Source organism: Podarcis raffonei, chromosome 3, assembly GCF_027172205.1.
Source record: "Podarcis raffonei isolate rPodRaf1 chromosome 3, rPodRaf1.pri, whole genome shotgun sequence".
NCBI lineage: Eukaryota > Metazoa > Chordata > Lepidosauria > Squamata > Lacertidae > Podarcis > Podarcis raffonei.
The window spans coordinates 15,397,619-15,523,735 of record NC_070604.1 but is presented as its reverse complement, the minus strand read 5'-3'; the positions used below and the strand labels follow the sequence as shown (position 1 = coordinate 15,523,735).

The window sequence follows — 126,117 nt, the reverse complement described above, 5'->3', positions numbered from 1 at the left end:
TTCAGGTTAAGAACTTCGCTTCAGGCTGAGAACAGAAATCATGCTCTGGCGGTGCGGCGGCAGCAGGAGGCCCCATTAGCTAAAGTGGTGTTTCAGGTTAAGAACAGTTTCAGGTTAAGAACAGACCTCCGGAACGAATTAAGTACTTAACCCAATGTACCACTGTATTTATCTACTTGCATTGGCATGTTTTCAAACTGCTAGGTTGGCTGAAGTTGGGACAGAGCAATGGGAGCTCACCCCATTGCACGGATTTGAACCGCCGACCTTCTGATCAGCAAGCCCAAGAGGCTTGCCTGTATAATACAGTTTTGTCCTGTATTTCAGGCCTTCTCTCTCTCTCTCTCTGCCAAGTGAGGCATCCTCTCCAAATGCATATGTTTGGAAGGGTGTGTGAAATGTCATATATTTAAGCTCCGAGTAGCCAAGCACAGACAAGAGTTACAAATTCATGCTTATGTGCGTGTGTGACAAATTCCAGAGGGGCCATCCTGTTAGGCTGCAACAGATTGTAATGGATTGCTTTGAATTCACTTTGGCACCCAGATGAAAAAGAAAAAAATGCGCCTGGCCATGTCCTGTACTTTGCCAGAACAAAGGTGGCAGCCCTAGTCTAAATGATAGCATGAACTGCTATTCAATGTGGTTATGCCCTCATTTGCAGGAAGGGCAGCAGAAAAAGCATGTTGTATCGATAGCTGTGTTGTCGAACATGGATGATCTGGAAGCAGCATGGCTGTGTTTGCCTCCCTTCCTAACCTCTGATTTGGCAATCCTTTCAGTCCGCTCTTGGGAAAGAATGAGGCTTGACAATGAAAAGGAGACAAAGCCTCAACCTTCAAAATAATTTTGCTTCCAATTTGTTACCGTCACAGCAGCCCCCTTGCTTGCATTAAATGTGGAGATCAAGGCCCACAGAGAGAAGCAGCAACTAAGCGCCCATCCCTGGCAGAAGGATAACAACTTGGGTGAACAGTGTTTGTTGGATCTTTGCACAAATGGTACAAAGAGAGCTTCACCACCCACCCCAAAACCACAAAGAATGAAAAGGGTCTGGGCTCAGTTGTTCTAAAGCTCATGTTTAGCTGCCAGAACAACTGAAACAAAGAAGCAACAGGATTTTTAAGCAAGCCCTGGGGTAGCCATTCTCAACCTTGGACTCTTGGCACAGGTTCTAGTTATTCGGTGATGAAGGAAACGCCCTCTGCGCATGCTCACAGGCACATCTTGCTCAAGTTCTAAAGCCGACGCTGAAACCTGGTTTGAACACTTCATCGAACCTAACACTTCTCCTGAGAATTAGGACATACTAGGACATCTCCTTATTTGGGGAATGTTTGAATTGTGTCTGCCTGTTTTCGGTGCACTATTAGAGTTGCTGCTTTATGCAACTTGGTCCCTATAAGCCTGAAAATCTTTCTGTGTCCTTAAACATTTGCATCACAGTTTCAGATCCACAACGAAAGCGAACCTCCTTGCAGCATCCACGAGGAGAGTTTTCTGCCAGCGACTGCCCTGTGAAAGTTGCAGGGCTGAGGAATGGCTAGCACGTTGGGTGATCTGCTTTCTTTCATTTTGTCACTTTCTATTTGTCCTACCATTTATGCCCGCACAGAGCCCTCCACTTTGGCCGGGAGCCTCCACTGAGCACGCAAGGGAGGCAGATCTGAGATTGCCGTATTTGGCTCTAGTATAAATATTGCCCGCTTGGGTAGGTGAGTTTTGGTCAGGAAGGAACGGGCTGGATTTCACAAGAACAAAGTTGACAGAAAACAAATTTGTTTATGAAGTAACTCTAGAAGCAAACTTTTTCCAGCCTCCAGCTGACTCATTATCCGAAGCACAAACATTCATTATTCTGTGTGAGGCCTCTCTCTGGCAGACAAAAAAGAAAATCTGTGGGTGCCTCTTCCAAACTAGTATACTGTGAAACAGTAAGATGCAATTTCCACTCAGATAAACACAGTCAAGTCTTGTTTCTTAACCTGAAACATTCTTTGCTTTCCTTTTTGTTTCTGCAACAGAGGAAACAACGAACCGCAATAGTAGTTTCATATTTCAGAATCCTTTATTTTGAGCTCTCTCCTGCATCGGTCGAGTAGCTATGTGAATATTCTATCAGTGGTCCCTCCATTATGAATTTGAATTTAAGGCTGCTCTTTGTCTTACGTTCCTTATCTTGTTTATCTTCCAACTGCAGCCCCAACCGTCTTGCAGACGGGGAACTGAAGCTAATTTACTTGGCCCAATAACCACATCTGTAGTTGGGATGCTGGCAAAGTTCACCAAGCTCAGAAAGAGGCTTTTACGAGTCCATCTCAAAGCAAAGAGAAGCTCTGCCATCCCCGCATTTCTCCAGTAGCTCAGGATTTAATCCGAGCCAGAGAAGAATTCCCAGCTTCCTCCGTAAAAGGAGCAGCCAAAGTTGTGCCTTCCAGGTGTTGCTGGATTACAGCTTTCATTGTTCTTATGCTTGGCAATGCTGGCTGAGGCTGATAAAAGCTGTATAGTCCAACAACTAGAGCAGGGGTCGGCAAAGCACGCATGCGCAAACGCTATTTCCGGCGCTCCTTTTGGCATGGAGGAAGCGTGTGCAACTTCCCATTGGCTGCAGAAGCAATCCCAGATGTCCATTGGGGAAAATCTCCACTTTATAGGGAGGTGAGAGATGTAAGAAGTGGTCCACATGGCCTTTTAATGTCGGGATGCCATGAGCCTGCCACACCAGCATAAGGGGCTTTGCAGCAGGCACACCAGCATAAGGGACTTTGCTCTTCAGCTCAGCATTCACACTGTACAAGCACTGCTTGCTACCCTGCAAAGGACTCATTATCTCTAATTGGTTTGTTTGAACCTGCAGTGGGAGGCAGCTACAAAATGAACAACTGTCCTTGTGACTATGGCAGATACAATCTGATGGGAATGAATGAAGCCGGGGCTCTTTGCACTCCGAAGCTGGGAGTGGTGCTTTTAATCTTGAGAGCCATTTCCTTAGGAAGGCAGCAGGGCTACTATCTAAGGAAGGCTTGCAGGAGGCAGCTGAAACATTACGTGATCCAGTAATTTAAACTCTCTTAAGGCCATTTCCTAATGCCAGAATGCTGTTTGCAAATCCTGTTTTGGACTACAACTCCCATCATCCTAAGACAACATGGTGTGCTGGCAGATGGGATCTGTAGTTCAAAACACCTGGAGGGTAGCAAGTTGGGGAAGGCTGGTCTTAGATAAGAGAATCGCACATTCCCCGCAGCTATCTTAAAACTGGTTTTTAATGACAGGGGCCCGTGCTTCTCCAGTGAGTTGTATGTTTAGACATTTTGGCAGAGAATTCACCACCTTTATAAACTGGTTTGCTGTCACAGAATCCAGCTTTTTTTCGGGGGGGGGGGCGGTTTGGGGAGAATAAATCTCAAATGTATTTTAACAAGAGCGACACCCCCACATCTCTTTGCTGCTTGCAAGGACGGCACTTCTATCTGTTGGTACACATGGGGAATAGTAGAAACTAGTAGTAGCTTGGTCACTTCAGTGCGGTAATTTTCCTTACCCGCTTATATTCCATTGCAGCAACAGTGTCTGTCACAGAGGTGATCATTTTCCAGAATATGAGAGAAGGTTGGATCTTCTAGACCAGCGTTTCCCAAACCTGGGTCTCCACCTGCTTTTGGACTACAGTTCCCATCTCCCCCCGACCACTGGTCTTGCAACTAGGGGTGATGGGAGTTGTAGTCCAAAAACAGCTGAATTGGGAAACACTGTTCTAGACTAAGTTTCTGCGAAACCAAAGCTCAACTAACTCAGTCTGCATCTAACTCAGCCTTTCTCAACCTTGGGTCCCTAGGTGTTGCGGGACTACAATTCCCATCATGCTAAGGGGTTGTAGTTCAAGAACATAATGTGAACCCAAGGTTGAGAAAGGCTGAACTCTATAACTAGCTGCAGCACTGGGATATATTCTCTTTCCATCCCCCACCGCCCCACCCATTCACATTTCCAAGTCAGTATCAAATTGCTGTGTGCCACCACACTGAGAGCCAGTGTGGTGTAGTGGTTAAGAGCGGTAGTCTCGTAATCTGGGGAACCGGGTTCGTGTCTCCGCTCCTCCACATGCAGCTGCTGGGTGACCTTGGGCCAGTCACACTTCTTTGAAGTCTCTCAGCCCCACTCACCTCACAGAGTGTTTGTTGTGGGGGAGGAAGGGAAAGGAGATTGTTAGCCGCTTTGAGACTCCTGAAGGGGAGTGAAAGGCGGGATATCAAATCCAAACTCCTCTTCTTCTTCTTCACACCCAATTTCAAGTGTGCCTGCCCTAAAACATGGAAGGATGAAGCTACCAAGAGCGGCTTTTTCCCTGTGGTGTGTTTTGCTCAAAGATACCCAATTAATCCAGAGCTTCTGAGTGAAGGTACAGATTTCAGAAGGGCAAGTTCCTGCTCACTTCCCACCATGATAATAAGCACTTTGCTGGCGAAAAGGATTCTGGGTTCAAGGCTTTCTTGAAGAAACCTTACAGAATAGCCTCGAGAGACAATCCAAGGCATCATTAGAAGGTATGGGATACCCCAATGCCACTGAAACTGAGCACCTCTGCTCAGTGCCTGGGCCACCTTGTGACCGCCATCTTGAGCTCCACAATGCAAGAAAGGTGAGACAGAGCCATTGAAGCGTAAAAGAAACCAGGCTGAAGACCGTTAAGAGATAAATAAGGCCGTTCCACTTGCATCCATCACCAACACAAGCTAGTTGGAGGCAGGACTCGGAGAGCCCACAAAACCAGATTTGGAAAGGGGCTTTAGCCACTAGTGCTTTCAAAAACTGGTCTTTAATACACTTCCATTGAGTCATCCTCTCGATCCCAGCGAGAACGATCTAAAAACAGACCAAGTTTACAGCCCTGGCAGTTCTCGTTCTGGACCTGGGGTAGGCAGTGGGAATCTCAACATCCACGTTATGTGGTCCACCGAGTTTATCCCAATGAAACCACTGGGTTGCCCCATGGTATTGCTTACTTCTATAGCGTTGCTCTGGGACGCGGGTGCCGCTGTGTGTTAAACCACAGAGCCTAGGACTTGCCGATCAGAAAGTTGGCAGTTCGAATCCCCGCGACGGGGTGAGCTCCCGTTGCTCTGTCCCTGGCTCCTGCCAACCTAGCAGTTCGAAAGCACACCAGTGCAAGTAGATAAATAGGTACCGGTGGGAAGGTAAACGGCGTTTCCATGCGCTGCTCTGGTTCGCCAGAAGTGGCTTAGTCATGCTGGCCACATGACCTGGAAGCTGTACGCCGGCTCCCTCGGCCAATAAAGTGAGATGAGCGCTGCAACCCCAGAGTCGGTCACAACTGGACCTAATGGTCAGGGGTCCCTTTACCTTTATAGCATAGCTATTGTTGGGGGTGGGGGAAGCATTTGGAAGACATTCACGTTGGAAGCATCTCAATGAAGCTCAATCTTCACGCTGTTTTTATACAAAAAAATTTAATAAATATTTTTCAAGATTTATTGCCAGGAATAAACACATCAGAGATGTATTTTCATGTCCGTGTAACACTAATATTACCATACAAGATATCCTCGTGATCCCGGTGGTTTACCCAGCGAGATTACTCAGTTTTAAGCCTTTTTTGTTGTCGTTTTTTTGCAATTTTGATTTTTTGATCTTCCAACTTTTTGTAATAGCACTTTGATTTCCTCACTCCTTAAGGCGGGCAGTGTAATCTATGGCAAATCTACACAGTGATCTTAACTGGACACTCTACTGTTCAAGTATTCAACAACTAGCTTATCGGAATACTTTCTACATGCAGTAGATTACAAAGAAAAGAAGTTTTAAAAAAACAACCTACAAGTGGTTCAGCACCACCTATCTGTGCTGGTGGGTGGGGGTGGGGGAAATCAAGAGTTTACAAAATAAGATTTCGGTGTTTCCAACTCCACACGCTAATTCGATATTTTTTTTCTTTAATTACATGCAACCGGTCACACGTTCATCTACAGAAGGTTATCGCTCAGTTGTGTTCCCTTAAACTGCTTCACGGCAGATGATCTGCCTGCCCTCCTTTCCCCCTCCCTCCTCCCCCATGCCCCAACTTCTAAAGCAGCCAGGAGGGGGGGAAATAAAATAAAATTCTAATCTAATTCTAAACTGCCTCAGCTGGTACTTAAACAAATATTCTTAAAGTGATACTATCAAAGGTGTTCTCAAAGAATAAAGACAAAACGCGCACTCAACATCGTACAGAAAGCCAGTTTCAAGGCCCCAAAAGCCTTCTCTATCCTTTAAAAACAAACTGATTTTCAGAACACCTTAAATTTTGGCATGTAGGCAAACATGTAACAAAGGGGTGGGGGGGTAGAATAAAAAGATTTTTAAAAAGATAAAGAAGCCATAAGCTTACAAATGCTATGGGGGGAAAAACACCTTCAACTCTAAACACATACATATAAATAAAAAAAAAGGAATGATATTTAAGGCTCTTGATTATTAAGTTAATAAATCAAATATACACAGTGATTAATAAAAAAAGGAATTATTTACATAACTATACAAACTTCTACTTTTGACACATTTCCTCTCAATTCTTCATTTTTTTTACCAGCAACTGCTGACAAGAAGTCCCCCCCAATCCCTCCCCACTTGCCCTCCCCACAAAAAAATACAATTAAAAAAAATAAATAATAAACTTTTTTACTTTTTTTCCTCGATAGTTGCTGTGGTTCCGAGCTGCAAAGGCACTTTCAAATACAGAACTAGTTGTACGTCATCATAAAACCAATATACAAAAGAACTCTAATTTCAATAAATAAATAAAATTTATCTCCTTCCCTCCCCACAGGGACTGTATAAACCGTGACATTGAGAGAAAGAGAGAGAGAGAGAGAGAGGAAGGAAGGAAGGAAGGAAGGAAGGAAGGAAGGAAGGAAGGAAGGAAGGAATTCTTTGCTAGGGGAGGGAAGGCTAAATAATAAAAGGCTACATGATACCTTGATGAAACCTTGCCAGGAGATGCATCAGCGGCGGCTGAATTGATGGGGGGGGGGCACTTTCGACTAGTTTTGCATAGATGTGGAATGCAGCGCTTGGTATTCCAGCCAACCACAGCAACTATCACTGCCAGTGTAAGCCAGCTTGTCAAAACTTAAATTAACACAGGGATTCTAAGCAAATAATAGCCTTAGACTCAAAATATTACACAACCGCTTTGAGAACTACAAGCTCCAGAGTTGACTCGAACTGGTTAAGTATGGATTAGGAGGCAGCGCCCGGCTGCCTGCTATACAATGTACTCCATGCGGTTCAAGCTTTGTGCGCTTTCTAAGTCCCGGTTGTCCTGCTTGTTTGTCCAGTTCGGGTGCTTTGCCGGCGTGCCGTTGGGGGGCTTTTCGTCTCTGTCGACCAGCGTGTAGGTCGCCTGCTTGGCAAAGCGGCTCTTCTGCTGGTGCTTGTCCATGTCGTCTTCTTCCACCTCCGAGTTGTGTGTCCTTATTTTGGCAATCTTGGAGTTCTTGTTCTCGTAGTCCTTGATGGGGATGGCGTTGGCGCCGTGCTTCTCAATGGGGTTCTTGATCTGGTTCAGCTGCTCCCGGACGTTGTTGGTGGTGTTGTCGTCCGACGGCGTGTGCGTGTGCGCGCTCTGCTTCCGGCGCTTACGGATGCACCAGTAAAAGGCCGTGACCAGACAGCAGATCCAAGCCACGGTCAGAACGGAGCTCAGCAACGGGACCAAGAAATCTGGAAGGCAAGAAGAAGGAGAGTTTGGATTTGATATCCTGCTTTATCACTACCCGAAGGAGTCTCAAAGCGGCTAACATTCTCCTTTCCCTTCCTCTCCCACAACAAACACTGTGAGGTGAGTGGGGATAAGAGACTTCAAAGAAGTGTGATTAGCCCAATGTCACCCAGCAGCTGCATGTGGAGGAGCGGGGAAGCGAACCCGGTTCACCAGATTACAAGTCTAGCGCTCTTAACCACTACACCACACTGGCAAGGGTGACTCTCGTCAACAAACCCACCATCAGTACTCAGCGCAGATAGCTCAGTGGTAGGGACGTGGGTGGCGCTGTGGGTTAAACCACAGAGCCTAGGACTTGCCGATCAGAAGGTTGGCGGTTCGAATCCCTGTGACAGGGTGAGTTCCCATTGCTCGGTCCCTGCTCCTGCCAACCTAGCAGTTCGAAAGCACGTCAAAGTGCAAGTAGATAAATAGGTACTGCTCCGGCGGGAAGGTAAACGGCGTTTCGGTGCACTGCTCTGGTTCGCCAGAAGCAGCTTAGTCATGCTGGCCACATGACCTGGAAGCTGTACGCTGGCTCCCTTGGCCAATAAAGCGATATGGGCGCCGCAACCCCAGAGTTGGTCACGACTGGACCTAATGGTCAGGGTTCCCTTTACCTTTAGGGCATCTGCTCTGCATGCAGAAGGTCCCAGATAATAATAATAATAATAATAATAATAATAATAATAATAATAATAATGGTAAAAAAGGTAAAGGACCCCAGATGGTTACGTCCAGTCAAAGGCAACTATGGGGTTGCGGTGCTCATATCGCTTTCAGGCTGAAGAAGCCAGCGTTTGTCCATAGACAGTCATGTGGCCAGCATGATTAAACTGCTTCTGGCACAACAAAACACCGTGACGGAAGCCAGAGCACATGGAAACGCTGTTTACCTTTCCACCGCGGCGGTACCTATTTATCTACTTGCACTGGTGTGCTTTCGAACTACTAGATTGGCAGGAACGGGGACAGAGCAATGGGAGCTCACTCCCGTCGTGGGGATTCGAACCACCAACCCCGAACCACCCGCATCCCTACAAAAATAATAATATTTTACCTAATAATATTTATATGCCGCCCATCTGACTGGGTTGTTCCAGCTACTCTGGGCGGCTTCCAACAGAACCATATAGCACTGGTTCTGGAAGACCTACATTGGCTCTCAGTAAGTTTCTGAGCATAATTCAAAGTTTTGGTGCTGAGCTTTAAAGCCCTAAATGGCCTCGGCCCTGTATACCTGAAGGAGTGTCTCCACCCCCATCGTTCAGCCTGGATGCTGAGATCCAGCACTGAGGACCTTCTGGCGGTTTCCTGCCTGCAAGAAGCGAAGCTACTGGGAACCAGGCAGAGGGCCTTCTTGGTAGTGGCACCCGCCCTGTGGAACGCCCTCCCATCAGATGTCAAGGAGATGAGTAACTATATAACCTTTAGAAAACATCTGAAGGCAGCCCTGTATAGGGAAGCTTATTAATGTTTATTGTTCTTGTTTTAAAAACACAACAAAGCATCAAACATCAGTTCAAGCCATTTGTTAAAGCTCAAATGAGCCCGATCCAGTATTTGGAGGTTGTGTCTAGCAATGAATAAAAGTTATTTTACGGTAAACTTGAGATGTGTTAGAATTTGTGCCGAAAAGCAAACTTGCGTAAGAATAAGCCCTGCCGGGAAGTCTGGAAACAGGCTATGAATGAAACGGCTTCTTATCCACTTGCAATTTCCATTCCTACTGCCAGCCCTCAACCAACGCATGAGAAAATGCAGTTCCCTCTTTTAAAAAATTTACCTGTTTTGCTTTTAATTGGTCGCCTCTGTACCCGGACTTCTGCAACCGCTGCAATAAGCGTACTATTCCCATCACGCTTGCTCACCAGATCAATAATTTTGTCTGTTATTTCTTTTATCGGGTTCTCTTCCTCCTGTATATCTTCGGCAGACTATGTGAAAGAGTAAGATTGCGTATTAGAGACAACGTAAACATCCTTTGGAAGGGAAGCTAGACTCTAGAACCCTCCACTAGGCTTGTTTGGGGATTAACACCAGCATTGGCTGTCTTGTTCTTGGTGCTATTTTGGAAGATTTGATGAGTGAGCACAAGACAGGATCTTCTTTGTGGTGGTGCTATGATCCTGGAATAACCCCCCCCCCAAATTCTTTAGGTTCTGATGGCACATTCATTTTGATGGCTGAGGACCACAATACTGTCTCTTTCCATATGAACCTACCCTGACACCATCTTCTGAGGCCCTTCTTTGTGCGCCTCCTCCATGGGGGGTCCGTAGGGTGGCAGCACGAGAACAGGGCCTTTTCTGCAGTGGCTCCCCATTTGTGGAATGCTTTCTCCAGGGAGGTTTGCCTGGTGCCTTCATTATACACTTTTAGGCACCAGGCAAAAACATTCCTCTTTATCCAGACTTTTGGCTGATTGACATCCAATATGCTTTTAAAATGTTTTGGGAAGGGGGGGCAGATTATTGGGTTGGCCTTGGTTTGTGTGTGTGTGTGTTTATACTGTGATTTTATGTTGTGAACCGCCTTAGACCTACAGGTATAGGGCGGTATACAAATTTAATTAAAAATAACAATCCACTCCCCAAATCTTCCAAATGTGTGAATCCAAGATTCACTGTTGCTCATTTTAATGCACAACACCTTATGTTCTTGCTGCTACTTGCTTTGTTTGTACGTGTCGGTTGTATTTTGTCATTGCTTTCAGAACCTGAATTGTTGCATTTGCCATTTTATTGTTTATATCACATGTATTTATGTCTATGGGCAATATCTAATTAAATCGTAGTTAAACAGAGAATCCACTCTTTCCTACTGAGACAGAGCAATGAGTCTCAACGTTTAGAAAGATAAGTCAGGCATAGCAACCATCAGACTTACAATTGCAACATGGATTTCATCGTGTGCCAAGTGCGACGGTTCACACGTGATGTAGATGGAGTATTCGACGGACACATTCTTCAAGATACTTAGATTCCTCAGCTCGTTACAGATATGCTCAGTTGTAAGGCCCTGTGGGAAAAGAGCAAACACGGAACATGAGTACTTTTGACAGAAGAGGACACACGGCAAGAACATAAATCAGTGGCACTTCTCTTGTTGCCATTTGCGCCTGGCTACAACTCCACAGAGAACGTTGCCTCTTAGGTCAAGAGCGGGGAACTCAAAGTCCCATCCGTCCCAGGTAACGTGGCCAGTGGTCAGCGATGATGAGAATTGGGTCCTTCCAAAGGTTGTTCAACTACACAGTTCCCCATCCCTGATCTACATTATAGCAGAAGCTATAATATCCACAACTGCCAATTGGGTCACTGGCATGGAATACAGGTCATTGCCCAGGGAAGGGCCATTGCTCAGTGGTACAACACGTTTTGCATTTATAAGGTCCCTGGTTCAGTTCCTAGCATTTTCAGGTAGAGACACACCCCCCCCCCCCCGAAATTTAAAATCCTGGAGATCTGCTGATGGTGACTCTGCATAAGGCGTCGTCCAAGTGTGGACTCCATAGGGAACTTCAGACTGATCTCAAGTCCCTGATGAGTACACCTGGATGGGACATGTTTTTAGCATTCGTACTTTCCTAAATGCATGCCTTTATAACATGTCAAATGTGAGGTAGCCCCCGGTAGCTAGTTAGGCTTGGCTTTGGGAAAGCACAGTTTAATCCCTTGCTTTATAAATACTCCATTAGATTAAGGTCTGGTTAACTACAATAACAAATCCCCCCTTTTTTTGTAATGTACACAATATCTTGTTTCTGTTTTGTTTTCCACACAGGTACTATTTCTCGTTTCTTCAGGTCTCCCTCTGTGCACTTGTACTTTTTATTTTTCAATAAAGGATATAAAATTTAAAAAGTTCAATCCCTTGCTCAACCGAGTTGCTGTGAGCAAGTCAAACTCCTTGGGCCAAAGGGTGGATGCCAGAATACAGCAAGACATACAGGTAGCCTAGAGAAATGGGAGGGAAGGGTGTGCTACAGTAGTTTGTGTGGTAGATGGCTTTTTTTAACCTCAGGGGCGAGGGAACTTCAGGGCTCAAGGCCGAATGAGGCCCATCAAGGCCTTGAGACTTCCCCCAGGCTGCATATCCTATACTGGCCTCATTTCACACTCTCCTCAAGTGCTTTTGCCTGGCTGAAATATATCACTGATCTATGGCGGTGCCTCTTGCTCGCCTGGGTTTAGAGCGAGAGTGGCCTTCCAACTTTCCCGTGGTTCGAATGTAAACCTGATGTCCAAAGCTAAGAGTCACATCTGGTGCTGCTCCCACTATTCTACCTCTGGTCCTCCCCATCTAGCATCCTAGGAAGTTGTATATAGGTTGTATTTCCTTGACATCTGATGGGAGAGCGTTCCACAGGGCGGGCACCACTACCGAGAAGGCCCTCTGCCTGGTTCCCTGTAACCTCACTTCTTGCAGTGAGGGAACCACCAGAAGACCCTCAGTGTCTAGGCTGAACGATGGGGGTGGAGACATTCCTTCAGGTATACTGGGCTGAGGCCATTTAGGGCTTTAAAGGTCAGCACAAACACTTTGAATTGTGCTCGGAAACGTACTGGGAGCCAATGTAGGTCTTTCAGGACCAGTGTTATATGGTCCTGGCAGCCACTCCCAGTCACCAGACTAGCTGCCGCATTCTGGATTAATTGCAGTTTCCGGGTCACCTTCAAAGGTAGCCCCATGTAGAGCGCATGGCAGTAGTCCAAGCGGGAGATAACTAGAGGATGCACCACTCTGGCGAGACAGTCCGCGGGCAGGTAGAGTCTCAGCCTGCGTACCAGAAGGAGCTGGTAGACAGCCACCCAGTCAGCTTATACTTTGGAATTGCTTGCAAAGGCATTTGTGTAGCTGCTCGTTTCGAGACCAACTTACTGGAGTCATCATCTTTTTATTGAAGGTGAAAGTGATGTTGGCACAGTTGTCCTGATAGTAAGCATCGGAGTTGCATGTGCTTTTCACGGGCTGCTGATTGGAAGGCCAGCACTCGCCTATGTTGTCGCAGGGACCTACGAAGCAGTGGTCCTCTTTGACAGGGTGGCAGGTATGGCCTGTGGGACACTCGCTGTGACCTTTGGCGCTTATCAAGCAAGGCTTCGGACCACACCAGACCTAGAACGGAAAAGACCATTTAGTTGGCAGCCGGACACTTGGAACGCATTGAAAAGGAGGCAAGCCGAGGCAGCCAGGAGTCCCAGGACAGTACCTTAGAGCACGTGACTTTTCCGTTCACACACTGACAGCTATTACACTCGTCGTCCCATTTAGTTCCATCTGGAATAATGTGCCCACTGCCGATGCAAGGCCTTCCTGAAACTGAGAGGGAAAGCGGTTCAGGGATTAACTCACAGAGATGCCTTAGACTCAACATTTTATGAATTATGAGATACTTTAAGTAAAGGAACCCGAGTATTGGGTTTGATTTTTTAACAGATGTGTACATATGTAGAATTTTTTCCAACAAGCTGCTTTTTTTGGTATTTCTATTATTATTATCATTATTATCATTTTATTTTGACAACGTAATAATCATAAATAAAAAAGAATAAAACTGTGCACCCCGCCACCAAGACCATTCCATCGTAACTATCCAACCTCCCAAAATTTCAATTCCTCTTGCAATAGTTTGACCTCTTTCCGTTTTAACAGTACAAATTCTGCAAACATATCTCCTCAAAATCATTTCTCCTGCATATTCCCCATCTTACCTTAATGACACGTTAATTTACCATTAATAGCTATATCCCACACCTCTTTATACCACTCTTCCATTTTATATTCTGCTTCCCCTTCTACTTCCTAGCTATGATAACTCGCACAGCTGTCAATAAATTTGTGAGCAAGTCCTTCAAAGCCAGTGTACCTTCCACCCCATCATAAATTGATAACAATGCTACTTATGGACTTTTGGTCAGCTTTAACCCGGTGATTTCTGTTATCTCCTTAAACACCCTTTGCCAGAAAAAATTGTACATATTTACACCCCCACCACATGTGAACACAAGTCCCGGTTTCCTGACATCCCCTCCAACATAACACTGAATTCTCCGTCTTAGGGGTGGCCCTCCAAATGATATTGGGACTCCAAAATCCCATCAGCACCAACATTCAGAATGGGTGATGGTCAGGGATGAAGGGAGTTGTGGTCCACCAAACATCTGGAGGGCCACAGGGTCCCCACCCCAGCTTTCGCTCCAGTACTTTAGCAACGCTTCCCTCCTCCCTCTTCTCATTCCTTCTCCTCCCTGTTCAATCGCGAACACACAGATAGACATTCTGGAATTCTTTGCTCATCCATATTAACTACTGGGAAGGAAAAGGAGGCTTTGTTTTACTTTATAAGCGACGAACTACTATATATATATCCAATACCTTCTTGGCATCTGGGGCCAATGCGGCCGGCAGGACAGATACAACGGTACCCGTTGATTTCATCGACACATGTTGCTCCAAAAGCACAGGGCGAGGACTGGCATTCATTGATATCTGGTAAGGCAGAGGGCGGAAAGTAGATTAGTAGGAATAATGATTGTGTAATTAATTAATATGGGCTGCATGGATCAATCCCCCCACCCACCCGAATGAAGAGTTGTAAAGCTGCGAACCTTGCTCAAAATTTTAAAGAAGATTTTAAAGGAAAATCAGGACACAAGCAGTTACTTAATAGTTTTCAGCAAAGCTCATATGCTAACCTACAAAGCTGCATTTTACAGTACCAGGGCTAGCTCTCTGGGGTTTCTTGCCAAGAATCTTCTGTCTTGGTTAGAGTCAAGTGCGCATTTTGCACATTTGCAACCAAGTGAAGATGCCCTGGCACCTGACATCTCCACCATCTGGAGGTGCATGCCAGAGGATCCTCAAATGTTGACTTTTTCCACACACTAGCAACACATCCTGTAGAATTCTACCAGTTATATTTTATCTGCACAACCGGAATGAATTTCAGGAACCAAAAGGCTTTTTCTGTGCAGCAAGAGCAGGAGCAGCGAACAACGTTAGTTGCTTGTTGTTGCTTGCCTTCGCCTACCCCCTTCCCACTGACCTGCTCATAGGTTGTGAAGAATATTCCTATGTTATAAATGGTCACCATTCAGAAAAAGAGGCAGGAATAGGCCAATATATATGTAGACTGTCCCTGGATCAGGTGAGAACTTAAAGAAGTTCTCAAAGTTCTTAATCTAGCTCAGTGTTTCTCACCCTGTGGGTCCCCAGATGTTGTTGGACTACAACTCCCATCATGCCTAGCCAGCATGACCAGCGGTCAGGGATGATGGGAGTTGTAGTCCAACAACACCTGGGGACCCACAGGTTGAGAACCACTGAAGGTTGTCATCTGAACTAGCCGGATGTGTAACTGATCAATCAATCACAGCCAGTCCATCATTTGAAAAATAAGACTTTAGAGTCGCCTTGCCCCCAAAATGGCAACCAGGCATTTCACTTTGGCGACTGCAACCTTGGTTTTAAGGAGCTATTTGGAGCCTAGCTTATTGAGTTTCTAACACTGCTAGAGAAACTAAGGGGGTTGATTCCAGGACCTGGGACCTGCCAGCCATTTTCTCTGCTCAACAAAAATGCCCTTCCAATGTGGCCTCCATGTCCAATTTGCATTATTGGCACAAACTTTTTCTTGTTTTCTTGTTGCACTTCTTTTTAAATCCTTGCTTTTAACACGTACGCAACCTCTAGTTCTGCAGGCAAAAAACACCCTCTGCTACTAATTTAGGAAACAGTTTTTATTGGGCAAAATTCCTCATCACAGGAGCTCTCAAAGGGCCCAGTCTAAGGAGAGCTTTGAAGCCCCATGAAATGCATTGACAGGGGTCAGCAAACTTTTTCACTGTCCCTCAGACCTTGTGGGGAGCTGGACTATATTTTTGGGGGGGGGGGATAAAAAATGAATGAATTCCTATGCCCACAAATAACCCAGAGATGCGTTTTAAATAAAAGGGCACATTCTACTCATGTAAAAACACGCTGATTCTCAGACTGTTCATGGGCCGGATTTAGAAGGTGATTGGGCCGGATCCAGTCCGCAGGCCTTAGTTTGCCTACCCATGCTCTTCTTGACACTTGAGGTTTCCAATTCACAGATTGCTAGCGGTCACCAGAACCCACGGGACTCTGGGCAAGTTAGAACCAACTTACTCTACTGTTTTTCAGGAGACTTCTAGCGTGACTCATTTTCTCCTGCAAACAGGGGCACAGATCTCTCAGGGACATTATATTTGATTAAAAGAACTGCCACTGGAGTCTCTTGCCAAGCGACACAGAAAGCGCCATATGTGCAAACCGCAATTTAGCAAAAACAACAACATATATTGCACCTCCTGTTCTAATGCAACTTTAGGCCAAAGTTAAGAGCTGAAGGATTGCAAACACATACTTATCCTGCAGTCGGGACCTGCAAAGCCTGGAGCGCATTCGCAACGGTACCAATTGTCTCCATCCACACACGTCCCACTATTATAGCTGTTTGGGGAGAACGAGAAAGAACTTTGCTTAGCCGATGCTCTCTCACTTTCACAAATGCATGTTCTTTAAGCCCTTTAGCAAAAAGCAGCTTACACAATTGTAACTTAAGCAACACCGGCCCGTTTTGAGTTTAAAGTAGGAGAGAATACTGTTGCACAAATGGGACCTGCGACAAAATGTTGCAGCATGGACTGCTTTTGTATTTAAGTTTCTGGCCACTCCAGTCCTTTCCTCCCACCTGGTTCCCCTATCCAAGAGGTCCCCTATTCTGGGTTCAATGAAAATGATCAGTGTCCACTGGGGATGTTTCTGGGGTGCTGGGGGTGGGAGTAGACACACTGAGGCCAAATCGCAGCTCCATTAAAACCATGGATTACCCCACTTATTTCTATGGGCAGCCTTCAACTTCCATCCTTTAGATCATTTAAAAGCAGCTTTTAAAGAGTTCTTATCGCAGCTAAATGAAAGAGAAATGAAATTCCCTCTATACAAGACTGGATCCAAAAACTGACAAAATATGCCGAATTAGACGGTTTATCAGAAAAAAATAAAGAATAAATCAAACCAGGAATTTGTTTCAAAATGGGAGGTTTTCAAAGAATATTCGAAATATAAATATGGTAGTTTTTGAGGAACTTCAGTAATAGTTGTAAGACAGATATAAGAATTAAGATACATTAAGAAAAAGTTTAATTACGATAAAAGTGTGTATTGGCAAAAAGTAATACGAAATTGAAATATGGAATAGATGGGAGGTTGGGTCTTTAGTGTTAAGACCAATTTTTGTTTTATTGTTTGTTAACACCTCCACCCCGGTTTCCGCCCAGAGGTCCCTCAAGGCGAAATCAAAAGGGGTATTTCGAAGGAAAGTTGATCAGGGTGGGCATATGCAAATAAAAGTGCAATTCATTCCCAGGCCCATCTGCTTACCAAGGATGAGGACTGCAATCGTTGGTATCTGTAAAGAGGTAAGAGACAAAGATGCGCAATTAGCACTCTGGATTTCTACAGGCAGTGCTTTTTTTTCTTAAGAAAAAATAAGTTTAGAGGAACTCTCATTTTCCTACTCGTATTGAAATACTGCCCCTCAATGAGGCCAAACAGAGTCACAAAATGTTTAGGGGTATGCGTCCCCCTGCGTCCCCCGCCCCCGAAACAAGCACTGTCTACAGGTGTCCCCTTCCAAAACAGGTTTGAACTAAATTGCTAAAACCCACACACTAAACAAATGCACATGGGATTCTTTGCAAAGTATTGTCTGGAAGAAACACCAACAGATTCAAAAGTGGTCAGGCTGCTGCAACCAAGGAACAGATGAGAATGAACCAGAGTTAATGTTTTTTACCAGGGTGGTGTTTGGGTTGAAGGGAAGCGGCAGTGTGAACATGAAAACATCTGTTTCCACTTATCTCATTTGCAACTTTCTCAGGCCCAGGTCAAAGCTCCAGTCCCACAATGTCATTAAAGCCCAATGATTCAGGTGATGCGAACACCCCACATCAAACAGCTTCCCCCTTCTGGTTTTAATCTCAAATCCCCGAGGGCAACGAGATGAGCCAGTTTTCTCATTGTCAGCCACCTGCACTTCAGAAAGAGTTTGGGTATATGAGAGCGGGGGGAAAAGAGAGAGAGAGCGCTTACTCTGAGTGCAAGTCGGTCCCTCCCAGCCCTCTTTGCACACACACGTGAAGGAATCTCCACTGACGACACAAGTCCCGCCATTGTGACAAGGGTTCGGGAGGCAGCTGCTGTTCCTGGCTGGAAAAAGAAGAAGCAAAACAGAGTTTCTCAAAAACGGCACAGGGTTTTAAATCTGGGATGCCGAACCTCTGGCCCTCTGAATGTGAACTGCCCTGAGATGTACGGAGGAAGGGTGGTGTAATTAATAATAATAATAATAATAATAATAATAATAATAATAATAATAATAATAATTTATTTCTACTCCGCCCATCTGGCTGGGTTTCCCCAGCCACTCTGGGCAGCTTGCAACAAATCATCAAAAATACAATAAAACATCAGAGATTAAAAACTTCCCTAAACATGGCTCCCTTCAGATGTCTTCTAAAAGTCAGATTGTTGTTTATTTCCTTGACATCTGAAGGGAGGGCGTTCCACAGGGCGGGCGCCACTACCAAGAAGGCCCTCTGCCTGGTTCCCTGTAATCTCACTTCTCACAGTGAGGGAACTGCCAGAAGGCCCTCAGAGCTGGACCTCAGTGTCCGGGCCGAACGATGGGGGTGGAGACGCTCCTTCAGGTATACTGGACCGAGGCCGTGTACAAATGTTACAAAGAAATAATGCTGCTGAACTCCCGACACCCGCCAGCCCCCAGCTAGTATGGCCACTGGTCAGTCAGGACAGGGAATGGGAGTCCAGTCACATCCAGAGGACGGCAGGTCCCCCTACCCATCAAAATATATTATGATGAGCAGAGCCCACGACCATTTACTAACCGATATTGCAGGTGGCTCCTTCCCATCCTGCGGGACACATGCACTTGAAGGCATCTCCCTCGTCATAGCAGGTCCCTCCATTGTTGCATGTGGCTTCGTCACACTGACTGTCGCCTGCAGGCGTGCAAATGGAAAAGCAGGATTAGTTAGAAGCGAACACGCTCCCCCTCAAGCTGTATGTGGAACGGGCTCAGGGCAAACAGGCTCTCCAGGAAATCGGTGCAGAAACAGCTTGCCTGTTTCCCTGAGAGTTATTGCATGACTTAACAATGTTAATAAGTATAATTTTTAATAAGATTATGATTTATGTTTGTTTGTTTTATTTGTTTATAATTTTGTGGAAATTAATAAAAAAAAATTCCATTTAAAGTACTCATTTTTCACATCCTTAAGATATCAATGACTTCCCCTCTTCTCTTTCCATGGTTCATTTTACATATCATAAATCCCTGCATATTTTACAGAAACTATACCATTCAGTATTCCATTACATCCATCAAAATTTATTTACACTGTTGAAATTATCTCAACGCTACTAGCGTTTTCAGCTGTACACAATTATTTTCCCTATATTCAATAAACATTTTCCAATCTTCTCTAAACGTATGTTCTTCTTTTCTATATGTTAAGTCTGCAAGTTGTGCATATTCTGTCAATTAGGTTGCCATTCTTCATTGGTTGAGACCTTGCTCGTTTTCCATTTTTCGGCTAACAAAACACAGGCCACAGTTGTTGCATACATAAATAGCCTTTTTTGACACCTGGGAATTTCAGTCTGAATTATCCCCAACAGAAAGGACTCTGGATTTTTGGGGGGAAAGTACTTTTGAACTTTTTTTCCAATTCATTATGTACCATTTCCCAATACTCTTTTACCCTTTCCAGCTCATGGTCTTAGAACATGAACGCCAATCTCACTACATGTACGTGCATTCGAGAACTGGTTCTTGGGAACGGCCGTTTGATTGACAGGAGGCACAGAGACCATGAGCTTTGACATTCCCCCAGTTTATCTGTCGATGTTTGGCATCCGGGAAATAAAGAAATTAATCTTAAGGAAGAACTTTGGCATGTGTGCCTATAACGCATCTAGTTTCGAGCTCCTGATCTGATTCTTTTTTTTAAAAAAAACTCAATGTACTTTGGGGGACGGGAAAAATGACACTTCATTGCACAACACAGTCAGCCACGAACCACGGCTTGCTGTAAACAATGACTCCGGCTTCGCTCCCCTGCCCGGCGCAAGGAAACAAGCCACAAAGCTTGGCTCCTCGCAATGTCCCAAACCCAAGATTGTGGTTTGCTTCTCCCCAACGAAGCACAATCACTGAGCCAAGTACAAATCCTGGCTTGCTGATTGCAATTTGTTTATGGGGAAGGGGGAAAAACAGAACCACAATCTCAGGTTCTGACATCAAGGTAAGCCAAGCGATGTGGTTTGTTGTTCCCATTGGGGAGGAGTGAGACACGGGAGCGAGTGGAGAGGCTGCCTTTTCACCATGAGCCAGTTTACGGTGCACGGCAACGATCGGCCAATGAGGCTATTATAATAAGCCGGCCCCATTCATAGGCCAAACTAGGCACCGCTGAACTTTAGTGGTGGCACCGATTTAGGGTATCTCCCAAAAAAACACTCACGCGAGTGGCAGGTTTTCCCTTTCCAGCCATTTTTGCACTCGCAGAAGAAATCGTTCACCAAGTCTCGGCAAGTTCCTCCATTGTGGCAGGGGTTTTTGCTGCAGTCGTTGATATCTGGAAGGAAGAGGGGGGAGTTAAAGGGAGAAAAAGAAGTGTTGTGGCAAAGGAGCTTGCTTTTATCCTCAGGCATGTCGCAGCCCTCCTTTTGGCCTCCCATCCCAAAGTCTGGATTAAGCGCCTTAATGCCACCGCTGACGTTATCATGTTTATTCTGCACCATACCCCACCGCTCACTTTCAACTTCCCTTGCCAACACACACCACTCTGGCTCCCTCGGAACAAATATAACAGTTAAGCTGAAAGCAAATGAGGCCTTATTACATAATGATTCTGTGTCAAGGCCAAAGGCTAGCAGTTCAGCCCCTCCTCTGCCTTCTCAAAGCAGCGCAGAGGAAAAGGGAGATATTTCAGAGATGGGAAACTCTGTGTTTGGATTAGAAGCTAGTCATCATCTCAAAACTAAATGACAGCAAGAGAAAACCTTACAGTAAAGGTTTCTACTGACAGAAGCCTCATAAACCAGGGCTGGTGGATGTTTGGACTCAAATTGTTGGACTACAACACCCATCGTCCTCAAGCACTGCCCATGCTGGCTGGGGCTGATGGGAATTGGAGTCCCAACATCTCGAAGGCACAAAGTTGGGGGAGGTTGTTCTACAATGCCAAGATAGGAGCAATGAGATGTTCTGTCTTTATAGAGGAAAATACATGGATAGAAAACATTCAAGCCCTTTATTCAGCAGTACTTGGGCTGGCAAAAAGATCACTCTAGTTTAAGTGACCCATTCCCTTCTGAACTCAAATTACTGGCAGCCAAGGTTTCATCACGTGTGTCATCCCTAAACGTACATCTTTTTCAACTTTTCAAAACTTCTCCAGTTTTAACAAGGCAAAAATATAGTTTAAGCAACTCCAAAGTCACTTAACCCCAGAGTCAAAGGAGCCAGCCAGATCATTTAAGTAGATTGAATGGTTCCATAAACTGTGGCAAGGAAAGCAACTTGTGCTGAGAATGTTACACGCAAGCAGACTGGGAACCCACAAAACATTTAGTCGAGTCAAAAAAGGAATCTGACATACAGAAACTTTCTTCCACTTGGGGAGCAATTTAGATCAGAACAGCCAGCTGTTTTGATTTTTACTAAAGAAAAAGTGTGGTTTGCCAATTCTAAGATGAGTTTGTGCATCACCACTGGATGGTTAAGTCCAGACAAAGACAACTATGGGGCTGCGGCGCTCATCTCACTTTTGGGCCGAGGGTTTGTCCATAGACAGCTTTCTGGCTAACATGAGTAAACCACTTCTAGCGCAACCAAACACCATGACAGAAACCAGAGCGCACAGAAACACCATTTACCTTCCCGCTGCGGCCGTACCTATTTATCTACTTGCACTGGCGTGCCTTTGAAGTGCTATGTTGTGGCAGGAGCTGGGACAGAGCAACGGGAGCTCACTCCGTCGCGGGGATTCGAACCGCCAACCTTCCGACTGGCAAGCCCAAGAGGAATGCAACTCTTCTGTAGCTTATGGTGCTGCATATGTAGCAGAAACTCAGCAAGCTGGCTGTCTGCTGACCCAAATCAAGAACCAAAGTCCAGGCAGAGATGGAGAGGGTGCCATCTTGGCTGCGAGTTCTAGAAGGCCTGCTCCCTTTCTGGCAGGCCTCTTTCCACCTAGCCTGGGACGGCAGCGCCCCGATTGACTCCAGCTACAAAAGCTGAGGCCGCTAAGGAGGCCAGCAACCATTTTGGCTGTCTCTTAGTGCAGACCCAGATCACTGAGCCTGAGCTTCCACAGCCGCCATGAACCACCATTGGCAGGACTGGCAGCAACAGCAGCAGATACGTTCTTTGCTCATGATAACATTTAATTCTCTTGCTAATTATACTGTTTTAAATGTGCATTTTATAATTAGAAATGCTTTCAATGTTCAAGGTTTTCTCGGTTCACTTTGCTGTATTGAATGCGCATTCTGCAGTTAACCTCCTTTGTAATGTTTCATTTTGAAATCTTTTGAGATAATTTTTTAGTTTCCTGTTAAGTAGGTTGCTTTGAGTGTATACTTGATATTTGACTTTCTTCAGCAATGTTTTATTATTCAAGTGAAGTAGACTTATAAATCATTGTGGACTTATAAATCATTAAATGTGTCAATATGAATGGAAGTTATAAATATTGCAGTTGCTGTATAAGGGATTACTATTGTGACTGAAATCAATAAGATTTTGGAACGCAGGAATAAAGGAAATAATCAAACCATCAATTCTAGCATGTGGGGACCACCTAAATTATGAACTTTGGTATTTAAATGATTAATATTGGGAATTGTGTTGTAATTGGCATTGTTATACTGAGGCTATTATTGGATTCTTGAAATTGAAAACTAATAAAAATTATTAGCAATGCTTTATTCTGGATCGTTTTATCTGAAGTTTTACTATGTTGTAAAAGTCTTTTGAGATATAAAGCAGTATCAAAATGAAATTAATATGAATGAATGAATAGGGTAGCATCTTTCTTTTAAGAACACCCATAATAAACACCCATTGCTCCTTAAGATGATCTTTTCAGGACTGCAGTCCAGACAGAGGATGTGAAAAGCGTCAACACGAAGAACGACAGAGTCTCCATCCCTCAACCACCTCCCTTCCAGTAGAGAAACAAAGATCCGCTTACTGGCTTCGCAGAAGGTGCCTTCCCATCCATCGCTACAAATGCATTTGTAGGAATTGATGCCATCAATGCACGTGCCGCCATTCTTACACGGGTTGCTCTCGCAATCGTTGATGTCTGCAACAAAATTAAAAGAGATGAAGCACAAAAAAGGAAGTTTAGAAAACTGGGGCTGGATGGAGGAGGTGGGTTAACCATTAAACCCAGAGCTTGCTCTGTCTGGACCCAAACTGCAACCCAGGGCAAAAAAAAAGACAAGCGAAAGGAGAAGGCTCCTAAAAAAGCAAGCCAACTCTCCATACCTTAAAAGGTTTGAAAACATTCCTTTAAGACGGCTCATAAAACCTCCCCAGCGTAAAATTTGCCATCTACTGCTGGAGGCCTTTTGTATGTTTGTAAAGTTGGCATTTATTTTTTTTAAAAACCATAAACTCAAGGTGCACGTGCAAGGGTAAAGGTAAAGGGACCCCTGGCCATTAGGTCCAGTCGTGACCGACTCTAGTGTTGCGGCGCTCATCTCACTTTCTTGGTCTAGAGAGCCGGGCATTTGTCCGCAGACAGCTTCCGGGTCATGTGGCCAGCATGAGTAAGCCGCTTCTGGCGAACCAGAGCAGCACACGGAAACGCCGTTTACCTTCCCGCCAGAGTGGTACCTATTTATCTACTTTGACATGCTTTCGAACTGCTAGGTTGGCAGGAGCAGGGACCGAGCAACGGGAGCTCACCCCATCGCGGGGATTTGAACCGCCAACCTTCTGATCTTCAAGTCTTAGGCTCTGTGGTTTAACCCACAGCGCCGCCCGCGTCCCTACCTAGGAGCCTCTTAAAACGAGCTTCCTTGAGGCCAAGGGAATACTAGCATCAACTGGCCCACCAAGGAGGAAGCAACGAAATTGCAGCCAAAGTCCAAAAGTGTCCTTGGGGACTGCAGCCAACCCCTGGCTCCCAAGGCCAAACAAGCTGTGGCGTTCAAGGCATTTACACAGGTGGCTGTGGAGAAAGGGAGAGTCGGGTTCACCACAAAAGCAGGGCGAGGAGAAACTTACTTTCATGGCAGTAGGTGCCGGTGAAGCCTTTGCTGCATTCGCAAGTGAACTTGCCTCCCGCCTGACTCTTGCACTTCCCGTGGGGACCGCAGACATTGGAAGAGATGTAGCGGACGCCTTCCGGGGTGCTGTTGGACGCCACGGCAACCGTGCAGCTGTCAATGACTGCAGGGGGAAGGAGACACGGACCCAACATGAGCTCTCGAAAGACCCACGCCGTCCCCGGCCTCCTGCGGGTCGAGGGCTTCGTGCTTCCTCTTAAAACAAGCAGGCCCTATAAAACAGCGGGGGCCAGATTTCTTCGCCAGCGGGAGCCACATCCCAGCGGCGGCGGGCGCCCCACTCCCATGTGCAAGTATAGGAGACACTGATATGCAACCGCCCCTCTCAGCTAAGCCACAGAGATCAGCTCCTGCCTCCTCCTAACTCAAATTATTAATATGATTGGGGTGGGGGGCGCAGTTGTCTTGTCCTGTGGGCTAGGCAGGGAGGTTTAAACTTCCCCACCTACCCCCCAAGCTGTGTTTACTCCCCCCCCCATCTGAGCTGCCAAAATTCGTGGGGGTCTTGAAAGGTCTAGGAAAAATTGATGGGGCTGAGGTTAGCCACCTGAGGTCTAAAGCAAGCCTTTTTCAAGTACAGTGGTACCTCAGGTTACAGATTCTTCAGGTTACAGACTCCGCTAACCCAGAAATAGTACCTTGGGTTAAGAACTTTGCTTCAGGATGAGAACAGAAATTGCGCGGCGGCAGCGGGAGGCCCCATTAGCTAAAGTGGTACTCAGGTTAAGAACAGTTTCAGGTTAAGAACGGACCTCCAGAACGAATTAAGTTTTAACCCGAGGTACTACTGTACCCAAAAGCCTCAGGGCCACAGCGACTCGTACCAAGGAACCACAGTAAACCGTGACACAGCTGAGCCACGCGTGAAAGTCCCATTCTGAGCCACGCATACAAGCCTTGGCCTAACAAGGGTGACATATAGTGCTGCAGAATTACTACTTGCCACACACACACCCCGAAAGCCAACACTCTGCAGTTTTTGCCTTCTGTACGACAGAGCTAGGAATACGGTAGTTAAAAGAAGATGCCCTAGAACAGAGTTGTAAAACAGTCTTTGAAGCCACCATCCTTTGTGGACAGTGTTTCAGGGGCCACATACCAAAAGGTGGCTGCAGGAAAGAAAAGGTAATGGACCCCTGGACGGTTAAGTCCGGTCAATGGCGACTATGGGGTTGTGGCGCTCATCTCGCTTTCAGGGCGAGAGAGCCAGCATTTGTCCACAGAACACCATGACGGAAACCAGAGCACCTTCCTGTCGCAGTGGTACCTATTTATCTACTTGAACTGGCGTGCTTTCGAACTGCTAGGCTGGCAGGGCCTGGGACAGAGCAACGGGAGCTCACCCCGTCACGGGGATTCGAACCGCGACCTTCTGATATGCAACAGCCCAAGAGGCTCAGTGGCTTAGACCACAGCGCCAACCACACTTCTTGGTGGGTGCAGGTGGGCACCCACCATGCAGGGTACGATCACAGATCAAGGACAGATATCAAGCCAGGTGAAATCCTTACACGAGGGCCGCCCACCTGAGGTTCCCCACACCCTTGCCTTACAGTGGGACCCTTGGCCTTCCAGGTGTTGCTATACAGCAACTCCCATCATCCTTGAAAACTGGCTAATGGGATTTGTAGTGCGGAAACACCCAAGGGGCAAAGGTTCCTCACCTCTGCTGTATCGGACCATTTGCCCAGTAGCTGCCAGTTGGCGTTCTCTCCAGGATGTCAAAAAAAGGCGTTTCCCCAGTCCTGACGGAAAGTGTCAGGAATCGAACTCAAGACCTTTAGAGAGCAAAGCATCACATTCTGCCAACCTCCCCAGAAAAATAGCAGGCTGTGACGTAGTGGACCGGCCAGATGCAATGCCTACCTTCGCAAGGAGTCGAGCGGCAGTGATCCTTGAGGTGCGAGCAGTTCTTTCCCTCATAATCTTCGGGGCAGTTGCTGCAGAAGTAGTCGTTTTCGTAATTGAAGCACTGTGCCCCGTTCTGGCAAGGGTTGGGTTCGCAGTAATCTATGTCCAACTAGGAGGAAATGGGGAGCCAGGGGAAAAAAGAGGCCACCTTAAGACAAAGGGCTCATTATCATTACCCTTCACACTGCCGCAAGCAGGAAGCGGCTACGGAATCTGACCTTTTTTATTATTATTATGATTCCGTCGCCCCCGATCGCTTGTGTACCGCTTACAAAACAACACTTGCCAACTGCACTAAAACAAAAAGTTTATCAAGGAGGGGGCAAAGGTCTAGCAAGCAAGAGTTACTGCAATTTTTAATGGCAATTAACTTTCTCAACACACCAGTCCTGAGAAAGTTTATGAAGGAGTACACACGTGAAATGAATTTTATATTCATGAAAAACAACAGAGTTGCTGTATGTAAGGAAACTATAAATGTCAACTGTGAGAATGGACTAACATCAAGAGAAGGATTAAGAGGAGATTAAAGAGGAAGGAAGCGGTACATGAGGGAGCAATGGACATATGTTTGCAACAGGAGCGGGAAAACCTGATTGTTTTAGGAAACTGTATTAAATTTAAATAATTTGGGCTGATTTGTAATAACTTGGAAAACATGCACTGCAAATTTTCAGTGTACTTTACGGAGCCCTGGGTTTCTCTGCCCCACAGCTATTAAAAAAAAAGAGGGAGAGGGTCCATAGCGCTACTTGGTGAATACAGGTATTCAGGACAGCGGTCGAAGCTTTGGGGCTCTTATCTGGAGCTTGCGTTTCAGCAGCCCTCACCTGACAGACATTTCCAGAGAATCCGGCAGGGCAGAGACACTGGAATCCATTGATTTCATCTTGGCAGTGGCCCCCATTCAAACAAGGGTTGCTTGCACATTCATCGATGTCTCTCTCACAGTGATCCCCTGCGTAGCCAAGTGGGCAGGAGCATTGATAACCATTAACCAAGTCCTGAAAAAGGGCACAGAGAGGAAGAAAATAAAGAAAAACAGTCCGCAAGATTCTGAAGGAGCAGAAACGACTGTTTATGCACGCGATGACAGCAGCACAAATACCACTGGCCCAGGGATATAAAGACGATAAAGTTCCGACCAGCGACGAATGGTTGATGAAGATGATGGACTACGCCGAAATGGCGAAACTGACCAGGAAAACCAGAAACCAGGAAGAGAAGAACTTTAAGGAGGAGTGGGGAAAATTTACAATGTACTTAAGAGAGCACTGTAAACAACTAAAAACACTGGCAGGATTTGAGTAATGCTTGTAATATATGAAGAACTATGGTAAAAATGGGTCATTTGTTTTTAAAAATAGAGAAAATAAGGGAGGTAGTTGAAAAAAGGGGCAGAGGGAAGTCAAAGGATTCAGGGGATCCTAAACGATGATGTTGAATTCAAATTGGTTATGTAAAACTCAATAAAAATATTTATAAAAAAAGAAAAAAATAGCAAAACAGTTCGCTTGGCCCATCAGAAGCATTCACCAGATACACACAAAAAAAATGGTTTTCTTTTACATGTGCATAGGGTACAGAATAGACATAGATTTGCCAGGGAGATTTAGATTTCAATCCTCGGATGGAGTCCAGAATGAGAGAGCATTGGTTGCAGAACTGAGCCCAGAATTAGACAGGTCAAAGCACATTGGTCCAGGTTAGCGGCCCCATTCAGACATAAAGCAAAGGGGGACAACAACTGATTTTTACAGCGAAAGGGCAAGGGGAGAGGTACCCCCTGCCCCAGGCCTATTCTCCTAATACTCTCTGGCTTCTAGCCATTTCATGTGATTTTCAGTGGTGCTAGGGGAAAAGGGAGCTCAAACAATCTCATCTTGGTAAAAAGCTGGGATAGTTTTGGTCCCCTAACTTGGTGCATCTCCCAGTGTTAAAAACAGACACACACACACACCGACACACATTTTGCGTGTGAGCAATAAACAGGCTATTCTCATTACACCTACTTTGACCTTCCACGAGGCTCGGTGGATGGCCATGAGAAAGTCGCTCTCCTCTCAGCCTAGCCTACCTCACAAGGCTGTTGAGAGAATAGAAAGGGGAGGGGAGTATGTCCCCCCCCTCCCGGGAGGAAAGATGGAAGAAAATAAAGCCATTCTGGCAGGTATGCGGGATGCAAATTATTAACGGAAGATAGTAATTCACAGTATTCCAAATGTGTGTGTGTGGGGGGGGGGGGGAAACAATGATTTGACAATATCAATTAATATAGTTCTATTTTCACTTTGCCATTGTGCAAAATAATTTAAGAGATCATCCCATGACACTGCGAGGAAGGCCACACCCCCGGTAAATCTTTGGAGAGTCTACATTGTGCCTGTTGAGTCTCAAATACACACTCATGTTTGTTTTAAAACCTTCAAGGGATCAGATTGTGAAACCTCCTTGTCTCCTTGCCCTCAAGTCCCAGAAGCTTATTCAGGGGGGAATCAGTGCCATGATATTAGAATTGGTTCACTGCTATAGCAGTGCTCAAGAAATCTGACTTTCTATGCATTTCAATGCAGACCATGGGTGTAACCGGGGGGGGGGGGGGAGCTGCCCCTGCCTAAATCAATACAAATCAGTAAAATACACAGCTAACTGGGGTTCTGCCCCCCCCAAAATCCTGGCTACATCCATGATTCAGACCGACCCAATCTGCAACTCCCAATCTCAACTGTCAATTTTTACACGTCACAGTTTTTTGCTGTAGTTCTCAGCTCAGAAACCATTTTTAAAATGTGCATTCCGACAGAGGGGGGGGAAAAGAACCCTGTTCATTTCGAAATGCGTATTTTAAAGGTGAACTTTCAACCAGGATTTTCAAGCGCGAAGACCAGCAGATTAAACACAGAAGGCGGAATGGGGTGGGTTTCTGGGCAAACGCATTCAAAAGCTACATGGATCAGATGCAAGACCGATAGAATGTGGCTGATCCCTATTCTGCAGTACTGATTTCTGTTGAAAACATACATTGCAACCCAATACATTTCTTGGATCAAATCATATACATTTCTACCCAGAGTCAAGTCCTGATGAGATCAATATGCTCCTGCATAATAAGTGAATGGAAGACTTAAAACTTGGTCCCTTCCCATTTAACTACGTTAAGACGAGCCTTGCTGATTCAGGCTACTGGCCCACCCAGCACCCTGTTCTTGCAGTGGCCACCCGTGGGTGCCCATGGGAAGCCTGCAAGCAAGGGGCAAGTCCAACAGCGTTCTCGTCGCTGCAATTCGCAGCCACTGCTCTCCGCAACTAATCTGCAACTTACCCTGCAAGTTCCTCCATTCTGACATTGTCCAATGCAGTCGTCAATATCTGCAAGTCAGAAAATAGCATCAATCACATATGGCAGTAGGCGAGTCTTTAGAAAGGCAGCGCGCATAGGAAAGGCACGAGAAAGAATTCAAGCGGGCTTCGAAACTCTAGGCTAGATAAATCCCTTTGTCCAGCTTCCTGCATGCTTTCCTCCGGATAAGGCCAGGATAATGGGTGGGAACCCCGAGCCATTCTTACAGTGGAGCTAAGCGGAAAACTTCACATCATTGTTTCAAGCCACCTTATCGGCATATAGCCGGTGTCGTGGACTAATGGGTTTGAGAAAAGGGCCTCTTATTCATGCCAGACGGACTACTCCCTTTCTAAAAACATCGGCTGCTCTCACCACCCTTTGCTGGCTATTGCCAACAGCTGAGCCTCAAAACTCAGAACGCAGGTGACCTCTCGCCCGCAGAAACCCAAGCAAAAAAAGCAGCAGTTTCGGGAATACAGAGGAAAAGATGCCTACTTATATCACAATTCTGGCCAGTCCAGCCAGGGACACAGTTGCAATAGTAGTTGCCAATCAAGTTCCTGCAGGAATTGGCATTCAGACAAGGTTTGCCCTCGCATTCGTTGGCATCTGAAAAGAGAAGAGAGGAGGGGGTGCTGTCAAAGGGAGAGACACACACCATGCTCTCTCGTTTTCACAGCACAGTTTGTTAGAAGACAAAACAGTTCCTTCTCATTTTTAAGCACGCAGGAGTGGATTAGCAAGACTTTTAAAAAAGACGGAGGCGAGGCAATAGTACAGTGGTACCTCGGGTTAAGTACTTCATTTGTTCCAGAGGTCCGTACTTAACCGGAAACTGTTCTTAATCTGAAGCACCACTTTAGCTAATGGGGTTTCCTGCTGCTGCTGCTGCACTGCCGGAGCACAATTTCTGTTCTCATCCTGAAGCAAAGTTCTTAACCTGAAGCACTATTTCTGGGTTAGCGGAGTCTGTAACCTGAAGCGTATGTAACCCAAGTTACCACTGTACTGGGGGACTTTCAGATTTTATTTCCCCAATTATGGCACTGGCAATCACAGAGTCCTTGGGCCTTAATTAAGAGCAACTTTTTAAATTGAAAAAAATACAAAGGGGGAAAAAAGAGGGTGGGAGGGAGAAAGAAAGGAAGGAAGGGAGGCAAGAGAGTTGGAGAGTTTCAAAATGACAGAGCATCATCCCCAGTCATTGGGATTAATAATGTTGGATGAAGAATGCAGACAGCTCATTCTTCATGAGATCATCCACAGCTCGGAATGCAGCTGCAAATTCTCCCTCTCCTCCTCTAGTCTGAAGGAGTTAATGTGAACAGAGGGAAGAATCGCTTTCCCACCAGGCTGACAGGGAGGTGGGGGGGGGGGAGAGAGGTGGGAGAGGCAGCGAAAGGACACCCTGTCTTAAGAAGAAGAAATGTCAGCAAGAGTCATAGGAACACTCATCACAGCAGATCCTGCAAAGATAAGTCTCCAGGCGGATAAGCTCTGCTGCAGCAAAGAGCCTTGTGGAATCTTAAAACTACTTATTTCAAATCCACACCCTACGTTCAAAGCACTCTTACACCAACTTCAAGAGTCAGGGCTTCCCCCTGCTCCCCAAAGAATCCTGAGAACAGCAGTTTGTTAAGGGTGTCGAGAGTTGTTAGGAGAGCTACAATTCCCAGCACCCTTAAACTACAGCTCCCAGGATACTTCTGGCTGGGGAAGGCAGGGAAGTACAGTCGTACCTTGGAACCCGAACGCTTCATGGGTCGAGCGTCTAAGTGAGTGTTTGCAAACGTTCTTTGGAACCCAAACGTCTGACGGGGCTTCTGATTGGCTCCAGGAGCTTCCTGCAGCCAATCAGAAGCCGCACTTCGGTTTCCAAAGGTTTGGAAGTCGAACAAACTTCCAGAATGGATTCCGTTCAACTTCCAAGGTACGACTGTAGTTTGAGAGCAACTTAAACCTGAGCTGTGACCTAAACTTGTGGCGTAAGCCTTTGTGGATCGCGGTCCCTTTCACCAGACGTGTGACATTTCCAAATTAAATAACAAGGGCTCGCATGAGCGGCAAAGGATCGCTGCAGAAATGACTCTGCAGTCTAAAAGTTGATGGCGGGTAGCTGAGGACACGGTCCTCAATCAGAAGGTTCGTACAAGATTCAGCTAAGGCTCTTCACAAGTTTCTTTGCACATGCATCCAGCTCTCAACAAACACAATCTTGTTGTGTTATGCTATGGAGCCACTCCACTGACATACAGCCAGTGTCTCCTGTTACAGCAGCTTTTGGGGAGAATGGAGAATCAAAGCCATGGGGCCAGGGCCAGCATAGTCACCAAAACAGCTTACAGGAGGAAACTGCAGTCATGGAAAGACTGCACTGGGTTCATGCACTGGGTTCTCTGCACAAATTGTCCTTTGGGGACAATTGGGATGAGGGAAAGAAAATGTAGGAGTCTCTACAGATACCACACAGAAACATTTGCCCATTGTCCCCATACAAGAGCCGCCCAGAGTGGCTGGGACAACGCAGTCAGATGGGCAGGGTAGAAATAATAAAATCACAGTTATTATTAAGAGGAATAGAGAAGATTGCTGTGATTTAGACACAGAAAGGCAAGAAGAAGCCCAGAGACTCCCATGCCTCATATGCTCAAGATCACACATTTGAATCATGCTGGAACAGGCAGTTATACCATTTACCCTTTACACCATTTACGGCAAATGTTAATAATGTCAATTAGAATCCCATGCACTGAAAGGGAGAGAGAGGGAGGGACATCACTGTCATTCTTTAAAAGATCCCGGGTATTCCACTCCCGGCGGAAGCATCCCCAGTGGCTTCAAAAGCACGGGCTGAGCCTGAATAATGTAAAGGCCGCAGGTTCGAGCCGCATCAGAGACAACTGCATATTCCTGCACTGCAGAGGGTTCTACTAGATGTTCCACAAGGTCCTTTCGGTCTCCATGATTCTTACGAACTTCCGCTAGGCCAACTTCTTCAAAGGGAAAGACGACCCCCAACACTCACAAGCACCATGTTACCCCATTCAATTCCAACACAAACATTCCTCAGCACAGGCGTCCCCAAATCTGGAGCAAGTTCTCCAATTCCTTATTTCCCGCTTCCATAAATCTACAGTCCAATACTTACCAATCTGACACGTTTTGCCAGTCCACTGAGGTGGGCAAATACATTTAAACCCATCGACCAGATCCTGGCAGGTCCCTCCATGGCCGCAGGGGTTTGGAGAGCAGTCGTCAATATCTACCGAGAGAGATTTCGCTTTAGTATGCGTGTCTCAGTACCTTCAAGAGCAGCTAGGCTGGCAGCCACACTAGGCACAGGCCAAAAGCCATTGCTATATTCAGAAAAGTGAGACAAACGCTGTAGAGAATGCAGAAGAGCAAGCCACCTCTGATGTTCCAACTCTGAGGAGATTACCCACAAGGGCCTGCAGTACCTGGGCAGGGGGAAAAGTTTCCCTGGCCCTATCCAATATGAAACCATGTCTCCTGGTTTTCATTCCCCTCCCCCACCCACCCTGCAGTTGCAGCTCCGGCAATGCTTACACATTTTGATCATCTGAAATGCGTTCATGCGCAGACAGCACTTTCACAACTGAGCAGCCTTTAAAGCAGTATTTCCCAAACTTGGGTCTTCCATTGTTTTAGGACTACAATTCCCATCATCCCTGACCACTGGTCCCGCTAGCTAGGGATAATGGGAGTTGAAGTGCAAAAACAGCTGGAGACCCAAGTTTGGGAAACGGTGCTTTCGAGAAAAGATGCCAGCGAAGCCATTTTTGCCCTTGCCCTCAGAGAGAGACGACGAGCCCGACAAGGCTATCCACGTATAATATCCATTTGCGGACGTTCACAAAGGACCATTCAGACATCCAGATTCGAGGGGCAAGACATTTGGGATAGCTAACTGGAATTGTCAAAGATCTGGAGGCCCAGCGTGCAAATTTCAAGGAGAGAGCAGAAAGCTGCAGCGTATTACAAGCCCAGGCAGAAATTTCATCGGACCATTAGAAACCACTGAGAAAAGCCAGCACTGCGGTTTGGGTTCGGCAAGCTTTGAAGCTTTTGCTAAGCTGGGAAATTCTTGTCCACTTACTGAGTGTGCAGGTTGGTGCCCCCCAGCCTGGAGCACAGACACACTCAAATCCCGTCGAGGTTTCGAGGCAGCTTCCTCCATTGTGGCAAGGATCCGAAAGGCAGGCATGTTCCGCTGCAGCAAGAACAGAATCCTCTTCAGCTTGGCCAATGCCGGTGACCACCTCATTTTTTAAAAATCACCTGTCCTACTTTCCCTGTCCCCTCCATCTCTTGGGCTCTGAGCTGGTGGGGAACACAGTGCCTAAAACTCCCGACAGCAGCTAGGTTTAGATGGGAAAAGCATCTATTTGAGGGCTGAGCCATCTGCAGGCTGCTGTCTCCCTTTCCAAGCAAGTAGCTCATACTTGTTTAAGGCAGAGTTGCCTCATCTCATGGTGACTGTATTAAAGGTAAAGGTAAAGGGACCCTTGAACGTTAGGTCCAGTTGTGACCGACTCTACGGTTGCAGCACTCATCTCACTTTATTGGCCGAGGGAGCCGGCGTACAGCTTCCGGGTCATGTGGCCAGCATGACTAAGCCACTTCTGGTGAACCAGAGCAGCGCACGGAAATGCCGTTTACCTTCCTGCCAGAGCGGTACCTATTTATCTACTTGAACTGGTGTGCTTTCGAACTGCTAGGTTGGCAGGAGCAGGGACCGAGCAATGGGAGCTCACCCCATCACGGAGATTCGAACCACCGACCTTCTGATCGGCAAGTCCTAGGCTCTGTGGTTTAACTCACAGCACCACCCGTGTCCCTATTGGCAACTGTATTATCCCCTACCAAACAGAGATAAAACATACCCAGACAGGACACTTTAGGGATGCCCACGAGTCACAATGCAAACCTTTCTTGAGCACAATAAACTTGTACATGCCAGATATCGTTGGCAGACACATCCAAGGACCTGAACTCGGGGAGGACCACAGCTCAGTGGCAGAACTATGTGTGCCAGCTGTAACACCAACCTATTCGCCCTCTCTCCAAAACGCACTTGGCCAGATGCAACAATTCAGTCCTAAAGATGTCCTCGCTACTGCTTGCTTCCTGATTTTCGCTCTCTCCTGACCATCTCTCCAGCACAGCCCAGGGCGCGCAGCCCCCAAAAGCAGCCAAACCAACCGAATGCAGAGATCCTTACCGATTTCACAGTTCTGTCCCGAGTAACCCTCTGGGCAGGAGCACTGGTACTTGTCTGGTCCGGTGTTGCTGCACGTTCCCCCGTTCAAGCAAGGCGGGTGAGTCCCGCAATAGTTGAGATCTGCAAGGGACCGTCCGGAAAAATGAGAAAGGAGCTGTCTTCCGGGAGGGGGTTTGCGGAGTGCTTCGACCGCCCCACAACCGAGCCAGAGGCCGGCGTTACTAAAGGAGAGGGTCCCCCCCCCAGTGGTGCATCCTTGACCCGCAGCTCCCCCCCTTCGCTGCCTCCCCCAACCTCCATCATGTTTAACTAGCATTTCAAAGCCGCCTCAAGGGTACCTTTATTGCAGAACTGGCCACCCCAGTTGGTTTCGCAGAGGCATTGCCACGGTTCGTTGCAAGTTCCATGGACACAGCCCGGGTGAGGAATGCACTTGTCACAGTACTGACCTTGCCAACCGTACTGACACCTTCAAAGAAAGAAAGGGAGAGGGGAATTAGTCGCTCGAAAAGAAAGAAACAGGGCCGACAAATCCTTATTCATTCATTTATTTATTTGGGGGGAATTACAGTGGTACCTCGGGTTAAGTACTTAATTCGTTCTGGAGGTTTGTTCTTAACCGGAAACTGTTCTTAACCTGAAGCACCACTTTAGCTAATGGGGCCTCCTGCTGCCGCCGTGCCGCCGGAGCACGATTTCTCTTCTTATCCTGAAGCAAAGTTCTTATCCTGAAGCACTATTTCTGGGTTAGCGGAGTCTGTAACCTGAAGCGTATGTAAGCCAAGGTACCACTGTACTTGATTTTACAAGTATAAAATTATAACAATACAACCATACACACCCACATTTACAGATTCCTCCAAATCTCTGGACTTCTTCACCTCCCTTCCATGGTTCCTATTTTTAAACCATTTATACTGCATCTTTCCCAACAATCTCTATTTTATATAACTCCATTGTCTCCATAGTACTTGCTACATTGCAAGCGTTATTGCAACCCTGCCAATGTTTTCGTTTACTTAGTGGTCTCCAAAATAAATTATAATTCCCCCCCCCCGCCCATTCTTTGTTAAAAGTTTTGGTCCTCTTGGTTCCTGAGCTTTCCGGTCAGTTTTGTCATTTCGGCATAGCCCGACAGTTTAATTTGCCATTCTTCTCTGGCTGGGACTTTATCTTCTTTCCATCTCTGGGCTAGTAGCACCCATGTACAAATCCTTATTTTTATTTTAAGATTTAAAGAGAAGCCTCCCCCACTCCCTGCTCAAAAAAAAGAGGAGTATTTGGTGGTTTCTTGTAAACAAACCAAGTTTTTTGTTTCCCCTCCAAGGTCTCTCAAGACACAACCTATTCTCAGAAAAGAATAACTGTTCTGGGAGCCCCAGTGTGGTGCCACGGAAGACAATACTGTTCTGAAACTCACACAAATGGGGGGGAAGGGAGAATGGGTGCAGGCACACTATAGATCAATCCCTGGGGTTTGACAAATGAATTAATAAAACAGGGGCAGGGAGGAGAGGAGAGAGGAAGAATGAGCATTCTCCCAAGGATTCTCATGAATACAAGGGCTTAAGGATACTTGAGCAGAAAGAAAAACAAGCCAACCAATATAGAACAGCAAAGTTACTAGAGAATTTCCTCTTGGACCGCAACTCAGTTTGCTTGGAGGTTTTTTTTTGGGGGGGGGGGAATCACATGTTCGAATTAGGACAGGAAGCATCTTCTTTCAAGAGAGATATTAATCTGGCAGCAGTCAGAAGATAGTTAAAAGTCCACTGACGTTTCCACTTTGATAACATATAGCTGCATACATAATAAATCAGTTATGTGCTTAAAGAATATCTATGTTCATCTGACACTTTTTTCTCCACCAGATAATTTCAACCTAGCGAACCCAGATCCAAAGCAATTTTTATCCGAAGTTTGGCTCAAGTGCCTGTGTTTATGTTCTGAACATATTACTTTAAGCTCAAGAAGCCAGGCTGGTGTAACAAAGCAAGAGATGTAATCTGTTATCCGAAAAGCTCCCCTCCTCGAATGCAAACACAGGGCATTAAGGAAAATCTCCAGTTTAAATACATTCCACACTGAGACACTGCCATTTTTTATTTGAAGCAAAGAATATAAAGGGGAGGGTGGGGGTGGGGGGAACAGACAAGAAAGGTTGAAAGCATGAAATTGTGGGTTAACTGCAAAGTTCACTTCATTACTGGGACCTGGGAAGAAGTGATCACCGACAATTACTTGCTAAGCTGGCCCTAACTTATTAAAATAAACCTTTCCATCCAAGCCAGTTGGGCTTTCGGTTTTCAAAAACTCTGCCCAGCAAATCCTTGTCATGGGAAAAGCGATAGGGATCTTTCCAAGGGCTAATTGCTTGCAGCAACTTTTAACTCTCCATCTAAAAACCTCAGACAGCAAGCCACTCCCCTAATTAATTTTACAGAACAGGAGAAGGGGAGAGAGCAAGTAGTTCAAAGCCTCTGGATATATTCAATAAAAGAGAAATATTAAAATATATCTGTTGGAAGCCCAATTGGCAGAGTCATCTCTGTGGGCAAGACAGAGCAAAGGGGAATGACCCCCCCCCCGACCTTTTTGATATGGATGTCACAAAGAATACAAAAATTATAGATTCTTTTCTCAGCCTGAACTCTGCAAGCATTAAACAGAAGTTTGGACAAGCAGAGAGTCAGTAGCCTTCGCAGTACACCCTGCTCAGAGATGGAGGAGCAATCATTTCTTTACAGCAGGCATGTTCAAAGTCTGGCCCGGGGGCAAAATCCTAAAAACAGCTCAACAACTTTGGGGCCAAATCCTAAAAAAAGCTCAAAAACTTTGGCCGGCTCTCACGCATGTTCACTTCATCATATCTGGCCCTCTTTGAAAAAAGCTTGGACACCACTGCTTTACAGGGTCTCCAAACGCCCACCCACCCCCAAAATTCTACTTTTAAATGCTAGGCACAGCCCATCTTGACAGATCTGTTCCAAAGAAGCAAACGCCAGCCAATTTAAAAAAGAAATAAAAAAAACAAACAAAGCAGTGCTAATTTTAGCCCGAAGCATTTATTAAGTCTTTCTGCGTTAACAACATAACACAATTGCATTCTCATGCGGAGAAGCCTGGCTCACATACGGGGCTTCATTTTTATTATTTTTTAATCAGACCGTCTTCTTCTGCTGGTGAGTGGCTTCCAAAACGAAATTTGGGGCAGGGGTGGGGAGGGGGAGTTAGACTCTTCTATGCGTTCTTGTTTCAGATCTAGCCGGTTTTGAAAATTCTTTTTTTTTAACGATCGCATTTGCAACATTAAAGAGACTGTGACTCATTCCCTGACCCCCCTCCCCAAACTTAATGGAAAAAGACTTATAATCTTGTTTCTCTCCGAGTCCAAGAATATAATTGAGGTTGGGGTATCAGGAAGGACAGCAACATCGCCGGAGAACTTTGCAAAGGAAGTGTGGGAAAATTGCACCTTAAGTAAATAAGGGCACTAGAGCATGTCTGGGCAGAGAGTGGGAGGTGAGAGACAGAGGAAGGCTTGAACTCTGGAAACAAAGCCTGTTGTTCTGGCTAGCGAGGAATGTGGGCAAACCCCATAAGGCACTTTCAGATGGATGACAGAAGCACAAATCTCTGGGAGCTCTGGCTCCAGCTCAGGCAGCAAGCTGGTCTCCGGCCCAGACAAAAATGGGGGCGAACAAAACACTGCAGCCCAACTGAAACACACAACACACACATACACAAACACACAAGCCTCTCTTCTGTTATCAGGGCTGGTCAGATTTTTGCATCGCCCTTATCTAGGAGTGATTCATGTATGTTCTCAAGGGCTGAAAGGAAGTGGACCTGGGCTCCTCACCAAGTTTGCAGGGCGGAGGGGCAAAGCAAACCCCCCATTTTGGAACGGCATGCCGTAAGGTTTCAAGCGGATCTCATCTCCTTTGGCGTGCTCGAGTTGCACACACAACATGCGTGCCCCAAACATGCTCCATTTCAAAGCACGTAACCTGAGCTCTGTTGCCTGAGGTGCCATTTGGATTTGGGCAGAGTGCCACAAGCGCAGCAGGGATATGCCAGGGGAGTCGCTGAAATGAGGCAGAGCTGTCCGAGTGTGGCACAAGATGGGGAGGCCACCTCCAAAAGTCTCCTATGCTACAAGGAACCATCAACAAACCAGCTTTCTGCCAGCCCCAGGACCAGCGTAAGAAAATTGCTTGATCTCCCCAGCTGGGAGAGGGAAATAAAAAATCTGTATGTATTGCCACCAGTGTTTGAACCCATGTGAAGACCGTAATTTTGGTGACAGGGCATGGGGCTACAGAAATCTGGCTTCGGGTGAGGCACACACACAAGAGTGAATGCTACCGGGACGGGCTGGGGACTATGGGGAAAAGGCTTTTTGCATGAAACAAACACACATACACACTGAGGTCCAGCACCGAGGGCCTTCTGGTGGTTCCCTTGCTGCGAGAAGCCAAGTTACAGGGAACCAGGCAGAGGGCCTTCTCAGTAGTGGCGCCCACCCTGTGGAACGCCCTCCCACCAGATGTCAAAGAGAAAAATAACTACCAAACTTTTAGAAGACATCCGAAGGCAGCCCTGTTTAGGGAAGCTTTTAATGTTTAATAGGTTATTGTATTTTAGTGTTTTGTTGGAAGCCGCCCAGAGTGGCTGGGGAAGCCCAGCCAGATGGGCGGGGTATAAATTATTATTATTATTATTATTATTATTATTATTATTACTACTACTACTACTACTTAAGAACATTAGTCCCCATAGGCCTGCAGACAACCAACCAACACCATATTCGAACATATACACAAGTCAGAGCATTCTTCCAGTTAGCTCATAGAATTGTAGGCGGGCGAAAGGTCATGCAAGTCCAACCCCCTGTGATGCAGCCAATTCTGGGTGGGCTTGGGTCACTGTCTACCGTGACTGACAGCAGTTCTCCAGAACCTTCGACGGGGAATCCTCTCCCAGCGATACCCGGAGAAGCTGGGGAATGAACCCAAGACCAAGGAGATCCTGTGCCACCAAGCTGTGACGCTGGCACAACCACAACCCCAGGGATGGGGACACAGGTGCTGCGGCACATGACTGCCGAAACAACATCATCAACAACAACAATAATTTATTATTTATACCCCGCCCATCTGACTGAGTTTCCCCAGCCACTCTTGGCGGCTCTCAATCAAGTGTTAAAAACAATACAGCATTAAATACAGTGGTACCTCGGGTTACATACGCTTCAGGTTACATACTCTGTTAACCCAGAAATAGTGCTTCAGGTTAAGAACTTTGCCTCAGGCTGAGAACAGAAATCGTGCTCCGGCGGTGCGGCAGCAGCAGGAGGCCCCATTAGCTAAAGGGGTGCTTCAGGTTAAGAACCGTTTCAGGTTAAGAACGGACCTCCGGAACGAATTAAGTACTTTACCTGAAGTACCACTGTATTAAAAACTTCCCTAAACAGGGCTGCCTTCAGATGCCTTTTAAAGATAGGATAGCTGCTTATTTCCTTCACATCTGAAGGGAGGGTGTTCCACAGTGTGGTTCCCTGAATGTCTCTCCAAGACCCCCTCTGCTATATGTGAATATTGCATCTCGCCTGAGCTCAAAACGTTCAAACCATCACATCCAGCCACGGGGAGCGGCAGCGTCACAGGGGAAGTGCCCCCTCGCCCATGCAGGCAAGCGCTGGCAAAAGGAGGCATGCCACCCCAAATACTGCATAGACTCACGAACATTTCTTCCAGGCAGAATTGCAGCCTGCGATAGCATGCACAACCAAGACACATAACACAGTGGCTTTCAACCAGTGTGCCGTGGTACCCTGGAGTACCGTGAATGATGGTCAGGGGTGCCGCGGGCGACACTGGCCTCTGGCCTCCTTTTCTTCCCTCCCTCCTCTGATGCCCTCTCGTGTCTCTGCATGGCTGTTCGTTGCAGCAGCCCTGGTTACAAGCATCCCAGGTGAACGGTGCCTCTGGGGCTGGCCGGGGGGTGGGGTGCTTCCCTGGCCCCTGTGGGGCAGTGTGAGAAGGCACCACTCTTTGGGGCAGGCGGGGCAGTTCAGAGACTAGGGGTGGTAGCAGCAGCTGCCCAAAGACTCCCAAGGAGAGGAGGCCGAGGGAACACTCCACAAGGGACGGTGTTCGAAAAAGGGCAAGGGGCTGCCAGGTCTGCAGGCAAGGGGTGACATAACCGGGCTCCTAAGCCCCACAGAGGTGCCACAGAAAGAATGTACAGTGGTACCTCGGGTTAAGTACTTAATTCATTCCGGAGGTCCGTTCTTAACCTGAAACTGTTCTTAACCTGAAGCACCACTTTAGCTAATGGGGCCACCTGGGGATCGCTGGATCTGGACTGTTTTCACACACTAATATCCCATCCTGTAGAATTCTACCAGTTATATTTTATCTGCACAATCAGAATGAATTTCCGGAACCAAATTGCTTTTCTGTGCAACCTGAGTAGCAGTCACCCATTCAGAAAAAGAGGTCAGAATAGGAACACACACACACACACACACAGATAGATAGCACCACTTGATCCTGGAACAGTCCACACACACACATATACAGTAGTACCTTGGGTTAAGTGCTTAATTCGTTAAGTGCTTAATTCGAGGTCTTTTCTTAACCTGAAACTGTTCTTAACCTGAAGCACCACTTTAGCTAATGGGGCCTCCTGCTGGCACCGCACCATCGGAGGACGATTTCTGTTCTCATCCTGAAGCAAAGTTCTTAACCCGAGGTAATATTTCTGGGTAATATTTCTGGAGTCTGTAACCTGAAGCGTATGTAACCCGAGGTACCACTGTACCTTGTTTTTTATTCTTATTTACTGATCTGCATCACTCCTAGGGCTGGACAACTCCCTCCTTCCCACACCCACCGCCCCTAAACCTTCCCCATTTAAGGCTTTGTATTTCATCATACAATACATTGTGGATTCACCACTGGGTCTGCGCATCTCAGCGTCGCAGGAGACACCAGAACTGGGCTCAAGGACTTGTGAAGCTTGGCCTGGTTTGGTGACGGCCCACGTTTCTGTGTCCAGTTTATATTTGGGGATGCAAAGTGGGAAAACCGACCCCTGGGAATTAAATTCTACCCTGTGGGATCTGTGACACCATAGCAGGCTGCATGAGCTAAGAAGGTTGATCCTTATGCAAGAGACAGATAATTATGCTGGCCTTAAAAAACAAAAACAAAGCAGTGGCCTTATACAAACAAGGATTACATAACCCCAACATCATCCAGAAACCCTACCTGGATACGAAAGCGAAAACCGATTATTAGAAATACATGCAGATGAGATTCTTGGCTTTCTAGCTGGATCCCTTATACTGTCTGGCTATATACAAGCTCCGCCTCTCTCTCCCTCCCTTCCTCCTTGTCTGCTGGCCAAAAGAGAAGAGACTTCAACTTCAAAAGACTACGGCAAAAGACTCTGCCTTCATCGGTATCTACGGACAAGATTCCATCCAAGCTATTAACCTCTCATCACTCCCAAGTCTGGCTCCCAAGACCAGAGGAACCAAGAGGCTGCATTAATCCTATTCTAAAGAATGCTCAACTTTTGCCTATTGATGGGGGACAAAGTTGAGGGAATGGGGAGGAGGGGGGAGGGAGGGATGAAAGCAAGTAATGTAATTAAACACACTATAGAGGAAAATGCCTCGATCAGCAGATTTTGCACACAGGGGGGAAAAAGTTTGCGAAGAATTTCAGCCGCAGCTCATTGCGAAACATCCACAAATGCATTCGGCCTCTCGCCTCCATGCCCAACACAGAGAGACGCTGGGCATTTCGAGCAAGGGAAACGTTTCACCTCACTGACGTCGGGAATGGAGAACACGCAATTAAACATTTCATAATGCAGCGGGAAGAAGGGGTAGCGTTTCTTTCTTCCTCCCTCCCTCCCCCCGGCTCGTCAGCCCCCTGTTTAATTTGAAAAGTTACGATTGCTTAGCCAAAGGAAGATTTGTTTGGTTTACCTGCACTCTCCGGGAATTTTGCAAGAACCGTGTTTGGGGCTGCAACCCTGACGACAGATGGCTGTGGAGAGAAGAAGGGGGGATTAGAAGGGTGGGTTTGGGGTGTCCCCCCCCCTGAACAGCACAAGAGACCCTTTCCCTGGACTCTCGCCCCTCGTGGGAACGTTTTAATCTCCCGCTAGTTCTGTAATCCTACCAAATCCAAGGTTTAAACAGGTCCCTTGGATCAAGTCTACTGGAAGAGAAACTAGGGTAGGTAACGTCTCATGACAGCAACTCCATCATCCCTGGAACAGAAATTTAAGTCCCGTTTTCAAAAGCCTGCCATAATGTGCGAAACACTCTCTTTCCAACATATACATTATAAGTCTCCACATTTTCTCAGGAAGAGAGTCCATTCCCTTTCAAAAGAGCCAAAATGTTCTAACGCAGATCCACCCCTACTTCTCATCATTGCAAACCGATTTGCATTTGAAAGTGAAAAGGCACAGCCCCACAGCTGAGTATCATTTAGGATGCAGGCTCATAACCTAAAAAGAAGCTTTCTCTTGAGCAAGCACCTGTCTCTTGAAGCTTCACTATCAGAAAAGAAGAAACCTTGCTTCTTCATACTATGAAACATATCTGATTTACTGTCATGTGTGCGGACTTATGAAGCTGCCTTATACCAGGGATGGGAAATTTGTGGCCCTAGGGATAGTGGTGGGACTAGAGGTCCCATCAGCCCCTGCTGCATGGCCAGGGATGATGGGGGTTCTACTGCTGGGCCTCCATTCTTACCTGCATCTTGTTTCCAATTTTGACTGGCAGCAGGTAGATGATTACTAAGCTACATGGACCAATTGCCTGACTCAGTAGAAGACCGATTCCTCTGTTCAAGCACAACACCAAATACTTCCATCTCAGCCTCCGCCATTCAAAAACCTCTGTTATATTGAACCACGAAATCAGTTTTTCTTGAACCTGAGGGTCTCCGGCTGTTTTTGAACTACAACTCCCATCATCCCTGACCGCTGGTTTCTGCTAGCTAGGAATGATGGGAGCTGTAATGCAACAAAAGCCAGAGACCCAAGTTTGAGAAACACTGCACTAAATTGAGGTTGCAGGACCCATTATCATGCATCGTTAAATGAGGCAAAAGAACCTCCAACTTTGCTTGGGATGGTGCGAGACTCTCGGTTAAATAGCTGACCTGTTTGCTCTAAGCTTGCCTGAAATTAAAGGGAACAGAAATTATCTTTGGTGCTCCCTGACTTCTAGAGCAACACAATACCCAGGGAACGTAACACAGGCATCACAAACCTTTGTCACAGTCCAGACCCATCCAGCCTTCCAAGCACGTTTTGTTGCCATTCTGATCGCAGGTGTAGTGCCCAAAAAAGTCATCTCTCGGCCGGCAAAACTTGTTGCAGCCAAAGCCGTAGTAGTGCTCGTCGCAAGTGACCCGGATCTGGTATTCGAAGTGAGCCACACCTGCGTTCTGCTTCAATATCTGCCACTGGCGGCTCGGGTTGATCATCCCAGAGTGAGATGCCTTTTCGATGATGCTGTCGGCATCTTAAGGGAGGAAGAAAACAGAAATCAGAAGGGAAAGAGCAGCCTGCGGGTCTCTGTTGCGGCGCTCCTTTTCATATAAATGGACCCACCCCCCAAAGGAAGAAGAATCAGCGAGGTTAAGCCAGGATACACAGAAATATCCCCACCAAAGTGCAGCACAGCTGAGCGGAGAAGCCTGGAGAGACCCAACGGGGTCTCTGTGGCTTCCGATTGGCTGCAGGAGCTTCCTGCAGCCAATCAGAAGCCACGCTTTGGTTTCCAAATGTTTTGGAAGTCGAATGGACTTCTGGAAAGGATTCCGTTCAACTTCCAAGGTACGGCTGTACATGGTTTTCTTCTACACAAAATAGGTATCCACAACCCTGTGCAACAAGCACACACATGCACACACCTCACATGGTTTCTGCACACGGCAGCAACTGAAACTGTTGCCGGCTGCTGAGTGTTTATGCAGATGGGCAAGCACTAAGCGTTGCCTCATTTACCCAACATCGCCAAAACCACTACGAGGACTATTTACACAAGATTAATCTGACTGTGGGATAGCACTTATTAATATTTAAACTCCACATTATCATCTGTCTTGAAGATTTAGGCACCGCTATCAAAGTAAGATGCAGGCCCTGCCTGAGGCATAACAATCTAATGAGTGGAGGATATTAAACGTTTCATCTTTTTAAACATACTTCCTTTTTTCCCCCTTTTACTAGCTATGCCAATTCCCATTATGCGCACGCAGACTGAAGCCGTAAGCACATAGGAAGCTGCCCTTATCGTCTTCTTCTTTGGCGATCGCTTGTAGCCGAGTAAGATTGTCTTCCATGAACACAGTTTTAACAGTGAGTCCATAAGTGACTGTGGAGGCCAATTCTGGATCCACATGTTCTTCCACAGTGGGGACATAGGCTTCGGGGCAGGAGTTGATCAGGGTGTGGATTTGCCAAGCATGCCTTCCTCTTAGGACATTTCTCCCTTTCGTCCTGAGTTCGAGAGTCTTCAAAGTCCATGACACCTTTGGTAAAGGCTGTTCTCCAATTGGAGCACTTGCAGGCCAGTGTTTCCCAGTTGTCAGTGTTTATACTACATTTTGTTAGATTTGCCTTGAGAGTCTTTAAACCTCTTTTGTTGACCACCGGCATTACGCTTTCCATTCTTGAGTTCGGAATAGAGTACAGTGGTACCTCGGGTTACATATGCTTCAGGTTACATACGCTTCAGTTTACAGACTCCGCTAACCCAGAAATAGTATCTCGGGTTAAGAACTTCGCTTCGGGATGAGAACAGAAATCGTGCTCCGGCGGCACAGCAGCAGCAGGAGGCCCCATTAGCTAAAGTGGTGCTTCATGTTAAGAACTGTTTCAGGTGAAGAACGGACCTCCAGAACGAATTAAGTACTTAACCTGAGGTACCACTGTAGTTGCTTTGGAAGATGATAATCAGGCATCCGACCATGACCAGTCCAACAAAGTTGATGTTGAAGAATCATTGCTTCAACACTGGTGATCATTGCTTCTTCCAGTACACTGGCATTAGTTCACCTGTCTTCCCAACTGATGTGTAAAAATTTTTGGAGACACCATTGATGGTATCTTTCGAGGAGCTGGAGACGGCACTTATAAGTGGTCCATATTTCACAAGTCTATTTAGCCCTGAACTGTATCCACAGAGGCTGGTTGTGGCTCTCTCATATAGGGTGGGCGATATATTGTCCAAAACCAGATTGAAGTCCATATCATGATATCGGTTTCATAATTTTTGACCTGGCAATATATTGCGTGTGGCATACAAAAATCGCAACATGGGGAAAAATGTGAAGTCAGCCACTCAATGCCTCTACATAACTCCATCCTTATTTCAGAAATCACAATATATTGTTGTATCACGGTGTTTGGCTGGTGATTTATCGTGATGTCAAAAACCAGATATTGCCCAGCCCTACTCTAAGATGCCAAGAAATGCTCGCTTTAAAACCTCCAAGCCAGAGCACCGATGCAAAGCCCAAGAGAAAAATGGCTTCTTCACAAGCAGAGGAAGGCAAAAGGCAGGAGAGGCTGTACTCTGCAACAACAAGAATGCAAAACTCTCTGCTTGCTAATGCCCTGAACTTTGTTCTGATTATTCACCCATCTGCAAGATATCGTTTCACATCTGACTTATAAACGCCCTCAGGCCAACTACAGTAGAAGTGTTGCAAAACCCTATTTGCTCTGGGCAAGATTCATTCTAGAGATTTCCTGCCAGGCAGGTATAAGCTGGAAACACTTTCCCTTCTGAGCCAAGCGGTGACATTGGCACTCCACTTTCAGAAGTTCACCTGGTTTTCAGGTTTTCTCTGCCCCCACCCTCTGCGAAAGCAAGCCGTCGTGTTAAATTAACCCCTCCTTTTTAGTCGTAGTAGCCAGGGCTCAAAATTCTTTTTATCACTCTGGACAAGGAAGCAAAGATTCCCCTGGAATCTCCCTTCAAAGACTCTCTGGTTCTAGGACGGCCTCCCAGACTTTTCAAGAAAACCTAAAACAGCTACGCAACAGATCAGCAAAAACCCTAATATTTCACACGTGCCTGGGACCTGGTACGTATCTGTGGTATTTCGCTTGCTAGCCGGGCCTCGAGACTTCAATGATCTGACAGCACCTTACAACCTGCTGGACTACAGACCGAAAATCTATCATAAAACAGCCAAGAGCTGCCTCTGTAGACTAAGGGAGGGAGAAGGGAAAGATAAGAGGGGGAAAGCATCCATGCTAGCTGGCAACATTGCTTAGGTATAAGTAAGGTGGCAGCAGGGCAGTATCCAAAATATTAAACAAAATGAGGAATGCCCATGAAGTCAAGTTTCCGCCACGACTTAGAAGGACTAGGGCTCTTGTTCTTGTTTAATGTGTTTTTTACTCCATAAGACTGTGGTGGCTTTCCAGCATCCCAAAGCCAGGATCGTTCCCAGCTTCATAGCTGTCAACTTTTCCCTTTTCTTGCGAGGAATCCTATTCGGAATAAGGGAATTTCCTTTTTAAAAAAGGAAAAGTTGACAGCTATGCCCAGCTTGGCTAGCTGAGAACCTTTCAATAGGAAGAGGTTTCAGCAGCAGGACCTGAACCCAGGACCTTTTAAACGTAAACCAAAGAGACAACCTCTGTTTTGAGAAGCAGGGCAGTGGGGGAGAGCAGAGCCTCGAAGTGTCTCTATTTTCCAGGGGCAGCCCCAGATTTACAGAAGCCATCCCAGTTTCCAATATCTCCCGCTTTTCCTTAAAGGTAAAGGTAAAGGGACCCCTGACCATTAGGTCCAGTCGTGGCCGACTCTGGGGTTGCGGTGCTCATCTCACTTTATTGGCCGAGGGAGCCGGCGTACAGCTTCCGGGTCATGTGGCCAGCATGACTAAGCCGCTTCTGGCGAACCAGAGCAGCGCGCGGAAACGCCGTTTACCTTCCCACCGGAGCGGTACCTATTTATCTACTTGCACTTTGACGTGCTTTCAAACTGCTAGGTTGTCAGGAGCAGGGACCGAGCAACGGGAGCTCACACCGTCGCGGGGATTCGAACCGCCGACCTTCTGATCGGCAAGTCTTAGGCTCTGTGGTTTAACCCACAGCGCCACCCGCGTCCCTCCCGCTTTTCCTTAGGACGTCCCTATTTTCATCGGAGAAATGTTGAAAGGTATGGGAGAGAAAAAGGTGAATAGATACTATACATCCACTTTTCAAAAAAGGATCGTTCGGGATAGGACGCTCTTTTACTTAAGGTACTTCTATGCCAGCCTTCAAAATAAATTCCATCGGTTTACAACAACAATATATGAAATCATTTGTCTTGCTTGCCCTCCAGCTTCCAGGGAAAGGATCTGTATGCTAGTGCAAATCACCATGCAAGACATACCAGTAAATGGTTCCCCCCCCCCACTCTCGAATTAGCGCCAGTCACAGGCTATTTGCAAACCCAGCATGAAATAAGTACTATGCATTTGCAGCCAGCACCAGGCCTTGTGTTCCAGCTCCTGCTGTCAACCAAAGGCCACTGCTGACTCTTTTGGGGTCAGGCCAGAGAGCCCCCATGTTCCTGCATTCAATCCCTGCCATCTCCTGGTAGCACTGGAGAATCCCCTGTCTGAACCGGAGAGCTACTGCCAGCCAGTGCTGACAAATACTGAGCTAGGCAGAACCAATGGCCTGACTCAAAATACTCATTAGCAAAGGTTAAAAGGTAAAGGACCCCTGGACGGTTAAGCCCAGTCAAAGGCGACTATGGGGTTGCGGCGCTCATCTCGCTTTCAGGCTAAGGGAGCCGGCGTTTGTCCACAGATAGCTTTCTGGGTCATGTGGCCAGCATGATTAAACTGCTTCTGGCACAATGGGACACTGTGACGGAAACCGGAGTGCACCGAAATGCCGTTTACCTTCCTGCCGCAGTGGTACCTATTGATCTACTTGCACAGGCGTGCTTTCAAACTGCTAGGATGGCAGGAGCTGGGACAGAGCAACGGGAGCTCACTCTGTCATGGGGATTCGAACTGCCGACCTTCTGACTGGCAAGCCCAAGAGGCTCAGTGGTTCAGACCACAGCGCCACCCACGTCCACACTCATACGGACCAGTTCACACCGATGCTTCTTCGCACAATTCTCTGCCCAGGGAAAGCTAAGTGGGATCATGCGGCGTCACAGAGAAAAGTGACTCCTGAGATGTGGCATTACTGGCCAGTTATTAGCAACCACACAGGGGGAAGCAGCAAGCACCACCAAGGACACTCTCGTAAGCAGCTTTGGTAGGATTTTCCACATATTCCTCGCTCCCTCTCCCCGCTTGGCAGCGTGCACAAAACCAAAAGGAAATTAGTTCAGAGTTGTACAAACCTGCCATTACCGGGCCGCAAGGATGGAAGGTTAAGGACTGGCAATCCCATGGCGGCAGACAGTGCAAAGAGTCAAGTCAGCCAGCCAGCCTGGAGAGAAAGCGATCCTTACAGTTCTCATTGTTCCGCACACAGGAATCATATGATTTGAATCAAAGGGGTAAAAAAGGAGGAACTGCAGCAATTAGGAACTGAATGAAGGGGGCGGGGGAAGGATTCACATTCCCAGGAATACGCTTTTGGCTTCGCTTTGCAAACCATGCATAGCCTGTGCAAGAATCACAGAAACCACAGTAAGGCTTTTGTCCATGTGATGCAGTTTCAGCTCCACTGCACTGGAAGACTGGAGCAAGCTCATGCGACTCAGTGCAGTGTGGTACACTGGTTAGAGCTGAGAGACCAGGGTTCAAAATCCCTATTCAGCCAGGAAACTCACTAAGTGGCTTTGGACCAGGCATAGTCCATCAGCCTAAAACCTACTTCACAGGGTTGCAGGGAAGGTAAATGGGGAGAAAAACGATGTGCGCCACTTTGATCTCCTTGGAGGGAAGGTGGATATAAATAAATCCAATATATGAATGAACAAACTAGGTGAGTCAGGCTTTTTGGAGGAGCTACTGGAGAACTGACCAGGGTGAGGGGAGGGAGCCCGAATAAGATAATGCAGTTAGTGTGACCGGCTGCAACTGTGGAGGAGGTGAAACACAGGAAGCCAATTTAGATAATACACAGAGTCACAATCGTTGGTCCAACGTAGCCTGATATCGCCTCTCCGAGCAGGCAGCAGCTCTTTCAGGCCTCAGAGAGCAGCCTTCTCCAAACTGGCTATTCAAGGTCCTTCAAAATATCCCTGTGGATGCTACAGCCCCCTTCTAGCACTCGAAAAACTCTTTGGTGGTCAATTTGTTTTGCTTTTTTAAAAAGCTATCCTGGGACTCTGGTAGCTTGGAAGCTCCTTCCCCTCATAGCATGCATGTGTAAGTTTTAAGAATACAGTGGTACCTCGGGTTAAGAACTTAATTCGCTCTGGAGGTCCGTTCTTAACCTGAAACTGTTCTTAACCTGAGGTACCACTTTAGCTAATGGGGCCTCCCGCTGCCGCCGCACCGCCACTATGTGATTTCTGTTCTCATCCTGAAGCAAAGTTCTTAACCTGAGGTACTATTTCTGGGTTAGCGGAGTCTGTAACCTGAAGCATCTGTAACCTGAAGTGTCTGTAACCCAAGGTACCACTATAGTCTCTCAGTTATGAAATGGGTACCGTATTTTTTGCTCTATAAGACACAACTGACCAGAAGACGCACCTAGTTTTTAGAGGAGGAAAACAAGAAACAAGAAAGCAACGCAAAGCCTCTTGAGCGAAGAGGGAGGAGCACTCCCGCTGCACTCAAGAGGCTTTGCGTGGCTATCCTGGAAGCCAGAAGAGCAAGAGGGATCGCTGTGCACCGATCCCTCTTGCTCTTCTGGCTTCCAGGATAGCTGCGCAGCCTGCATTCGCTCCATAAGACACACACACATTTCCCCTTACTTTTTAGGAGGGGGAAAGTGCGTCTTGTAGAGCGAAAAATACAGTACTTTTTAACCTGCTCTAAAGACCAGTGGAAATCATCATTCCTACAGCAGCGCTGCGACTTCAATGCTGAAACCTAGCCCTGAGCATAATGGGCACTTTAGCTGGGTCTCATCAGGAACTGGCTTTCAGAAATCTGTCTGCCATTTCCCCTTTATGACCCTCACAACAGGTTTCAGATACGCGGGTCTGCACACAACTGCATCTAACATTCTGCCGAAGTTCAATATGGCACTCGACTGCGTCGCAACATTCCTGTTCTTCCAAGCACACACCTCAAGATGGAGAACAAACGTACCGACTCCTGAAAGTTCTACTCTTACAGAGGACAAACCAATGCATCACACTAAAACCCTACAAATCTTCAGGATATAGTGCCTTGACTTCAATTTATGGAGAAATCCTGACAACACATTTTTTCCTATGCTACAGAATCAGAAGGCAGAACAAGAGAGCTTGGAGTTAGTTCTGCAGACTAGTCCCATCTTCAGAATGGCTTCTCAGACATAGCAGCAACAAGTAAAACACTGGAGGAAGCTTACCAGCAGATGACCAATGACTACGACCGTGGTCAGCTGAGAACAGCTGCCAAGGGCCAGAGGAGGTGGCGGTGATGATGATGATGCCGCCAAAAGATAGCTTCAGGAAAGGCAAGACTTCAACCAAACTTTGCGAGCACATCCAGCAGTTTCTGACTGAAGACGAGGCTGCAAAGTATCTGAAGAAAGCCCTCTCAAGCTCTCATCCATTAATGGCTATTTATTATTGCCTCACTTCAGCCCCCAAACCGATAAACACACATATTTGTTTACCTTTCTTAATAGGGGGGTCCACCCTACGTCCAGTTACATTCTCTTTTTTCTTTATAATTTAACTTTTCAGATCGTAGAAATTTACAATTAATTATCCAACAACCAACATGAAAAGAGAATTTCAAAGAACTTCCCTCCTCTCCTTTGTGGGTCCTTATATTAACCTTTTCCTCCTGTATCTTTTCTATTAATCCAAATCTTTTAAATCTCCATTATCCCCAAAATTCAGCATTGAACTACAATTGTTAATCCAATCCTACTAATGATTTTAATTGTTTACAATGCTTTTTAAGGGAAATTATGCATTTTGGTCATACCAGTTTCTGATTCTTCCAGTCGTTTTTGCCAATTTGGCATATTCCATCAACTTAATCTGCCATTCTTCTCTGATAGAGACTCTTGTCTTCTTTCCATCTCCAGCCGCTGACATCTGAGCAGCGGTGGTCCAGTTACGTTCTCAAAGGAAAAGCACAGCAATGGCACACAGAGATGCATTCTTGTTGGCTAACCCGGCAATAACAGGTCTTTCTGGGCTTTTTGAGATTCGCCAAGCGTTGAATAAGAGGGCATCTTTGCTTGGGGATGGCTGTTGACTCCATGCCTGCATGAGTGCTTCCCAGAAGTAACTGGCCGGATTTTGATGTAAACAGGAAGCAAGACTAGACAGACAGGCTAGATGGAGAGTCTGCCACTCTTCAGATATTACTGGCCTCCAGTTATGAACAGCCCCAGACAACATGGCCAATGGTCATCGGAAATAGGCATTGTTGTTCCAAAACATCTGGGAGGGCCACAGGACCCCGATCCTCAAGACACACCCTTAACTATTTCCAGCTGTTCCTATGGATTTGGTTTAGGAGACTGGTGTTCACCATCTCACCTGGAATAGCTCAGTCAGTAGAGCATGAGGCTCTTAATCACAGGGCCATGGGTTCAAGCCTCATGTTGGGTAAAAGATTCCTGCATTGCAGGGGGTTGACTCTTGTGGTCCCTTCCTACAACCCTACAGTTCTGCGATTCTTTAACTAGCAAAGTTTGAAGTTTGCGATTCAAAAAAAGGTTATCCAAGTTAATCACTTTCAGGATGGGGCAAAGCATGCATTGCAAATCAGAGCACACCAGGCATCTGTAAAATGCTCTAGAAATTGAACTATCTTATTTATTTATTTTTTAAAAAAAGAGAGAGAACAAAAAGCAGGAAAATTGTACTCTATTCACCAGCAAGTTCTGGTAAATGTTTGCCAGTAGTAACTAAGAGACAAAACAAAAAAAAGAGAGGAGGCGTTTTTCATTGTAAGGGATCTCTAGTGTGATCCCGTTAAAATATACAATGCTCAATCTATTGCAAGTTTAAATTGCAAACATATGCAGGGCCACATCTGAACTAGGTCAAACATTTCTGGTTCAGAAAATGCATTTTGACATTTTGGTTGGAGGACATCTTTTGCCTCCAGAATGTTAAGGCGAAAGAAAGGGCTCATTGTGAAGCTTTGGAAATTTCGGTTTCATGAAATAAAGATGAGATCTATTCAAAGGAGAGATAGTAAAGGCTCTGAATGAAAAGAACTGGGATCCTCCGGCAAACAACAGTGTCTTTCAAACGCAGGCATTTCCTCACAGGGGTCAATGCAGAAACACCTGTAAAAGATTTCTCCTGTTTTCCATTTGAGGTTAACATAAGCATGTATATCTGTGTGCAATCCATCATCCAATGTCACCAGTGTCCATTGTAAGATGCACTTCATTCTGGAACCAAAGTATTTGGATGACTCTTTTTGCAGTACCGTAACAACGTCTTTTGTTTTGTTTTTATCTTTATGGCGATACCTTAATAAGCTGCCTCTAACAAGACCCATTTGGACAGGTGCTGCTAAGACAGCTTTCCCTGGAAGATAATTTTGCACAATGATTTGGGGGAGAGAATGACCAAGATTGCATGGATAAGAGAGAAGAGTTTTACTATGAGCACATTGTTTGAGTTTTCTTCCCTATAAAATGATCCACATCTATGATATGTGAATAGTAGCAACACTAGACTTACAGGACTCTCTTAAGGTCAAGCACAATTACTCTAAGAACTTCATATATGTTAGGAAAACTATTTTGTGCAATGGAAGTACATATTTTGGCCATGTCACTTGGCCTGCCTGTATCCTAGCCGTGGAGCTATTTTTGTATGCAAAGCCTGAAAAAGTTGGAATACTTTTAGCCTTGACAGGGGAAACCCAAGAAGAACCTTTTTCCCAACTTGGTGCAAACAGTCACAACAGACAATACCGTCGAATGTTCATGGTTTAAGAAGGGCTGCAGCAAGATTGAGAAAACCGTCAACTTCTGAGCATAAGCCAGGGTGCCAATAGCAAGAAGCCTTTTAAGACGCCAGGCAGTTGCAGTGTCAGCAGCAAGAGATAAGGCTGGGGCATATCTGGAGAAGGTACCGCAAGCTCTCATTTACCTCTGAAAAGCAAGGGCAGCTACAGATGCAACCAATACAGTGGTACCTCGGAAGTCTAACAGAATGCATTCCGGAAGTCCGTCCGACTTCCAAAATGTTCAGAAACCAAGGCGTGGCTTCCGATTGGTTGCAGGAAGCTCCTGCAGCCAATCGGAAGTCAAGGAAATAAAGTTGGACGTTCAGTTTCCAAAGAATGTTCGCAAACCGGAACACTCACTTCTGGGTTTGTGGCGTTCGGGAGCCAAAACATTCAACTCACAAGGGACCCAAAGTATCTCTATGGGGAAAGGGACCTAATCAAATGCCCATTAAGCAGCAAGTTTTGATGGCAGTTTAGCCGAACTCATCTCAACAGTGCCATTCCCACGGTCCATTTTTTCTGCTACGTGGGAATCACGCAACGTTCGTGATTGCAGTATGCTTTGGGAGCCGCCAAAAGGTCATCTGTAAATTGGAGCTCGCACAACAAAACTGCATGAAGGGGCTGTAGGATGTTTGTGGAGCACATGGGTCACAAACAAAGGGTGTTCAGATGGGGTGAATGTGAGTGCGAATCCAGATCTAGGGGACAGCAGAGGCAACCGCATGAACCAAATTTTAAAGCTTTACTTAAAGATGAAAAAGATTCTGCAGAATGATTTCTTTGAATCGGCATTTTTATAAAGCACACTTTGTGAGAAATTCTGAATCGACTGCACCTACAAGTCCACTGCAAAACCTGTTTATTTCCACACAATTTTGCAGCGTTCCGAGAAATGGCAGGGCAGACTGCTTGTAATCTCATGCACAGAAATGACTGAAGTAGTGCCATTGTTGCCGATGTCAAAGCGAGATGCTGTTGGAAGACTACCCTGGCCTCTCCAGAGGCTGAATAGCATTGTTTTTAGTCACCTTTGCCACAATACAACAAAGGACTTCCACTTGCATGGAGATCTGTGGATTTCAGCTCGACTCGGAAGCACAGCACACTTGTGATTTTCTGGGGGCATTCCCCGCCATCATCCTAATACTGGAAATGCACCAACCGACCCATGGTCTACTGGTGAATTCTAACACAGCATGGAGATTGCTTCTCCAAACAGATGGGTCTTTCAGAGACTCAGGCAGCTGCCATTTTACTGGGCAACCCATGCTGTGTGCAGATCATCTCAAGTGATGCTCACCCTGGACTTAGAGGAATTTAAGCTTGTCTTCTAGGGACGCGGGTGGCACTGTGGTCTAAACCACAGGGCCTAGGGCTTGCCGATCAGAAGGTCGGCGGTTCGAATCCCCGCAACGGGGTGAGCTCCCGTTGCTCGGTCCCTGCTCCTGCCAACCTAGCAGTTCAAAAGCACATCAAAGTGCAAGTAAATAAATAGGTACCGCTCCAGCGGGAAGGTAAACGCCATTTCTGTGTGCTGCTCTGGTTCGCCAGAAGTGGCTTAGTCATGCTGGCCACATGACCCGGAAGCTGTACGCCGGCTCCCTCGACCAGTAAAGCGAGATGAGCGCCGCAACCCCAGAGTCGTTTGCGACTGGACCTAATGGTCAGGGTTCCCTTTACCTTTTTAAGCTTGTCTCCTGCACGGAATTCAGGCTGAAACAGACAAGCGCCACACCAGCCTCCAACCTGGAAGTGTCTAGATGTTTTGAACTACAAAACACCAGGAGGGTCCCACGTCCGAGGGGACCGGTTCATACCCTTCCGTTTGCCCCTTCCCATAAAGGATCAGTGCATACTTCTTCCGACCCAGAATCTCTGCAAAGATCCAGCCCCTTCCTCTATTTAAGCTGTCCTTCTGCTTGCTTTTAGACAGCTCCATGGCGAAGGGAGGAGACACACACAAAAAAGGCCATGTGCATACTTACTAACACTGTCGTTACTGTAATCCCAGGCTTCAACGAGCAACGTGTAGGATCTCTGTAAAGAGAGCAAAAGACACCATGTTAGTATTTAAAAATAGAAATAGAAATCGTGGTAATGAGGCTCACTGGAGCCGCTGCCATCTTTTTATTAGAGCGTGCTTTGGAGAAACGACTCTGCACGCATTTTCCTGACAATCATGTGCTCCTCTAAACATAAATAGGCAATAGATTACAGCCGAGACAAATGTGATCCTCTTGCAGCTGCTTAAACTACCTTATCCAGTCTGACTAAGCTACCTTATCCAGACTGACTCGAGCAATTTAAGGTGAAAGGTCTCTTTATCTTTGTCATCGCTAATGCATCTCACATTCTTAACCAGGAAGTTCTGCATCCACCGTTTGAGGCCTTGCACAGCTGAGATGTCGCTGTGGTTTCTTAGGCACGCTGTAAAGGAAGGAAAGTGGCCCCCAAAGGAGGAGGAGGAGGATTTAATTTTTTAAAAAAATGGGGGGGGGGTTAAAACCTTTTTTTTTTTGCAAGATCCCAACATTTCCCCATTCTGCATGCCCAAAGCCAGGTTGCTAAGGATTGTAACTGTCAAGGTGCAGAACCGTAATCTCTAGAGACTCTGCTTTTCAGCACCTCTTTGAACGCTTTGTCTGTGGCAAAGCCATCGCTGCTCCCACAAGTATCAGGTAACTAAAGGAAAGGACTGGTGAATCTAGGAAGGGGAGGGGAGGAGGAGGGAGAGAACTGCATAAAGCAGTCTTAAAAAGAAAAAAGAAAGGGGTGGGGGACTTCACAACCCAACCCTAAACCTATTTGGAGTAAGAGGGAAGAAATAAAAAGGCTAACTGCCACCTGCACACTTGGGATGTACACAAACCAAACATATTCAGGCAAGAAGGATGCTAACGAAACCAAAGCACCTTTTATCCCTAGCCTTGAGCACAGAAAGAGAAAGAAATCTTCAAGAGTTAATCACACTTTCTTCATGTGTCCCTCCTCCTTCCATCCCACAAGTTCAGAAAACTTCATTTAAAAGTGTGGCATGGGGAGGGGCAAGCAAGGAGGAAGGACACACAGACACCAACCCACGATAATTCAGGGACAGGGATGTTTTCTACGAAGCCTACCATCAAATGCTACAAGTCTTAAGTGATGTATTTTACAAGATGGCAAGCTACAACATGCTGTAAAACGTTGGTGAGAATTGTGGGACACGCAGCCCCTGGTTCTTTCTGCACATTAAAATGACACATCTGGAGTGGTCATCTGTGTTTTAAATGGTCTTTTTAAAAAGAAAAAAGAAAAGGAGAGAGAGAGAGAGAGAGAGAGAGAGAGAGAGAGAGAGAGACAGAGAGTGAGAGAAATACCAAGAGTCCTGTAGTCATGCAAAGATTGAAGTTGTTGTGGTTGGAAAATCTGAAGTTTTTACAATGACCACAAGGGATAGAAATTTAGACACACACACACACAATGAACAAGCTTGGTTTCTCAGCCGGACAATTCCACAAGCCTACACATTGGGAGCGTGCCAAAATATTCCGGTGACCAGGTGTCAGTGTTCAGTCACCTTAGCTTCGTGGGACGTGGGCGAAAGGGAAATTACACTTAAGACTCTAACTCAGGCAGCAGAAAAGAAAGTTGTGACTCATAAGCTTAAAGTTTGCCTTCTGACTAATGACATTGTTAGCACTGGCTATCAATCCATTTGCAAGGGTGGCGAGAAGGGAATTAGGGTTTTTTGCAGAGACAAACAGCTTCCCTGAAAGAAAAGTAAACAACTGCAAGGTGTAAGGCATAACGCTGACTTTAAAAAAAGAAAGAGAGAGAGGGAAAGAATTCAAAAGCAAATTCATTTCTCACGACTTAGCTCAGCATGCAGCCTCTGAATTGGGGGGAGGGGGGGAGTCTCGCTTGCTTTTTAAATAGACAGTGTTGGATTGCAGCCTAAATATGTTTCATATTGAAAGCAGACGAGGATTCCATTTCGTTCACTGATAACTGTGGGAAAATGCTCAGAAAAGTAAGCAAAAGTTGGGCAAGTAGAGACATGTGCCCCATCTTGCAATGAGTGGCCAAACTTTTTTTTATTATCGTTATTTATTATTGCACTCATATTTCATTAGCGCTGCATACTGTACAGGCCTTTCTCCCCGCGCAACATACAGACGTTTTTTAAAGCACACACTCGAGGAGCCTCCTTCCATCAAGTGTACACACATACACACACAGAGCACAAGATGCCAGAGCCAGAACATAAATATACATTCAGCTCAACTTGGAGGCAGTTCTATCTGTCAAGGCAGCCTTCCGCCTTGGATTAATTGCAGCAACACTCCTCCTGAGTCAATGCACAGAGCCAAAACATGTTAGAGCAAGTTGGAATCATACCACACCAAAACACAAAGAGCCAATTATGGTCACTCCTGCTACCTTCAGTTAAGAGGATGTTTTCACTGCAGCCTTGCATAATCGTTTGGGAAGATGTTCTGTTTTAAGGCATAGCAACAGTTCCTGCTCATTCTTAGTATTGTTTACTGGCCTGCCCCACCCCGGGCAGATGGGGAGGGAGGAAAAGCAGAATATATTTTTGCTGAAAGTGCTACTGTTACTTCATACCTGGCATTGCCACATTCCAATACGGCCCTTTGCAAATTTGTTTTGGGGTGGGGTTTTTTTTTAGTTTTGAAATAAAACAGCCACCCGACAAACACACACTCAAGAAAGTCACTTTCTGCACTGAAACCGAGTCTCAAGACACCTCAAACGTCTGCCAAATTTGTGGCGTTTGTGAATCATGATCTACTTCACCAGACAAGAACACTAATCACTTCTTCTCCAGCAGTGAGTGTCCACCCTCGTCGATATCAGGAAAGGTTCGATAGTCATTAATTTCAGCTCAAATTAAGAGCTCTGTGTCGACTCAGAAACTTGTAGCAGTAAGCAAAAGAGTGGGAAAAAAATATTTTTTCGCACAGCAAGTTCTCCTGTTCTTGTAGACCAGTCCCTTCCACAATTCAAACAGATACCCAATTTGAGTTTTGGGTTCTGTTCCTGTTAGGAACTGGGGGGGGGGGGATTCTGCTAGCACCCAAATACAACCTCCTTGCTTTCAAAGCCATGCACCTCAGAGATGATAGAGGGTTAAGAGGTGTACATCAATCCCCACTCTAGAGATCAGCAATTAAGATAGCCGAGGAATGCATGCATACGGCACAGAGGCTTAATTTTTCCCATGCCATGTCTGACCCTTGCACATCTTTGAATAAATACACCAGTCAGGCACAAGAATTCCACATCCTGAATCTTATCCCATCAAACCAAGCTACTAGGCAACGAGTCGACACTGAGCTAGGAGACAGAGGGACACCCAATTAGCTAGTAAAACGGGGGACCAGAAGGCAGGAGGCTAATGAAAGAATCCAAGAGGGCTCAACAAAAGAAAACAACCTACCTTGAAGTTTAGGTTATGGGAACATTTTAGTACGGGAGACCAGACCTCTGTGCTTTGCCCGGCACCAAAAATGCACATGTGTCATGTCATCGAACTTGATGCACAATGAAGACCAGGGATGGGGAGCGGGTGACCCTCCAGAATCTGATGGACCACAATCCATATTACCCCTGACCGCTGGCCACGCAGCAACCATCAGTGTTCGAAATTAGCCAGGTGCAAGGCGCATTTGGCATCCAGCTACCAGCCACTTGTGACTAAGTGAAGGTGCCTGGGTGCCACCTGACATCTCCACCACCTGGAGGTGCACACCTGGGGATCGCTGGATCTGGACTGTTTTCACACACTAATATCCCATCCTGTAGAATTCTACCAGTTATATTTTATCTGCACAATCAGAATGAATTTCCGGAACCAAATTGCTTTTTCTGTGCAACCTGAGTAGCAGTCACCCATTCAGAAAAAGAGGTCAGAATAGGAATACACACACACACACACACACACACACACACAGAGAGAGAGAGAGAGAGAGAGAGAGAGAGAGAGAGAGAGAGAGATAGCACCACTTGATCCTGGAACAGTCCACACACACACATATACAGTGGTACCTTGGGTTAAGTGCTTAATTCGTTCTGGAGGTCTTTTCTTAACCTGAAACTGTTCTTAACCTGAAGCACCACTTTAGCTAATGGGGCCTCCTGCTGCCGCTGCGCCACCAGAGCACGATTTCTGTTCTTATCCTGAAGCAAAGTTCTTAACCTGAAGCACTATTTCTGGGTTAGCGGAGTCTGTAACCGGAAGCGTATGTAACCTGAAGCGTATGTAACCCGAGGTACCACTGTATTCCATTTTGGGGACTGTACCCTTGGGCTAAGAAGCCATTTGGCCCTACCTTTTATACCCAAGTTTCTAACACTAGCAACAACCCATGTGGCATCAGGGGGTTCATGCAATGGATGGTGACACCTGCACCGGTTTGTTTTTGCATGCTGCAAAACCGTGGGCGGGGAACTTGCTTTTCTATCTGATTAAATTTAATTATGTACCCCGTCTTTCCGACAACATCCTTCGAGTTCAAAGCAGCTCACCATCGTATGGCCCTCCTGGTGTTACTGGGCAACATCTCCCATCATCCCTGACCATTGGTCATGCTGGCTGGGGCTGACTGAAGTCCAACAGCCCCCAGAGGGCCACAAGTGCCCCTATCCTTTCACTGTCTGTGTGTGCACAGGGTGCCCATGTATATCTTGATATGACAATCCCAAAAGATATGCCAATCTCTGTCTAAGCTGCACCACTTTAGGCTGTGAATGGTCGAAAGAACCACCAACAAAAATAACTTCCACATAGCAGACTAGATCTTGGAGAATCCTTCTCCCCAACTCGTTGCTTTCCATGTGGAGGATCTCTGCATGACATATGAGCTCACACACATGAGCATGGATGGAGCAACCCAGTGGCAAGGTGAGGTGACCGCCTCAGGCTGCAGGATCCACGGGGCAGCAGATCCCAGATATGCAATCTGGGTGCCAAATGGCTCCTTAAACCAGAGTTACAGTCGCCAAAAGAGAAAGCCTGGTTGCCATTTTGGGCCAGATGGCTCAAAAGTCGCATTTTTTGAATACGTCTTTCTGCTTCCCGAAATTCATTCCGACTGCACACATAACATACAACGGATGGAATTTTACAGGAAGCATAGCTTGTGCGTGAAAACAGGCCAGATCCTAGGATCCTCAGGCAAAGACCTTGAGATGGTGGAGACATCAGGTACCATCCTGACAGCTGAGCATCTTCACTTGGTCGCAAGAGCCAGGTGCAAAATGTGCCTGGTGAATTTCCAACGCTGGGAGGGTGTGTGTGTTGCATATGAGCTCACAGCAGTAGCAGAGACGGAGCAACCTAATCAGACCTAAGAACTGCTGCCTTCGCACACATACTGGTTAAGGAACGGGTGACAAAATCTGTTGAGGGCCCCCAGGGACCTGTTTCTCCAATCCTCTCTGCATCCCTTTCATGGCAGGGCAGGTTTACCTGGATCAAGATGCAAAGCCACCCTTCTTTGCTATGATAACGGATCATGATGCAGGTAGCACCGCACTCCCCTTGCAACACTGCCTGCTTCTGCCACAACCCTGCCAAACCACCTCCAGCACCAGATCACATCACCACAGCCCCATATCACCAGCAGACCTCGCCCTGTGTCGCTAATTCATAATGTGATGCAAAATGTGTTTGCCAGAACAAGATGCGCAGAAAAAGGCATTGGGGAAAATCACAGAAGAAGCTGCACTTCTGTTGCTATTGGATTCCAATGGATTGTTGAATATTGCTTTATTTGATTTAAGTTGTTTATTTTAAAGTTATTGTGACTTTTTATATAGGATCTGATTGTTACAATTATTTATTTAGTTGTTGTTGTTGTGTTGGAAGCCACGCAGAGTGGCAACACAGCCACATGGGCGGGGTAGAAATATTATTATTATTATTATTAATAATTCATGCTGGACACAGCAATACAGGGGCAGCATAGGAATGAGACAGCTAGTCTGTGGCCCTCAATTTGTCATTGGACTCCAATGCCCAGCAGCCCCAGCTAGCATGGCAAATGAGTTGACATGATGGAACTTGTAGTTTAGAAGAATCTGGAGGAACACAGGTTCCCCATCTCAGATGTAAAAGCTGGCCACAGCAGAGCAGGACTAATGGAGTCCAGCACAAAATTCAAACAAAAAAACCAACACACTACTGATAAGATCTCCTTTAAAAGGGCAAAGCATGGCTGTTAAAGTGGTAACAGGTTGGTGTTTTTTTTAACGACACAATCCTAGTCTCTCCCACACACTGATATCCTCATTGGGTTTTCACGGGCATTGTTGGTAGCTAACCACACACTCCCAGGTGCGGGGAAAAGGGAAGGATTATGCTAAGCATGTGATCAGATTACAGGTGAGAACTTTCAGGCCCCAGGCCAGGAGTGGGGAATATCTGTGAATCTACAGATGTGCTTGGACTATAACTCTCATAATTCCTGATCACTGGCCATGCCAAACCTAGGCAAACCTAAAGAGGCAGAAATTTAAGAGGACTTGCAAATTCTGGCCAAGTGATTGTGGAGGCCTTTCAGAAAAGAGTGCCCCGGTTCCTGCCCAAAATGTTAGAAACAAAATTAAGTTGGGTACCATTTGAAAACAAAAGACTATATTGATCCACAAATATACCGGTACCCAGTTGCACGAGATTTCACATCCAATTGAAAGGTTTTAGGACTCCCCATAGGAAACAAGCTCAATGCACCTGCTCAAATCCAAAACCTCCCTTCTCAAGCCATTTTGCAGCGTTCCCCCTTTCCGCAACTGGTAAAGAGATCTCTGTGGCCCAAACTGCATTCCACAAGCCTGGGAAAAGAAAGGATTCGACTCCAACTCTCGCTGACTGTGGTTCGCATTCCCACGCACCTCACCCTTGTTTTGTTTCCCCTCAGCAAAGAGCCAGAATGCCTTACTGTACTTTGTGACTCAGATTTTATCTGAAGGTCCCGAGTTCAAGTCTGGCTCATGCTGGGTGACGCAGCATCAACATGCGGCAAGTCTGGATTGACTAGCTCTCACCCAGATTGGCTCTCCCACAACTTGGGACCAAGCATTTAAAAGTGCCTCAGAACAATGCGTTCTGCTGCAACACTCAATGCAGCAAGAAATCCTTAAACAGTCGTACCTTGATTTTCAAATTTAATCCGTTCCAGGAGTCCGTTTGACTCCCGGAACAGTTCGAAAACCAAGGTGCGGCTTCCGATTGGCTACAGGAGCATCCTGCAGCCAATCAGGAGCTGCGGAAGCCACAAATGAAGTTCAGCTTCCAAAAATTGTTTGAAAACTGGAACAATCACTTCCGGGTTTCTATCGTTCGGAGCTGAAACATTTGAGTTCAAAGGCATTCAGCTTCCGAGGTTCCCCTGTATTTAAAGGGTTTTGTATCCTACCTTGTAGCCTTCCTAGTTCTCCTAGTTCTCTTCAACCTCCTCTCCAGCTCCCATCAGACACTAACCAGCATGACTACCCCCAAAGCATCCTAGAAAGTGGGTCGCTATGGGTTTGCTACGGATGCCGAGAGTTGTACGGAGACCCCCATTCCCTTCACGGATCGAGAATTCCTATCAGGATTTAAGGATCGATCTCTCTTCTGCAGGGAGTGTTGGGAACCACAGCTCTGCAAGGAGAATAGGGGTCTCCCGACAGACCTCAGCCCCCTCAGGAAGCAACAGTTCCCAGGATGCTTTGGGGCAAGTCGTGACTGTTTACGGCACGGTCCTGTTTTGCAGGTATCATGCAGATGGGACCCCGAATAACCAGCTAAAGCAATCCGCAATCAGGAGCGCACTCCCCAAAACCGCTTTCCAGTGCAGACACCATTTTGCACTCTTTAAATTGGGCTTCTTGACTGAAAAAGAGTACAGGAGGGCTTTGTTGTTCTTGTTTTAGAGCATAAATGTGTTATATGCAAACGCACGTCCACTCTGTGCACCAGGCCCCCTCTCCCCCAACCCTGGGAGAAGGAGCAAGGTCAGGCATGGTGACTAATTCTTCCCCTCCTGATCCCACCTCTGGACCAAGCCAGGTATCACTTTAACAGCTCAGCTGCTAACCACGTCCATTTCTCTTTTTTTCCATTATATACCAGGCATTCGTGGGGAGGGGGCATTTCCGCAGGGCCACACCACATGGGGAGTTTTAACCCTTCCTTCCCCAGCCACAACCTCAATGAGGCTCCTCCCCTATAAGGCTGAGATCACAGATGGGGAATCTTCTGGGCGTTGCTGGAGTACAAGAACTCCCATCACAACAGACCCCTGGCCATGCTGGCTTGTGCCGATGGAAGATGGAGTCCAACAACCTGGACAGAGTGGTGGGGGGCACAGATTCCTGACCCCTAAGGGAAAAGTCTCCCATTGGGCCAATGAAAACTTCGACCTCATCCCAAGCTTCATAGAAGTGCTCTCTCTGTGTATGTTGGGATCAGGGCTGAAGACCTCCTGATTCAGTGTAGCCCCAATTAAAATGGGGTGGTGGGGGCGCTGTGCCCCATATTTAATTAAAACAAACCAACCCTATGCGGTTAGAAACCATGCTATTGATATCCAGTTTGGGCCTCTATTCTGAGAGAGAACATTGAAGGAGACCCAAAGCCCAGATGGAATCTTAAAGGGCCAAAAATGGATGTGCCCAAACTCCTTGGGTAGAAACAAGCTACCCATAGGTTGACTACTGTTACAAGGTTTTTGTTCGAGTGCATCTTGCACACCTGTTCTCACGGGACGGAAGGAAGTAGGAGAGTCATGTGCAGAAGCCCGTTCCCTGACAAGGACAATACAGAGTGCCTCTTTTGACCTTGAACACATCTCTGGCAAAGGACAAGCCGAAAGGGTTAACTGCGGTCCTAGCCAATCCTTCTGCTTCGTGCCTACATTTAGGGCCGTGTGCCAAATCACAAGAGTATTCGTTTCCTCGTTCGGGGACAAAAAAGCGAACCAGTGAGTTGAAACCTGTTGCGCTACTGCCCCACGCGGAGGACTACTTGAACATAATAACCTGTAAAAGACAGAGGGAAAAGAAGCTCTGAAGGCTTTCTTTCCTGCATCCACAACCCCCTGTTGCAGCACCTACAAGGATCAGAAGATCCCAATGGAAATCTGGCTGCAGGGCAGCTTCAGATTCTCAACCCATTGCCCTCAACCCAGAGCAGCCTGTGTTCGGACCGGTTCTCGCTCAACTTCCCATAGTGCCAAGGTGAAGACATTTGGTTAAAACACAGTGCATATGCCAATCCTCCAGGTCCCTCGGGCCTGGAGAACAAGGAGAGAAAGCACACAAACTGCTGAACACTTTGCCCTATGGCATTACAGAACTGCTGAGTCGGAAGGAGCCCCGAAGGTCATCAAACCCAACCCTCAGCAATGCGTGTTCGTTCCCAGCTCACATGACACCCACCAAGAGAGGCAAGTACACAGAACTTGAGGAATTGCATCGCCAAGGCAGCAATTGGGGATAAGGAAGGAACACAGGCAAGACCTACAAAGGCCTTTGGAGGGGGGGAAAACAAAACAGTAGTACCTTGGTTCTCAAACGCTGAAAACCCAGAAGTGTTCCGGTTTTTGAACGATTCTCGGAAGCCGAACGTCTGTTGGCTATTGCTTCCGGGGCGCCTGCACCAATCAGAAGCTGCGCCTTGGTTATCGAGCATTTCGGAAGCCAAACGGACTTCCGGAAGGGATTAAGTTTGGCGCTTTTGTTTTTGCTGTTTATTTTACGGTTTTTGTTTCTGAGGCTTTTTTCGGTTCATTTGTTTTTGTGACTGTGTGGAACCCAGTTCAGCTACTAATTGATTGATTGTGTGACTGCAGAAATGGATAAAAGCCCCCCATCCAAACAATGACTATCATCAATGCAGGTAAGAAAAAATTTTAATTTTTATCATCTACAATACTATCTTATTCATTTTATAGCACAGTACATTGATTATTAGGGACGTGGGTGGTGCTGTGGGTTAAACCACAGAGCCTAGGACTTGCTGATCAGAAGGTCGGCGGTTCGAATCCCCGTGACGGGATGAGCTCCCGTTGCTCGGTCCCAGCTCCTGCCAACCTAACAGTTTGAAAGCACATCAAAGTGCAAGTAGATAAATAGGTACCGCTCCGGCGGGAAGGTAAATGGTGTTTCCGTGCGCTGCTCTGGTTCACCAGAAGTGGCTTAGTCATGCTGGCCACATGACCCGGAAGCTGTACGCCGGCTCCCTCGGCCAATAAAGCGAGATGAGTGCCGCAACCCCAGAGTCGGCCACGACTGGACCTAATGGTCAGGGGTCCCTTTACCTTTTTACATTGATTATTGCTTTCATTTTATGGATCAATGGTCTTGTTAGATAGTAACATGCATGTTAAATTTCTGTTTTAGGGGTTGTTTTTAAAAGTCTGGAACGGATTAATCTGTTTTGCATTACTTTCTATGGGAAAGTGCCCCTTGGTTTTGGAACGCTTTGGTTTTGGAACAGATTACGATTAAGAACCAAGGTACCACTGTATTTAAAGAATGGATCCTTATGGTGCTTCATGTCGTCCAAGAAAGAGAGCAACTTAAGTGTGCCTTTCCCTTTCCCACTTCAGAAGAGAGTCTTTCCCTTCACCAACCCCTTGCCCTTAGAACCAAGCACTCACTGAAACCGGAGAAAGAGGACACCACTTTTCCTAAGCATTATTTTTGAGTGCGCATGCTCGCTGCCTCTCATAAACCGAGCCGATGAGTGTCCTGGCAAGCTTGCTGGAATAATGACTATCCTGCAAACGCATGATGTGCTGAAGCAGCCATTGTGCAAAGCAAGTCCATGGTTTGTCCGGGAGCCAAGCTATGCCGAGTCTACTGCTGCTTCCTGTTGCTTGTCCTGTCCCAGCATTATTTTTGGACAGGCCCCATTATGCTCTGTAATCCTGCCTGCAGTCAGGATGGCCACATTATTGTCATTGGTTAATATTAGCCACCACTGCCTCCGTCTGGGTGGTCGGACTACAATTACTCCAATGACCAAACTGGTATGTTTTGAACAAAAAGAAAGAGGGTGGGGTCTTTTTTTCTGGGGGAAAGGCTTTAATTTTAAGAAGGAATTGGGGAGCCTCGTTTTTAATCAGTTCTTGCAAAGAAGCACCCAGCTGCAAAGGGGCTCAATAGCCGATCACTGTTAAAAAACCCCCGAAATACCATCTCCCCTTATCCCATTGCCAGACAGCCTTCTCCTCCAGAAGCTTCGCTCCCATCCCCCTCGCCACCCAGAGAAAACGCTGCAAGCAGGCCAGGATGTCAGTGGGCAGTTTAAACCCCTCAGCAGCAAGGAGATTACCCGCTATTCTCAGCATTTAGCCTCTCTACCTGTTTAAAGCATCGCTTTTGATAATTAAACGCACCAGTTACAACAAGGTGACAAGGTTAATAGACAGAATACCTAGCAGTCAGTCAAGCAGAGAGTCAGGTTTGCATCCAGCAAGCCTGAACAAGACGTTTTTCGCCCCCTTCTCCAGACTCATTTACCTGGAGAAGAGCTGAGTTGGAAGGGACAATGTCCCAATTCACTTGAGCCCCTTTAACCATTTCAGGGAACGCCGTGCTCTTCTGGGGGCACACTATTAAGATTCCTGAACTGCAGCTTGGCCTCTAGATCTATCCCCAAATACATGTCCCAGCTCCTGGATCCATTCAAGAATGCAGATAAGCACCTTCTTTGGGGAAATAAAAACCTCTGGCATGGCGAGTGTTATCCTGGTCATGGAACAAAGCAGCAAGTCTAAAAATGCATGGCTTTATTTTACTAAGATGGTGAGTCACCACTGGAGCAATCAGGAACGAGAAGATTTATGGGACTTCTGCCTGATCAAACAGAAACGTCCCCTGGAATTGACTCTTTTAAAGTTAACAGAATCACAGCCGTTTCTCCAAGAACACAGCAATTCAAGAAAGCTATTTGGAAGCTGTTCCCAAGCTAAGAGGCGGATCCTACGCAGAGTTAGGTACACTTAGGCCGCAATCCTAAACGCACACTTGCAAAGGAGCAAGCCCTACTGAACAAAGTGGAACTTTGCTCCCAATAAGCACGTTTAGGATTGGCACAATCTGCTTTTGCTGCGGAAGGATCTGAGAAAGGAGTCAACTTACAAGACTCATATATTCCAATGCAAGCTCATGGCAATGGATGTAAAAATATTGCCACAGTCCGATTGCTTGAAGTATATGCACTCGACTTCAGAATACCAGCCTCACCCAACGGGCTGCAACCCAAGGCTGGGAGAATTGGTTACTTTTCAAACACTTAATGCAAACAATTATCTGCTCCACTGTAGTCCCTCTCTCTCTCTCTCTCTCTCTCTCTCTCATTAAAAATACCACACATTTCACGTTCTGTTCCCATGATGCACTCAGTCCTTCTACGAAATGCAAGTTTCCTCTAATTCTTTGTTTGTTGTCACAGATTTCACTTTCGGAAAGTTGAAGTCCTCTCATAGGCTCAAAGATAATCTGATAGCAGTTTTTCGCCTCCTTGGGTCAGAGACCCTTTGATAGATCCAGACAAAAGGCCTTTGGGGAAGGGCTGTCTACAAAGAAAAGGCCTGGCATAACTCAGCAAGGTGTTTTTTTGTTTTGTTTTTTGCTTTTCCTCAACAGCAGATCTTAGAACAAAAGTCAGCCTTAGCAGCGAGCCAGAAAACATCTTTGGAACGGGAGTATGGTTTAGTTGAAGAGTTGGCTGCTGCTGCTGCTAGCACTTTTCCAGCCCAGGGGTGTAAAGCACACAACCAGGAGATTCAAAACTTGTATTAAAAAAACAACAACAACCATTTGCAACAAAGCACTTAAGATCTTTTAGCACCTCAGTAGGCAGCCAATAAACGTGACTCATAAATAAACAAATAAGGTGCCTTATATTTGCAAACTGCAAGGTCACCATGTAAACATGGGGGGGGGGTTTGAAGGGGGGGGGGTCAAATTTTGAATATGCATTGGGGAAAAATGCCAGCTCTGACCTATACAATGTTCCCGGCTTGCCTGAACACAGGGGGGGAAATGTCTTACGAAGAGAGAAAACACGAAATTCTCACCGTCCTATTTAATGAATAATGGAGCTGACTTAAGTGAAACAAAGAAAGTCACGCACTGGAAAGCATTTCAGGGTATCAAAACAGATCATAGATTAAGCCATTGGCATTGTGTGGGAGAGGGCTTTAAACAAAGGCATGCAAATACTTGAAGCAGCAATAAAACAAGGGGTTTCCTGAGGTGTGTAGAGCAGGCCTCCTTATGGGAAACACACACACAAAGGCTCACTCCACAAATATCCATTGGCTAAAGTGCAGGTCACGCTTCTTTCAAAAATATGCAATCCCATTTTTCTGTATCATTTTAGCAGTTGGTGCAGGTGCAGCCTTGTGGATGATGGCTCCTTTCTTTCCTTCATGCTGGTTCGCTGCCCCGTTTCCTAGCAACCTATTCAAACCTCCAACCTCTTTAAAAAAAAAAAAGGAAATTTACAGCCTTCCATCGCCACAGCCATTACTCACGAGGGTTACATAAAAACCTAGGCTGGGCAGGGGGAAAGTTTTAATAACAAAACTCTAAATCCTAGTCTCTACTTCATTTAATTACACATGTACGTAGTTAACTGTGTGTATGTTAAATGGAGCAGAAACCATGCAGGTTAGAATCTACACTATATATATATATATATATATATATATATATATATATATATATATACACACACACACACACACACACACACGTTTTGATTTACTTGAGGAAGTATAGATTCTATCCTGCATGGATTCCAGGGTATGTAGAAGGAAGAGACCCAAAGGGCTTTTCACTTGCAAAGCAATAATGTTTTAGAACTATTTCTTGACAGAAAGCATGTGGATAACACTTCCTAGCAAAGAGAAGATGCGGGGCCCGTATTTTTTATTTTATTTTAAAAGGAGAGCCTTCTCCAAACTCACAAAGGCTTGAAAAGTTAACAGCTAGCCAGATTTTTATTTTTAATTTTTTTTTTTTGCCAATTGCCAGCTGTAAGTTAGGAGGCAAATCTGAAATTAACACCAGCTCCCAACAGCTTCCAACGGGACTGCTCAGTTTGCACCAAACAAGAAAAAGCCGAGGACCAACTGGCTCTTCCTCAGTTGAAAGGAGACCAGAAAAGAGAATTAAGCCAAGTCTCAGCAGTGACTGCTTAGCTAGGGAGGGAGCTCAGGGTTGCCTTTGGAGATAACACAGCCTGTCACATATGCTTGCATCGGATCTGGGATGTGTCATTCCTACCACAAAACAAGGAACAAAAGATGCCATGAGAACCTTGAGGAAGAAGGCAGATCACTCCAAACCAACTGAGCTAATGGAAACTAGGAATTTCATCATAAAAGCACCTTGGGCCCAGCCAGTGGATTTTTTTTGTGCACAAAGGTGAGAAAGAAATCCACACTCAAAACGCAGCTTTTTCTTGGAATCAGATTCCTTGAAGGAGTCTTCTGCTAACCTACAGCTGCTTATAGTATTATACCATTCACACACACAAGAATTAGGATCCCAGTGCTGCAGATGGCAGGAGATTATGTGTGAATCAATAGGTAGCAGCCTGAGAAGCACACCTGGTGGAATTACCTGGCAGGACAAGATCACCATAGGATTTACTCATGCCTGACTCACCGGATATGCAGACATGCCATAAAAAAAGCAGACGGGTGTTGAGGGGGGTGGTGGAATGTTTTGGGAAGGAGAAAGATGGGGTGCTGTACAGGGAGGAGGCGTCGGCTGCCTAATCGCATGCATGGTTTATGAAGAAAACCCTGCAGGGCTCCATGGAGGTTTCTTCCAGGTGTAGGGCTGCAACTTCAACTGGGACATGAGCGCCATTGCTCAGTGTGACTTACTCCCAAGTAAACACGCCTAGGATGGCTCTGTGCACAGGGACTGCATCTTTACTCAAGGCAGCCTCAGTGTTTGCGGATCAGATCTGCTGCTTGCTTCCACAGAAGCACCGGTCACTTTTAGGATTATGGGCTGGTGGTGGAGGGGAAGAGATCAGTTTCATGACACACACACAAGAAAAGATTTGTCTATCCCAAAAGGGTCCTGGATGAACCCGCTCCTCAACAAAGACACAGAGAGAAAAGAGAAAGAAAGGAGGCCGAATTCTTAAGAGAAGGTTGACAGCCATTGGCAGCACTTCAGATACCACACATTTCCACTAAGCTTTTTTTATCCCTTTGATGGCAGATTTGATAACAGTTTTATCTCCCTGCAAGCAAAACCGAACTAGCAAGGCTCAGAGTATCGAACAGAGAATACTTTTGTGAGCTCCGCTATTGTACTTTGTAATGCAATCTTCTTAAATATGTGCACTTAGTTTCACCCTAAATCATAATGATCTTTTTTTTAAAAAAGGAAGAGAAAGACTCAGAAGGATGTGTGTGCGCGCCGATAATTGCAGCAGAGACAGATAGGAGGCAGCACAAGAGCACATGGTTAGCATTTTGTGTTGTGCTCCGAGTTGCTGGGATCACAAGAGAGAAACGGGAGGAGGGACTTGGCTGTCCCTCCCACTGAATCCTCCCGAGATCTCCCTTCGCGGGCCAATCAGAAAAATGCAATCTAGTGCGTGAATATTCATTTGGGAGACAACAGTTGCACCTCTTCCAGAAGACCAATAAAGAAGGAGACCTCTATTTCAAGAAGAGGGAGGGAGGGAGGCAGGGCTCCCAAAGCTGTTCTTTCAAAAGCTCTCCCTGCCCATTCACACAACTAGGACCTGCTCAGCACCCATAAAGAGGGATCTTAGATGGATTCCACATGTCTGGCTCGGAATTTAAAAGGATGCTGTCCAGCTACGCCCCTGAAGGGAGACGGCAGATTCCTGCTTTACAGTGCTGGCAGGCAGGCAGGCAGGCAGGCAGAGACCAACAGCACGGCCCCTTCAGCATTATCAAGAGCTCAATAGTGACTTAAGCAAACATTCATTTGGTGAAAGTGTGACCCATTTGAAGAGTGGGTCATTCGCAGCCAACTGGATTAAGGACCAACGCCTTTCCCAAGTGCACACCCTTGTTTCCAGGTGGAGGGTCTGGAACTGCTACCCAAGCCAAGGGAAGATGGTTCCAGCTCTCTTGCCTCGCCAGGCAAAACCGTAAAGCTCTCATAGGAAAAGGGGAAACAAGGAAAGGATGTGGTGGGCATAAGGCAGAGGGAGTTATGTCTCTCCTCTCGATTGAGCTCCCAGAGATTCTCCAGGGTCTGGGCTGGGGAAGGAAGCACGCTAACAGGATTCCTGGGGAAGCTGGCAACCGGGAAGAGCTAGCAGCTCCCACGAGCACCACCAGAGATGCCACTGGGTAGGGCGAGAGGGGTCCCCATAGCATTCCACCAAGGGGGTCTCCAACGCACGGCCTGCTGCCCCCCACCCAACCCTCCTGCCTCCACCTAGGCATGAGAACTAATTGGGAGGGAGGAGCAATAAAATAAATAAATTGCATGAACTTCTGACTTTTTAAATTCTCCGGGGGGACGGGACACTGGGGACAGGGGATGACTTGCATATACATGTAACACACAGGTTTTTCCCCCACCCCCCAATCCACTTAGGTTTTTCCATCTAGCTCCGTTGCAGCTTAGCCAGACGGAGACGTATGCGGCTCTAAGCCTGCGACCGCAAGGCAGTCAGCACCCATGCACAGCAAGGCGAGGAAGAAGGAAGATGCTCAGAAAAGTCAAGTCACTCACCGGCCAGGCGAAGCTGAAAGGGAGGACAATCCGGTTCCTTTCGTTATTCCGATTGTATTTCAAACTGAAGGTATTCCCACCGACGACTGGAGTAGATCCGGACCCAAAGCTGCAAGGGCCCCCAGCGGAAACCCTCGACTGATACTCCTTCAGGCAAACTTTGAAATAAGTATCACATTCATCTCTGGTGCATTTCTTATCGGCTGGGTTTCGGGTCCCGTCACAGCAATTCCCATTCTGCAATTCGCCATTGACATTTTGCATGGATATGATCTCAAACTCGAACTGGCCTGATGTTAGGGTCACCTGTTTTGTTTTGGCATTTAAAAAAAAAAGTTCCCCCAAAGAAAGCAGAGAGGAGAAGGAAGCGTTAGCATGTTGCTTGTAAATAAACATTTTTTAAAAAAAACATCACTAACAAGTTTAGCAAAAATGAAAGGGGAGGCTTCTATTGCTCCTTGATTCAACAGGTTAAAAAGCGAAAAGGAACCCTCATCTGCTACCCACCCCCAAATTCTGATGTTAGGGGCAATTCCCAGAGGGAAATCGTGTCGCTATTTGCCTCCCAGCGCTCAAAAAGAGTTAAAGGGTCGTTAGCTTCCAGCAAGGGAACACCACGCAGGAAAAGCATTGCACAGCTCAAGCGAATAACTCTAATCAAGTCAGACGCACTCCTGAGAACAATCGCGGAAAAGTCCGCTTGCTAACGAGGCTTTCAGAAAGCAAAACCCTCTGGAAAAAAGAAATGGAACGCTGACGGTATAGGGGGGAGAAGAAAGGGAAAGTCCTCGGAGAAACCTGGATTCCCCCTAAAAATCATCACCCCGAATTCAAATACGTATAGTAGAAGCATTTTTTTAAAATGCAGCTGGAGTGGGGCGGTGGGGAAATCGGTCAAAGCGAATGTCTTGTGGCTGGGGGTTGGGTAGGCGGGCAGGAGCTCTGCTATCGAAAGCTTTCCTTGGGAGACAAAACCCCCAAAAAACCGAAACCTGCGAAAAGCGAGCTTCTGCGCGGAGCTGCGCTGCGGGAAGCAACGCCCGAGCCTTGCCCCAAAAACGTACCTTGACTCGCAAGCATAACAGGGCAAGGAGAAGCCGTAAGGAGAAGTCCGTGAGCTGCGGTCCCTTTGAGCCAAGCATGCCTCTTGCTTGCAGAGTGCCCTTCGCGCAGAGACGCTCCCCGGCTCGCTGCCGCTCTTTGCAGCCGCTGCCCGGCTCCCAGATATATATATATGCTCTCCCGGTGGAAGCGCGCGCGGGTGGAAGACGCCACTTCTCAAAAGGTTTTCAATAGCGCCCCGATCTTCAATGCAAAGCAGCCCAGCCTCCTTTTATTCTCCTTGGCCTCTGTCTCTTAAAAACCCCCACCCTTCCTTTCTTCCTTTCTTATTAGCGATGGTTATTCCGCGCGCCCCCACCCACCCCCCTCGCCCGCTCGCTTTTCTCTCTTTTGCAGAGCTCGCCGGCCAACCCCTCTCTCTCTCTCCAGCCCGGCCAGCACAATAACCCGGGCTGAGCCCCCCTCCCCACCCCCCGCCACACGCACATAGACGACACCCCTCCGGAGAGAAAGGAGGGGGCCCACGGCTATTTGCACGCGCGCAACCAGCCCCCTCCAAAAGGGAAAAAAAAGGAAGCCAGAGGAGGAGGGATCCGATCGCCCGTGCTGCAAGCCCCACTGAACTGACTGCTTGCTGCTGCTGCTTGCTAGCCCATGGCTACAGCAGGAGGAGGGGGGGGCGCAAACGTCAGGCAGCGCATGCGTTGCTATTAATATGCATTAAGGGGGAGGGTGGAAGGGCAAGCCGCAGCCCCGCCTCGGGTCCCTGGAGAGGCTTGCCTTTTTTCCTTGGAAGGGTGACAAGAGGTGGAGCAACCCTGGGAAGGCAGGGCTGGGCGGGGGGGGGCGCGGGGGCGGCGAGGGTTGCAGGAGATGAGGAGCAAAGCGCAGCAGGTGGGCAAGGAGCCTTGAGAGAGGCGGGAGAATTAATAATGCTTGACGCGCGGCAAGAAAACCGCGCGTCTGTTTGCAAAGCTAAGCAGGGTCCGGGGTGGTTTCAGACGGGATGGGGGAACCGCTCGGGTGGAGGAGGTTGGACTGCACGGCCTTGGAGGGAGGTGTCCCTTGCCCCCTCTCTAGGTTCCGCGATGGTGATGCCAATAGGAGGGTTTGCGTGGCAGGGGGTTGCGCTAGATGACCCTCGCGGATCCCTTTGCGCTCTGGTTCCATGACGGCTAATAGCAAGCCTTCGATCATTGCTGTTACAAAAATGGGAGAGCGCGTTTGGTTTCGCTGATCGTGTCTGCTGAGCTGAAGACAAGAATTAGGTTTTTTATATATATATATAAAAAAAATTAAAGCGGGAGGGGAGGGCGGAGGTGCCCGTCAGGTGTGCAGCCCTGCTAAGATGGGCGTGTTTTGGAAAGCCTTCGCGGAAGAAGCTGGCTGCCACCCAAACGCGCGTGCACGGAGGTTTCAGGAGTGGGGAGTTGGCTTTGCGCAGAAACGCCCCGGACCTATTAGCGTTTCAAGGCTTTGGAGGGTCTCAGTTGCTTGTCCGTTCCTTCTCTTCCCTGCCCCGTCCGGGCCCACCCGCCGCTGGAATCGTGTGCCTGGGTGATCCGCCAGCCGCGGATAGCATTCCATATGCCTGTGCCAAACGTGGGATCTAGTGCACGATCGCTCGTGTTGCAATAAATCTGCTAGTCTTTAAGGCGCTTTGTTGTTCTTCCTTCGTAAGGAAGCGGGCGCTCTCTCTTCTCATTCTCTCCCTCCCCCTCGGGGGGCCACACAAGCTGAGCCCCTTTCTCAAGGCACGGGAAGGGAAAATGGATTACTTTGGGGGGGGGGAAGGCTTCAGAAATGTCCCACGCTCCCCTATCACACGTGGGAGAGCTGCAAAGAGAAACTTAACTACGCGCTCGCAAGGAGGAACAGCTCTTTAGCGCAGGATTGCAAAGTTCAGCAGCTTTTAGTATCGAGAAAACCTGGACGACGCGTGAACGTCGCATGATCGAGCCGTCTCGGGAGCTTCCCTCCCAAACCACAGGAGCAAACGCAGCCTGAATGCCTCGGTGCTGTGCTCAGGCTGTGGAATTCGACGGGAGACTCTGACTTCAGAGCAAACGCGCAGACTCGCACTCTTAAGTCTCAAGGTGGTCTGTGGAGCTACTTAACTCCATATTTCTCAATCAACCTGCCTGCCTCTGGGCGGTCCAGGTGAGGACTCGCCTGATTGAGCAACGAACTAAAGCAAGAGTCCCTGCACGCAGAAAGCTAGTATGTCAGGGAAACGGCTAGGCTAGAGTCCTTTTCCCTGACGTGCTAGGTTTTTTTAGTGTGGAGGATTTTATATGGAAAGCTATGAAATCACGTGGAATAGCTCTACCCCGCCCCCACCCCAACTTTTTGGGGAGGCAGACCACGCACAGGTCTTCCTTCCTATGCCTTTGCCACTAAATAGCTATCGCGCATACCTATGTGGGTTCTACAAGGGATGGCATTACTTTAAAAATGGTGCGGGAGCAACGTGGCTTGAGGCTTGCTTGCTCCCTGTGCTTCTGATCGGTGAGCGCAGCATTTTAGATAAAAGCCTGCCGGTGTGAATAATGCACGCAAACACCATTTTCTGCATTGAGGGCAGCTGTATGGGTTTGGGAAGGGGAAAGAGGTTCGCCTTGAGTGTTTGTGAGCATACGCGGGACGGTATGAAGTAAAAACACGCACGTACAAAACACCGAAGTCATGAAGCTCTGCTCCCAAACCTGTTAACTGAAAGAACAGCCTCTGAGCACATCAGGAGTGCTTTCCTCACATGAATCAGCCGCCCCAAGAGTCGAGGAGAGGATGGCTTTTAGAGTCCCAGCGGAAACGCCCTTGGGCCGGTTCCTGTACACTTTAAAGCATCTTTTCCTCTTCATAGGAGTTCTGGGAACTGTAGTTTGACAGCTTCAGAGTGACAATTCCCTTTACCAAATGACAGTGGCCATAATTTATTTTTATTTTTAAATTTTTTTTGGGGGGGGGAGCGCTTCGAATGTGCTTGGTGGCGTGTATGCAGCCTATGTTTGGAAAGATTCCTGCATTGCATGGGGTTAGACTAGATGACCCCTTGGTCCCTTCTAACTCGTAAGATTCTATGATTCTATAGTAACATGGGGGGGGGAGCCACACCTGAAAAGCCGTGATTCGACGGTTGCCCTCCTGCGCTCCTCTTTTTTTTACTTGGCGGGGGTTGGGTGCGTAAGACGCATGGTCCGCAGTGGATGGCAATCGCTTTGGGACAGGTTGTGTGTGTGTTTGTGTGTGTGAATGCGAGAGAGGAAGATGATCACACTGGGAAAAGGAGGCGTGTGCTGGAAATCAGCGTCTCGAGACAAATCGTCACCCTGGGGAGAAAAGGGTTACTTCTGCCGTCAAGCCGATGGCGCAGCAGCAGAGAGCTTCGCTTCCTGAGATCTGGCAAGATTTGATGGGTTAGGCACCAGAAGAGGAAATCCTTTTTGGCAACGGGAGAGACTTCTCCAGGAAACTGATCACCTGAACCAACGTGGTGCGCTGACACACACACACCCATAAATTAAAAAAAACCAACCCGAAGCAAACAATCAAGCGCCTGGAGGCAGGCTTACTTCTGAGTAGCAGTATTCCCTGCGCTTGCTCCGCAGCCTGGTTTTCCCGTTTCCAAAAGTTCAGCTGCTGCGCAACTGCACCTCTAAGGGGGCGCTGCTCTGCGGCGGCTCCAAGCGTGGTGTCTGGTTAAGAAGGTGACAATCAGCTTTCGATCTGTAGCCCTAAATAACACTTATTAGGAAGTGAGTCGGATGGGCTTCCGTGGGACTTCCGAGAGAACATCTGCTGCGTCCAAACCATGATTTAAGAACAAGGATTCCGGGCAAGGAGAGCACTTTAAATCGGAACAAATCCAAGCCTGTTCGCACCTGTCAGCCATGCTTTATTTTTTTGGCGTATGAGTTGCAGTCATTAGTAAGAGCAGTTAAGCTTCCCTTTAAGTGCTCAAACTGTGTCATGTCTCAGTTAATCCTTACTATGACCCTGTAAAGCAGGCTAATAGAATCATCCCCATTCTCCAGATGGAGCTGTGGTGGAAAGGCAGACCTGGTTAGTGCTGATGTGGTGCTGTGGGTTAAACCACAGAGCCTAGGACTTGCCGATCAGAAGGTTGGTGGTTCGAATCCCCAAGACGGGGTGAGCTCCCATTGCTCAGTCCCTGCTCCTGCCAACCTAGCAGTTCGAAAGCACATCAAAGTGCAAGTAGATAAATAGGTACCGCTCCGGCGGGAAGGTAAATGGCGTTTCTGTGCGCTGCTCTGGTTCTCCAGAAGCGGCTTAGTTATGCTGGCCACATGACCTGTACGCCGGCTCCCTTGGCCTATAGAGCGAGATGAGCACCACAACCCCAGAGTCGGCCACGACTGGACCTAATGGTCAGGGGTCCCTTTACCTTTACCTTTAGCCTGGGCTGTACCAGTGGTATACTGGTGCGGGGAGGGGTTCGGTAGCCATATTTTTTTTAAAAAATAGGTGTCAGTGAAAGCGTAACCCAGGCATTGCTGGGTTAAAAGAAGGACGGGGGTGGGTGGGTATGTAATCATTTAAGCACCTGCCTGCAATCTGAAATGACACAGCTTGAATACACAGCTGGGGTAGCCCAGGACATGAGACTCTTAATGCCAGGGCTGTGGGTTCGAATCCAAAGATTCCTGCATTGCAGGGGGTTGGACTAGATGACGCTTTTGGGCCCTTCCAACTCTGCAATTCTATGGTTCTATGAGAACTAGACCAGAGAGGCATTCGCCGTGAAGCTTGCTATCTGCTACGTGACCTGCGACCCAGACCACATCCATAGGTAAAGGTAAAGGTACCCCTGACTGTTAGGTCCAGTCGCAGACGACTCTGGGGTTGTGGCGCTCATCTCGCTTTATTGGCCGAGGGAGCCAGCGTACAGCTTCCAGGTCATGTGGCCAGCATGACTAAGCCGCTTCTTAGCTTCCCACTGGAGCGGTACCTATTTATCTGCTTGCACTTTGACGTGCTTTCGAACTGCTAGGTGGGCAGGAGCTGGGACCGAACAACGGGAGCTCACCCCATCATGGGGATTTGAACTGCCGACCTTCTGATCGGCAAGCCCTAGGCTCTGTGGTAGCGCCACCCACGTCCCCTCCAGGCCACATCTATACCATACCTTTAAACCTCTATTATACCACTCTAACAAGTCATGGCATCCTCCAAAAGAATCATGGGAAGTGTAGTTTAATTCCATTCAAAGAGGGATTGATTGTGAAACTATTCTGAGAATTGTAGCTCTGCAGGGGGGGGATAGGGGTCTCCTAACAGCCCTCAGCACCTTTAACAAACTACACTTCCCAGAATTCTGAGGGGAGGAGGGAGTCATGGTATTTAAAAGTGGTTTAAGAGTTCTTTAAATCTATGGTGCTGATGTAGCCCCAGTCACCATCTCCCACAAGTTTGTGATGACGATGAAAAGGGGAAATTTTACAGAAAAATGAATGCCCTGTGATCTCTGGTAATGTGTGGCAGTATTATAATTTTAAAAAAACCTGTAAAGTGTGACATTCTTGTAACATGTGACATTATAATAAAGTAATACGCTCCTTGTGTTATAATAATTATAATCATGTATTCATTTAAGACCTTTATATGCCAGTTAATCGTTCACATTTGTAAGCGGTGCACGCAAAAGCAATTCACAGAAAACGGAACAATGAAACAGTACAAATTCATCATAAAACCAAACGCCACCTTCACATGCCTACCGGAAGAAGAAAGTCATAGCCCTTGAAGTTCAGCACAAGGAGAGTGCTTGTCTAATCTCCATTGGGAGACAGTTCAACAGGCGTTTGGTCCACTACAATGAACGTGTGGCTTCTGAAAGCTGTGCATCTGAGCAACAGAGATTCCCTCAAAAATCTCAGCAATTGGCTGAGATATAAGGGATCAGGTAGTCATTGAGACATCCTGGATGCACAGTTAGTTAGTGGTTCCCTAGATCAGGTGGATGGGAGGTTGCCTGCTTTTGATGGGGTTATGCGTCCTCTAAAGAGTGGGTACTTAGCTTGAGGTTCCTTCTCGATCAATTGCTGTCTCTTGAAGGTTCAGGTGGCCTCAGTGGTGCAGATTGCCTTCCATCCGCTATGACTTATGGCCCAGCTGAACTCCTATCTGGACAGGGATAGCCTAACTTCGGTTGTCTATGCTCTGGTAACCTCTGTGTTAGAGTACTACAGGAACGTGGGTTAGGGCTAATGGGAGTTGTAGTCTGAGACATGGAGACAGCTACACACATTTCCTAAACCAGGCGTATAAACCATAGCAAAGTCAGTCATCAGGTGACAGTCCCTGTGTAAGCACAGAATGCCGACTGACCACTGGGAGCCAGGAGGCAGTGGCGCTGGGAAACCAGTGAGGAGTAGAAACAGGATGGCATAACCTGGCCAAAAAAGTAACCCTCTGTGTCCACATGCATTTTGTCGCAGGTGAATGTTTACCATGTTCCTCCTGACCTCAGTTGGTTTTAGCTTGGATGAACTAAATGAGGATCTCATTGCTGCTTAGCAAGTTTTCTGTGGTCTATAAGACCTCTGGCCCATCTGATCACGTTCCATAAAGATCAGCCAGAGATTATGCCTGTGTGCCAAAGGGCAGAGGTAACCCACCATGGCCCAAGGTTTATTACAACCGGCAGCTTTCGGATCACTGCTAATGTTCTACTTATCTGCTCATCTTTCTTGTTCTGGTTCTAAGCACTGCTGGGACATTGCTGGCATTAGTAAGCATCCTTCATAGTTCGCCCAGGAAATAGGTTCATTTCAGCACTGAAGGAATTGACGGCAGCATGAGCCTGGTAGATTGTAAACATCACTCATTTTGCCGGCAGCTTTGGATTTCATGCAGGTTTATACTATGCAGGGTTAAGTGGGTTGAACTTCCCGGGAGAAGGGTTTATGACCTGCTAGACTTTCTATGAATTCTTTCCTGTTCTTATTACCTTTTAAAGGAGTGGATTCTATTGTGGTTGCCACTTCTTGCACCTTAAATTGCTGGATGGCAAGAAGGTCCAGAAAAGGCTCGTTCATCATTCTGCTGAACGGAGAAGCTTCAAATTCCAGATTGTCTCTATAAAAGGGCCCGCAAGAGATGGCTTTTAAAGGTCTTCTCCGGCCCTACATCGGATTAACATCCCATGATTGTAGTGCAATCAAGAGAAGTGGCAGCTTTTGAAATCTGCCTTCTATGAAATCGTTTCTGTTTTACAATTTCAAATACTCATTTAAACATCCTTGAAATATCAAGGACTTCCTTTCTTCTCTTCCCGTGGTTTATTTTGCATATCATAAATCCCCGCATATTTTTCAAAAACTAAACCATTCAGTATTCCATTATTACATCCATCAAAACTTATTTACACTGCTGAATTTATCTTAATGCTGCCAACATTTTCAAGTATACGCAATTTCTCCCATATATTTAATAAACATTTCCCAATCTTCTCTAAACGTATGTTCTTCTTGTTCTCTTATTCTATATGTTAGGTCTACAAGTTGTGCATATTTCATCAGTTCCAGCCAGGCTTCCTCAAATTCGGCCCTCTACATGTTTTTGGCCTACAATTCCCATGATCCCTAGCTAGCAGGACCACTGGTCAAGGATGATGGGAATTGTAGTCTCAAAACATCTGGAGGGCCGAGTTTGAGGAAGCCTGGTTTAAGTTGTCATTCTTCTTTAGTTGGGACCTTGCTCATTTTCCATTTTTGAACTAACAAAACACAGGCCGCAGTAGTGGCTTACATAAATAACCTTTTTTGACACCTGGGAATTTCCGTCTGAATTATCCCCAACAGAAAGGAGTCTGGGTTTTCCCCCTGAAAAGTGCTTTTAAACATTTTTTTTCAATTCATTATGGATTATTTCCCAATACTCTTTTACCCTTTTACAGGTCCACCACAAATGAAAGAACATTCCCTCAACATTGTAATTATAACTTCCGATGCAGCTTGAAGATGCTGCACATAGCAAGCCAAGTCTGTCACAGACAGCTTGGTTGTCTTCCCCCCAAAATGTAGAGAGTCACTGGTAGCTTGGTTGTTTACAGCATGGTGCTGATAATGCCAAGGTTGCAGGTTTGATCCCTGTATGGGACAGCTGCATGATCCTCAGGGTCCCTTCCAACTCCACAATTCTATGATTCTATGTAAAAGCAAAAGAGGTACAATTCTCCCTGCAACCACTAAAACCTGGGTTTAATGTGAAATCAGTGAAGCCGTACAGAATAGATGCCAAGTGAGATACTGCCATATATCTGACATTTCCAGGGACATTAAAAATTGAGTGCAGGGGACTTCCGGTGGAGCGCGCGCCCGGCACAAGCGAGGGATTTCTCCGGGAGGGAAACCCTAGCTATTTCAGCCAAAAAGGGGGGGTTTTTGGGCGTAAAACCTCCCCCGCCAAACCTCTGGAGGGTGTCCAGAGATCCAGGTTCCCGGCGGTGCCTGAAAGCTGCTCGCCCGGCCGTCAGGTAGCCCCCGAAAAGGAGGTGAAGAGTACGGCGGTTTGAGACAGCTGGCTATCGGGAAGCCATTGCTGCGGCTGAATAGCGAAGCCCCGAGCTTGAAGGGAACAGCGCTCCGCTCTCAAATTAAAGAAATTCGGACTTGCAATATATAAATTGGATTATCGGCTTGGAAATACAAGGGAAGTCCTGAATTAATAAGAGAAGATTCCGAGTTCAGCGTTCGTTTGGAATCAGTAAAGACGCATGACGGTAAGCAGAGCCAGAAAGCGAAAGTGAACTGCCGCTAGTGGCTATTGTTTCCGTTTCTCCCTAACAATAAGAAACTGTTGCAAACAAAGTTAAAGAAAGTAACTTTGTATAAACGCTAAGGGGGACAGAAGAGGACTGTGAGATTAAATGAAGGTCCCAGACGTATCTGAGGCTTTGAGACTTTGAGTTACTTTCCCGTTTATATTTCTGTGATTAAACTGTTACGCTAAAGAAGACCTATCGGCGCCATATTAACCAGCTACGCAGAGTGCTTTTGCAGAGAAAAAAGTGACTAAAGTGTCTTTTTGGTGGATGTTGGGTTATATACATATATTGTCTTTTTTGCCTCCTTGGTTTAAGGACCTAAAACTGAGAAATTAAAAAGAAGACAAGGGACTTTGAAGTATAATTTTGAAGCAAAATTAAGAAGAAGGTCTGACTCCCCCAGTGGATGTTCTGTGACAGTACAACTTGTTTTTCTTTGGGAATCTTCCGCTGTGGAGGCTATAGGAGAAATAATTGCTTTCTGTGAGATTCCCCCCCCCTGGATATGCTTTGAATTCCCCTATTTTTAAGGGACGGTCGCTGGAGCTCCCCATAGACAATTGGATTATAAAATTGGACTATACTCTGGGACTTTAAATCAAGCTTTTGTATTATCTCCCACATCACTTTCTGGATTACAAGTGGGTCCTCAAGCTGGATTATAACAAAACTTTTTCTTTGGTCTGCTAAGGATTAGCCCGAATGGGGGCAAGAAGATAAATCTATAGAATTGGTCATTTTCAACTTCACATTTGTTCTGGAAGCGTCTCCAATTAGAAAGTTGGCTTGATATTAATCTCCTAATATTGCCTCAAAAACTTTGAATTAATATTTTGGACACTTGGACATTTGGAAATTGTATTTTGGTGTTTTTATGTATTTTGTTAATCGGTTTGTATAGATAATATTGGGTATTTGGAATTGGGATTGGAGAAGATGTCACATGTGCCAAAAAAAGGGGCGGAGGGGGGGACACCAACAGATAGGAGAGCTTCAAAACAGGAAACAGAGTTTAGAACGGAAATATTGAAAATGTTTGCAGAAATAAAACAAAGTGAGAAGAACTTGGAGACAAAACTAGAACAGGTGGACAATAAAATTGGGAAAATGGATAAAAAAATCGATGAGACAGTTAATGAATTGAAAGGTCAGATCAAAGAGGTTTCGAAAAGAGTGGATGAGGGGCTAAAGAGGACAAAGCAAGAAATGAAAGAAATGAAGCGGGAGGAGGAAAAGATGAAGAATGAGATGGTGGATTTAAACAAAGCACAAGAGGAAATAAAGGATTCCATTGCTATGAATGAATTGAGACAGAGGGAGGTAAATTTGAGATTGAGGCAAGTTCCAGAGGCGCAGAACGAAAATATAAGAGAGAAATTAATAAAGGAAATTGCACAGTGGTTGGAATTACCAGAGGAAGAAGTTGCCAAAACAGTACAAAATGCATTCAGAATGAAAATAAGGACAACTAAAACAAAGAAATTCCCGGGAGACTGTTTGATTACATTTAAGGACAGAGAGATGAGAAATTTGATTTTACAAAGAAATAGAGAGAAAAGGCTCTATATCGACGGGAATTACATAATCATTTTTAAAGACATACCAGTTAGACTGTTGAAACGAAGAGAAGCGTACAAACCACTTGTACAAATCCTTAAGAAGAATAAGATTGACTTTAGATGGGAGTTCCCGGAAGGAGTCTCGTTCTTTTACAAAGGTATGAGAAGAAGACTGACAAGCCCTGAAGAAATAGGGAAATTCATGAGAAGATATAAAGAACTACACGCGGGAGAGGAAGAGGTTAAGGGAGCGGAAGGAGGAGTAAGACCGTTAGGAGAAGAAGAGGAACAGAATGGGGAAAAATCGGAAGAGGAAGAGGTTGAAGAGGAAGAAGAAGAGGTAGACAGATTGTAAGAAAATAACTTAAATTTATTTAATTTGAAGGAAGAATGGCGCTAAAACTTTGGAATTGGAACATTAATGGGATGAACGATAAGAAGAAACGCAATAAAATTGAACAATATTTAAAAAAGAAAAATTTGGACATTATATGTTTACAAGAAACTCACGTGGCAAAAAGACACAGGAAAATTTTGATTAACAAAAGATTAGGGAATGAATTTATCTCTTCTGGCAAAGACAAAAAAAGGGGAGTGGTCCTCTACATCAAAAATAAAATTGAATCTCATCAACTGTTTAAAGATGAAGAAGGGAGAATCATAGCTGTTCAAATCAATTGGCAAGGCGAAAAGTTGATAATTGTCGGGATCTACGCACCAAATGGAAACAAGACTGATTTTTATAGATCATTGGAAGAAAAACTATTTGAATATGTGGACCAAAAAATTATAATAATGGGAGACATGAATGGTGTGGTATCATTGGAAATGGATAGGCAAAGAGAAGTAAAGAACAACGAAGGGAAATTGCCTAAGACATTTTTCACAATGACGAAAAACTGTAATCTGATTGACATCTGGAGACTCAAACACCCATTGGAGAAGCAATTTACATATTATTCAGAACCGAATCAGTCACTATCAAGAATAGATCAAATTTGGGTTTCGAATGATTTGACTCCAAGAATCCAAAAAATTGAAATTCAGGCCAAAGTTATTTCGGATCACAACCCTATAGAATTGGAGTTAAAAGGTTTCGAAGAAAGAACCTTCAGGTGGAGATTGAACGATAATTTATGGGACGATCAGAAGATGGTGGAAAAATCACAAAAGAAACTCTCGGAATATTTTATGGACAACATCGATAAAGGTACGAAAATGAGTATTGTATGGGACGCAAGTAAGGCAGTAATGAGAGGATTTTTTATTCAGCAAAACTCATTGAGGAAAAATAACAAAGAAAAAAGGACAAAAGAGATTTTAGGACAGATCATGGAAAATGAGCAAAAATTGATCAAAAAACCTAACAACTTGAAAATAAAGCAGGAAATAAGGACTCTACAAACTCAATTCGCAATGATAATAAACAAAGAAGTTGAATGGAATATTAAAAGGTTAAGACAAAAAAACTTTGAGTTTGCAAACAAATCAGGAAAATGGCTTGCGTGGCAACTGAAAAAGAGAAAGGAGCAGAGCACAATTAACAAAATTAAGATAAATGGAGAAGAGACAGTTGATCCGAAAGAAATAAGGAGAGGTTTCTTGGAATTCTACAAACAGTTATATAAAAATAAAGAAAGGAATAATAAGAAGAAAATAGAAAGATATCTAAAAGAGAAAATGGTGCGGAAGATCCCGACAGACCAAAAAGACCAGCTGAATGCCCCAATAGGAAAAGAAGAAGTAAAGGAAGTGATAAAGGAGTTGAAGAGAGGGAAAGCTCCGGGTCCGGATGGGTTTACATCGAGTTATTATAAAGAAATGAAAGATGTATTGGTGACCCCGTTGACTGAAGTTTTGAATAACATTTTAAAAGAAAGAGACATTCCAGAAACGTGGAAAGAAGCGTTTATTACATTAATTCCAAAACAAGATTCGGATTTAACTCAAGTTAAGAACTATAGGCCTATCTCATTATTAAATACAGACTATAAGATCTTTGCAGGAATTCTTGCGAAGAGATTGAAAAAAATATTGATAAAACTTATACATAAAGATCAAGCAGGCTTCCTACCAGGCAGACAAATGAGAGATAATGTAAGAAACATAATTAATGTCATAGAATATCTGTCTGATAGGAGCGATAAACAAGCAATTTTAATGTTTGTAGATGCAGAAAAGGCCTTTGACAACGTGATTTGGGAATTTATGTTGAAAAACTTAGAATATATGGAAGTGGGACAAGAGTTTTATAATGGTATAAAGGCAATCTATACGGAGCAGAGAGCAAAATTGATTGTGAACAATGTTATTACAGAAGATATTCAAATATCCAAAGGAACAAGACAAGGTTGCCCACTATCACCACTGTTATTTATAACGGTTCTGGAAGTCTTTTTAAATGCAATTAGACAAAACAAGCAAATAAAAGGGGTAACAGTAGGTCTAAATGAGTATAAAGTTAAAGCCTTTGCCGATGATTTGGTACTGACTATGGAAGAACCATTAGAAAGTGTGAAGGAGGTGTTAGACGAAATGGAACAATTTGGAAGGGTGGCAGGATTCAGATTGAATAAGAGAAAGACCAAAATTATTGTAAAAAATATGGAACAAAGTACGATTGATTTGTTGCAGCAACGAACTGAGATAGAGGCGGTGAAAAAGGTTAAATATTTGGGAATTTGGTTATCACCTAAGAACATTGATTTGTATCAAAACAATTATATCCCGGTTTGGAAAGGAATTAAGAAAGATCTGGAGGTGTGGGCCAGAATGAAATTATCATTCTGGGGAAGAATATCTACGATAAAGATGACGGTGCTACCGAAAATGACAGATTTGGGTGGCATGCGTATCTATGGTGTGATAAAAAAAGGGTTCACAAAGGATTTGGAAACCATATCTTCAGAGGTCCATTAATAGAGGTCTGGGAAAGATATAAAAATATATTAGAACCAAAAGTACCACATTGGTTATCTCCGCTAGAGGTACTGAGTGTTAAGAAGATTAATATGAGAGAAAAATGGGGTACATATGGCGAATTGGTAACCAGTGAAGGAGGAAAATGGAAATTGAAGCCTTACGAACAAGTTAAAGAGTATATGAATGATTGGCTGCACTATTTCCAAGTAAATGAAACATTCAAAAAAGACTTGAAGGATAAAGGATATGTTGAAAAAGAATCAATTTTCCAAAAAGACATAATAAATAATGAGTATAAAATTCTGTCAAAAATGTATAAGATATTGTTGGAATGGTATACTAAGGATGAAGAGGTTAAATCGGTAATGATACAGTGGGCAAGGGATGTGGGGCACAACATTCAATTCGAAGAATGGGAAAAATTGTGGAAAGAGAACATAAGATTCACGGCTTGTACGTTACTGAAAGAGAATGTGATGAAAATGTTTTATAGATGGTATATGACACCTGTAAAATTAGCAAAGATGTATAAAGTTGATAACAAATGTTGGAAATGCAAAGAAAAAGAAGGGTCGTTCTTTCATCAATGGTGGGAATGTAAGAAAGTGAGAAGCTTTTGGGAATTGATATATAATGAGTTGAAAAAAATATTAAGATATACTTTTGTGAAAAATCCTGAAGCTTTTCTTTTAGGGATAGTAGGAAAGGACATAAGAAGGAAGGACTGCAAGCTTTTCCAATACGCAGTAACGGCAGCCAGAATTGTGTTGGCCCAGAAGTGGAAACAAGAAGAGATACCGACAGTAGAAGAATGGAGACTAAAATTGACAGATTATGCAGAACTGGATAAACTAACTGGGAAAATTAGATATAGTAAAGATCAAAAGTTTATTGAGGACTGGGAAAAATTTGTGGACTATCTGAAAAATACATGTGGTATTAACACAACGCTAGCAGGATTTCAAGAGGCACTGTAAAAAACAAATAAGTATTGTTTATTAGAAATATTAGGAATAAGGAGGAATATTGGCAATACGAAAAAAGGGAATGTGTATTAAAGGAATAAATATGGATGATTGTCAGAGACGCTGAAGGAAGTCCAAAACAGCTATGATTTGTTATATTCGGGATGAAATGTACAATTTGATGAAAACCAATAAAATTTATTAAAAAAAAAAAAATTGAGTGCAGGGTTGCTAAATTATGACTGCTACTGGCGCCATTTAAACTGCCAACTAAAAATTGAAATGGGGACTTAGGGTTTAGCATGAATGTGAATAAATAAGCAAACAGTGGTTGTCAATGTGCAACTAGCTCTTCTAAGCACAGCTACCTGCAGTAAAACTTCTGAGTAAACCTCGCTGGGATTGTAGGAATTCTACTTCTGACTCATCTGGGGTGTGTGAGAGAGATAATGACAGCAGTAATGCAATGGGTCCCTATTCAAACACACTAACATGACACTAGCTCTGATATCAGTTGTGTTGCTTCTAATGGCCATTAGTGTTAATCTTGGTAACTGATTCATCTGATCCCATTTTGCCAACTTCTTGTCACACTCTGGCGTGACCAAGAAATCAAACTCAACACGGAGCTGCCTGGCGTCCACCGCGTTTTATAAGGCTGAGGTTGCATGTAGGGTACAGTCAAGGGCAAAACCTTGCTTCTTCCATTAGTAACAGGAATCACCAATGGGTGAGCTTCAATTCCCTGCCTCCTCAGCTCAACTTTTGGAACGGGAGGGATGGGGATGCTATCTTGGTTGGGAGAAAGGAGATATAGGGCAAAGCAGTAGTCCCTTGAGGCAATGGCAGATGGCGATATTGGTGGTGGCAAAGGAAGACAATGGGGTGAATAGAGGAAAAACTGGGAGTTTGTACCTTTCTCTCTCCTCTGCTTGCCAAACAGGGGTTCCAACTGGAATAAAATATTGGGGGATCCCAGGTAAGCCCTACCCCATATAATCGGTCACAAGACACGGTGCACACACACCATTTGAATGGCAATGCCCATCAAATGTGGGGTGGGGCAGCCCCCTCAAATACTTCATTGGGGGTCCAAAGAGACCTCGGCCCCTAGGAGTTGCCTCCTCTGCCGCCAAACTTGACTGGTTTTCAACTAGCAAACGATAACAATAGGTTGCCATTTGGGCACAGATCTGAGACCACATTCCTAAGACAAGTCCAGAAGTGAAATCGGGCGTGGTTATGAAAGTGAATTTGGGGCTGCAGTCTGAAACCAGTTTAGGATGGGATAGCCAGCAAGGTGCCCTGGAGATATTGCTGGACTTAGCTCTCGTCAGCCACAGGATGGCTGGGAGAATGGGAGTTGCCATCCAGTTTCACCTGGAGGGCAGGTGACTAATGCATAGATTTTAATTGTACCCTAGACCAGGTAAGTAATGGGCATTTTAATTTCAGAAGGCCCTTACACTCATCATGCCTGTAGCCCTTTCCCGTATTTGAAGTGCCTCACATTTCATTTATCCTTATGTGAACTTGAGAGCCTCAGTGGATCATATTTCATAACATTGGCTAATGAGATGCTATTATTATTATTATTATTATTATTATTATTATTATTTTCCATTTTATACATTTCAATAATTTTACAATCATTTTAACATTTTAGAACTCGACTTCCTTCCTCCTCTTTCTGCGGTTCCTTAAATTTATTTTTAATATTTTCTGCATATCCTAATTAACTTAATTTACTCATTTATTCATCTACTTTAAAACTGAAGCTTCTTACAATAATCCTGCCAATGTTCTGATCTGTTTGCAGTTTATTTGTAAATATTCAATAAACCATTTCCATTCTTTTATAAAAAGTTTATCTTGATTTCACATTTTCCCAGTAAGTTTCACCATTTCTGCATATTCCATAAGTTTTTGTATCCATTCCTCTTTTGCTGGGATTTCTTCCTCTTTCCGTTTTTGGGGAGGTAACATTCTTGCTGCTGTAGTCGCATATTCATGGAAATGACGCTCGATTCCTATGACGCAGCTGTAAATTAATGTTACAAACCAGGTCAATATGAGCTTTGGCAATCAGGAAATTGGCCTGAACCCCTCAAAACCAGTATTCCAGGTTATGATGTCCATCCAATTTAAATGTTCAAAATATGTCTCAGCTTCCAGTCTCTCTCCCCTTCAGGTCTTGCATGTCTTCATCTTCTTTGGATAGATAACGCTCATATTAAGAGGATTTAGATTTTAGAACAGGTTGCATGGGTCATCGGCCAATATGGCATGATGCAGTATTTTGAACGCAAAAGGTTCACCCGAGGTTTTCTTGTTCCCAAATCAGAGATGTCGTAGAGGTTCAGGATGTGAAAGGAATCAAGCTCAGACTTATGAGAGAGAGACAGACAGAAAGTCTGCACTCTGAAGATCAGGTGCCATAAAAAAGCCAGGGCATTCTTCTGTGCGCTAGGGAAATGTGTAATTTCCTTTGCAGGTTCTGTGAGTCATTTGGGTTATAGCTGTAACCTGGCTCTGTGAATATCATGATAACTTCAGACACATATACACATTAGGCTGTTTTTCTTCTTTTTCATCATATAGTATCAAGTTGACTCAGGTTCCTGGGGCTGTGCCAGAGAATGGAGGTAAGCAGCAATAGACAAATTTGCACGTCGAGGTCCCCAAGCCACCACAATTCACACAGAATTTTTGTTTAAGGTTTTTGGCATAATTTTGGCCACAACTTTATTAAAATACAAAAAATGTGAGTGGTTGCTTAGGCATTGGTTGCGACTATCTGTCTCCGCCCGGGGGACAGCCTGACATTCGCACGCCTGCGAAAGGCAGAAAGGGAAAACATTTTGGGGAGAAAGATGGAGCTGGGAACCATGTCCTCACCTCTCCCCAAATGCTCCCAGGGGCTCTTGCGTGGCCCTAGCCCCTTGACAGGGGTTTGGACAAAAGCATGGTGAGCCCCTGGATTCCTTTAATGGAATACCCTTGCAGCAGCAGCATTGGAGGGGCAGGGACAACCAATCCATGCCCCTCCACCAACCAATTCATAAAACCAATGCCTAACCGCAACCTTACAAATCATCTGTAACCTGAAGCAACTGTAACCTGAAGCATGTGTAAGCCGAGGTACCACTGTAAAGAAAGGAGATCCTGACTAAACATCAGGAAGAACTTTCTGACGTAAGAACTGTTCAACTGTGGAACCGATTCCCTCAGAAGGCGGTGGACTCTCCTTCCTTGGAGGTTTTTAAGCAGAAGCTGGACGGCCATCTGTCATGGATGCTTTAGTTGAGATTCCTGCATTGCAAGGGTTGGACTAGATAACTCTTGGGGTCCCTTCCAACTCTACAATTCTATGATTCTATGATAGTATGTTTGTGTGGCTAATTCTTCAATCCGAGTTCAGGGGTTTGGGATTATTCTGTTATGCAGATCAAGAGTACAATACATTTTTAGAAAAAAAAAATTTATTTGCTGTGTACAGGTACGTCACTGATATCCATTGTAGGTAAGTAATGCAAAGGAGCATACAGAGGTAAACAATGCAAAAAATGGTAATCCAACACCTATAAGAAGAAAATAACTAGTAACAAATATGAAAAACGGCCAGATTTGAGAATTACAGAAACACTGTATTTGTTGTCATCTTTTTCTGTTAGTCACAGTCCCAAAGAAAAGTCTTGCAGCCCAAGTAATTCTTCAGCTAAGAGTAAATTTTATCATTGAGAACCACGCTGCTGTTTTAGTATTTGCCGATAAAGATAAATCCCTCTCTTCAACTATATCTCACGGACAATTTTCATTTCAACTTGGCAGCTGTCAGCTTAGTGCCAATAAAATAACTTCTGGAGAAACCATGTAATTGGCTCAAATGAAGCCAATTTCTGGGATCCAGCAATCAGTTTGGAAGAGTGTGACTGAAATCGCTCATATAAGCATATCTTTGGGAGCCTAACCTCTGGCATATGCATTAATTTAAGCCAGTAGCCAGCACAAATAGGCTCCCTTTTCTGCTGCAGGCATTTCAGTCCAAGTTCTTAATACAACTGAAGGTGTGATCCCCGCGAGTCTCCAAAATAGCATTTAGCATTTTGTTCCCAAAGCACTTCCTGATCGCTTTCTCCCTGGAACCCCAAAGCTCAAGGATATAGCTTTTTTCCTACAACAACCTTGGAACCCCCAAAATTTTGGACCACAAGTCCCATTCATCCAGTGGCTATGCTAGCTATGTTTTTGGCCTCAGCACTGAGCAATTGCAAATGCTGCGTTTTTAATTTCCTAGATCTCCTTTATTGCAACAAATATTTCCTATATATGCACCTAGTACTTTACAGTTATGGGGACTTTTTTATGGTTCAGGATGCAAAGGCACAGCAATGTTAGTATATGTTAAAGGGTTCTTTTCTGAGCACAATTCTAAGTGTTGGTGCTGACCTTTATTTTTATTTTTTTTATTTTTTTTTAAAGCCCTAAACGGCCTCGGTCCAGTATACCTGAAGGAGCATCTCCACCCCCATTGTTCTACGCGGACACTGAGATCTAGCGCCGAGGGCCTTCTGGCGGTTCCCTCACTACGAGAAGTGAGGTTACAGGGAACCAGGCAGAGGGCTTTCTTGGTAGTGGTGCCTGCACTGTGGAACAACTATTTGACTTTTAGAAGACAGGGTTGTATTAGGAAATTTTTGGATGTCTAATGTTTTACCATTTTTTATGTGCTGTAAGCCACCCAGAGTGGCAGGGGAAACCCAGCCAGATGGGTGGGGTATAAATAATAAATTATTATTATATATTCATCTATGTCAGATTTTATGCGGTGATTTCCTTTGAGGAGTCAGATTCCCCATCTCCTCCATGCCCATTCTTATGCTCATGGTTTGCAACGCCTCTCTTCTCATTAGTGACAAGTGTTTCAACTGTTCGATTCAGCACCAAAACATAGTGATCTCTGCTACCTCTCTGCTGGGCACATAAAAGAATATTGTTACTACCTTGCCCACCACTGAAGAAGACACGTTTTGTGCCATCAATAACGTTGGGAAACAGAGCTGGATTTTATGCACAACGTGTCAAAGAAATTCAGTTACGAGCTCTGTGGTGCTCATAGCAAGTACCATTCAGCACGTCCTTCAGAGTTTCGGTTTTTGAATATACCAAACTGTAGGAGACATTTTTGACATCTTGTGCTATTTGAAAAAAGAAGATGTCTCCTAAACTCTACTCCCTTGTGAGAGTTTTGCCACACCACAGCCATAAGAAAAGGACCTGCCATCCTCATATGAGGCAGGTGGTGCATGTGTCATGTTTTAGGCTCTACAGTTTAGAGTGAACTGAATGAATGAATGAATGAATGAATGAATGAATGAATGAATTGTACCCCACCCATCTGTCTGGGTTTCCCCAGCCACTCTGGGTGGCTCACAATAGAATATTAAAAACATGATAAGACATCAAACATTAAAAACTTCCCTAAACAGGGCTGTCTTCAGATGTTTTCTAAAAGTCAGGTAGTTGTTTATTTCCTTGACATCTGATGGGAGGGCGTTCCACAAGGCGGACACCACTACCAAGAAGGCCCTCTGCCTGGTTCCCTATAACCTCACTTCTCACAGGGAGGGAACAGCCAGAAGGCCCTTGGCGCTGGACCTCAGTGTCCTGGCTGAATGGTGGGAGTGGAGACGCTCCTTCAGGTATACTGGGCCGAGGCTGTTTAGGGCTTTAAAGGTCAGCACCAACACTTTGAATTGTGTTTGAAAATGTACTGAGAGCCAATGTAAGTTTTTCAGGACTGGAGTTATATGGTTTCGGCAGCCACTCCCAGTCACCTGTCTAGCTGCCGCATTCTGGATTAGTTGTAGTTTCTGGGTCACCTTCAAAGGTAGCCCCACGTAGAGCGCATTGCAGTAGTCCAAGCGGGAGATTACTAGAGCATGCATCACTCTGGTGAGACAGTCTGCAGGCAGGTAGGGTCTTAGCCTGCATACCAGATGGAGTTGGTAGACAGCTGCCCTGGACACAGAATTGACCTGCGCCTCCATGGACAGCTGTGAGTCCAAAATGACTCCCAGGCTGCACACCTGGTCCTTCAGTGGCACAGCTACTCCATTCAGAACCAGAGAGTCCCCCACACCTGCCCGACCCCTGTCCCCCAAAGCAGTACTGTCTTATCAGGATTCAACCTCAATCTGTTAGCCGCCATCCATCCTCCAACCGCCTCCAGGCACTCACACAGGACCTTCACCACCTTCACTGGTTCTGATTTAAAAGAGAGGTAGAGCTGGGTATCATCCGCATACTGATGAACACCCAGCCCAAACCCCCTGATGATCTCTCCCGTTTGGCACATAACCCTTTCCTTCCTGCGAAAGCTTCCACAATTCATTTGACTTTCTAATTATGGATCCTGATTTCCCCATTTGTTCAATATGTAGTTAAGGGGAGCGGAGACCACCAGTTAAATCCCTTCCAATTAGTTCCTCCCCGCAAGTGCAAGGTGGCGGCAGCGGCAATGGAGGCAAAATTCCCATCCCGCACAGGCGATGAAAACTTTTGCCGGAGTTCAATCACACTTGGTAATTACAGAAATTAGCTTTCAAGTTTAGATCACTCGGCTGTGCAAATGGGCTCCTCGGGTGGAATGTGCTGCTCTGAAATGCACGTCAGTCAACCATGAAGCTGGATAAAGCACTATCATTATATTTGACACCGTCACATTCATTCGAGTGAAGGGGATCGGTTTCAGCAGAAGAGCAAGATAAAAGTGGCCCCGGGGCACTTAGGGAGGCCTCTTGAACTAAAAAGGAAGCCTTGCTCATCATGTTCCTCATGAAAGCACACCTTGACATACAGTAGCTTTAACTCCTTGTAAAGGGATTAGATGCATGGCTGGCATTTACTTCTCCGCTAGGATCTGCACCACAAGCAGAAAATCCTAACTGTGCCTGTTGGGTGTTTGCCTCTCATAATAAAGGCCTACTGGGCCCTGCCAGGGGGGAAAAAACAACAACATGGCGGCTTCATCCAATTCAGAACATAAGAGTCTTGATCCAACATCCACTTCTCTCAAAAGCCAACCAAATGCCTGTGTGGACCCCAGACCCTCCAAGTGCCCCTATTTTCCAGAACAGTCCCAGATTGGGACGACCTTTGCCTTTTTCATCTTTAGCTTTTAGGATAAGTCAGTGCCCTCTCACAAGTCAGGCAAAAGAAAAACCCTCTGTCCGACCTGCAGTTGCTATTTAAGATTCCACTTCCCCACTCCCAGGTCATAGGAACATTTAGCATCTTCAGACAATGAAGAGATGACCGAGGGAAAACCCGTATCATCCTATATTGTCAGTGTCGCATTTACGTATAAGCTAAACAAGATATAGCTTAGGGCCCCAATCTCTTGGGGGCCCCCAAAAAAATTTAAAGAAAAAAACTGGATGTACATTTCCAAAATATAAGATAAAAAACAAATAAAATAAAACCTACACACAGCGACAGTGTTTTGTGTTGTGTAGGCTCCTATGATGTAAGTAATGGGCCCTGCCTGCTAGCCTGCTGCCTAAAATATCACTGGTTTGCTCATTTCTATATACAGTGGCACCTCGGGTTACATACGCTTCAGGTTACAGACTCCGCTAACCCAGAAATAGTACTTCGGGTTAAGAACTTTGCTTCAGGATGAGAACAGAAATTGTGCTCCGGTGGCGCGGCGGCAGCAGGAGGCCCCATTAGTTAAAGTGGTGCTTCAGGTTAAGAACAGTTTCAGGTTAAGAACGGACCTCCGGAATGAATTAAGTACTTAACCCAAGGTACCACTGTACTTTGAATCCATTGTTTTGGGTTCTACCCTCTAGAGCAGGAGAAAACAAGCTTGCGCCATCTTCCATGTGACGGTCCTTTAGATATTGAAGGTGGCTATCATATTTCCTCTCATTCTCCTCTTTTCCAGGATAAACATACCTCATAACTGACTTACAAGAATTGGTTTCCAGACCCTTATTCATCTAGGTTGCCTTCCTCTGCACACATTCTTCTTAGATTTTGTCAACATTCTTCTTAGATTGTGATGCCCAGAACTGGACACAATATTCCAGGTGTGGTCTGACCAAGACAGAATAGGTAGAATGGGACTATTACTTCCCTTGACCTGGACATTATACTTCTGTTGATGCAGCCTAGAATAGCATTAGCTTTTTTTTGCTGCTACATCACCCTGTGGACTCACGTCAAGATTATGGACCCCATGATCCTTTTCACAGGTACTATTAGCAAACCAGGTATCCCCCATCTTATATTTGTGCAGTTGGTTATTCCTGTCAAAGTGCAGAAGCTTACATCTGTCCCTCGTTTTGTTAGTTTGGGCCCAGTTCTCCAATATGTTAAGGTCATACTGAATCCTGATTCTGCTGATGAAAACATGGATGGTTAAGAAGCTATTTCTGACAGCCTTCTTGGCGGGTGGGATGTGGTAGTCAATTCACTGGTCCCAGCCAGGGTCTACTTGGAGAGAATTTTGAACTTGGTTAAGATTTTGACAAATGGCTTCTGCTGTATTTGATATGGTAACATGATTTGCAACACAGGCCGTTGCATTTGTGGTGAGGAGGTAACAAAAATATTCTGCACTATATGTCCTGCTAGTCCATTTCTGGAAAATGTGTGGAATAGTTTTCCCCCTCTGTTTATTAGAGGATAAGAAACAGGGGGTCTAGTTAACGGAAAATGGAATATTTGCTTGCTAGGACTAATATGGAAATTACTCAGAGTGTGGTCACCCTTGTCTTGGCTGCTGCAAGACAGCAATAAAATTATTTTGTGACATAGGTAGCAGATTGCAAGTAGGATAATGTATCATTAAAAGCTAGATACTTTATGTATTTTCATATTTTAAGCTGCTGTCATTATGCTATATTTACATTTGAACGGAGCTTTCAATATATGCAACTCCTACCAGACTTGCATTTAAGATAATTCCACTGAAAACAATGGGGTTTGCTTATAAGCTGCCCAGAGTGGCTGGGGAAATAATAATAATAAAAATATTCTTATTACTTGTGACTAAACATGCACATGACTGCACTATACTGAGCTGACATTTCTTGGACTTGATCCTCTCAATGATGCTTCTGACCCAATCCAGACCATCTTTGAGTTGAAATACTTGAAATTGAAATCTTTGACTTGAAATACTACGGAATTGATGAAATACCCAGCAGTGCCTGTGAAGAGTGTCACAGTTGCTTCAGTGAAAAAGGGAACGTGCTTCAGATGGAAAGTTGCTTAAATTTTGTTATCCCTATTGTGTGATCCATCTTGTTTATTTTCCTCTCTTGTTTTCGTTCAAATTTAAAATACACCAAACTTTAAATTTAAAAAAATGCTGGAAATTAAATCTGGAAGTTGTTGCAACAAACACAGCAGCACCATAACACCATGAGATTAGAAAGTACAGTGGTACCTCGGGTTAAGTACTTAATTCGTTCCGGAGGTCAGTTCTTAACCTGAAACTGTTCTTAACCTGAAGCACCACTTTAGCTAATGGGGCCTCCTGCTGCCGCCACGCCGCCGGAGCACAATTTCTGTTCTCATCCTGAAGCAAAGTTCTTAACCTGAAGCACTATTTCTGGGCTAGCGGAGTCTGTAACCTGAAGCGTATGTAACCTGAGGTACCACTGTATTGAGTTTCACCAAATAAACATACAATTTCTTATTCACCGCCCAAAATAAGATGCTAAACTCTAATTTTACCAGTGCTTTTTTTCTGGGGGGGGGGGTGGTACTCAGCACCGGCAGCTTTTTGTTATTTTTTTAGAAGAAAAGCACTGGTTAAAAGTGTGGCACTTACTTTAACAACTTCATGGTGAGTACCAGAACCTTTTTTTCTAGAAGAAAAACACTGAATATTACACGTTTGTTCAGCTTGCAGGATGTTGTCAAGCTAAAATTTGTAGCTTATTGCGGGGGTGGTACATGCAGCTACACCAAGCTTATATCTTCTTCCACCAGCCTGGGTGTGAAATTTAGGTTGCAATTTAGTGTTGCGCCATTACAAATGTTCTGCGCAAGCATATCAACTTGCCAGATGGAACAATCCCTCCTTACCCAGGACTTCTGCTGACAGAGTTTGTTAGGAGAATCCCCCTCATATATCCTAGAATGGCAGCTAATTTCATTGCTGCCCTTGCTTCCTTCCTTTCCTTCCATCTATCTTATATAGACTTATTCCTCTGTCTTCCCCCAGCAACCTCACATCCATTCTGAATCTGAAGCTGCTCCTTCCACGAAGATCAGTGAGAAGGAAAAGCTACCGCTTGCTTAATTTCTGCAAATCAAATTGCTGATAACGGCACACAAACTAATCCAATTACTTCTCCCCCGACCCTGTCCCATTGCTGGCCAGCTTAGCAACTCTTATGACCAATGTTTTTATTTCATATTTTGGAATTGCAGGGTTCAGTTGGCCTGTGGTAGGTGGAAGGAGTAAATAGCTAGATCAGCTGGCTCTCTTTGATTGTGCCTAAGCCTACGTTGTAGTTGGGGGTGGGTTGCAAGAGTTCATCAACCTTGTTTAGACCCTTCTGTTTGCAATTCAAATCTGTCGCTTCCTTCCCACCTCCTTCCAGAATATTTATTGGAAGCACGTGCTGAGGAATCTGTGCATTTGATATGCTAATGGGCACAAGGCTTTGGACGAGGTAGGACTCAGATGGTGGGCCAAGGGGTTCATCCCATCAGCAGAAGTTCTGGAGACCCATCTGTTCTGTTTTGTGAGCCCACAATGAAGCCCGTTGCAAGAAATGGCGGAGGGCTCTGAATTTGGATGACTGCATGCATGCTATTAACCTTCAACAAGTGCAATCCTGCAGAGAGCAGCTTGTACGATGGGAATGGCCTTTGTTGTTGTTGCTAGATAATGAGCCTGAAAACACACACACACACACCACTTTAAAAGAGGCAGAACTGCCCTCCCCTCCTGGTCTCCTAACCTTGCGGCTGATCAATAGCAGATCCCTCGCCACAAAAGCCTGCATTCTTTTATTCTCAAATTAGAGCAGCTGTTGCAGCACCAGCTCAGCTCATTGGAAACCTATTAGATTTGGAAGGGCTTAATCCACTTTGAAAACACCAGCGCTTCTGAATCTCTCTCTCACACAGATTAAGAGGCAAGACACTGAGCGCTTGCCAGGCTTTTCAATAAGGTAACCTGCATCATTGACACCGGACGAGGTGATGATAACTCGGTTCTGGGTGGTACACAGTGATCCACGTGACAGTCACCTCCAGGCTTGATTATTGTAACTCGCTCTATGCAGGGCTGCCCTTGAAGCTGACCAGAAACTTCAGCGGGTGCAGAATGCCACGGCGAGGCTCCTTATGGGGTCTTTGCCATGGGATCACATTCATCCAGTGCTTTACCAGTTGCACTGGCTCAGGTTTAAGATGCTGGTTTTGACCTTTAAAGCCCTGTGCGGCCTAGGACCCTCGTACCTACGGGACTGCCTCTCCTGGTATGCCCTGCAGAGGACACACACACACAAAAACCACTTTGGAGGTCCCAAGCCGCAAGGTGGTTAGATTGATCTCAACTAGGGCCAGAGCCTTTTCAGTACTGGCCCCGACTTGGTGGAACGCTCTGTCGCAAGAGACTAGGGTCCTGCGGGACTTGACATCTTTCCACAGGGCCTGCAAGACAGAGCTGTTCCACCTGTCCTTTGGTTTGGACTCAGTCTGACCCTTATGTTTCCCTCCCCTTATGGTTTTGATTTATGGGCTACTATTAAAATGAGGCTGCATTTTAAATTATATTTTAATAAACACAGTTATTTCCCATACATTCAATAAACATTTCCTAATCTTCTCTAAACATATGTTCTTCTTGTTCTCTTCTTCTATATGTTAAGTCTGCAAGCTGCGCATATTCTGTCAACTTAAGTTGCAATTCTTCTTTGGTTGGGACCTCGCTCATTTTCCAATTTTGGGCTAACAAAACATGGGCCGCAGTAGTGGCATACATAAATAACCTTTTTTGACACCTGGGAATTTCCGTCTGAATTATCCCCAACAGAAAGGACTCTGTTTTTTGGGGGGGAAAGTACTTTTAAATATATTTTTTTCACTTTGTTATGGATCATTTCCCAATGTACCTTTTTTCCCTTTTACAAGTCCACCACATATGAAAGAACGTCACCTAAAATGTTCCCCAAGATGTATTTGGGTGGCCCTGCCTATGAGTTCTCATTGTCTTTTGAGCTGCTTATGCCCCCTGCTATTTTTAATTATAAGGATGTTAAAAACCCTACCTGTACCTTCTCAGCGAAGAGTTTCACACAGCGAAGGAATGGGTATTCAGGAACACACCGGCATAATCTAATGAGGCATTCTGAAAGCAGAACAAAATCTTAGGCAGTGCATATAAGGGAGAGATTGAACCTAACACTGTGGAATAGATGGCGACTGATGCAGAAAAAGCATGAGGAATCAAAGATGATTAGAGGAAATGAAGGAAAAACACACTGAGCAGAAATTTGTTTTTAAAGATGATCAAGGAAGATTTGTGGCAATCGAAATTCAATCACAAGGAGAAATTTTTTTAATAATAGGAGTTTATGCACCAAATGAGGGGAAATCTGAATTTTTTAAGAAATTGCATGAGACATTGCTAGACTACATGGATTACAACATCATCATGATGGGAGATATGAATGGAGTGGTATCTACAAATATGGACAAGTCGCAGAGACAGATTGTAACTAAAGATGGCAGACTACCAAAAACCTTTTTTGAACTGACTGACAATATGGACTTGATTGACATCTGGAGAACTAAGAACCCCTTGGGAAGAGAGGGAACTTTCTTTTCTGAAGCCAAAGTGACATGGACAAGAATTGACCAAATATGGATAACTAGAGGACTGGCACCTAAGACTCGAAAAGTGGAAATTTGCCCAAAAACATGCTCCGACCATAATGCTGTGAAAATGGAGATGAAACTAACACCAACCGGTTCCTTCAGATGGAGGATGAATGACACCTTGTTTAGAGATCAAGAGGTTATTAAGAAGGCCCAAAAAACTTTGAGAGACTACTTTGAGATAAATTTGAACACTAATACTGAAAAAAGAATAATCTGGGATGCAAGTAAAGCAGTTATGAGGGGGTTTCTGATTCAACAGAATGCAATAAAGAAGAGAGCCCAAAATGAGAAAAAAGATAAAATTTTGGAAAAAATAAAAGAGGGTGAGAAGAAACTAAGAGCGAAACCAAAGTCACAAGAGATTCTGAGAGACATAAAGTTATATCAAGTGCAATATATGAAGATGATGAATCAGGAAATTGAATGGAAAATCAAACAAATGAGACAAAGGACATTTGAATCGGCTAATAAATGTGGAAAATTGCTAGCTTGGCAAATGAAAAAAAGACAAAAGCTTAATACTATTACTAATTTGGAAGTGGAAGGAAAGAACATTCAGAATCCAGTGGAAATTAGAAAATGCTTCCAGAGGTATTTTAAACAGTTGTATACACAAGGGCCTCAGAAAGAGTTTGACATAGATCAATTTTTAAAAATAAATGGATTACAAAAAATCTCTCAAGAAAACAAGATAATGCTGAACCACAAAATTACAGAACAGGAGGTAGAAGGTGCCATTCAGAATATGCAGCTGGGTAAATCTCCAGGGCCGGATGGTCTAACCTCAAAATACTATAGAGCTTTGAAAGATTGGCTAATTCAGCCACTGAAGGAGGTCTGTAATGAAATTTTGGAGGGGGAAAAAAGCGCCAGAGTCGTGGAAGGAAGCCTACATTACACTTATACCGAAAACTGAGTCTGAAAAGACACAACTTAAGAACTACCGCCCCATATCCCTGCTTAATGTGGATTACAAAATTTTTGCTGATATTTTGGCTAATAGATTAAAAAAAGTATTAGTGGAAGAGATACATAAGGACCAAGCCGGCTTTCTCCCTGGTAGACACTTGTCTGACAACACGAGGAATATAATTAACATTTTGGAGAAGTTGCAAGTGAACATCAATACTAAAGCAGTTTTAATTTTCATAGATGCGGAGAAAGCCTTTGACAATATTTCTTGGAATTTTATGAAGAAAAATCTTCAGGGGATGGGGGTTGGTCAAGGGTTTGAAAATGGTATAAGTGCAATTTACTCAGAACAAAAGGCTAAACTAATAGTTAATAATCTGATGACAGAGGAATTTAAGATAGAGAAAGGGACACGACAAGGCTGCCCAATTTCCCAATTGCTTTTTATTTCGGTCCTGGAGGTTTTGTTAAATATGATCAGAAGGGACCGTCTGATTAAAGGTATTCAGGTCGGAGCCAAACAATATAAACTGAAAGCTTTTGCAGATGACCTAGTTTTGACGTTACAGGAGCCAGAATCTAGTACGAAAAGAGTTCTAGAACTCATTCAAGAATTTGGTCATGTGGCAGGATTCAAATTGAACAAGTTAAAAACTAAAGTACTTGAGAAAAATTTAACACCGATTGAGAAAGAGAGGTTTCAGAAGGAGACTGGTTTAACATTAGCTAAGAAAGTAAAATATCTGGGGGTTAATATGACCTCTAAGAACTTAAACTTATTTAAAGATAACTATGAGAAATGTTGGACATAAGTGAAAAAAGACTTAGAAACATGGTCAAATTTGAAGCTTTCCTTGTTGGGTCGAATTGCAGCTATAAAGATGAATGTATTGCCAAAAATGTTATTTTTATTTCAATCATTGCAAATTCTGGACAGGATGGACTGTTTCAAGAAGTGGCAGAGAGATATTTCTAGATTTGTCTGGCAGGGCAAGAAGCCCAGAATAAAATTTAAAATACTAACTGATGTAAAGGAAAGAGGCGGATTTGCCCTGCCAGACCTTAAACTTTACTATGAATCAGCAGCATTCTGCTGGTTGAAGGACTGGCTGCTTCTTGAGAACACGGACATTTTGGACTTAGAAGGTTTTGACAACGTTTTTGGGTGGCATGCATATTTGTGGTACGACAAGGTTAAAGCACATAAAGCATTTAAAAACCATATTGTCAGGAAAGCACTGTTCAATGTCTGGATAAGATACAAAGACTTATTGGAAAATAAAACCCCAAGGTGGTTGTCACCAATGGAAGCGAAGGCTCAGAAAAAGCTCAATATGGAGGCCAAATGGCCGAAATATTGGGAAATTTTGGAACAAGAAGGAGATAAATTGAAATTGCAGAGTTTTGAGAAATTAAAAGATAAAGTGCGAGACTGGCTTCATTATTATCAAATAAGAGAGGCTTATAATTTGGATTAAAAAATTGGCTTCCAGGTGGAAAAATCAAAATTGGAAACAGAACTGTTAGATCCCAAAACTAAGATACTTTCAAGAATGTATAACTTGCTGTTGAAATGGAATACGCAGGATGAAACGGTTAAATCTGCTATGATTAAATGGGCACAAGATATTGGTCATAACATTATGTTTGCGGACTGGGAACAGTTGTGGACCACTGGTATGAAATTTACGGCATGTAATGCCTTAAGAGAGAATATTATGAAAATGATATACAGGTGGTACATGACACCAGTCAAGCTTGCAAAAATATATCATTTGCCCGATAACAAATGCTGGAAATGTAAAGAAAATGAAGGTACATTCTTTCACCTTTGGTGGACGTGCCCAAAGATTAAGGCTTTCTGGGAGATAATTTATAATGAAATGAAAAAGGTATTTAAATATACCTTCCTGAAGAAACCAGAGGCCTTTCTCCTGGGCATAGTCGGCCAATTGGTGCCAAAGAAGGATAGAACTTTCTTTATGTATGCAACAACAGCAGCAAGAATACTTATTGCAAAGTATTGGAAGACACAAGATTTACCCACCCTGGAAGAGTGGCAGATGAAGGTGATGGACTATATGGAATTAGCGGAAATGACTGGCAGAATTCGAGACCTGGGAGAAGAGTTGGTGGAAGAAGACTGGAAGAAATTTAAAGACTATCTTCAGAAATACTGTAAAATTAATGAATGTTAAATATGATGTTGGATTGAAAATAAGTGGCATTAGCAACAAAGTTATGAGAATATGCAAAAATGAATTGATAAAGGATGAAAATATAGAGGTACAATATGTTAAGATATAGAGTTAAGACAAATGAAAGAGGGTAAGGATTTGCTGACCTGATTATTTTAATTGGGAATACAAAAAGGGGAGGTGTGAGGAGGTCAAGGAAACAAGCTAACGAATTTAAAGTTATAAAAAATGGATTTGTTTTTAATTCTTTTTTATTTATCTGTCTTTTTTGTATTTTGTATTTTGTATTTTTTATTTTTTATGATGTTTTTGATTTCTTTATCTTTTTCTTTTACTATGTTTCTCTTAGTATTTTTTTAAATCTATGTTTTTGTAAAATCTCAATAAATATTCTATAAAAAAACAAAGATGATTAGAAGAAATGAAGGAAAAACACACTGAGCAGAATCGCAAGAGTGAGAGAGATTGAAAAACAGAAAGAGGATGCTCGGATGAATGGAGCAACAAACCTTTGCATCTCATTTCTTAAACTCTGAATGAAAATCTTAAATTGAAATATTGGGCATTAAATTATCATTTTTTAATCCTCTTCAACAGAGGAAATGAGGAAGAGTTGGCTAAGCTTTCATTATGCCTATTCATGAGTTTCAGGTGGTCCCCCCCCCATAGCAATGAACAGTTTCAAGATGAATAGCTCTCTCTTAGAATTAGTGCGGTACCATTCATTCAAAGGCATTCTGCGTTTAATTATTTTTTTAAAAAACACACACAACCCTGCTGCCATCTTCCTTCATTGACATAACAATGGTCTCTGTCTGCTCATGCTTCTCAACACTTGGAGAACAGATGGGAGTGCTGAATGCGAATGTGTCTTACCATGATAGAAATATTTATATGAGGAGCAGGACTTTTTTTCAGTGTTCGTGTAAACCTCCTGAAAGTAATTGAATCATGCTATGCCTATTTCAAGGCATGGAAATTCCACAGATTAATGATGATGATATCACTACTTCTTCCTTTTTTCACCTAGCGACACTTGGGAAGGAGGCAGATGTAGGGAGTGCAGAACATAGCCCAGTGATGGCCATACTTGGCCCTCCAACTGTTTTGGGACTACAGTTCCCATCATCCCTGACCACTGGTCCTGTTAGCTAGGGATGATGGGAGTTGTAGTCCCAAAACAGACGGAGGGCCAGGTTTGGCTATCACTGAGTCATAGCCCTCCCTGCCAGAATCGCATGCAGAGCATCCTGTTTCTCAGTCAAGGAGTCATCCCAAGGATGTGGCAAAATAAAGCCTGTCTTCCTTTCCCATTTGAAGATTGTTTGTTATCAATATGTGAAGTTGTGTCTATAGGCTATTTCGAGTCCGGCGCTCAAGCACAATGCATCATAGGGCAAGAATGTATGGCATTGTATTCATCGTTGCATCCTGTGAAAGGTGACCATATTGGTTCTAGAAAACCCTCTCTAAGTCAGCCAGGGGCTAGTCCTAGGTTCCGTGGGACTTAACGGCATTAAATACTAGAAAAAGTTTTGAAGTCATTGTCCGGACAACCATTGTAGTGTTTTAGCTTTGTGCTAGAGTGCTTAAACTACAGCTTACCAAACCCTTTTCCAAAATGTGTCAGTGTCTGCGCTGTGGCCCTCATTAAATGATGAATGTCTTCTTAGCACAGATTAGGGTCTTTCCATTTCCGTGCTATATTAGAGACAAAAAGAGACACACCATACATTTGAAGGACATGACTTCTACCACAGAATCCTGGGAATTGAAGTTTGTTAAGGGCGCTGGGAATTGTAGCTCTGTATGGGGTGAACAGTCCACAGGATTCTTTGGGGTGGGGAAGATGTGCTTGAAATGTACAGCTTGCACAAACCGTCACGATATTGTGGTTATTTTTTCTTAGGATAGGGGGGCGTTTTTCGCCACAGAGGATGGCACCACAAACTAGAAATAATATAAAACTATAGTATACAGTGGTCCCTCGGCTTACATACACTTCAGGTTACATACGCTTCAGGTTTGCTAACCCAGAAATAATACCTCGGGTTAAGAAGAAGAAGAAGAAGAGTTTGGATTTGATATCCCGCTTTATCACTACCCTAAGGAGTCTCAAAGTGGCTAACATTCTCCTTTCCCTTCCTCCCCCACAACAAACACTCTGTGAGGTGAGTGGGGCTGAGAGACTTCAGAGAAGTGTGACTAGCCCAAGGTCACCCAGCAGCTGCATGTGGAGGAGCGGAGACGCGAACCCAGTTCCCCAGATTGCAAGACTACCGCTCTTAAACACTGCACCACACTGGCTCTCAAGTTAAGAACTTTGCTTCAGGGTGAGAACAGAAATCGGGCAGCAGCGGGAGGCCCCATTAGCTAAAGTGGTGCTTCAGGTTAAGAACAGTTTCAGGTTAAGAACGGACCTCCGGAACAAATTAAGTATGTAACCAGAGGTACCACTGTATATAGAACTGAAGGCTTTGCGCAGTCACATGGACGTAGCCAGGATTTATGTCGGACTTTTGTTCAGGGTGGCAGAACCGAGTATCTGTGACACAATTGGTCATTAAGTATTTTTATTGTTCTGCTTGATGTCTCCCCACCTCCCCCATGTATGGGATTCTGGATTAACACTCTAATGGTCAATCTGCCACTGGAATCGCATGCAAATCGTCCCTTATGAAATTTAAATGCTTTCTCGGAATGTACTGCAATTTCCACCCTGCCCATATGTAACCCTAGAGCTAATTACCTCCCCCAAACTGGTGCCCCCCAAAACTACAACTGTTATCATCTCCAGGCAGCATGGGCAATGGACAGGCTGTGTGGTTCAAAATATCTGGAGCGCCCCAGGTCAGGGAAGCCTGCTCTGAAGGTATGAACAACGTTGCCTTAAAAGCAACTATTTTCTTTTCAACGAAAACACAATAGTCGCTTTAAACCAAAGATTCATGCACAATTTACGACAGCTGAAAAATTGACTGAATCCACCAGGCAACGCATCAGAATGTTAAAAGGCCCCTCTTGTTAAAAGGCCTCTCCGATTTCCTCTTTTCTACGAGAGGTAGCATTGCTTGTCATAAGCCATTCTTAGGCTGGTTAAAAATAGATGCTTCTGCCCTATGAACCTTTGAAACCTCCTTCCCCCCCAAACCCCACCGGTTTCTCTTTTGATTAGTCGAAGAGGAAACAGAATATCCAGGAGGAATGTACATCAAAGCGGACACTCTAAATGATGCAGAAATGCATAAAACAACAAACAAGGCCAGCGGGAAAGGGAGAGATGCTATAAGCGGGCATGTCTTCATATTACACCGAAGGTCAGCTCGCCGAAGATTCAGGAGGTGATCTCTGCAAAGCCGTAGCAGAGTTTCATGCTTTTGCTGGGATTTGGAGAGGTAGGCAGGTAGATGTGCATTACATTCCTTTGAAATAATGGCTCTCTGCCTATTTTCTTCTTGGGGATGATGATGATGATAACGAACATTTCTATACTGCCCTTCCTTTGAAGATCACAGGGTTGTTTACAACATAAAAACACAAAAATACATACCATAATAACAAACAAAACCTGATGTGTATTGGCTGGGCATCATGCAGGCTTACATGCTTAGGTAGCTTGTGGGCTTTGGTGCAACAACAACAACAACAACAACAACAACAACAACAATTTATTACTTATACCCCGCCCATCTGGTCAGGCCTCCCCAGCCACTCTGGGCAGCTCCCAACAGAATATTTAAACACGATATAACACCAGACATTAGAAGCTTCCCTAAACAGGGCTGCCTTCAGATGTCTTCTAAAAGTCAAATAGTAGGCTTCAGGTGGGACTACACATGAGTAGGGGCTAACCAACTGATGAACAGGAAGAGGTTCTACATAACCCTTCCCCTGATCACTGATTTCCAACCGGAAATGCCCACTCCGCCATTTTAAGTTGTTTCTCCATTGCAAGTTTATAGTGCTGCGGCCATTGAAGGAAGGAAATTGTCTCCATTGATCTACAGAAATAATAATAATAATAATAATAATAATAATAATAATAATAATAATAATAATTGATCTACAGAAATAATAATATGTAGACAAATACTTAGTCATTCGCAAAACCTTGATTATGTGACAGTGACCTCATAGGAGCTAGTAAATTATTTGAGGCCTAGAACTCACCTCTAGGAAACTAGAATTAAGATGGCATTTTAACATCCCCCAGCTGAGCTCAAAGGAACTTAAATGTGTTTGACTTTGGCTGGATTCTGACAACAACAATAAAATTAATATCAATACTTTGTACAAACGGCATAGGCATTTTGTGGGTCGCTCACAGGCAGCCCCATCTGTAGAAAAAGTCATGACAACAGCTCTAATGTGTCTTATTAAGGAAAGGGTGTGTGGTTTTTTGGTCTTTTAAATCCTGCAACCCATTTTTCTGCCCTTCATATATTTTGCTGTGCCCTTATTAATCTGTGCCAGCAGTCAGACATCCTCTGACAGGGACAGTGAATGAATCGCTTCAAGGGAGTCCTTTTTTATATACTGAAGAGAACAGGAATGTCTCCAGTATGTCCAGAACAACCATCTTTTTGTTTGTGGACTCCGAGCTGTAAAATTGAACGGGACGTGAGAGCAAAAGTTGAAAATGAGAAGAATAGAAATAAGTGGAGTGGGGGGAAAGACAAGAAATACTGAATAATGGCTCTGTACACAAGAACAGCATCTTCTCTCCAAGCGAGCTGTATAAATTGTTCTGTGTTGGTTTCCCATGTGGTGTCAATTCATTTGGAATGATTTGTCGACACCCAGGCTAACACTGGATGTTAAGCATGGCTTCCCCAAACCCAAATGCTTGCTCAAGTGATTAAAACCTTCTGACCATGGATGGGCTTACATGTTGCAGAAGCCACATGGATGCTGCCAGGAAGCAATTCTGGTGGCTGTAGCTTTAAGTGGTGGGATGGGAAGCGGGGCAGTAACACAGAGAGTCTATGCCACATCGATCTTCTGAATCAGGGGCATTCTCCAGGACAGTGCCACACATTTCTGGCCGCAGCTGGTGTAAACTTTCCATGGGACCCAGAGGGTACAAGAGACCGTGCACCTCCTAGGGAAGGGCGGATCTGCCAAATTCTCTTAATTCCCCCCCCAACCTTAAATTCAGTTCATCATTCAGTTTCCCCATGAGTTTGCAATCTTAAAAAATGTTCTCAGCATTTTAGTACAAAAATTCTGCTAACATAATATGCTTACAAAGGTAGAGGGACCCCCAACCGTTAGGTCTAGTCGTGGCCTACTCTGGGGTTGTGGCGCTCATCTTGCTTTATTGGCCGAGGGAGCCGGCATACAGCTTCCGTGTCATGTGGCCAACATGACTAAGCTGCTTCTGGCGAACCAGAGCAGCGCACTGAAATACCGGTTACCTTCCGCCGGAGCAGTACCTATTTATCTACTTGCAATTTGACATGCTTTTGAACTGCTAGGTTGGCAGAAGCAGGGACTGAGCAATGGGAGCTCATCCCGTTGTGGGGATTCAAACTGCTGACCTTCTGATTGGCAAGCCCTAGGCTCTGTGGTTTAGACCACAGTGCCACCCACGTCCCTAATATGCTTATATGCAGTTGCAATTTTGCAAAATGTACACATTTTTTTTTTTTGCAAAGCAATTTCCCCTAATAGAATATATTTTTGGTGTCTTGTTTCCACCAATCTTTGCATTTTTATTCACACCTTACCCTAGCACATGCAATTTTCTACATGTTGTTTAGCTGGAGAACTGCGCTGCAATATTCAGAGAAGGTGAAATTTCCAAGAATGGTTGGGTTTCAGTTCGCCTTTGGTTTCTTTAAGCCTAAAACGAGTTTGCTTTTAAATGGAAACTGAATCAACTTTCTCCTCCATTCTTACTGCCTCTTTATGTACGTGTGTTTCTTATTATTTCTTATCCAACTGTTTTATCCCAGTTCATTTAACAACTTCATTTTATCTTGCCACTTACAGAGTAGTTAGACAAAGGCTTCCTCTTGATTCCTATATATGTTGGGCATTTTAATCATCATTCAGATCAGAAAATGATCAACCCGTTGGTCAGCCTCTTTCCATTATTTTTTTGGGGTGGGAGGAAATCATGGGGGACCATCTCAAGTTTTGCTTGCGAATTTTATAAGTGAAGTTTATACAAATATTCGTCTCTCTGCCTGTTTATGGCATGAATACAAGCTTTCCAAGGGTGAATCACATATAGCGTTCACATGTCTACTTCATTCATGCTTGGATTTTATACCAAAAGGGGAGTGTGAGTGAGGAGAACTGATCCCTCCTCCACCTGACCTCCTCTCATTCCCTTGGTTAAGACACTGCCCCCCCCAGCTTGGCTCAAATGCTATAAGTAGAAAAAAGTGTCTCAGATGTTGTGGTATAGAGAAGGCAGCTCCCAAAATGTGGAACTCCTTTCCCATGAAGTTGCACCAAAGATCCTCATTACATGGCTTCGTCCCCCCCCCCCTGAAAACACACTTCTTTACCCTGGCTGTTGACATTTATGATGTTTCCCATTTTTTGTGGGACCCCTTCTGTTGTTTGATGTACATTATTTGGCTTGTTTTAAATTGTTTCATTGGATTTTAATGTCATAGGATTATATGGTTGTAACTTGCCTTGGGACCTCGTGGGGAAGGGCGGGTGAGAAATTTCTTTAATAATAAAAATGAGCAAAGAGGTTCAGCTCCCCCTTTCATATAAAAGTCACATCCCACTTCCTGCTTAATTTACAAGTGGGGCAAACATATGAATAAGGAAACACGGGCACTCCAAGAAAGTAGAAAGTATATGACTAAGAAGGCACCAACCATCTCCACATCAACATAGCTGAAAAGGTGCAGGAAGCATGCATATAGCTCCTTTCTTTGAAGTACCGCAGTGTAAAAACAATAAAAGAAGACAGCACCGGATTCTTGATGTGAGATCACCTCAGCTCTCAAAGATCTTCTGGCATGAGATTGCCATTGCTGAAGGTAGAACTTGCCTCGGAAGAACATTGCTCTCATGAAAGCAAAGGTTACATATATTATTATTGTAACCTAGAAAGTCTGCGCCATAAAAGGATCTGACAATTTTATGGGTGTTTCCCTTTCTCCATATAAATCTCTCCCTTTTCTTGGCAGAAAGAGTGAAAACGATGACGGCCAGCTGTAAAAGCGTAGGGCTCCTCTGCATTTTCTTCTCGATTTTGCAGAGGGAGGCGTGTGGTGGGCAGAGGCAGGTGGGGGGAGGAGGGAGGGAAGGAAGGGGGGGGGAGAGAGAGAGACTGATTTAGTTAAAATGCCCAGTGGATTCCCACATATATTTTGCAATGGCTTCTCCCACCAGGAATCTCGCCCACTCCCCATGCTTCTCCGATGCAATTAATGACATGCAGAAGTGTCAAACAAAAGGAAGAAAAGGCGCACTGCTGCTGGGAACGAGCAATGAGTGTAGTAATGTGATTATGGTAATGATCAACAAGTCATAGTCTGCTGCTTTTGTTCCCTGTAATTAACTTCTTGGAAGGGCACAGTGGCTTTCTCTGTACTCATCAGATGGCTCTGTCTTTGTGTCCCCCAACCTCCCCCCCCTCTCTCCCCCTACAGCGACTGTCTCCCTGCAAGTGCATTGCTAAATGAATTCATTGCAGGAACAAAGATGTGGCGGCGGAATAGAGATTGATATCGTTTGTTGTCAGAAACTCAATACCATATAGCAATCCAATTACTTAAGCTGTTTTTATCGGTCTTATTGCTGCTCACGGCCGAGGTATGCTCTTAAAGTGGGATAATTCCATCTCACAAGAACGCAGAGGAGCAGATTAGGGCTCTAATGAGAAGGTTTTCTGTAGGCGAGGACTTTTCTATTGCATAAGCGTTGGGATCCAGGAACCAAACCCACAGCGGGGAAAAGCAAGGGCCGTCGTTGCAAAGCCCAATCAACCTCGAAATCTGCACGGTTGCTTTATAGGTTTTCTAGAGGGAGGGAGAGAGAAACGAAATACTGGCAAATCTGCCATCCGTTTGCGGCCTGTTGAGAACCTCGACTCGAATGAGAACTGGAGATTGCTGTAAGTTGGCTATCTCAATTTGTATTTAAAACGATCGGCTCACTGTATTACAGGTCAAAAGTTGCGCTTGACTGCAATAGCAGTTACAGAACACCAGTTGCCATAAATTGCCTGCAAGACAATTGCAGCATACTAGTACACAGAATGAATTGGGGGAAGAAAAGGCTTATAACTTTTTTTTATAAAAAAAACCCTATGGTTGATGAGAATGCTGTAAATGAAAATGCAACTATTCATGCAACTGAATATTGCAAGATTCCAAATCCTGTAATCCCTGATCACTGGCCAGGATATCTAGGGCTCATAGGAGCTGGGGTCTAACAGCATCAGAAGGGCAATTCCTACTGTGCTATTGCTATTGCTATTGTTGTTGTTGTTTAGTTGTGTCCGACTCTTCATGACCCCATGGACCAAAGCACACCAGGCACTCCTATCTTCCACTGCCTCCTGCAGTTTGGTCAAACTCATGTTAGTAGATTCGAGAACACTGTCCAACCATCTTGTCCTCTGTCGTCCCCTTCTCCTTGTGCCCTCAATCTTTCCCAACATCAGGGTCTTTTCCAGGGAGTCTTCTCTTCTCATGAGGTGGCCAAAGTATTGGTGCCTCAGCTTTAGGATCTGTCCTTCCAGTGAGCACTCAGGGCTGATTTCCTTCAGAATGGATAAGTTGAGTATGTGCTCCGAACTGCAGGGAAAAAAATATGTGTATTCTCTATTTATGTATAAAGGGATGGGGTGTCTAACAGAAAAGGGAGTGTGTGGGTGAAGGAAACTGGACTCCACCTGACAACTCACCGCATTCTCATGTAGCATTTTCCCAGCCTGGCTTCAATTCTGGCAGTAAGAAGAGAGCAGTGCCAGAAGTCATGGAATGTGAGAAAGTAAGACGAAAGGCACCTTTCATCATATGTGGTGGAAAGGTAAGGTAGTAAAAGAACTTTGGGAAATGATATATAATGAGTTGGAAAAAATGTTTAAAATAACTTTTTCTAAAAAACCCAAAGCCTTTGTTTATGGAATTCTAGGTGCCGAAATCCCAAGGGAGCAAAAAAGACTATTTATGTATGCAATCACGGCTGCACGGATGTTAATGGCACAGAGATGGAAAGAAGATAAAGTCCCTTCAGAGAAGAATGGCAGATTAAGTTGATGGATTATGCCAAAATAGCTAAAATGACCAGAAGAATCAGAAATCAGCAAGACCAAAAGTTTAATAAGGAATGGGGAAAATTGATAATTTATCTTAAAAACCATTGTAAACAGTTAAAATCGTTAGTAGGATTGGAATAGCACTAGTAGTTCAATGGTGAATTTTGGATATAATGGGATGTAATAGATTTGGATTATCATAAAAGATGCAAGAGGAAATGATTAATAATAGGACCCACAAAGGGGAGGAGGGAAGTCCAGGAGATTCTTTGGAATCTTATTTTTATGTTGTATGTTGGATATGTGATTGTAAAACTTTAATCTGAAAACCAAATAAATAAATAAATTGTTTGGGAGCTGAAGCCATGGTTTGGGTTCTAGAGTAGGTTTGGCATGAACCATGGTTTGGTGAGGTAGCCGAAGGCCCTGGGCTTTCTCTCGCACTGTATCCCTTCATGCATGCCTGAGGCGAGGAATCCCAAGTATTTGGTAAATTATTATTTTAAAACAGAATGGAGCAGAGAGGAAAATATGTGAGTGGCAGTCATGATTCATGATTTTATAGTCAAAACATAATTATGGACAGGGGAGGCAGAATATATGGAAGATAACACCTCTGATATGTAAAGAAGAAATAGAATTTTGTCAAGGCCTTTGTATAATTCCTTTCATTTTAAATAGCTCTGTTATTTGTTGTTGCACAAATCTGTAGCCAAAGACCTACCATAGAATGAATATATTTATACTGTCAATTTATTTTAAAAGCTTCTAATAACCATAGGAGCCAATTTGCTTGGCATGCTTGCCATTCTTTTCTGGGAATGCTAAAGCTAGCGATAGGTGCTCTTTTTCTGTTGCAGCAATGCCACTTAAAAGGCAATTTGAGACATGAATAAAAATCAATGTTTAACCCAGAAATATGTTTTAGTTAATCATCACTTAGAACGGCCAGTGAGCAGACTCTTCTCTCACACAGCTGAACCTGAACTAAGCATGAACTTCCAGTAGGTTTAAATACAAAACTCAGGGCTCGTTCAAGCATTCTCAAGGATGTAGTGGAATTTTTATATCCCTAAGGATGCTGAGAGAAAATCAGACTAAAACATGTTTACTTTACCTCCCAAGTAATTATGAGCAGATTACAGCTTTTTTGGGGGGACAATGGGATTGTCTTAGTCAATAAGAAGATTGAGCAGCTGCAATATATTTTGATTTCAATGAGTTCCACAAGACATTTCCATTAGTAAGTTGAGAAACATGCATTGCAATGCACTGTGAGCTGAACCTCAAATCCAGACAGTAGTAATGGATCAAGCTGGAATAACGTTGTGAAATAATGATCTGTTATCATCTGGTTCAAGTACTGTCCAATAATCTTCCTGATGATGTGGTGAAGATACAGGAACTATGCTCGCTGCCTTTGGGAATGATATAAAGCCAAAAAGAACTGGGAAGGTTATAAAGCAGTGATGAAGGATCTATGATCCTCCAGCCAGTATAGAAAATCATCAGGGCTGATGGGGGGGGGGTTGCAGTCTAGCAAGCATTTGGGAGGGTCACAGATTTCCTACCACTACTCTAGAGGACACAATTAAAATACAAAATGACCCTGGTAACTTGCAGCACTTTTGTTGTTTAGTTGTTTAGTCTTCCAAGCATTCATCCTGATTCGTTTGCGCAATATTTTTGGGGAGGATAGACAATGCTGGCCACTTATTGGGTATTCATTCTGATTTGTGGGGAGGTGAGATGACGTTGCATCAGTGCCTTTTCCCACCCATTTGTTGTTGTTGTTTAGTCATGTCCGATTCTTCGTGGCCCCATGGACCAGAGCATTCCAGGCACTCCTGTCTTCCACTGCCTCCTGCAGTTTGGTCAAACTCATGCTGGTAGCTTCGAGAACACTGTCCAACCATCTCGTCCTCTGTCGTCCCCTTCTCCTTGTGCCCTCCATCTTTCCCAACATCAGGGTCTTTTCCAGGGAGTCTTCTCTTCTCATGAGATGGCCAAAGTATTGGAGCCTCAGCTTCAGGATCTGTCCCTCCAGTGAGCACTCAGGGCTGATTTCCTTCAGAATGGATAGGTTTGATCTTCTTGCAGTCCATGGGACTATCAAGAGTCTCCTCCAGCACCATAATTCAAAAGCATCAATTCTTCGGCGATCAGCCTTCTTTATGGTCCAGTTCTCACTTCCATACATCACTACTGGGAAAACCATAGCTTTTACTATACGGACCTTTGTTGGCAAGGTGATGTCTCTGCTTTTTAAAATGCTGTCTAGGTTTGTCATTGCTTTTCTCCCAAGAAGCAGGTGTCTTTTAATTTCATGACTGCTGTCACCATCTGCAGTGATCATTTCATGGATCACCTTCATGGATCACTGCCTTGCCATGGCAAAGGGGCTTGAATAACTCAGAGGAGCTATGCCGTGCAGGGCCACCCAAGATGGACAGGTCATAGTGGAGAGTTTTGACCAAATGTGATCCACCTGGAGCAGGTACTGGCAAGCCACTGCAGTATCCCTGCCAAGAAAACTCCATGGACAAAGACAACTTGCAGCACTAGACTATAATTAATAAAATACTGATCCATAAGGTCAAATAGTAATATTTACAATGGTCACTTACACAATTACTACTACTGATTGGCATCTCTCTGTCTTGGGAGACAATGGGGAGTAAACCTTTGGGGTGATGTCAAACTGTGTTTTTGTTTTTTTTAATTTTTAATTTCATTTATGATTTCCAATTTTATACATTTCAATAATTTTAAAATCATTTTAAGATTTCAAAACTTAACTTCTTTCCCCCTCTTTTTTGCAGTTCCTTAAATTTATTTTTAATATTTTCTGCATATCCATATTAACTTAATTTGCTCATTTATTCATCTACTTTAAATATATACTCTTATGAAACTGCAGGTTATTACAATAATCCTACCAACGTTCTTATCTGTTTACAGTTTGTTTGTAAATATTCAACAAACCATTTCCATTCTTTTATATAAAAAAGTTTCTCCTCTTGATTTCTTACTCTTCTGGTAAATTTTGCCATTTCTGCATATTCCATAAGTTTTTGTATCCATTCTTCCTTTGCTGGGACTTCTTCTTCTTTCCATTTGGGGGCAAGTAGAATTCTTGCCGCTGTAGTCGCATACATGAATAAATTTCTATATAGTTTGGGTAGTTCTTTCCCTATAATTCCCAAATAATGTTCCTATAATGCCCTGTGTTATTATTCATCATTCATATTATTACCAGCACCAAAATGAGATCATAAAGGCCAATCTCTCTCCTTCAAGTGGACAACATCAGCAAGAGGACACAATGACCAGTCTCTCTCCTTCATTGGCCACTATCAACGTAAGGTCACAATGGCCAATCTCTCTCCTTCAAGTGGACAGCATCAGCACGATGACACAATGACCAGTCTCTCTCTCTCCTTCAGGGAGGCAGCATCCTCATGAGGTCACAATGGCCAGGAGAGGGTCAGAAAAAACCAGATCACAGCAGACTGTGTGTGCAGATGGTAGATGCAAGTGTTGCCTGGCACCCCAGATTCAATGGTGAGCCTTCAAAGTCCAGTAGCTGTCGCAGGTTGAGGGCAGAGTAGAGAGGAGAGATGGACTAGGCAGCAACTGATGGGCAAAGCAGCAGTAGAACAGCCAAGAGGAGACTACAGAAGAAGAGAAGGAAGGATAGGAGGAAGCACCCAGCACTTGGAGAGGAAGAGAGAAGGTAATTTGGATAGAAGTAGCAATGCTCACCTGTACTTGTCCCTGTGACAGTCACCCAGAGTCATAAGGCAACTCATAAACCTCAACCCCAAACAATGAAAATTAACTTTCTGGGACACCTGTAGCAATGGAAGGGGAAGGGGTCAGACAGAACTATTAACAAGATGTCTCAAGTCAAATCAGAGACTCCCGAGTCTGCATATTCTATAAGTTTTTGTATCCATTCTTCTTTTGCTGGACCTTCTTCTTTCCATTTTTGGGGCAAGGAACATTCTTGACACTGTAGTTGCATACATGAATAAATTTCTATACAGATTGGGTAGTTCTGTCCCTATAATTCCCAAAAGGAAAGCTTCTGGGTGTTTTTTTTAAAAAACAAACATTAATTTCAGTGCTTTTTTCTAAACAAATGTTTGGGGGTACTCTCATTTTGACTCAAGAAAATCACCATTTTATAGTTCAAATCAGGGAAAATAAATACAGTAAATGGACAAAAGTATAAAGATTCACAAAAGGTTTAAGGGTATGCATACCTCTGCGTACCCCCCAGAAAAAAAGCACTGGGTGTTTTAAACATCTTTTTCAATTCATTATATATCATTTCACAAAAAGCTTTAACCTTACTACAAAACCACCACATATGATAAGGCGTGACATCAAACTGTTGGAAGGTTTCAGCACCTGTGGCTGTACAGAACAGCATGGGATAGTCATGTTTTGTTGCTGCAGCAGCAGATGAAGGTGTCCGGTTGTGTTGCTGCAGATGCACCATGGTGTTTTTTCTCTCTGCGCTTCTCCCGGTGGATATTCCTCCTGTGGTCACTGCTGTGGATACACAACTGGACTGTTTTTCTCCAGGCTCCATGGTTGCCTGCATGGGATTCCCACAAGACCACAACAGTTACTGACACATTGCAAAGATATAAAATGGAGAAAATTAGACCACATCTCACCCGTGAAGAAACTAGAACTCCTACAGGAGCACAGATTAATGTGTTTCAGAAGAATAAAATGATATTGATGGATGGATACTGAAATTGCTGGAAGTAGCATAGGAAGTGAAACTGAGGGGAAAATACGGATTGGGAGGAACTGGGCCTAGAAAAGAGCCCTCTCATTTTAATGCTTGTCTATGGAGGTTCTTGAAGCTACGACTTTGGCCCCAAAATGGAAAACGAGTGAGGTCCCAACCAAAGAAGAATGGCAACTCAAGTTGACAGAATATGCACAGCTTGCAGACTTAACATATAGAATAAGGAGAACATAAGTTTGGAGAAGATTGGAAAACATTTATTGAATATATGGGAAATAACTGTGTACAGCTGAAAATGCTGGCAGCATTAAGATAAATTCAACAGTGTAAATAAGTTCTGATGGATGTGATAATGGAATACTGAATGGTATTGTTTCTGTAAAATATGCAGGGATTTATTATATGTAAAATGAACCATGGAAAGAGAAGAAGGGAAGTCACTGATATTTTAAGGATGTAAAAATGAGTACTTTAAATTGTAAAACATATATATATATATATATATATATATATATATATATATATATATATAAAGCTACTACTACAAGGCGTTGAGGAAGTATGACTGTAGTCACTTAGCTCCAGGGAAACAATCCTGGCTCCATATGAAGCAATCCTCAATATGTTTGTGATCATCTACACCGCCTGCCCCCTCTTTCTAAAAGGTTACTCTTGCTTTGACACTACCAATAATAGAAGGTTAAAATGCACCCAAGGAGAATTTGCTTAGAGGAAAATAGAAAAGCCAGCTAATAAGGGCCTCTGCATAACTGAGTTCAGCTGCATTTCACCCTGAACTGTTGACAAGGTTATTAGTGTACAAAGGTTTCAGCCACAGACCTTGTCCTGTAACTCCAAGGTGGTTCTCATTAATTTTAATTGGCAGTAACATGTGAACATGGCCTGATTCTTCCCAACTTCAAGCCATATTGACCCCAGCCCACTGAACCTTTTGGTGCTAGCATCGTCTCAGAGAGCAATCCTAACTGGGACAGGGCCAGCCCTACCATTATGAAGCCTCAGGCAGAGGCCTCGGGCAGCAAATATAGGGGGGCAGGCAGCAGTGGAAAGATGTTGGAGGACAGAGTTGTGTGTGCCCTCTTAAAGGTAAAGGACCCCTGGATGGTTAGGTCCAGTCAAAGGTGACTATAGGGTGCAGCGCTCATCTCGCTTTCAGGCTGAGGGAGTCGGCATTTGTCCACAGACAGCTTTCTGGGTCATGTGGCCAGCATGACTAAACTGCTTCTGGCGCAACAGAAAACCATGACGGAAACCAAAGTGCACAGAAACACCGTTTACCTTCCTGGCACAGCAGTACCTATTTATTTACATGTACTGGCATGCTTTCGAACTGCTAGGTTGGCAGAAGCTGGGACAGAGCAACAAGAGGTCACCCTGTTACATGGATTCGAACCGCTGACCTTCCGATCGGCAAGCCCAAGAGGGTGGCGCTGTGGTCTAAGCCCTCTTAGCAAGACTGCTGCCCTCAGGTGTGGTGGAAGATGCCATCTTATCACCAGTGCTGAAGAAAGCTTATTATCATCCTCCCGGACACTTTTAATGTGGAAGGGTGGTGGTACTGTTTTTGAGCAGGAGCCACGGTGGCTGCCCATTTCAATTTACCCAAAATGTGCTGGAGGAGACTCTTGAGAGTCCCATGGACTGCAAGGAGATCAAACCTATCCATTCTCAAGGAAATCAGCCCTGAGTGCTCACTGGAAGGACAGATCCTGTAGCTGAGGCTCCAATACTTTGGCCACCTCATGAGAAGAGAAGACTCCCTGGAAAAGACCCTGATGCTGGGAAAGATTGATGGCACAAGGAGAAGGGGACAACAGAGGATGAGATGGTTGGACAGTGTTCTTGAAGCTACCAACATGAGTTTGACCAAACTGCGGGAGGCAGTGGAAGACAAGAGTGCCTTGCGTACTCTGGTCCATGGGGTCATGAAGAGTCGGACACGACTAAACAACTAAACAACAACAACAACATAGATTGTGGCATAATATATATGTGTGTGTGGCCACATTGTATGTCTGTATGTGCAGAGGTGGATTTAGGGGAGTACTACTGGTTTACCCACACCGGCCACTAAACTGAGAGGGCACAGCAACAATGATTTAGACTGAAGGCAAGAAGCATGGGGCTGCTGAAATTTGAAAGCCCAAGGTCCACCATTGGCACATCTGTGTGTTGGGGTGGCTGCCCATTGATGGCACTATGCCAAGGGTCGACCTACCCTGGATCCAGCGTTGCACTGGGGATCAGGTGCATTGCGGCATTTGTCGGCACCTGAGGCTCACCTGCTCACTAGGTGGGAGCGGGGCACAGTGCGTTCACAGACCCTTTTGCGCCAGCTCAGCCGTCACCACTGGAGTCAAGCAGGGCTGTGCTGTGCCACCTGCCCACCCATGCAGGAGGAGCCAGCCGCTCCTAGCTGGCCGACCCGGCCCTTGGTGGGCAAATCCCGCTGCAACTGGCCAAGCAGCCATTCAGTGAGGGGGCCAGGGATGTGGCAGCAAGGCCAGGCCAGGCCAGGCTCCAGGGGGCAGAGACCCCCGACAGTAGGCAGAGTGGGACGGGGATCCCTGTGTAGGAGTGCCTGGTTCATGCCCCCTTAAAATTGTGTGCCCGGGCTATGGGCCCCCGGGCCACTCCTACTATGCCCCCGCTGGGGATTCCTTCCAGGTAAATGGTTACAGAATTGCAGCCTAAGAGTTGGCCAAAGACATTCAGCAAGAAAGACAGTGAACAGTACTGGTTTTACGATATTGGCCTGAATATAAGTCACACTCCCCCCCCCCAAAAAAAAAATTCCAACTGTGAAAAGTTAAAGTGTGGCTTATATTTGGAGCCGACCACTGGCGCCGGCTTGGGGAGAGGGGTCACTGAGCGCCAGCCGCCCCTGTCCACTGTTCAGGGTGGTAGTACTGGGAGATGGGCCGCACCTGCAAATAAGCCTTGAATTTTAAAGGTGTGGCTTATAGTCAGGCCAATATGGTACTATGTAAACTATAGTGGTACCTCAGGTTAAGAACTTAATTCGTTCTGGAGGTCCGTTCTTAACCTGAAACTGTTCTTAACCTGAAGCACCACTTTAGATAATGGGGCCTCCCGCTGCCGCCGCACCACCAGAGCACAATTTCTGTTCTCATCCTGAAGCAAAGTTCTTAACCTGAGGTACTATTTCTGGGTTGGCGGAGTCTGTAACCTGAAGCGCATGTAACCTGAAGCGTCTGTAACCTGAGGTACCACTGTATTCAGATTGAGGCGATATTCACATAGTTTCCTTAACCACACACCCTTTCCCATGCTAAGACGAAGCATGGGTCAGTAACAAATGGATCAGTAAGCAAGCTCACACTGATGTAAAACACACCAGAATGTGCAAGCTTTAAACTGTTCACTGCACTCATAATACGATATTTCTCAGGGTTCACGGCGAGAAAAATCCAAACACACGCACACACTGGTACGCAAAGGCAGGGCTGTTTGCTTAAAATAAATATTTGCTAGAATAAAATAAGTGCCGTTCCTGCTTGCTGGAAACGTTGCTGAAGAAAACGGACAAAAGTTGCAAAGCGGGAAGCTGACATGTGTTTTGTTTTGCTTTCGATGCCAAAAAACAAATCTGTAGCAGACACCCAACCCCAGCAAAGGAACAGGAGGATGGAAATGTGTGGAGTTTTTTTGAAGCCTGCGGCACGGAACCCCCCAAAGCTCTGTTAGAAACAAAGTCCGAAGCTAGCTTCTGATGTAAGAAAATTCACAGGAGTTGCTTCTCTCTCCCCCTCCCTTCCCCACCCCACCCCGCTCTGTCTCTATTCTTTATGTGGGTGGCAGATGTCATTGATGATGAAAAGTGCACTCTCCACAGCAGGACAGCAATCCGAAGTGCCTGGAAAGTTTATAGCTGCTCTAATAGCTCCCGGTCTTTCACGCAAGACTAGTTCGGTCAGCATCTTTGGGGGCTGAGGCTTGCTGCCTTCAAATAGGGGGCAGGCAGTACCTCTCCAGGCCCCAACAAGTGATGCCACTTGGCCGTCAGGAGAATTTGATTTATTATCTGAGAAGCTTCCCATCCATCTGCATAGGAACTTCGTTGAAGTAGCTCCCCTACTGGGAAACTCAGATAGCCTCCCCACCCTGTTCCAATTATTTCCTGCTTATTTCTGGGAGCCTGGAGAGTTTTGTTTGTGGGGGGCTGTCGGGGGACTGTGTACGAGGGAGTCCCTTCCTATGCTGTGGTGTGTTGTTATTGTTCCAAGCTCATAAATGGCGAGCATTTTCACAAGTTTTTGCTAATTAATGCCACCGCAGTGGAAATGAGAGCTGGGCGGCAAGCAAGCTGGGGCAAGTGGGATTTTTATTGCTAGTGGCAAAGTATAGGGAATAATTACCAGGGCCCACAGAGATCTCTTGATTGCAAGCATCTGCATATGTAATGGACGGGCTGAAAAATCCCCGAGAGAAATGGATGGGGATTTGTACCTTAGGGCACATTTATGTTGTCAGCTCCACCTTTCAAACTGCAGGCGGACAAATGTGGGAAAATATTTTCTGAAACGCTAGACATGCTGTTGACTAATCCTGGGCTAGGGAAATTGGCCCTGCTTTGCTACATACTGTCCGGCCGCCAAGACTTGCAAGCAAAATATTTGGGTATCACGTTGAGACTTGATCTCACAGAGAGGCTTCTGTCCTGTGCGGATTTCCTCGTTGCGATGGCTTTGGATGCAATGAAATAAAATAAAATAGAAATGGAGGGTGCAATTGCAGGAAGGGAGGGGAGGGTAGGAAGAAGGAAAACGTGAAACAATTCATGCCGGTGAGCAAAATTGAATAAACAAATAACCCTGATGCAGACATGTTTAAATGGGTGGGTTGGCACCAGCTATGGCTGGGGAAAACTGTCCCTTTAGCCAATCCTAAAGTACGTCAGGTAAAAGGCGTTGGATCCAGCCTGACATTCAAGGCAAATATCTGGATTTAAGAGGTAACAGAACAGGTAATTAAAGATATCCAAAGAAAATTGCACTTCTTACAAGCAGTATCTGGTGGCTTATTGCATGCAGAAACAAGCTTATTTTAAAAGGAAGGTAAACACATTTTGAGGCTGAAAATTAAAACTCATTTACTCTGCAGAGTCCTCAAAAAATATATCAGCTGCAGGCAGATTGTTTTCAGACTTATCTCTGATTTAGCAGGTTGAGAGGCATTAGGAGTTTGTGTACACATGCATACAATGAGAGGGTGGCCAAGCCACTGAGAAACTCAACTCACCCTGTTTTAGTCAGATATAGAATCTTCCCACTTAGTTATTTGTTAGCCCATTTTATTTTATTTTAGTTTACTTCTTATTTCTAAAGAAGGTAAGCTGTATAAAAGAGTGAGAATGTATCAGGCTGGCTTTATTGACTGGGGAGGTAGAATCTTCTAGCAGGATTGATATCAGGAGAAACAGCTCTGCTAGCTACCATCATAAATGTTTAAACGTGTCAAAAATATTTGACAGAAAATTCTCAAGGCACTTGAAAAAATAAATCAGAAAGGAGAGAACCTGCCTGAGGAGAGCAAAGAGGTGGAGTTTATGGGTTTTATTAGGGCTGATTTGAATTGAAAGAACAATATTTACATTTAACTACAGAGTGTCCTGTTCTTAAGCAAAAGAAGGACTATAGGGAATGTTGACCCCAAATAATTCAGTAGATTGAAAAATGGAAGAACCCCATACATTTAGATTTATAGACATGTTTTGCATTGGTAAAAGAATGAAGGGGAAGAACACAAATCTCTTCTTCAGAAATATGATCTAAATTCCAAATAAATAAGGCACTTAAATATAAATGTGTTTGACTGTTTTCTTAATGAGGCTTGCTCGCAGGCCCTGCAGGGTTAATTGAGTGCAAAGATCTTATCTTCGCTGTATTACATTCGCTGAAAAAGAAGGCGAAAACCTGGGCAAGAATTTGAACAAGGCTCGAAAATTCAAGCTAACTGAACTAACTAGCTTGTGTGGCTCCAGCTCACTGTATGCCTTCAAGCGATGGAGAATTTTAAAAGCCCTAGATTACAGGGCCATTAAAAAAGAGAGACACATTTACATGTGGTCACATGTAGAATTGGCCACAAAGGGATCACTTGCTGCAAGTATCCCGACACAAGCTGAATTAAATGGCACAGCAGGTCCAGTCGAAACACAAGAAAAACATGTCAAACTTCATCTATTATTAGTTGCTACAGACCCACACTCCAAAACACAAGGACAGCTGGCCATTAAGTTCCCTTTCCCTTTTCCACCAGGTCTTTTAATTGCCTCTTGTCCTGTAGTGACAAACGCCCTGAAGTCGAATACATTGACATGAGAGGCCTTCCACTCTTCACGGCTCGCTTAGAAGTTTGTGTCCGCAATACTAAAACAAACAGATTGAGCCGCAAAGGAACCATTCAAAACTGGAGATCTTTCTCCGCGAGCAAAAGTTCAAGCGAGACGCGCGTGATATTTCGGCAAGGGTAGCTTGCTGCAAAGGGTGCGCCATGAATATTCATCCAAACGTCTTCAGTAATGTTCACTTGTTTCAGTGCCGTGTCAACGCCTCAGGCACCGCCGGTTGCTCCTCCAATCATGACGCCTTTGGACAGTCTTTGGAGTCGGTAGCTTAGCTGTCATAGCTGGCAAAATTCCTCCATTCCAGATGAAAGAGTGAAATTATTTCCTGAATTATTTTCTTTCTTGGGATTCTTGTGTCAATGGGATCCTGGCAATGAAACTCTCCCTGTTACTCTTCTCTGCCCTCCATCGTCATCATCATCATCATTTATTTATACCCCGCCCATCTGGCTGGCTTTCCCCAGCCACTCTGGGCGGCTCCCAGCAGAATATTACTACTACTACTAAAGCCATGGTTTTCCCAGTAGTGATGTATGGAAGTGAGAGCTGGACCATAAAGAAGGGTGATCGCCGAAGAATTGATGCTTTTGAATTATGGTGCTGGAGAAGACTCTTGAGAGTCCCATGGACTGCAAGAAGATCAAACGCATCCATTCTTAATGAAATCAGCCCTGAGTGCTCACTGGAAGGACAGATCGTGAAGCTGAGGCTCCAGTACTTTGGCCACCTCATGAGAAGAGAAGACTCCCTGGAGAAGACACTGATGCTGGGAAAGATGGAGGGCACAAGGAGAAGGGGGCGACAGAGGACGAGATGGTTGGATAGTGTTTTCGAGGTTACCAGCATGAGTTTGACCAAACTGCGGGAGGTAGTGGAGGACAGGGGTGCCTGGCGTGCTCTGGTCCATGGGGTCACGAAGAGTCGGACACGACTAAACAACAACAACAACAACACTAAAGGGATCAAGCATCAAACATTAAAAACTTCCCTAAACAAGGCTGCCTTCTTTTAGATGTCCTCTAAAAGTCAGATAGTTTATTTCCTTGACATCTAATGGGAGGGCATTCCACATGGTGGGCGCCACTTCCGAGAAGGCCCTCTGCCTGGTTCCCTGTAGTTTTACTTCTCGCAGTGAGGAAACCACCAGAAGGCCCTTGGAGCTGGACCTCAGTGTCCGGGCTGAGTGATGGGGGTAGAGATGTTCCTTCAGGTATACTGGACCGAGGCCGTTTAGGGCTTTAAAGATCAGCACCAACACTTTGAATTGTGCTCAGAAATGCACTGGGAGCCAATGTAGGCTTTTCAGGACCAGTGTTATATCGTCTTGGCAGCCATTCCCAGTCACTAGTTTAGCTGCTGCTAGACAAAGAAGGCCAATGCGAGCAGCCATCTACCAACCCCCAAATATTCCTGGGCATAGCATGATGTAGCTTCATTCCAATGCGGCATTCCATCTCAAATTTCAAAGGCAGCACCACTGGGCTGCCAAGTTGCTACTTGAATCCATGACAAGGCTTTTTTTTCATGTTTGAAAAGAAAACCTTCAGTACAGTGGTACCTCAGGTTAAGAACTTAATTCGTTCTGGAGGTCCATTCTTAACCTGAAACTGTTCTTAACCTGAGGTACCACTTTAGCTAATGAGGCCTCCCACTGCTGCCGTGCCGCCGCCACACGATTTCTGTTCTCATCCTGAAGTAAAGTTCTTAACCCAAGGTATTATTTCTGGGTTAGCGGAGTCTGTAACCTGAAGCGTCTGTAACCCGAGGTACCACTGCATCTTTGTCTTTTAAGGTAAGCCCACCCCCAGCAAAATCTATTTTGATTTCACATGCCAGCCAAAAGCTGTTATTGTTCCCCCTCCTAAT

At 45.0% G+C, this 126,117-nt stretch overlaps 1 protein-coding gene across 2 annotated transcripts; it reads right to left on the bottom strand.

Annotated features, from left to right (window-relative positions):
- Nucleotides 1-5,831: 5,831 nt before the first annotated feature.
- On the bottom strand, nt 5,832-73,964 carry JAG1 (jagged canonical Notch ligand 1). 2 transcript variants are annotated; one of them, XM_053380628.1, is made up of 26 exons: nt 73,601-73,964; nt 72,537-72,842; nt 55,778-55,829; nt 43,991-44,245; nt 42,689-42,749; nt 35,022-35,152; nt 34,684-34,803; nt 33,559-33,672; nt 32,590-32,703; nt 29,937-30,050; nt 29,421-29,467; nt 26,929-27,102; nt 26,054-26,207; nt 24,126-24,290; nt 23,083-23,196; nt 20,347-20,460; nt 18,709-18,822; nt 17,894-18,010; nt 17,183-17,210; nt 16,164-16,249; nt 14,150-14,263; nt 12,984-13,093; nt 12,653-12,889; nt 10,658-10,789; nt 9,555-9,705; nt 5,832-7,728 (listed from the first exon to the last, which is right to left on the bottom strand). In XM_053380628.1, the coding sequence occupies exons 1-26, from the start codon at nt 73,676-73,678 to the stop codon at nt 7,271-7,273; spliced, it is 3,660 nt and encodes a 1,219-aa protein (XP_053236603.1). In that variant the 5' UTR covers nt 73,679-73,964; the 3' UTR covers nt 5,832-7,270. The 2 variants fall into 2 exon arrangements, with proteins under 2 accessions (XP_053236603.1, XP_053236605.1); XM_053380630.1 differs by lacking the exon at nt 33,559-33,672.
- Nucleotides 73,965-126,117: the final 52,153 nt, after the last annotated feature.

Bases quoted from the DNA above. Each gene is read 5' to 3' on its own strand.
- JAG1 (XM_053380628.1), bottom strand. From the start codon at position 73,678: ATGCTTGGCTCAAAGGGACCGCAGCTCACGGACTTCTCCTTACGGCTT. The intron at 30,051-32,589 runs GTAAGTATTGGA...TTCTCTTTTCAG, and splicing joins TGGCAAAACGTGTCAGATTG to ATGCCAACGAATGCGAGGGC. The intron at 23,197-24,125 runs GTAAGTTTCTCC...ATTTTGTTGCAG, and splicing joins CGGCACCTACTGCCATGAAA to ACATCAACGATTGCGAGAGC.